The sequence below is a fragment of the Thamnophis elegans genome, chromosome 12, assembly GCF_009769535.1.
Source record: "Thamnophis elegans isolate rThaEle1 chromosome 12, rThaEle1.pri, whole genome shotgun sequence".
NCBI classification, from domain to species: Eukaryota; Metazoa; Chordata; class Lepidosauria; order Squamata; family Colubridae; genus Thamnophis; species Thamnophis elegans.
This window is the reverse complement of record NC_045552.1, coordinates 19,162,004-19,306,182: the sequence shown is the minus strand read 5'-3', so window position 1 is coordinate 19,306,182 and position 144,179 is coordinate 19,162,004. Positions and strand designations below refer to the sequence as shown.

General features: G+C 43.8%; 2 protein-coding genes across 2 annotated transcripts; one reads left to right on the top strand and one right to left on the bottom strand.

The window, feature by feature from the left end:
• Positions 1-8,531: 8,531 nt before the first annotated feature.
• On the bottom strand, positions 8,532-35,291 carry PAFAH2 (platelet activating factor acetylhydrolase 2). The gene is made up of 10 exons (XM_032228457.1): positions 35,028-35,291; positions 24,259-24,409; positions 21,877-21,973; positions 20,844-20,912; positions 19,542-19,677; positions 18,194-18,307; positions 13,040-13,131; positions 12,072-12,242; positions 10,185-10,333; positions 8,532-9,139 (listed from the first exon to the last, which is right to left on the bottom strand). The coding sequence occupies exons 1-10, from the start codon at positions 35,265-35,267 to the stop codon at positions 9,045-9,047; spliced, it is 1,314 nt and encodes a 437-aa protein (XP_032084348.1). The 5' UTR covers positions 35,268-35,291; the 3' UTR covers positions 8,532-9,044.
• Positions 35,292-78,174: 42,883 nt separating this feature from the next.
• On the top strand, positions 78,175-143,440 carry EXTL1 (exostosin like glycosyltransferase 1). The gene is made up of 11 exons (XM_032228572.1): positions 78,175-80,661; positions 110,443-110,536; positions 115,848-115,955; positions 117,234-117,353; positions 120,864-120,996; positions 124,745-124,863; positions 129,976-130,065; positions 131,252-131,338; positions 133,098-133,258; positions 140,760-140,931; positions 142,996-143,440. The coding sequence occupies exons 1-11, from the start codon at positions 79,724-79,726 to the stop codon at positions 143,182-143,184; spliced, it is 2,211 nt and encodes a 736-aa protein (XP_032084463.1). The 5' UTR covers positions 78,175-79,723; the 3' UTR covers positions 143,185-143,440.
• Positions 143,441-144,179: the final 739 nt, after the last annotated feature.

Genomic DNA, 144,179 nt, shown 5'->3' with positions numbered 1-144,179 from the left:
AATCACAGAATTGGAAGAGATCATTTTGGGTCCCTGTGGTCCATCCTTCTGTTTGATACAGGAGAAATCCTGATGCAAGAATCCCAGATCAAGAGCCATCTAGCTTTCATGTGGATCCATCCAATGAAGGGATCCTGTTCTCTGTGCAGCTAATTGGTTACACTGTTGAGCTGTTCTGCTTAGAATTGAATTTTTATTCAATTATAATACACCTTAATGGGGCTGAAATTAATTGTTATACCTAATCATTTTATCATTTGCTATGATGCGTTTAATTAGTTGCTTTATCTGCTTCCCCTGTCTCATTCCCAAAGTGATAAGTTAAATATAGATGTATTATACAATACAGTACATGCTTTAGTACTACTGCTACCTATAAAAAATAAATAACATAAGCCTGGAATGATACCCGCTTATTCAACGATCTGAAGAGCTCTCCTTCCAGAAGAATTTTATAATAGGGAGTGCCTATATAGACCTATATATTTGGATTACTATAGACTAATGCATGTGTTTAATTTCTCATGTTTTCCTATTAAGAAAACTGCATTAAATGTCAATAATTTAATTCTGTCGTTCAACATGATGTTTTGATAATAAGAGAGATTGGCCTTTGTGTGCTATTTTTGTTTTAGTTTTGTAAATAAATAATGTAAAATGCTTCATTTATGATGCATTTCCTCCAATACCCATTAAAAAAAAGAATCTGTGTATTGCATCAACTTCATAGGAAAACTGTATCTCAATCCAATATATATAGAAATTGGTTCAAATAAAGGACAGGTGACATGAGGAGAAAATATGATGTCCCCCAGGTGTTTTGGACCCAATTCTTAATAAAGTACCAGAAATGTTGGATGGGGCTGACTGAAGTTGGTTTATCTTGGCAGGTAAATAAGTAATTGGGTAGGTAGTCAGAAAGAGGTGAGCTAATTCAAGGAGAGGAACTGCGTGGTGTCGCAGTGGTTAGAATGCAGTACTGCAAGCTACTTCTGCTGACTGCCGGCTATAGTTCGGCAGTTTGAGTCCCTACGGCTCAAGGTTGACTCAGCCTTCCATCCTTCCAAAGTGAGCAAAATGAGGACCCAGATTGTTGGGGTCAATAGGCTGACTCTGTAAACCGCTTAGAGAGAACTGTAAAGCACTGTGAAGCCGTGACCCGTCAAAAGCGCGTTCCACAAAAGCGCGGTCGACGAAATCGCGTATGTGATGTCATCACGCGACGAAAAAGATCGAAAAATTGAAATAAAAATTAAATTACAGCAAGCCGATTCACATAAAGGTAAGGGTTAGGTTAAGGGTTAGGGTTAGGGTTAGAGCGTTAGTGTTACGTTTAGCGTTAGGTTAAGGGTTAGCGTTAGGTTTTTCGTTATGTTAAGGGTTAGGTTTAGGGTTAGGTTTAGGGTTAGGTTAAGGGTTAGGTTTAGGGTTAGGTTTGTGGGGGTTAGGGGAAGGTTTTAGCTTTATTTTTACATTTTTCGATCTTTTTCAATCTTTTTCGTCGCGCTGTGATGACATCACATACACGCTTTCGTCGACCGCGATTTTGTCGTCCGCGGTTTTGTGGTAGAACCCTGTGAAGCAGTATATAAATCTAAGTGCTATTGTTATAGGGGGCATGTGGCCCAAACATACTCCGAAATCTGGCAATGAAACCAGTTAGACTTCTCATGTGTCCTCATCTGATCCTCTAAGAACCCACAGAGCAGTGATTCTCAAACTTGGCAACGTCAAGACGTGTGGACTTCAACTCCCAGAATTCCCCACTCAGCAATTTGGCTAGGGATTTCTAGCAGTTGGAATCCATGTGTCTTAATCTTGCCAAGTTTGAAAAACACCGCTGTACAGTTTTGCAATTTGCCAATTTGAAGGAGTTTCAAGGTGCTTTTTAAACGCTGCTGTCCAAGTTCAATAGTGCCTTTGATGACTTTATCAGTAGTCTGCAGACAAAACAAAGAAAGCTTAATTAAATATTAGTAGATATTAGCCCAAATATCGAAAATAATCTGATCATACTCATCAAGATTGTCTATTGAGGGAGGTCAAAAACAGAAGATGGCAACCACAATGAACATTACACTGCAAATTAGAGCATACAAAACTTTTGCCAGACCAATTCTCGAATATAGCTCATCTGCTTGGAATCCACACTGTATATCGGACATTAATACAATGGAGTGAGTCCAGAGGTGTTTCACGAGAAAAGTCCTCCACTCCTCTGCTCACAATAGAATACCTTTTGCTACTAGGCTTGAAATTTTGGGCTTGGACAACCTTGAACTACGCCTCTTGCAGTCCAATCTAGGCATAGTACACAACATTGTCTGCTATGTCTTGTTCAACAACTTCTTCAGCTTCAACCACAATAATATAGGGGCAAACAATCGATACAAACTCAAGGTAAATTGCTCCAAACTCGATTGCAGAAAACACGACTTCAGCAACAGAATGGTCTACCTGACTCCATTGTTAGAGCCTCAAACCACCATAAATTTAACCTTAAACTGTCTCATGTGGATCTCACCCCATTCTTAAGAGGTCTGTAAGGGGGCGTGCATAAGGGCTCCAGTGTGCTTACCGTCCCTGTCCTATTGTCCCCATTTATTTGTACTCATTTCCTGTGTTCATGTCCATGTTTATACTTACACCTGTTATCTCATACATGTTTGACAAACTAAATAAATAATAATAAATAATGAAGTGACTGAAGCGCTGTCCCTTCTTAAAATCTGCTGCTTGCATCAATCCCATGCCCCGACCAGATGCATACATTTCCTTTCCTTTCTTTTGTGCTTGAGGCTACAGAACGAAAAGGCAGCCGGCTAAATGTTCATGAGTTTTAGTAGGTCATCTTTGTATGAGTAATCCGACACGCTCACCAGGGCCGTTTTTGTCATTCGAGACAGCAAAGAAATTGCAGAGGCAAAGAATAAAGCAGCTGGAGATGGATGGATGGGTGAATGGATGGATAGATGATAGACAGATGATAGCAAAAAATAAAATTGGGGAGCAGGAGCAGAAGGGTGGAAGACACTGGCGTCTCTGTTTGTGAAATGACAGATGGTAGCTTTAATGGAACATAAAGATTATACATGTAGCCGCAGAATGCACACTGGGCATTCCTAATTCATCTTCCAGCTTTGAAGCAGGACTACGATTCTATGGTTCCATAATTCTTCTCTACTTAGAAATTCTTATATGATTTCATATAAGCCAGTGCAATCAATGAATAGCAGTGCTCCTGCTATTTAAATCTAACCATTGCCATACCATAATAGATTAACATACAGTGGACAGCTATTTAAATTTATATCATAATTATATAAGCCATCCATCAATTATAAGCCATCATCACGCGATCAAAATTGGGGGAACATTTGGACCTTTCCAGCTGGCTTTCAACCAAGTCAATGAGGAAAGTCGGAGTTGCTTAATGACCGCGTGACTCATTTAACAACTTGCAATGGTTTGCTTAACCATTGCATCATGACAAAACAGGTCAGAAAATCAGGCCCGTAAGAACCACCTTCTTAGCAATGTAGATTCTGCTCCCAACTGTGATCATATGGAGGATTACCTATAAACAGAGGCAGTATTCAGCAGGTTCTGACCAGTTCTGGAGAACCGGTAGCGGAAATTTTGAGTAGTTCGGGGAACAGGCAAATACCACTTTCTGGTTGGCCCTGCCCTCATCTATTCTCTGCCTCCCGAGTCCCAGCTGATACCCAATAGTATCCTTCCCCTGCGATGCCCACCAAGTCATGTCCACAGAACTGGTAGTAATTTTTTTTGAATCCCACCACTGCCTGTGAAGCAATATGGACTGGGTTCACACCACATGCTGTACTACAAACCATGTTTCATCAATCATAACCTGCAAACTCAGGGAACGCAAGCTGATGCTGTCAAAAAGAGAGGCACCCATGGTTAGTACAATGCTTGCATTATTACATTTTTTTAAAAAAAGAGGTACATTCAACCTCTAAGCTCAAGGCACCTATTTTAACTTTTAAAAATTCTATCCTCCCTTTACTCCTATCCAAAATAAATAAATACCATATTTTTTGGCGTATAAGACGGACATTTTTCCCTAAAAAGAGGCTGAAAATCTGTGTGTGTCTTATACACTGAATGCAGCATTTTTTTGCCTCCAGAAACCCCGCCCCTTCACCAAAATGGCATGCAAAGCCTTTAGGAGGCTTCCAGAGTGCTCCTGGGGGCTGGGGAGAGCAGAAATGAGCAAAAATTGGGCCATTTTTTGCTCAATTTCCCCCACCCCCACCCCACAGGAGTACTCTATAACCCTTCTAAAGGCTATGCCTGCCATTTTTTTTGAAAAAAGGGCCTGTTTTTGCGAAAAATGGGCTGTTTTTTGCTCATTTGGGGGGGGCACCCCCTAAGAACACTGTGCAAGCATCCTAAAGGCTATTCATGCCTTTTTTTTTTTTTAGAAAAAAAAACGGGCCTGTTTTCACAAAAAATGGGCCGTTTTTGGGAGGTCTGCAGATTGCAAAACTTTTTTATTTTATTTTGCCTCTTCAAAATCTTGGTGGGTTTTACACTCCGGTGCTTTTTAAACTATGAAAAATATGGTAAATAAAAATGGAGAAGAGTTCCAACATTGCAGCACTAGTCAAGGAATGGAATTATGGGTACACCATCACCAGGCTTCCTCCGTTCCTTGGAGGTTGGATTTTTTTCGAAGAGGAATGTTTCCAGATGTTGAGGGCTTTTTCCTTTGGCCTCTGGATAGAGCCAAACCTCTCTCCTCCAGAGGCTGCTGCTGCCTTTAAAGACTTGTGGAGACCGGCTCTCAAAGGGAGGCAGATGTTCACGGCGCAGGACAGAGCTTTTGTTAGCAGACGTCTTTGTCTCCCTCGAGAAGGACGTTTCTCGCGAAGAAACAGTCTATTTCGGATGCTCAGGTGCTCTCCTACAGCTGCAAAGCCTTTCCCAGTAAACAGCAGAATGCTATGCGAAAAGAAAGCCTGTCTGGGAACGGTTGCACAGAACAGCAAGAGTTAAGAGCGCTAAAGGAGCTTTGCAAAGACCCCTCCAGGGGTAACCACGTCATCTGCTTTGGATGCCCCGATGCTCCTTCCGTCCTTCCTCCATCTTCCTGTTATGTAACCGTACTGAATGGCTTCCTCTGAAGCGTGTCTTTCTCCATCACGTGATTCCCCCCCCTGAGGATAGACGGGGCAAGACACAACAACAGATTCCCTGAACAATTGTGTGGCTGTCAGAACAAATCCCCAGCAATGCGAAGGCAGGTTGGAAATGGGACTTAGCAACCTCTGGTGCAGCTATAAAAAGGAAAATGACTAGACTGCCTTTTGTTGAGAAGCACGATGGCCAGACTTGTTTTCAACCAAAATATCTTTTATTTATCTTACCTTTCTACTCTTCTTTGCTGCAGCCCAGTGGTCCTTTCGCAACCATTCCCGTTCTGGAGATCTTCCATAAAGGTTCTTATACAACGTCTCCAACAGTAAACACACTTCAGTCCGAGGGAGAACCATCTAGCTTGTCAAATGTTTAGGCTGCTGCTGGTTTGTTGTGCAACACAACTGAATACATTCCTTCATACTGCACAATGTTCTTGGAAGAGATTATTAAATGCTCCACAGCCTCTTCACTGGAGGTTTTTAAGAAGAGATGGAGCTGCCATTTGTCTGAAATGGTGTAGGGCAGCGATGGCTTAACTTTTCGGCACCGAGTGCCAAGCAGGTCCCGCGGAAATGTTGGATGCGCGCACACTCATCAAGGCCACCGTCTGGAAAAGCCTAACTTCCGAGTTCCACCATGCATGCGTGCCCAACCATCTGCTGGCCAGCGCACACATACAGCCCAGTTTTCGGCACTGCGGTGCGTGCGAAGAGATGGCGTCCCGAAAAAGCTGAACTTTTAGGTTCTGGGATGCATGCGCATCTGACAATCGGCTGGCTTGCAGGCATGCGCATACCGGTTTTCAGCACTACCGCACACATGGACAGTTGATTGTTGCTCATGCATGTGTGCCAGAAACCCGGAAGACAAACAGCCATCACTAGGTGACATGGCTTTGCGTGCCATTTTGGCCACACGTACCATAGGTTTGCCATCACAGGTGTAAGTTCTCCCATGCTTGAGCAAGGGGCTAGACTAGAAGACCTCCAAAGTGCCTTCCAACTTGTTGTTATTCTCTTTCAAACAACATGCTGTGCCATAATGTCGCTTGCTCGGCTTCAGTGTAATATGATGTGCCAATCCAGCCATTCTAAGTCATGGTTTACAGTTTAGCATCTTATATTTACCTGGAAAATGATGGTATATTCTATTAACCATTGTTAAAACAAGCCAAACTTTAATCCAACCAAAGCTGGGCTTGTTGTTCAGCCAGAGGTCACAAAGCTAAATAGTTTGCATGGAAACAGAACAAGGAAGGAAGCAATATGGTCTTTGCAGATCTTTGCAAAACTGCAGCTGGCAGTTGAGTTCTATACAGTACAAGCTTAAATGTCTAAACAATGTACAAAGGGAGTCCATGCAAAATGTCTTTCAGTGGAGCTTATCAGCAAAGCTTCATTAATTTAGATTGTTTTCTTCCAGAAACTGTTCCTATGGAATCCAGAAACTTTGCCAAATTGTATATCTAACTTTTGGGGGGATGGTGGCCCCTGCAGTCAGTTTTCCAGAATAAACACCCCTCCCAGCAAACACTTGCTTATTTTATTTTATTTTTTATTTTATTTTTTATTAATTAGTCTTGCTTATTTTAATTACCTCTGCAATGGAAATTATTTTTCCAGATTCAAGCATTGTGTCAAGCCACAATGCAGTTTGGCTTCATGTGCATAAGCTCAGCGTTTGCAAACTTGTTTTATGGCTTAGCCTTGTGTGTGGACACATCTGATTATGGTTGACTCGAAATCTGTATTTAACTTAAGTCTGGGGAATGTTTGAGCCCAGAATGGATGAACTGGGGGCCTCAAAAATAACCACTTGATCCAGTTTGATTTATTCTGTCAGGACTGAATAGCCTGCACACTGTCTTGTCCCAGGCTGTGGGTGTAGAGTGTGGTTGAAACAGCTGGGAGAGTTTAGCCAAAGCCGTTGAATTAGGGAACAGTTTCATTTTTATTTATTTTAGAAATGTGCACGGCTGCTCAACTCTACGATGAGTCTGGAAGTGTACAGTACAAGCAATCATATAATACAAGCGAACCCTACCCTCGCCCCCAACGCCAGAAGGAAAATAACCATTAGAAGACCATCAAACACACAGAGGCTGCTACTGCCTTTAACTCGAGCCCCGGAGAAAGTGTCAGGTTTTCAGTGGTCTTTTGAACATGGCTAAAGTAGAGGACAGAGAGGAGGTGTTGCACAGTCGAGGGCTATGATGGAGAAGATACGTTTAAGACACTGCTTAATGGATGACCTGGAACATGCTCACTCTGTCCAATTACCCAGGCTCCATGCAAGCCCCAGAAGTCTGATGGTCCTTTAGATAACCAGGCCCAACGTCATGAAGGGTTTTAGTGACAACAACCCGCACTTTGAACTGCATGTGGAAGAATTATATGCACGCTGTAGCGTTAAGCTAGCTTGCTCGTCTGAACTACATCCGACCATGTTCTAGAGCAGTGTTTCTCAACCTTGGCGACTTTAAGTCCTGTGGACTTCAACTCCCAGAATCCCCCAGGGGAAGCAGTTTTCGCTCTCCTGGAGGGTCAAAGAAAGCTCTAGAGGCTGGGGAGGGTGAAAAATGGGTCTACCAGAAGTTCAGGAAGTCCAGAAACAGGCCTATTTCCGGCCTCCGGAGTCAGGGGCAGCTTTTGCCCGCCAAATGATTTAAGCTCTTGTTGTGGTCTGCTGGCGGCCTGCGGAGCTGGCAGCAGATTCAGACAGTGAGGAGGTTGGGGAGGAACAAGGGCCAGTCCTGGAAGCTTGGGAAGGCTCGGACGAAGGCTCTGCATTGGAGGCAGAGAGAGGACCAGGGCCATCTGGGAGTTATGTGCTGCCTCTGGAGCCTCCAGAATCGGACATCAGCAAGGCAGAGGAACAAGGGGAGCCTGTGCCCTGCTGCCAGAAGTCAAGAACAATTAAGTCAAAAGGGGCGACTCAGGAGTAAGTCTGGGAGATGATTTGCCCCTCCCATAAGACTTAAAGGAGGAGCAAAGGCATGTGAGCCTTTGCAGGAAGCAACTTTGTTCAGTCTGATTGGTTTAAAGTCTGAAGCTCTGTTTTGACTCTGTGCCCTGTGTGGCCTTGCAAAACTAATTGCCAATTAGGTCTTTGGCAGCATTTCAAGGGAGATAGAGGTGGGTGCTTATCAGCCTTATCCCGAAGGACTTTGGCAGACTTCTGTCAGACTCTTTACAAACTATTTGTGACTCATTACAGGCTGTGAATGAACATAATTCACAGCCGTTGAAATAAAAAGAGGGTTTGGGGGAATAAGCGTGTTCTTTTTACAGTCTCAGGAAGCCTTCGTGTACATTCTTTACAGATTTTCTGCCACAATATCGTTGGGTGGATATATTCCTTCTTGCCTACCTTATCAAGGTAGTTGAAAAGGAAGGATCTTTTCAATACAACATCATAGCTGTAATTAAATAGCTTTAAACCATGGCAGTTCTTCCTCTTCTGGTTCTCGGAAACCAAGTTACAATCAGGATAGCAGGGCGCGAGTTTGTGATTTTCCTGCTGTATTTTACTTTAAAGTGCAAGCAGATTATCCTGAGGATTACACCTCCACCCCCACCCCCAACTTAATTTCAATTTCTTCACTCACAATTAGAATCCATCCTTTTCTTAAGCGCTTGCTGTAGTCCTGGTAGAAGGAGAGGCACATTTAAGGTAATAGCTCAAAATGTTTCCAGGCTAAAGAAGTGATAGCAGGCGGTCTCAGAAACATGTCCATCATCATGAAGAGCAATTCTGCAGAATGTCCAACATCTGGAGAGCAATTTTATATCAAGGATGCTTTTCATCGCCTCAAAAGGAGGGGGGAAATCTAGAAGAAGATGCCCCAAAACAATTTGGGGAGAGATATTTCTTGCCTAGAGGTTAGGCTTTGCCAAGGGACTATCCGGGACCACCAACTTGCCAATGCCTTCCAGGAGATTATCCCACTGATCAAAATCTTCTTTGAGCTCTAGATGGAGAAATCAAAGCGTTATTGCATCAAGAGGCTATGGTGCTAAGTTCTAAAGTCTAACGGTTGCCACCTTCACCATTTTTGAGTCTTCGAGTACATTACATGCAGTGAAATACACTAGGAGCTAGAACACCTTTTTCATTCATTGTGACCTATTTGGTATTTTAAAGGAATCTTGTGATACTTTCTAGAAATCACATAGATGGGTTTTCTCATTCATAGAAGAGTTACTATACAACGCAGTGGTGGTAACACAGTGATAACACGGTCGCTAAGACGCTGAGCTTGTTGATCAGAAAGGTCGGCAGTTTGGCAGTTTGAATCCCTAGCACCACGTAACGGAGTGAGCTCCCCTGACTTGTCCCAGCTTCTGCCAACCTAGCAGTTCGAAAACACTAAAAAATGCAAGTAGAAAAATAGAGACCACCTTTGATGGGAAGGTAACAGAGTTCTGTGTGCCTTCGGCAGCCCTCAGCTCTGGCATGCACTGGCCAGTTGATTTCAAAGGGCTGGGGTGGCCGTTTTCGCCCTCCCCGGGCTTCAGGAAAGCTTCCGGAGTCTATAGAGGGGGAAAACAGGCCCTAATGGTCTCCACATTCCATTTTCAGTCTCCACGTGCCCCATTTTCCACCAGTTCCGGATGGTGGGGATCGGAATGGGCAAAAAATGGGGTGCGCAGAGGTGGCAATAGGCAATAGCAATTCCTGCAGCTTGAAACAGCTGATGGTCGGGAGGCCGGTCCAACCGACAATGAGCTGTTTGTGCTAATCAGGCTGTGCTGAAGCTCAAACAGGCTGTTTGCTGTTTGCTGCAAGGAGGCGAATTGCTGCAAGGCAGAGGCCAAAGGGTGGGGGCCAGTGGGTGGGTGGAGCTAAATTCAGTGTATAAGACACACCCTAATTTTCACCCTATTTTAGGGGGTGGGGAAATGCATATTATACTCTGAAAAATACTGTAGTTTGATTTTGCCTTTTATCTGGTGGGTGTCTTGTTCTTTATAGGTTGACGTCTCTTTTAGACAACTTTCACAACATTGACTTACGGAGATGCTTTTGTAAGAAAGCGAGAGCAGCCTGGTTAGTGATATTCAGGCCTTCGTAGGGATCAATGGTGCCCCTTGTCTTGAAGACCCGGTTGACAAGGTTCCCGGCAAGGAAGGTGAAATCAGTGTGACTCTGGTGGATGGTGCCCCTAGGAAGAAAAAATGTATCAACATCAAAAGCGAATCACCGAGAAGAACAGGATGGATCCAAAATGGATCCCCACCAGCTCCAAAGATGGGACATCTCCCAGGTTTAGCCATTTAAAAAGGTCATTTCAGCATCTGCTGGGAAAGTCTACACCAGTATTGGCGAACCTTTTCGGCAATACTGTATATTGGATGGTGGCTACTCTGTATGTTAGTTACCTGTCTACGTGGTGAATTGTGAGTTGAGCATCTGTAAACCAACGTGTTGTATCAAAGACTGTGTATATAATTCAAGACTACTTATTGCTTGTTTTGGAGAATGTTTATCCTACTTTAGTTTTGTTAATGCAAGTAAAGTTATCCTTGTTTTAACTTCAGCGGCTGTGATCGATAGTGTGACTATTCAGTGGCACATTCCTTGCTACCTTCTGCTACTCAACTGTAGTCTTCAAAAGGAGATATACTTAACAGACCAGACAGTCAGTGCACTGGAACCTGGAAGAGCAATGGGCAACAGCTCACATGCCTGGAGAGATGACTTTCCGTGCCACTTCCGGCAGGCGTGCCATAGGTTCGCCATCACGGGTCTACGCAATGAAAGAATGCCCAGTAGGCGATTCGGAGTTGCACAGAAGATACTGTGAAATCCAGTGGCTTGGAAGAGGATTCAACCGACTGAAATTTCCAACTTTTCTCTAATCTCAGTATGAAATCCCCAGATTTGAAGGCAGCCGAGTTTCCAAGCCTTTGCCTTGGAGAGCAATGGAGGGATTCTACCTTATTTTCATTTCTGGGGCTTTGTGAAACAAAGGAAAATATCCCAGCAGTAACAGACACCCACCCAACCCTTCGCCATGCTAGCTGTAGAGTTCTTTGGGAGAGATTAGACAAAACACTGGCTCTGATTTAACAGAGATTAAAAGAGGGGGGGTGGAGAGAGAAAGCAGTGTGTTTTTCTCATCTTCACACAACCACCCATTGTCTGCAGATAAAGCAACTCTATAGGGGATTTGGGGGCAAGGGATTCTGATTAGTTAGCAAGATGACAGAGATTTTTGTCCCCCTTCCCCCTCCTCCTCCTCCTCCTCCTCTTCCTCCTTCAAAAATCAGCCAAAAAAAGCTTTGCCATTGCTATTTTAAGAAGCAGACCTGATGCTGCCTTTGCGTTCTTGCCTGAAATGAGCGTCAAAACCATTCTACAAGAGTGTCATCCTTTAGCACCAGCACGGGGGTGGGATGGGGTGGGGGGAAATCAAACAGACACAGGCGAACAACCATCTGGTAACATCTCCCTTTCAAAGTATCTCAGTTTTAAGGGGCCGGTTTGCATACATTTCACCTCCCGAGTCAAAAGGATTCTCTGATTTTGGGCTCTGCAAAATCCCAAATTAATTTTATACGATTTGCCAAAAAAAGAGAGGCTACCTTACAAGGATGCAACCTTGTTGGCTTTGCTAATCCATGCTGTTCTTTGCTGTTTTACCATCTTTTTCTTACTGATTCCCCCCTTTTATTCTCCTAAATGGTCCCTCCCTCTTCTCATTTCAAATACCACCTTATTTTTAACCTCTCCATTTCCACCCACCCCCACTCATTCCTTGTGCCACATCTTCTTAGACTGCAAGCCTGCAGGGAGAGGCTGTGTGTGTGTCTAATCTGTGAATGACACCTCCTTTGATTGTGTATTCTCTACTACTATGGCAAAGGCGTTGATCACAGTTGGAGATGGGGCAGACTCACAGGATTGTAATGATCTTGCTTTCACTGCTGTTGGTGCTGATTTTTTTCATCTTGGCCACGCTCTCTGCAGTCTGGAATGATTCTGTGTTGATAAACAGCACCGGCTTGGTCACTTTTGTGTAAACAGAATTCTCCAAAGGGTACATCCATGCATCAAGGGCGACAGCGCATCTACAGGAGGAAAATAAGCACAGGACATCTAGTGAAGCGGGAGACCAAAACCTTGGTGTCCCACATAGCAATAGACTTATATGCCACTTCACAGTGCTTTACAGCCCTCTCTATTGCCCCCAACAATCTTGAGTCCTCATTTTACCCACCTCGGAAGGATGGAAGGCTGAGTCAACCTTGAGCCGTAGAGACTCGAACTGCCAAAGTGCAGCCAGCAGTCAGCAGAAGTAGCTTGCAGTACTGCATTCTAACCAATATGCCACCACAGTTTCTCTCACCTCTTTCTGACCTCCGACCCCATTGCTTATTTACAGAGTCAGCCTATTGCCCCCAACAATCTGGATCATCATTTTATCAACCTGGGAAGTATGGAAAGCTGAGTCAACTTTGAGCTGGTCAGGATCGAACTGTTGACAGTGAGCAGTGAATTAACCCGGAATACTGCATTCTAAGCACTGGGCCACCACAGCTCCTCTGTTTATCATTTAGCAATAGCAAAAGCACTTAGACTTATATAGCACTTTATAGTGCTTTTATAGCCCTCTCTAAGTGGTTTCAGAGTCAGCATATCACCCCCAACAATCTGGCTTCTTATTTGACCCACCTCAGAAGGGTGGAAGGCTGAGTCAACCTTGAGCCTGGTGAGATTGGAACTGCCGAACTGCAGCTAGCAGTCAGCTGAAGTTTCCTGCAGTACTGCACTCTAACCAATGCGCCACCTCGGCTCTTTTGTTATTAATAAGTTCTCTGAGGTTACAATTTTCTTTTAAAAAGAAATAGTTTTGGAAGATACTCACTTAAATTGGGCTTCTTTGACCAGAGCTAGCACAGCTGTTGCGCCACCAAAAGAATGACCCATGACAACGGCTTTGGTCAGATCCACATTGTCCTGCAAGGGATGGGATGAGACACTTAAGGAAGCAGCTCATTAACGTCACAGCCCAAGAATCTCCAAAGTGGGCAATGCTGAAAGGCTCTAGGGATGGTGATGAGACCGACCATTCTGCTACTGGGAGCTCTAGCTCCCAGGAAGCCCAGCCAGCTGTCCATTACAGGTAGTCAGAAGTGACATTCAGCAGGTTCTGACCAGTTTTGGAGAACCAATAGTGGAAATTTTGAGTAGTTCAGAGAACCAATAAATACCACCTCTGGCTGGCCGCACCCCCATCTATTCTCTGCCTCTCGAGTCCCAACTGATCGGGAGGAAATGGGGATTTTGCAGCGACCTTCCCCTGGAGTGGGGAGGGAATTGAGATTTTACAGTATCCTTACCCTGCCACGCCCACCAAGCCATGCCATGCCCAACAAGTCATGTCCACCAAGCCATGCCACTGCAGGTAGTCCTCAACTTACAACAGGTTGCTTAGCAGCTGTTTGCAGCTACCATTTGCCTGAAAAGGGGACTTAAGACCCAGATCTGATGTTCCAACAGTTGCCCACCCCAGTCGTGTGACTGTATTCAGTGCCCAGTAACAGAATTGCATTATGGTATTTGCAGTATCCCACAGTTATGTGATTCTTACTACCATTTTCTCTAAAACCCGAACTTCCTGTTTTCTGCAAACAGCAAGCCATAATGAATTATTGGTTCATTATGCTGTGTTTGCTTAATGAGTGTCACAAAAAAAGTCTTACCAAAAAATTGCATTTGAACAACATTAAAAAAAAAAAAACATTTTAGGACTGTTACAACTTAAGGCTGTAACAAGCAGACTCTATTATGATTGTAACAAGGACTACCTACAGTGAGGAATGTCAGGAATTGCAGTTTGGGGAAACCCCAGACAGGCCATCCATTTACAAAAACAAGGGGAGATCTAGGATTCTATCAATAATAGGATCTCTATTTTTTACGGAAGAGAGAGAACCATTAGCCAAGGTGGCGCAGTGGTTAAATGCAGCACTGCAGGCTACTTCAGCTGACTGCAGTTCTGCAGTTCGGCTGTTCAAATCTCACCGGCTCAGGGCTGACTCAGCCTTCCATCCTTCCGAGGTGGGTAAAATGAGGACCCGGATTGTTGTTGGGGGCAATATGCTGACTCTGTAAACCGCTTAGAGAGGGCTGAAAGCCCTATGAAGCGGTATATAAGTCTAACTGCTATTGCTATTGCTATTATATCCCCAACCCGTTTAAATTTTCCCACAGGAAAAATTCAGAGAATGATTCTACAAGAATTCTGGAAGTCATCAGATCTGTGAAGGCTGAAGCACATGTTCTAATTGTCAATATTGTACTAATAATTCCTGGTGGTTTACCCAGCGTCTTTAGGCACATTTACATGCACACAAATACAAGTATATACAGTCCAAGCCAAAGTTCAAAACGCTGTCTCTAAATTCCCTTTAAGCTTCACCCTTTCTCTTAGAAATTATAGTTGCCGAGGCATTGACAAAATCCCCATCAGTCCACTGCAAAAGGCAAGCTTGGAACAGCTTACATTCTGAGATTATACTTTTAACACCATCAAGCAACAACATTTGCCCATCCCAGGTCCTTGGGAAGGATTCAACAAGTGGATGAAGATGCCAAATCAAAACATCTGGCTTACTGTGCGACCAACAACAACAACAACAACAACGTGAAGTCCTTGGTGCTATCTGAGCTTGGTGGTTTGCTTTCAGATGTTTCATAACTAGATAACATCATCACTTACCTAGTTGGATAAGGAAACATCTGCAAGCAAACTACCAAACTCAGTTCCACCCTGAGTTATAGATAGTCTCTATCATTATCAGCATCATCTCATTTCTCTGCTGGTTCTGTTTTTATATACTTTCCAGAGGCACAGATGACTTCGCTTTCTATGAGAAGAACAGGTCTTGGCGCTCCCTGGTGGCTGCCTGATTTTTTAAAATTATTTTACTTTATTTATTTTAATTTGTCAACAAGTACAAGGAAACAAGCAGGTAAAACACATGAAAAAAATGGCACAAATAAATGGATAAAAATAAGCAAAACATAGCCATAAACACATAAAAAGAGTGCATCTAAATGGGACAGTAGGACAGGGACAATAGGCACGCTGGTGCGCTTATGCACGCCCCCTTAGGGACCTCTTAAAAAATGTGTAAGGTCCACGGTGGACAGCTTAAAATAAAAGGTATGGGGGTTAGAGGAACTAACAACAGGATCGCGTAGGGTGCTCCACACGTTTACTACTCTATTGCCGAAATCGGTTTTCCTGCAATCAAGATTAGAACAGATTGCATTTAGTTTGTATCTATAATGGCAGGGGTGGGTTTCAACTGGTTCGCGGCGGTCCCCGCGAACCAGTTGGTCGGCAAACCCGGAAGTAAGTAACTTCCGGGAACGGCGAAGGGCCCGCCCGCCCGCGCTCCTTACTGGTCTTTGAAGGCTTCTGTGCTTCATGCAGGCGCATGGCACATACAACGCCTGCGCGAGACCTCCAAGGTCCCTTCCAACTCTGCTATTGTATTGTATTGTATTGTATTGTTTTGTTTTGTTTTGTATTGTATTGATAGCCCTTATGTTATTGCAGTTGAAGTAAAAGTAGTCATTGACAGGTAGGACGTTATGGCAGATTATCTTGGGCACTAAGCTCAGGTTGGAATGTAGACGGCGTAGTTCAAGGTTATCCAGGCCTAAAATTTCAAGCCTGGTGGGAGAAGGAATTTTATTACGAGTAGAGGAGTTGAGGACTCTTCTTTTAAAATATCTCTGCGCCCTCTCTAATGTTTTAATGTCTAAAATGCAGTATGGGTTCCCAGGCAGGTGAGCAGTATTCAAGTATAGGTCAGGCAAAGGTTTTGAATGCCCTAGTTAGCAGCACAGCGTTACCAGAGAGAAAACTATGTAGAATAAGGTTGACAAGTCTGAATGCTTTTTTGTCAATATTGTTACAGTGAGCTCTGGGGCTTAGATGTTTTGAAATGAGTACTCCTAGGTCTTTGACAGAGTGTGGCTCATCTTTTAGATCGTTTCCGCCCAGCTTGTATTTGATGTTCTGATTTTTATTGCCAATGTGCAGGACTGAGCCTTTGTTAGCAGAGATTTGGAGTTGCCAATTCTTTGACCAGTCAGATACATAATCTAGGTCGTTTTGTAGAGTAGTAGAATTTTCTGTGGTGTTAAATACCGTATTTTTCAGAGTATAAGACGCACCTTTCCCCTCAAAAAAGAGAGTGAAAATCTGGGTGCATCTTATACACTGAATACAGCATTTTTGGCCTTCCGAAACCCCGCCCCCTTCACCAAAATGGCCGTGCATAGCCTTTAGGAGGCTTCCGTAGTGGTCCTGGGGGCTGGGGAGGACAAAAATGAGCGAAAAATGGGCTGTTTTTTTTCTCATTTCTGCCCCCCCCCCAGCCAGCCCCCAGGAGTATTCTACAAGCCTCCTAAAGGCTATGCATGCCCTTTTTTTGACAAAAAACAGGCCTGTTTTCATGAAAAACAGGCTGCTTTGGGGAGGTCCACAGACTGCAAAAGCTTTTTTTTACTTTGCCTGTTCAAAATCTTGGTGCGTCTTATACACCGGTGTGTCTGAAAAATACGGTAGTTTTACATCGTGGGCAAAGAGGACGCAGCTGCTAATAATATGATCACAAAGGTCATTCATGTAAAGTAGGCAGAGTGTTGGTCCTAGAACACTGCCTTGGGGAACAGAATAGAATAGAATTTTATTATTTGTATGCCGCCCTTCTCCGGGAGGACTCAGGGCGGCGAACAATTCAAAAGGGGGAAAAGGGGAACATAAAAACAAAATACAAATAATAAAAATAGGCAACAGTCGCACAACCATACATGTCGAGAGGGGAGGGAACACCACTGTTAACTAGTGCAGAGTTAGATGTAGCTTTTCCAATTTTGACTATTTGTTGCCTGTTTGAGAGGAATGCAGCTATCCACTTGTGCAAAGATCCAGAAATGCCATAAGAACTTCATTTTAACAGAAGTCACAGGGATTCCTTTGGGATTGAGAAATGGGGCAGTGGCAACCTCTGGCTTTGGCTTTATAAGCTGGGGGACTGCCAGGGAAGTGGGAGGTAAGCCCCTAAAAAAGATGCACGCTCCTTCTTTGCCAGAAAGGTAGGCAGGTCTGCTTTAAAACAAAACCAAGGCATCTCAAATATTCAGGAACACACATTTCAGGTACAAGACAGAAAAAGCATTGATACAATTGTAGGAAGTTAGCACCCAGCCCTCTCTCCTAGAAAAATGAAGTATCGTGGGAAATATAGGCAGAATATTATATTTTCCTGGATAAGAAATGGAGAAACCTGTTTTTGGGCAGGAAACAGACTCACTCTCAATAGCCCCCACCTTTGTCAATGGGCGATTAAAAAGCCTGAGCTAGTCTACTCTACATAACAAAGGTAGGATTGGCCTTCCACAGAAACTCACCACAAGGCACCTGGGAACAAGCAAGGCTCAACCAAACTTGGACTCAAAGCACAGCCTAAAGAGTGCTGCATGGCCCCATGGGAGTCTGACAACCAATCAGAATACAAGCTCAAGATCAAAGGCCAGAGAGGGCATAAAACCAAGAACTTTCAGCATCTCGCTCTTTTTTCTTCTTCACCCAACATCTGGAAGCATGTGATGACCTGTTCTGTTCAGGACCTCAAACCATGTGGTCCTGTCCACCATTAAAACCATCTTTCCAAGCAACCTGCATGTTTCCAGTGTCTTTTTCCCCACTTGGAACTGAATCCAGAAGGACATTTCTTCCAATACAATAAAAGACACAAAGACACAAAGTCCACATTTTGGACCGAGAGGTGCAGTGGTTTGAAAGAGGGATCAAAGAGGCCATCTACGTCAAAACTGAATGGTCCTCTCTCAACAGAGGGGGAAGGACACGGCATAGTCTATCTCCCGTTTACAACACAGTTCCTTTCAGCAGTTCCAAGAAGGTTCCACCCCCATTTGCACACTTGCACTCAGGTGTGTGTTCTAAAGGGGCAGAGCCCGTGGATCTCAGCATGTTTACCTTCAGTGTAGAGAGGTCAAAATCCATGCGCAGAAGGTTTGCAACGGCCTTGCCACTGTTGATGCTTTGGATCAGCCTGAATGCCCGTTTGCACTCGTTTGCTCTTTGATGGAGCTGCAATGAGAAAAGTTTTAGAATTACCCTTTGGCTCCTCAACTCTCTCTCTCTCTCTCTCTCATGCACACAGGGCTAAGCTGGACATTACAGCAGGATGCAAAGAGGGTGTCAGGGTTCCCACAGCAAGCAAAACTCCCAGGCAGGTAGATTCCTCAAAGAATAGCTTTATTGGATATATCATATTGGCACAGATCTGGTGGAAACTGACTCTGAGGTCTCCCGCAGTTTTCATCTAAATAATTTTTTTTCACTTTCTCAAAACAATCAGTCACATGGTCCAATCATGGCTCTGTCTGGTTGCCTGGTGACATCACTCCTCCTTCCTCTGACCAGGTGTGAGAATGTCCTTGGTTCCCAAGAGAACATATTTTGTTTTGGCTACAAAGTCCCAACTTTGTGATTCAGACGGTTTGGACCAGTTCGGGCGAACCGGATGCTAATTTTACATCTGGTTTGACGAACCGGTAGTTACAAGGGATAGCTGGCACCACCCATCACAAGACTCTCCACGCGGCTCGTTTTGGATGCCAGGTAAGTGCAGGGCCTGCGCAGAGGCTCTGGGAGGGTGAAAAATGGGCCTCTCAGAAGATTCAGAAACGGGCCTGTTTCCAGCCTCTGGAGGGCCCCTGGAGCCTGGGGAGGCAGTTTTCGCCCTCCTGATGGCTCGAAGAAAGCCTCTGGAACCTGGGAGGGTGAAAAACGGACCTCTTGGACGGTCCGGAAACAGGCCAGTTTCCGGCCTCCAGAGGGCCTCTGGAGCCCGGGGGCAGCTGTTCCCCCCCACCCCGGTGGCTCAAAGAAAGCCTCTGGAGACTGAGAGGGTAAAAAATGGGTCTCCCGGAAATTCCAGAAGTGCAGAAATGGGACCACCTCCGGAGCACAGGAGAGGCCATTTCCCCCCTCCCAGAGGTTAGAAGAAGGCCTCTGGAGACTGGGGAGGGTGAAAACATCCCACCCTGCTGTGGTGCAAGAGGCTGAGTAGGCCACGCCCACCATGGCCACGCCCACCCAGCAACAGGGCAGAGAACCGGTTGGTAAATATTTTGAATCCCACCCCTCGACAAGCCCCTCCTTCTCCCTCAGCTCCAATGTGGCAAAACTGAAGCTCCAAGATGCCTTTGGTCAGGTCAGCTTCAGGGTTGACAGAGAGATCAGATGAACTGAGGAAGTTTGTGATATTCAAAACTGCCTTAAGGAACTTTACGGTCCAAGATATGTCAAGATGAAATACCTGCGGGTTCCGGAATGGAAACTCTTTCTGATCCCTGGGTACCCTGCGGTAACTGAGCCATTCTTCATGTATCTGAGTCTCGTTTGGATCTTCTGTATCCAGTTTGCAAAAATAAGTAGCAGAAGCTGACCGGTCTCTGAAAAAAGCAGATATTTTGAACATCAGCGTGGGGCAAGAACAGATGGGGAAGCAGAGAACTAAAAGGAATCTCCTTCAATTCATCTACTGTTTCTATGCTCCCGTCGGAAGTTAGGTATTACATCATGTCATTACAATCTCTAATCAGTTTTCCTCGGGCTCTCTGTGACAACACTTTCCTGGAAAGCTAATCTTAGCTTCATGACACTGTGATTCTGAAATCAAAGAACAATGCGAGAAAGGCCTTCTGGAAATTGCATCCAGGCCTTGTATCCGTAGGCAGGGCAGATAATTAAATTACTGAAATTTAATGTGTTGAACTTCATAACTGATCGGTCCCAGCTCCCGTCTTCCTCAATTATTAATTAATTTGATTCTATTCTACCTTTTTTCCTGTAAAATTTGAGGCAGTGAACATACATAAAAGTTGTTGTGGCCCACCAGCAGCCAGCAGAGTGGCAGCAGATTCAGAAAGTGAGGAGGTTGGGGAGGAACATGGGCCAATCCTGGAGCCTGGGGAAGGCTCTGATGAGGGCTCTGTGTCGGAGGCAGAGAGGGGGCCAGAGCCTTCTGACAGTTATCAGCTGCTTTCAGAGTCAGACATCAGTGAGGCAGATGAACAGCTGGAGCCTGTTCTCAGTGTGCACATGCACAGAGTTGCCAGACAAAGGGAACCGCTAAAGAACAAGAGTCGACTTGGGAGTAAGGCCATAGGTGGACAATGAATGGTCCCTCCCAGAGGAAATAAAAGAGGAATGAAAGGGGAGTGGAGTTTGCAGGAGACAATTAGTTCACCTAATTGGTTCGTGACTCTCCGAGACTCCTTGCCACGTTTTGCAGATATGGCCTGCAGCTCTCCAAGCCAGATAAGGTCTGTGACTATAAATCCTCCCTTGAAAAACTTTGCTGGATGTGAATGAGTAGAATTCACAGTAAATTAATAAAAGGTTTTTTTGTCGGGGCAAGGAGTTTGCTTTCTCTTCTTGGGAAGCCTCGATCAGAACAATAGTCCTTCGAAACTGCAAGAATGATTTCTTGTAAATAATGGCCACTACTATCAAGAAATGAAATTTTAGGATATGACTAGATAAATCAAACACATTAAAAAAAACAAATACACAAATCTAATCTTAAAATGTCTTCTCTAAAGTGATTCAGTCTCACCTGTGTTCAAGAGCCATCACCAAAAAACCCCGAGAAGCCATCTCAATACAGATGGCTGAGTATACGCTTCTGAAAATGGAAGGAGAAAGCAGATAATTAAAACCGAGGAACGCTACTTCTTTCAAATTATTTGGTCCTGAAATAAACATATCAGCAAAGATGAAAAAAATAAGGGGGGAGTAGTGTCTATAGCAGTGGTTCTCAACCTTCCCAATGCCGTGACCCTTTAATACAGTTCCTCATGTTGTGGTGACCCCCAACTATAAAATTGGTGTCTTGGTTCCTAAGACCATCGAAAATATGTGTTTTCCGATGGTCTTAGGCGACCCCTGTGAAAGGGTCGTTCGACCCCCAAAGGGGTCCCGACCCACAGGTTGAGAACCACTGGTCTATAAGGACACAGTGGCTCAGTGGCTAAGATGCTGAGCTTGCCGATCAGAAAGGTTGGTGGTTCGAATCCCTAGTGCCGTGTAACAGAGTGAGCTCTTGTTACTTGTCCCAGCTTCTGCCAATCTAACAGTTCGAAAGGTTTGCATACTACGATCTCTTGACCTCAAGTAAACTGAGAGATAGCATAGCCATTATGTGGGAGTTCAGTAATTGAAACCTGAAGCAGGAGAGTTGGGGCGATAATCCAGTGTGGCCAACTTCTGCCCTCCCTCTGAGATTTAGCTTTCCTACCCCTGTTTTGGAGAGAGGGATTGACTGTATTATTAAATGAGAAGTCTGCATGCATATGGAGGAAAACTGGTCACACCCACTTTTGGTCACCTGCTGCCCAAATTTAGTGACAAAGTCAGAAAGGAGGTTAGGAAATGGCAAAAAAAGAGAGATTTGAGCCCCATTGGTTACCCTACTGAGACAGAGAGAAGGAGATAAAGGCCTCTGCTATAAAGCAGACAAGAGCCATACAGGATATACTAGATTTCCATGAATATCATTCAAAGATCTCAGACTTGTGAACCAACGCCAGCATCTTCATCCTCAACCTTCCTGAACTGGTTGGTTTTTCACTCCACCTGTTCAAACTCACCGAAAGGCTCCAAGTCCATGGGAGAATATGATCAATGGATACTTGTGCGAACAGGGTCGGAAAGGTGCATCCCAGCTTACGGGGATCTTACACGATCCTGTGAAAATGAAGAGCACATTTATTTATACATACAGGTAGTCCTCCTACTTACGACCACAACTGACCCCAAAATTTGCGCTGTTAAGTGAGAAATTTGTTAAGTGAGTTTTATCCCATTTTTAAGACTATTCTTGCCACGTTTGTTAAGCGAATCACTTAAGTTGTTAAATTAGAAACACGGTTGTTAAGTGAATCCGACTTCCCCATTGACTTTGCTCATCAGAAGGTCGCAAAAGGGAATGAAATGTAACCCCGGGGCACCTTAACCGTCATAACTATGAAGCACTTGTCAAGCATCCGAATGTAAATCACATGAGCATGGGGATGCTTGCAACAGTCATAAGTGTGAAAAATGGTCTCAAGTCACTTTCTTCAGTGCTATTGTAACTACAAACGGTCACTAAATGAACTGTTGTAAGTCCAGGACCACCTGTGTATGCTATTTCTTAACTGCTATTTCTCTCCCTGAAAAAGGTTACTAAAGATAACAACAACAACAACAACAACAGCAACAAGCCATAGCCACAAACTACGTGAAGGCAAAAATTCAACTTGTTACCAGCAACAGCAAATGTCGCCTCTGTAATGAGAAAGACGAGACAGTCGACCACTTAATCAGTGGGTGCAACAAAATTTCACAAACTGACTACCTACAATGCTAAGATTCACTGGAAATTGTGCCAAAAGTTTGGATTTGAGTACAGCCAAAACCACTGGGAACATCAGGTTCAGAAGGTTTTAGAGAATGAGAAAGTCAAGATCTTGTGGGACTTCAGAATCCAGACTGACAGGCCCACAACACACCTGACATAACTACAGTCGAAAAGAAAAAAGTATGGTTCATTGACATTGCAATACCTGGAGATGCACGAATTGAAGATAAACAACAAGAAAAAATCACAAAGTACCGGGACTTGCAAATTGAAGTTGAGCGACTGTGGAAAAAGAAATCGTTTGTTGTCCCGATTGTAATTGGAATCCTTGGAGCAATACCTAAAGGGCTACCTTGCTATTTGGAAATTTTAAATTTATCAGACTTGAACATTCTGACTCTACAAAAAACCATCCTACTTGGAACAACTTATATCCACTGACGTTACCTTAATAATTCCTAGGTCCTTGGTTAGGACTCGAGCTGTTGAGCTACCAACCAGCCCAAAAGGCTGTGAATCTCACCAAAGACTAACCACATATAACAACAACAACAACAACACTAATAACAACACTAACAACACTAACAACAACAACAACAATTTTATTTATTCATTTCTAATCCACTTCCTTAAAGGTGCTAAACATGCTTTAAGAAAACATTGCTTTTTTTCAGTTTGAACAAGGCCTGGAAAATACAATTAGAAAGGAAGATTGTAGTTCAGTATGAACAAATAGAATTGTACAGTGAAAAGAGGAAGAGTTGTAAAACTGTAAAATTGGAAACCAAAAATATTTTCCTATCAGTTAGCAAACTAGTTTGATACACGTGTCCAGAAGACAAACATTAGGTACTGTATATACATATTTAGACACTCTTTAAATTTAAAGAGTAAACATGGTGCAGAATTAAGCTAATTGGCTAACTCAATTCATTTATTTAAGGCATTTTTTTTAAAAAAAATCATCAAATATCTACTTTTGGTTGCCAGATGATTTCTAAAAACATGCTTTAAATGGGTGAATTATTATTTCAGGGAGACATCATCAAGATTATGATCCTACATTTCTGGGACAATAGATAATATTAACAATGAAAAAATATAAACATGATTTATTATGATCTGATATTTTGCAATCAGCTAGAGGTTCTACATTGCAGGAGAATGGATCATACCATGTTTTCCCGAAAATAAGACAGGGTCTTATTTTCTTTTGAACCCCTCCTCCAAAATAAGTATTTGGCCTTATTTTTGGGGAGGTCTTATTATTTTTGAGGTGCAGGAGGCAGCGAGCGTGGTCATCTCATGGCTGCTGCTGTGTTGCAATATTTTCAGGGAGGGCTTATTTTAGCACATGCACTCAAAAGTCCGATTGGGGTTATTATCTGGAGGGGTCTTATTTTCAGGGAAACAAGGTAGAACATATTTGTGTTATTTGAAGAAATGTCCCAATCTGAACCATGGTGGCTTTAAGACCTGTGGAGTTCAACATGGTAGCTGGGGAATTCTGGGAGTTGAAGTCTATAGATCTTAAAGCCACGTTGGTTGAAAAACAGTGGATTAGGCAGAAGAACAGCTGTCGAGTCTACATACGTTTCACTCAGTAATTCACAAGAAGCAGTTATCTTACCAAATGTGACACTGAAAAGTGGAGCAAACCATTTTCTATTCAAGCTCAGGTAGTCAGCCAGTCCGGAGTAATATTCATAGCGGGGAATCCAATAAGGCTGCTCGGCTTCACCCTGGGGGACACACGGGTAGAAGAGGCGGAAGAAGATGCCCTATAGAAAAGAAGGATCAAGTTAGTATAGACCCCAACGGTTGATTTCAAACTGCATAAGAGTTTATTACTGCTATCTATATGTAAGAATCTAGTCAACTAACAGTCAAAGCTAAATTGGCATTTAGTAGATAAGCAGAGGTGGTATTCAGCCAGTTCTGACCGGTTCTGGTGAACCGGTAGACAGAATTTGGAGTAGTTTGGAGAACTGACAAATATCACTGGCTCCGCCCTGGATCTATTTGCTGCTTCCCGAGTTCCAGCTGATCGGAGTCCCAGCTGATCAGCTGGGTCTTCTTTTGTTGCCCTGCACAGGAGAACGGAGCTGGAAAGCAGGTTAGCGGGGTGGGGGAGGGAATGGGGATTTTGCAATATCCTTCCCCTGGAGTGGGGTGGAAATGGAGATTTTACAGTATTCTTCCCCTGCCATGCCCACGCTGACCAAGCCACGCCATGTCCATAGAACCGGTAGTAAAAAAAAATTGAATCACGAGAAGAATCTTCCACTCCTCTACTCACAATAGAATCCCTTATGCCAACAGGCTTGAAATTCTAGGCTTGGACAATCTGGAACTGGGCCGCCTGTGGTCCAATCTAAGCATCGTACACAAAATTGTCTGCTACAACATCTTACCTGTCAACAACATCTTCAACTTCAACCTCAATAATGCACAGGCAAACAATCGATACAAACTCAAAGTAAACCACTCCAAACTCGATTGCAGAAAATACGACTTCAGCAACAGTGGTCAATGCCTGGAATGCTCTACCTGACTCCGTTGTTAAATCCTCAAACCCCCACAGCTTCAACCTTAAACTGTCTACCGTGGACCTTACCCCATTCCTAAGAGGTCCATAAAGGGGGGCTTGCGTAAGCGCACCAGCGTGCTGTCTTACTGTCCCCATTTATCTCTATTTACTTCCTTTGTTCATGTTTATGTTCATATCTATACTTGTTATCTTGTACATGCTTGACAAACAAACAAACCAATAAATAAATGTATTCAGACCCTGCTAAGTATGGGTCTAAGAAATGGAGATGAATACTGCCCCCTAGAGTCAGACACGTCTGGACAGGAGAAGCCTTTACCTTTAGAATAGGCAGATATAGGGTAGGTTAGAGACCCTTGAAATAGTAAATAAAAATCAAACATTAAAAGAGAAAAATTTGGGCCCGGGTCTAAGGTTTGGCCAGCTCAAGGCTTCTAGGATATTTCGATTTGAGGGACTTTCAATTTTCCAGCTGATAAGTGTGAGCCTCAATCATTGGATGGTTATATTTGTTTGTCATTCTTTCCATTCTGTTGGCTAAGCTTTACACAAGGAGTGGACTGGCACACCGCCCCACACCTCTTCCCCATGGCTCTTTCTGGAAAGCTATAAAGAAGCTTTTCCAGCTTCCTGCACTTCCTCATTTATATGCCAATGGGCTTCTCATCAATGGCAATGACTCAACTTCTCTCCGTGATGTCATTCATATCTGCCTTCCTCAGTATGATGTGGACTGCAATTCCTGGAATTCTTCAGCTACCAGAGAGAACAACGTAATTCAAGGGTAAAATCTTAGGTTAAGAGGAACTGGTCGAAATCCCCCCCCCCCAAGAACATCTGGGGCTGATGGGGAATTAGAACTTGGATCTTCCCACTCCTAATCCACTAGATCAGTGGTTCCCAAACTTAGCAACTTTAAGACTTGTGGACTTCAACTCCCAGAATTCTCCAGCCAGCAGAACTGTTGCCAAGTTTGGGAACCACTGCACTTGATCACCAGGTTCTTGGTACAATGTTGTTCACATCACGTAGCGTAAGACTTCTTCAAACATTGAACAGTTGTGATAGGATGTAGTAGGGAGGTGGATTCCCAGGAGGGAGGGGTACCTTTCAAAGGAACTAAGAGTCAACCTAATCCAGATATTTTGTGGGAGAGAAAGAGGGTGAGGACAGTCCCTCCCTAATAATTCCCAGATTATATGGTAAATGTAAATAGTAAAGTGCTTACTCTGGCAAGATTCTGTCTGTAGGTGTGGAAACAACAAAGAATCCAGCTTGGAAGAATCACCATGTGTTATTCCTGGTTTTGGGGCCTGACAAAAATGTGTTGTTCACACATTGTTCACTGATTTGTCTCCATTTGAGCATATACTTATATACTTATATAACTGTTGTATGGGAGACGAATAAGGGTGGCTCAGTGGCTAAAACGCTGAGCTTGTTGATCAGAAAGGTCGGCAGTTTGGCGGTTCGAATCCCTAGCACCTCGTAACAGAGTGACTTCCCGTTACTTGTCCCAGCTTCTGCCAACCTAGCAGTTCAAAAGCATGTAAAAAGCAAGTAGAAAAATAGGAACCACCTTGGGTGGGAAGGTAACAACATTCTGTGCGTCTTTGGCTTTTAGTTATGCCGGCCACATGACCACGGAGACATCTTCAGACAGCACTGGCTCTTCGGCTTTGAAACGGAGATGAGCACCGACCCCTAGAGTCGGGAACGAGTACCACATATATGCGAGAGGAACTTTTACCTTATGGGAGACTAATATATTTGTCTATACAGGTCATCCTTGTTCAGTATTCATTTGAACTTATGATAGGGCTGAATAAGTAATACTTACGACCCGCGCTTGTAGTTATGCCCATTGCAGTGTCCCCAAAATCCTGTGATCACAATCTGGATGCTCAGTGTCCCGCTCCCAATTATGACATCATAGGGTCCAAATATCATGTGAATGCCATTTGAAGCCTTCACTGCTAGCTTTCCAGAAGCAAACTCAATGGGGAAGCCGGAAAAAGATTATAAATGTTGACTGTGTGACATCGCACTTAACAATGTTGCGGGATTCATTTAACAGCAGCAACCGGAAGGGCTGGAATTGCCATCATAAAGGGCTGCAATCATGTTATATTGCACTCCACAACTGCCTTGGTCAACGACAGAAATTCCATTGCTATGGTCATTGTTAGCCAAGGAGTACCTGTTGTTTCCATAATAGGTGATGTGCCAATTTGATCCAAGATAAAATATCTCCTGTGGAATATGGAAGATATTATAGAGGAAGCTAAGAATTGCCCAAAGAGAAACTAAATTGCACTAGACTATTGTGGTGATTTTGATGTCAGGGTTCCAAGTGACACCCCCAATGAAAGAAGATCTCGAGGCCTGAGTTTCCTCAAAGTTCCATTTTATTAGAGGTGTCATATTGGAACATCTGGAAGCTTTCAGATTCGGGTTTTCCCCATCTAACTAAAAGTTCAAGTCCCTGCCCAGCACCCACATGTCCATCGCACGGTCCAATCAGGCACCGTCCCAACTGGAGATGCCTCCCAGTCACGCCACTCCAGGTGCAGGGCAAGATGACCTTGACTCTCTGAGAAGGGAATGTTATTTAGACTCCCATACTCCATATAATGCCCCCTCCCATTTTCCCACAGTAGAAAAATGTGGCAGGCCTGAAGGCCCAATGCAAAAGATGGCTCCCAGGTCTGACGTTTAGCTCTGTCGTTTTCTAGATCTAAATGCCAAATGTTTAACTTCAATTAAGGCTTTATCAAGGCTGACTTAACGATATTAAACAGGAATGAGAGGCCACGATGCGTCAGATCAGACTCAGTTTGATTCTCAGAGTCACCGTGAAGAATTCACCATGAATTTGATTTGGAAGATTACTTTTCATGGAATCCATTCTGCAGAGAAATCCACTGTTATCTCCGTGTAGAAAAGTGGCAGTAAACATGTTTCTGTATCTATTTCCATATACAGGTAGTCCTCAATTGAGTCCAACATTTCTGTGGCTGAGATATTTGTTAAGTGAGTTTTGCCCCATTTTAAGACCTTTCTTGCCACAGTTGTTAAATGAGTCACTGCCGTTGTTAAATTAGTCAACACTGTTGTTACGTGAATTTGGTTTCCCCATTGACTTTGCTTGTCAGGAGGTCGCAAAAGAAGATCACGACCCTGGGATACGGCAACCATCACAAATGTGAGTCAGTTGTCAAGCATCCAAATGTAAATCACGTGACCACGGGGAGGCTTCCACGGTCACAAGTGTGAAAAATTGTCATAAGTCATTTTTTTCAGTGCTGTTGTAACTTCAAAAAGTCACTAGCTTTGAATAGTCACTAAATGAACTGTTGTAAGTCGAGGACTACCTGTACTTCTCCATTCTCAAAAAGCACAGGGAGAACAATCATCTCCGCTGCTTCTTTAAGGTTGTTACTTTTGTTGGATGTATAGAATGAACTTTCCAACAAGTTAGTGCTGTACTTATAATTTCAATATTTATTATACAAGGGGTTCTTTTATTGTTCTTTATTCTGACAGTATCATGGATGTTTCAACTCCATTGTACTGCGCTGTGAATTCTTTGTCGATTCAGTGGTATACAAATGTAATGAATAAATAACATTAGCATTTTGAGAACATGCTGTGAGCCGTCTCACCCCCCATCCCCAAACAAAAAAGTGCCACTTCCTTATTGATCAAAGGATGAACAATAGGTCACAAAGCATTTGTTTTCCACAAAGGGAAACCACTTCTCACTCACACATATTCTTAGCTTTATTCCTGGAGGTGTCTGGTGCTTCCCTGCTATTTTTATTTTCTAGGAAAACCAATAGGCAACTGTAGGGGAGAGGGAGGGAGAGAAGAGAGAAACAGAGAAAGGAAGGAGAGAGAAAGAAAAAGAAAGGAATGAAGGAGAAGAGAGAAAGAGAAAGGAAGGAAGGAAGGAAAGAAAGAAAGAAAGAAAGAAAGAAAGAAAGAAAGAAAGAAAGAAAGAAAGAAAGAAAGAAAGAAGGAAGGATGTCTGTCAGCACAGCTTAGCTCTTTCTTTTGCAAGGCAATCTATACAGCACAACGTTAGCTACATTGCTCATCCCTAATTTCTTAAACAAAGCTAGATAAAAACCAGGACAAGCAAATGACGCACATATACAGACAAAGAATTTAAAAATCTAAAGTTACTAGTGTTAGAAATATGATTGTGGACAATTGTGCAATCACTAAAAAGCAGAAGAAATAAAAGGGAAACACTGAGTCACTTCAGAGTTAGAGTGCACCGACAAGCAAAAACTTTAATAAAAGTAGTTTAAAAAAAGACACAATTTCCAAAAAGTACAATATCATTTAAACTTTGGGATTTTCAAACTCAAATAAATCAACGCTGCTTATAAGTGCTGAATTAATGTAGAGGTTGAGGTTGGAGCTCCTGGTTTGAACTATAAGGGAAACAGTGGGATCAATATAAGCCTACATATTACAGTGTAGTCTTCAACTTACCACCATGATTGGATCATTGCTAAGGCAGTTTAAGCGAGTGGCGCTTAAAAAAAAGTTAGGACTTCTTTTGCCACAGTTGTTAAGTGAATCAACTGCAGTTGTTAAGGGAGTCCAACTTCCCGTATTGAGTTTGCTTGTTGGAAACTGGTTGGCAAGGTCGCAAACAGAGACCACACAACCCCAGGAAGCTGAAACTGTCATAAAGCCATGCCGTTGCCAACCATAAATTTTGATCATGTGGACTGTGGGGATGGTGTAATGATCATAAGTGCAAGGAACAATCCTTTTTTCAGTGCCCACATAACCTCATACGATTGCTAAACGAATGATTGTAAGTCAATCATTTCCTTTATAAAAAGAGAAAAATAAACCCAAAGCGTGCAGTTAAAGGGTTATCCTTGATTCTCTTTATTCTGTCTTGCTTTCTGGCTTGGTCGTTGGAATGTTTACAATATAAATTGTATTTGTTTCCATCCCTTTGTTTTTAATAATTGTTCACGGACAACAATCTTATTATCTCAGTCTCCAAGAGTCTATTGCTGAACTGAAATAAAAATTTCCATTCCTGGCCTTGAGGATTGCTAATTTAATTTATTATGATCATCAGCCAGCAAACAAAGGGGAAACAACCGGAGGAAAAACATGTGAGCACTTTCAGCATTTAAGACTTTAGGACAATCCATGCAGTTTTACTCTGGGAAGAGTTCGGATCCATCATAGAAAGACTCTAATCTCCTTCTCTGAATACAGAGAGTCCTCAATTTACAGTCACAACTGAGCCCAAAATTTCTGTTGCTAAGTGAGACAGTTGTTATGTGAGTTTTGCCCCATTTTATAGACTTTTTTTTGGCACAGTTGTTAAGTGAATCACTACAGTTGTTACTAACACAGTTGTTAAGTGAATCTGGCTTCCCCATTGACTTCACTTGTCAGAAGGTCGCAAAAGGGGATCACATAACCCCGGGACACTGCAACCGTCATAAATATAAGTCAGTTGTCAAGGGTCTGAATTTTGATCACGAGACCATGGGGATGCTGCAATGGCCGTAAGAGTGAAAAACAGTCATAAGTCACTTAATTCAGTGCCATTGTACTCTGGATGGTCACTAAACGAATGGTTGTAAGTCCAGGTCTTATATCCCTTTTAGGATCTTTGGCCTGCTACACTCTCTCTTATTTCATTATGCTGTTTCATTAGTGTAGTAGTTGGGGGGGGGAATAAAAAGGAGTAGAATTGTGGAATGTGTTGTTGTCATTCTTTTCTAGAAGCCCAAGGTCATCTTTTGTCTCTGCACCTCTGCACCTGACCGGAACCAGCTGGGTGGAGATGCCAGCGTGGAAGAAGAAGATTGGACCATGTGATGGATTTGTGGGTGTGGGGACAAGATCATGAACTTTCAACTGGGTGGGAATCCTAGGTAACTTCCAGAATTGGGATTCCACAGATGTGCCAAGATGTCTGACTTATTAAATTGGAACTTTAAGGATAGTTTTGCCTTGGACTCTGATTTAATTCTGCATGATACTTGGAACACTGACGCCAGGATTACGTGTATTTCTTTTCAAAGGATGGCTCATGTTACAAAAAGAGGCACAGTGACCTAGTGGTTAAGAGGTTTAGACAGTCAGCTGGAAGGTTGGCAGTTTGAGGCCCAAGTACTGTGTGACAGGATGAACTCACATTCTTGCCTCAGCTCTTTCTCCGCGCTGGCTGTTGTCGCCCTGTTGAGGACGTCAGCGACGCGGTTTAATCAGGCGCGGCTTAGTCGAGCGTGGTTTTGACGGGTCACGCAAATTCAGACCACATCCAGCAAGGCGGGAGCTCACAGCTGCTTTCAACCGCCCCATTCCTCCACAGGGGCCTAACTGCTAATCCCATTGAACCGCTTTGAGGTTAGGGCTAAACAATATCGGTTGCCTCAATGTGCAAACATTGCTAGCGACTGGCTGCACCATCTGACAACCCTAGCCCAGGACCGAAAACAGTGGCGTCAAATTTCCATGGAAGTTGCCTATACCCACGATGGGTGAAGAGGCGTCAAGTACAAGTACAAGTACATTGCTTGAAGGGATGTACTGAATTCACCAGGACAGCACAGGGTTTGCAGAAGGCTGACCCAGCATATTTTCCCTCCAGGGTTTGTTTTGCACTGGATCTTCCCTAAGAGACGAAGTCATCTGTCCTTCCTGGTAACCATGAGTCACACAAACAAAGTCAAGATATATGTACAAGTCTGCAGCCTATACAGATAACCTGAAATAATTGCAAATTCAGAATTCATGCCCAGTCTGGGACCAACCAACACTATGCAACTTTTTCTTCAACTTTAACCTAAACCTTTAACCAGAGCCATTTTGATTGTGGCAAAAGAAAGTTAAAGCTAGTACCAATAGTAATAGGTGCCTTGGGTGCTATCCCAAAACATCCGACTAACCCAGAATAAATCTACATTACTAAGCCTTCTGGGCTGTACCATGTCAGGCTTGGAAGCTATCTTTTGCCTTTTGGATTTCAGGCCTGCCCCATTTTCTATTGTGGGAGAATGGGAGGGAGGATTATAGAGAGTTGGGTGATGTGTAGCCATAATGACATCCTTTCTCAGAAAGTCAAGGTCGCATTTGTTCCTGAACGTGGCTGGATGTCGATGGGAGGAATCTGTCTTCATGGCAGTGAAAGATTGGACCGTGTCATGAACCTGTGGGTGCTGGGGCAGGATCTTGAACTTTCAACTGGGTGGGGAAAACCTGGAAGCTTTCAGATTCGGGTTTTCCCAGATGTGCCAACGTGGCTCTCTTAATACATTGGAATTTTGAGGAACCTCTTCATTCGGATTCTTATTTTATTTTGGATGCTATTTGGAATCCTGACATACAAGCTTTGTCTATGGGGAGTCTTAGTCATCCAGGTCGTGGTTGTCCCAAAGGTGCTTTTTCAAGAGGCAACTGGACTTTCTGTTTTTTCTTTGAAGACGTTTCTGAGAGCTGAATAAGCTTTTTGGATGAGAAACGAAACGCCTTCAAAGAAAAATCAGAAAGTCCTGTTGCCTCTTGAAAAAAGCATCTTTGGAGTGTACAAGTTATGGATTAATTTCTGAAGGAGCGTGATAATAAGGTTTTGCTGTCCCCTTAAGTGCATGATTCTCATCTGTAGCAGCTTTAAGATGAATGGATTTCAAGTCCCAGAATTCTGGGATTTGAAGTTTAACAGAAGAGCAGAGTTGGAAGGGAGCTTGGAGATCTTCTAGTCCAACCCCTTGCTTAGGCAGGAAACCCCTGTAGCACTTCAGACAAATGATTGTCCAATCTCTTCTTAAAAACTTCCAGTGTTGGAGCATTGACAATTTCTGGAAGCAAGTTGTTCCACCGATTAATTGTTCTGTCAAGAAATTTCTCCTTAGTTCCAGGTTGCTTCTCTCCTTGATTAGTTTCCACCCATTGCTTCTAGTCCTACTCTCAGGTGCCTTGGAGAATAGTTTCACGCCTTGTCTTTGTGGCAGCCCCCGAGATATTGGTTACTGCTATCATGTCATCCCTAGTTTTTCTTTTCATCAACTAGACATACCCAGTTCCAGCAACCGTTCTTTATATGTTTTAACCTCCAGTCCAGTGACAGGTTCCTACCGGCGTGCACAAAGTACACTATAAATTGTTGCAGCTGCTGTATTCACACAGGACACCAAGCCTAAACAATTCATCACGGAATGGTTTGAGGAGAAGAGATGGTTCAACTAATCCCCATTCATTATTTGGTTTTAAGTTTAGCTATGTGGCTGAATTAAACCACTATCTGATGGAGTGTATTTTCTCACTGCAGTAGAACTGACTGGTTTCCAACTTGCCTAATTGGAACAGGGGATCAGATAAGGTCATGGCTACTAATCGTGATGTCTGTAAATTACTTTGAGGACTGGACATTCTTCCAAATCAGAATCTGCAAAGGACAACGGCTTGAAGGATGCTTCAAAAGTTCCACAGTGCTTACCAAGAACCGAGAACACATGACAAAGAGAGGAAGCAGAGCAGTTGGGTGGGTCTAATCTTAAGTAGCAATATCTTGACCACTTAGTGTCTACATCAGTTTACAGGTTTTTTGGGGCTTAGCCATGAGTTAACAATGGCTTATGGATAAACCCACGCCATCAGCTAAGATACATACCCAGGAGTTTTGTTCACGCAGTTTTTCTAAGCCCAAACCAATACGCTCCTTATCTGGTAATACTGTACTGCAAACTAGGGCATACAAAACCTTTGCCAGACCAATTCTCGAATACAGCTTGTCTGCCTGGAATCTGCACTATATATCAGATATTAATACAATTTAGAGAGTCCAGAGGTGTTTCACGAGAAGAGTCCTCCACTCCTCTACTCACAACAAAATATCCTATGCCACCAGAAATTTTGGGCGTGGCAAACCTAGAACTACGCCGCGTATAGTCTGACCTAAAGTACACAAAATTATCCCCTAATGATTACTTGAGCCTCACCCACACGAGCAAACAATGGATGCAAACTCAAGGTAAACCGCTCCAAACTCGATTGCAGAAAGTACGACTTCAGCAACAGAGTGGTCAACGCCTGGAATGCTCTACCTGACTCCATTGTTACTTCCTCTAACCCCCATAGCTTCAACCTTAACTACCTACTGTTGACTTCACCCCATTCCTAAGAGGTCTGTAAAGGGGGTGTGCATAAGCGCACCAGCATGCTTACCGTCCCTGCTCCCGTTTATTCGTACCCATTTATTTATTTATTAGGGTTTGTATGCCGCCCACTCGAGAGAGACACAGGGCGGCATACTGTGTTCATACTTAGGTTTATACTTAGACCTGTTATCTTTCACGTTTGACAAACTAAATAAATACAATTATTAAATAAAGTAAGTAAATAAAGCAAATAAAGTAAGTAAATAAAGCAAATAAATAAATAAATAAAGCAAATAAATAAATAAAGCAAATAAATAAATAAAGCAAATAAATAAATAAAGCAAATAAATAAATAAAGCAAATAAATAAATAAAGCAAATAAATAAATAAAGCAAATAAATAAATAAAGCAAATAAATAAATAAAGCAAATAAATAAATAAAGTAAATATATAAATAAAGTAAATAAAGTAAATAAATAAATTAAGTAAATAAAGAAATAAAGTAAATAGAATAAATAAAGCCAACTTCCTGCAGGGTGCAACTCAAAGGAGCGACTTCCCAGCCCCGTGATAAGCAAGGCATTCGTCGACTTAGTCCTCTCTCCCACCTTCTTGTCGAAACGAGCGCCCGATCCCCCCAACCCTGTCGGTTTCGGCGGCGGGGCTTCCCCTTCCCGTCCCGCGGTGCCCTTGTGCACCTACCTTGGGGGTCTGGCCCACCATTACGTCGGTGCAGCCGACCGGATAGGCGCCGTTGCCGTGGGGCAAGCCGAGGGACTGGGTCACCCCCATGATCCTGGAAGCTTCGTCTGTCTCCCGCGGAGAGTCCGAGGCGGCCGGAGAGCGCAGCGTCCCCACCACCGTTCCGAGGCTGGCAGGGGAGTTTCGCTTCCTCCTCTCGGCCGCTTCCCGGCCATTGGCTGGCGGGCGGAGAGAGCCCATTTGCGGCCCCAGGGAGGGAGGGAGGAGGCAGGAGGGACCGAAAGGAGGAAGATCCGGAACCGAGAGCGCCGCGTCTGGGAGCAAAGCAGGCAGCTTGCAGCCAAAGGTTTCCGCGTCGCTCGGTTGTGTTGGGTGGGAGTTTGAATTCAGCATCTCTGCCACAAAAGCAGCTTGAGAAAAAACCAGCACTGTTGGATTAAAACTTACATTGAAGTCTGTCTGTCTTTCTTTCCTTTCTCTCTCTTTCTTTTATATCTCTCATTTTCTCTCCTTTCTTTATTTTTCTTTCATCTCTCTCACTTTCTCTTTTATTTCCTTTTTTTCTCTTTCTTTAATCTATCTCATTTTCTCTCATTCATCTCCTTTTTTTTCTTTTTCTTTCTTTCTTTAATCTCTCTCTCTCATTTTCTCTTTCTTCCTCTCATATCCTTTCTTTTTCTTTCTTTAATCTAATTATCTGTCTATATCTATCTCTCATTTTCTCTCTTTCATTTCCTTTCTTTCTCTTTCTTTCTTTAATCTATCTATCCTTTTCTCTTTCTTTCTCTTCTTTCCTTTCTTCCTTTTCTATGTTTCTTTCTCTCCTTTGTTCCTTCCTTTCCTTTCTCTGTCTTTCTGTCTTCCTTTTCCTTCTTTCTGCTTTCTTCCCTCCCCTTTCCTTTTTCCATTCCCTCTTTTCCCCTTCTTTCTAATTCAAGGCAGCAAATATTGCTATTACCCCAGTCCCCTCCCATGACATCACTCTGCTGAGAACTTAATTCTTACAGTGCTGATTAGTGTACATATGTGTGTGTGTATTATCCATATTATTAGTTATTCTTATTATCTTCTTTACTCCCCCTTTAATTGGAATTGTTTTTGTTGTTATTGTTGTTTATTTATTCTTTTGTTGTTTATTTATTCTGTTGCTTTGCATGTATGCTGAGTGCTTCTGTACTGGTGATAAAATCCTTGTAAGTTGAATCACACTTGGCTAAATAAAGTACAATTCCTTCCTTCCTTCCTTCCTTCCTTCCTTCCCTCCCTCCCTCCCTCCCTCCCTCCCTCCCTCCTCCTCTTCTCTTCCCCACAACAACCCCTTGAGAGGGGATAGGCAAGAGAGAGTGGCTCAAGACTCAACCCAGCCAGTTTTCATGACTAAGGCAGGACTAGAACTCACAGTCTCCTGGCCAGCACCTTACCCACTACACCAAACTCCAGCTTTACTCTACATGCCCCTGGCTGCATATTGTAAGTCCTCCTTTGCCATTGGGCTCCAGCTGGGTTCTCCCTTGGCTCTGCTTGCATGCATGTGTACATGAGTCTCTGTAAACACGCATGCTACTGTTATTTCCATTCCCTCCGTAAGGTAAAATGACTCGCGCCCATAAATGCAGAATCACAGATATCTCTCCTGGTTTTACTCATTTAAAAAAATATCCTTACGCAAAAAAAAACCCTGCCATATTTTGATGGCTAAGCAATGTATTTCAAAAGACTGTAAAAGGATGGACATAGATGAATTGCAAAATTCCAGATGAACAGTAGATGGCAGCAAACTCTTAGGTGGGCACTTCCCTGCTGCCATCTACTGTTCATCCACATTTTCACAGCCCAGAAGATATTGAAGCCTAATGAAGAACACACACACAGCACCAGGGGAAGGTAGAAGCATCCAGAATTCACTCCAATTTTCAGACAGATTCATATTTTTCATTCAAATCAAGAAAACAAGCAACCGGCATATAAATCTTGCATTGTCACTACTCGCCCTTGTTCTATTGGGCATTAACTTCAATGTTTAAGAAACAAAGGAGAGGGAAAAATGAAATTGATGAGAGATAAAAATTAGTGATGGTTAAGTGTATCTTTGGGAGTCTTCAAAATGCCCTGTACAGATCTAAGGCCTCAGTTCCCCAATAAAGCATTCCTGGAAGATGCTTTTTTCTGGTTTTATCTGATAAATCCCCTTTTGTTTCTTGCTGCGTTTTGTAAAGTACAATAAGTGTGTGCAAAGGTGTTTCTCTAGCCTCTTTCATTTACCATTTTTTCCTCCCTCCCTCCTTACACCTTCAGTCACTGAAGCCATTTAAAATCAGACAGGCCTAAAAGGAAGGTTTTTAAAATAAATCAAAAGACCAACATTTTTATTACTCAGTCAACATTTCAAGGCACTTTTTATTCTCCAAGGGCTTTTAATGGATGATTGATGGCTACGGCTCTTATTCCTTCCTTTTTATAGGGATTTATGGCACTTGTGCTCATAAAAAGAGCGTGCAAAAATCTTAATGTGCAATGTATTACTGGCTATAATGCTTAACTTCTGAATATGATCAGGACTGCTGTCTGATTTAATTATATCCCCCCAAAATGGCTTAAGAGAATTTTCACACTGATGCTGGTAAACTGTCTTCTTAAAATAAATGGTATGAAAATGCTATAAATACATACAGTCATGATTACAACGTCCCTATTAAAAGGGTGGGTGGGAGCAGGGGTGAAATTCAGCAGGTTCTGGAGAACTGGTAGTGGAAATTTTGAGTAGTTCAGAGAACCGGCAAATACCACCTCTGTCTGGCCCCAGAGTGGGGTGGGAATGGAGATTTTGCAATATCCTTTCCCCAGGAGTGGGGAGGGAATGGAGATTTTGCAGTATCCTTCCCCCAGGAGTGGGGAGGGAATGGAGATTTTGCAGTATCCTTCCCCCAGGAGTGGGGTGGGAATGGAGATTTTGCAATATTCTTTCCCCAGGAGTGGGGAGGGAATGGAAATTTTGCAGTATCCTTCTCCCATGAGTGTGGTGGGAATGGAGATTTTGCAGTATCCTTCCCCCAGGAGTGGGGAGGGAATGGAGATTTTGCAGTATCCTTCCCCCAGGAGTGGGGAGGGAATGGGAATTTTGCAGTATCCTTCTCCCATGAGTGTGGTGGGAATGGAGATTTTGCAATATCCTTTCCCCAGGAGTGGGGAGGGAATGGAGATTTTGCAGTATCCTTCCCCCAGGAGTGTGGTGGGAATGGAGATTTTGCAATATCCTTCCCCCAGGAGTGGGGAGGGAATGGAGATTTTGCAGTATCCTTCCCCCAGGAGTGGGGAGGGAATGGGAATTTTGCAGTATCCTTCTCCCATGAGTGTGGTGGGAATGGAGATTTTGCAATATCCTTTCCCCAGGAGTGGGGAGGGAATGGAGATTTTGCAGTATCCTTCTCCCATGAGTGTGGTGGGAATGGAGATTTTGCAATATTCTTTCCCCAGGAGTGGGGAGGGAATGGAAATTTTGCAGTATCCTTCTCCCATGAGTGTGGTGGGAATGGAGATTTTGCAATATCCTTTCCCCAGGAGTGGGGAGGGAATGGAGATTTTGCAGTATCCTTCCCCCAGGAGTGGGGAGGGAATGGAGATTTTGCAGTATCCTTCCCCCAGGAGTGGGGTGGGAATGGAGATTTTGCAATATTCTTTCCCCAGGAGTGGGGAGGGAATGGAAATTTTGCAGTATCCTTCTCCCATGAGTGTGGTGGGAATGGAGATTTTGCAGTATCCTTCCCCCAGGAGTGGGGAGGGAATGGAGATTTTGCAGTATCCTTCTCCTGGAGTGGGGTGGGAATGGAGATTTTTGGGGGAAGGAGGGAGAGAGGAAGGAAAAAAGAAAGAGGAAGAAAGAAAGAAAAAGAAAGAAAGAGGGAGAAAGGAAGGAAAAAATAAAGAGAAAGAAAGAAAGAAAAAGAAAGAAAATACAAGGTAGACTAAAGTAAGAGACTGATGCCCTATAGATCAGGACTACTTTTGTTGTACAGTAGTCATATGACATATGACCTTAATGGAGCTGTCCATTACAGCTGTACATTGAAACCTTGGTACTCAGTTGCTTTGAAACTCATCGAATTTGGTACTCAATGCATTTGATGCGAACATTTTGTCCCAGTACTCATCATTTGTTTAGTACTCAATGCACAAGCTAGAACCTGTCAGTGTCAGCTGCCTTCTGACTCACTACAGATGGTCCTCAACTTACAACAGTTCACTTAGTGACTTTTCAAAGTTACAATGGCACTGGAAAAAGTGACTTGTGACCATTTTCGACCCTTATGATCCTTGCAGTATCCCCATGCTGACATGATTTACATTCAGATGCTCAACAACGGACTAACTTTTATGACAATTGCAGTGTCCTTGGATTACCCGAATCCCTTTTGCAACCTTCTGACAAACAGAGTCAACGGGGAAGCCAGATTCACTTAACAATGGTGTGACTCATTTAACAACTGCAGCGATTCACTTAACAAATGTGGCAAGAAAGGTTCCTAAAATGGGACAAGACTCACTTAACAAATTTCTCACTTAGCAATTGTGGTTGTAAGTCAGTTACAACTGCAGTGTTTTCTGTGGGAACCGGGTCCAAATGGCTCTTTGAGTTTAGGTTTGCCGACCCCTGGGCTAGTCGGTTAGAGGGTTGGAGAAGGACCGGATACAAATCAAAGGAATTAGGCCAGCCCACATTCTTACACGGAAGTAACTTCATTTCATTCCAATGTCTCAAAATGCAGATTTAATTAAATTTGCTGCATTTAAGGCAGTAAACATAATGATTCCACTGTATTAGCTTTTCCTTCTAACCTTTTACAAATTACAGTTCGGTCGTAGCTTTTGGAGAGTTAGGGATTTGTACGCCATCCTGGAAATGTTAATTGCCTATCTCTATTTTATAGATTGAACAATTTAAAAAAAGAATAACAACAGAGAGATGTGGGAAAACTCTAGCTCTCTGCTGCCCTCTGTTGGTCACCTATAATTTTTTCCCCTGCCCAATTGTGGTAGCCAACTTACAATTTTCAACAGAAAAGATTCTCAGGCAAGTTGAGAACTTCACTAAATGAAGCATTCCTGAAGGGTCAGACCTAGTTAATACAAGGATGGAATATGAACCAGGAAATCCTCAGGCTGGCTATACTAAGAAGTTGAAAAAATGTGAACGACGGCCACGGAAAACTGCTCTACTACCCTAGAAGCCATGTGAATTTTGTCTTGGGAGTTACTAGAAGTCAAAGAAGAGTTCATTTAGTGACCATTCAAAGCTACACCAGCACTAAAAAAGTGACTTATGACCGTTTTCAAACTTATGACCAGTGGTGGATTCCTAACCAGTTTACTACCAGTTCGCTGAGAGGGCATTTTCGTGCACGCTGCTCAATTTGCTCATGCAAGCACTCACCACACATTGCTGCGTATGCGCAGTTAACTGAAAACTGTTTTGTGCATGCGCAGAAACATGCCAGCAACAGGAGAAGAGACCGGGGAACCGGTTCAGGGGCATGGTAGGCCTGGATCACTGTCAGTTCCAGCAACCCAGGCTGCCAAACCACTATTGGTTCGGCCGAACCGGTCCGAACCCATCATTGCTTACGATCTTTGCAGCCTCCCCATGATCATGTGATCAGAATTCAGATGCTTGGCAGCTGGTTCGTGTTGATGACCATTGCTGTGTCAATCACCTTTTGCAAATTTTTGACAATGGGGAAGCCAGATTTACTTAAATCACCGGGTTCTTAAAACTTATCAATTGCAGTGATTTGCTTAATAACTGTGGTAAGATGGGGCAAAACTCATTTAACACATGTTTCACTCAACAACAGACATTTAAAGATCACTCAAATGAGAGATATAAATGAGACTGGAAAAAAATGGATTGACTATATACAAAATAAATACGGGACCAAGAAATTCCAGATAGCCTATGCTTAAGATCAGGAATGATTTAAATTGTTTAAAGTTAGCTTAGCAAGAAGAAGCTAAGATCAATGTAGAGATGTTATTAATTTCTTTATTTCTTTTTTCTCATTAGATTTTAGACTGTGTTTGTTAAAAACCTATACCGTGTACAGGTTCTGGGAAGTCGGGGGGGGGAAGGAGGTGGGGGGTTGGGGGGAGGGGGGAGGGAGGGATATATCTTAGGCTAGACACAATGTGTTAGATCTCAATGCAATGTGACTTCACATGTATACTGTTTTTCTTTTAAAAAAATTTTTAAAATAGGATAAGCCAAGTACATCAACATATAGTGGAAATACACCAAGGGGAGGAGGAGTAGGGAAGAAGAAAGATGGGTAGAGAGGGATGGGAGAGAGGGTGGGGGGGAAGGCGAAAAGGAAGGGGGGGAGCGGATCTGGAGAGAGGAGTGGTAGAGAGCGAGGGGAAGTAGGGTAGAGGGGGATGATGGAGGGGAGATAGAAAGTTGGAGGGTGGGGGAAGAAAGAGGTGTATGAAGAATGGAAGAGGTATATTGGGCTTTTATTTTCTGGGGCATTGTTGACAAGAGGAATTGATGCAATTATTGTTTAATACTGTATGGTGTATACATGTGAGTGTATGAAAATGAAAATAAAATATACTAACAACAGACATTTTGGGCTCAACTGCGGTCGTTAAGTCGAGGACTACTATACAGTCTGGGTGTTTCTTAATCTTCGCAACTTTTAAGTTGGGTGGATTTGAACTCCCAGAATTCCCCAGCCATCATTCTAAGTGTTGAAGTCCGCCCATCTTAAAAAGTATTGGAAAATGAGAAACGGTGCAATCTGTTAAAGTTTGGTTCTGATGGTTAAGACCAATGAGTTAAAATTTGCACAGAACATTGGAAAAATGTACATCACTGTGGTTTATTAGTGTAAAAAAATGAGAGGTTTTTCTAGTTGGCAGCAGAATGTGTTTGTTGAATTTCATGAAACTGACAAAACTTTCACAAAACTATATATTATAATAATTATTATATAAGTTTACCCCCATCTTGGTGGTATGTTTTCCAGCTGTTGCCTCTTTAGCAGGCTGCCTTTTGCTGTCGCCATGATGACTTCAGCATTCCTTTTAATAACCGGTTAGGCTGTTGAATGCTTAGCGGATCCCATTGTGGTTTGAAAACTACAGTGCAGGAAACCAATGACTGTGGCTTAGTTTGCAAATAATAGTTCAAGCTACAATGTTAGTATTGGTATGTATTGACTTTCCCTGCTTGGAACTGTCCCGAATTGCCTTCATCTGAACTCTAAAAATTCTTATCTGCACTAAATTAATGTAGTGAATTGAAGGCCAAATTGTCCTACTGATGTGCAATCTACAAAGATTGTTTTGTTCTCAATCTACAAAGAACAAAACTATTTAATTTTGTTCTTCCAGCTACTGAGGAAGAGTATCAGGTTTTTTGTGAGATGTTCTGGAGGAGATGATGGGTCCAGATCCAAGCTGTGTAGGTCAACAACAGAATCACAGAATCATAGGGCTAAAGGGAACCTTGGAGGTCTTCTAGTCCAACCCCTTATCCTAAGCAGAAGTCTTCATATTGTGTCAGACATTATCCAATCTTTTCTTGAAAGCCTCCAGTGATGGAGCACCCACACCTCTGGGAGGTGAGTTGTTCCATTGATTAATTCTTCTCACTATCAGGAAATTTCTCTTTATTTCAGGTTGGATCTGATGAACTTCCATTCAGTGCTTTTTGTCCTGCCCTCAGGTGCTATGGAGAACAAATTGACCCCCTCTTCTCTTTGAGAGCATTCAAGTATTGGAATATGGCTATCATGTCTCCCATCAAGCCTTCTCTTCATTAGGCTAGACCAGTGTGTCAAAATGATTTCATTGAGGGCCGCGTCAGAGTTGTGTTTGACCTTGGGGGGGCAGGCTGGGTGCGGCCAGAGTGAGAGTGGCCAGCTCGGTGTCACTCGAGGCTCCGTTTTCAGCCGTGACGACCTCCCCGTTTTTGCTAGCAGAGATCTGCAGGAGGCTGTTGCAGCTGAAAACGGAGCCTGAAAATGAACTCCGTTTTTGCTGTCAGAGGCACTGCAGACTGTTCCTTCATTGTTTCCAGGGTGATGCTACGGGCCGGATATGGCCTTGATGCCACTGGGCTAGATATATCTAGTTCCCTTAGCCTCCAGGCCCCTTATTCTCTTTGTTGCTCTTCTCTGTACTCTTTCTAGGGCAGAGGTCGGCAACCTTAAACACTCAAAGAGCCACAAAGGTCCTAACCAGGAGCTCACCATTCAATTCTGGAGCCAACCAGAAGTCCGATTATCCCACCATAGAGTTTCCTCCTAGCGTGGTGTCCTCCTTCCTCTGCCAATTGGAAGTCTGGTTCCCCCCACCATAGAGTCTCCTCCTAGTGCAGCATCCTTTTTCCTCCGCTGACTGGAAGTCCAGTTCTCCCATCATAGAGTCTCCTCATAGCATGGTGTCTTTTTTCCTCTACCTGTCCTAACTGAAAGCCCTATCTATTGTGGAGCCGACCAGCAACAGGGACCCACAGCAGAGGGATGCAAGAGCCACATGTGGCTCCAGAGCCGCCGGTTGGCAACCCCTGTTCTAGAGCTTCAGCAATTTAACAACAGCTTTTTGCTAGTGCTCCCAAAAGAAGATCCTCATTTTACGAGGAGACATGTATTTGGAGCACAGAATGCGAGAGGCATGAATGAAGAAAAACACGGAATTGTTAACGAGGACATAAAATATATTAGATTGAATGGAACAAGTCAACTTAGGGACACCTATAATGTTGACTAGAGTGTAAAAGCTGGAGGGGGCGGGGAAGAAGGAATTTCAAACTGGAAAGGGAGTCAGACTGGATTAACAGGAGATAACAGATAAGGTTTGGCAAAGAGAATTCCTGAAGTATTGCCGACATCCAATTCAAGCAAAAAGAAACACATTCAACGTGCACAACAGAGTCAAATCTATTATATAATAGGAAACAGGTACAATCTAGTGAGCCAGAGGACTTCCAAGTGCCGATTGTGGAAGGGATCATGAATTATCAGTGCCAAATATGCAAGACGTGGCAGCAAGATTTGATCTGAAGGAGATCAAGTAGGTATATATAAATAATGTAAGCAATAGATTCCAGTGTGTGTATGCAAAAGAGACTTTGATGTGTTGGGTGTGCAAGGGGTGTGGGTGGAGAGGAGGCGTTTTAATAGAAATCAAAGCAGGGAAAAAAATATTTTCCCAACATTTCAAAGAAAAGAAGATCTAAGTGGCTTTGAGAATAGCTGTCAAGATATATGAAGGGAGACAAAGCTTTGGATAACAAAAAAGGACGAAGAATAACTGGATGCAGATTTACAACATCAAACGAGGAAGAACAAGGAGACATAGCACAAGAATGTCAACAAACAGAGGGAGAAGAAATGGAAAAATGAGCTGGGAGAAACCACAGGAAAATGTATCACTCAGGAATACACAAACATGATTATCTGATAAGAGATAATTGGGGTTAAAAGAAGATGGGAGGGCTATAATCAATCCTTTTGCAACTATTATGCAGCAATAAACACACACACACACACACACACACACACACACACACGGAACCGATCCATAACTGACCCTCACTCTGTCAAGGACCTAGGAGAACACATCTCAAACGATCTAAGCCCCAAAGCTCACTGGAACAGCATTGCCAAAAAGGCATTAAGAGTTGTTAACCTAATTTAGCGAAGCTTCTTCTCCGGTAACATTTAACACTGTATTGCTAACTAGGACATACAAAACCTTCGCCAGGCCGATTCTTGAATACAGCTCGTCCCACACTGTATATCGGACATTAACACGATGGAGCAGCTTCAGAGGTATTTCACGAGAAGAATACGCCACTCCTCTACTCACAATAGAATTCCCTATGCCACAAGGCTTGAATTTTTGGGCTTGGACAACCTACAACTACATTGACTAAGGTCTGACCTAAGCGTAGTACACAAAATTGTCTGCTATAACGCCTTGCCTATCAACAACTTCTTCAGCTTCAACCACAATAATACACGGGCAAACAGTCGATACAAACTCAAGGTAAACCGCTCCAAACTCAATTGCAGAAAATACGACTTCCTGTACCAGGGGTGGTATTCAGCAGGTTCTGACCAGTTCTGGAGAACCAGTAGCGGAAATTTTGAGTAGTTCGGAGAACCAGCAAATAGGCTGGCCCCGCCCCTGCTGCCTCCCAGCTGATCTTCTTCTGTTGCGCTGAACAGAACGGAGCTGGAAAGCAGGTTAGTGGGATGGGTTGGGAAGGGAGATTTTGCAGTGTGCTTCCCCTGCCACGCCCACAAAGCCATGTCCTCAAAGCCATGCCACGCCCACAAAGCCACGCCCACAGACCCAGTAGTAAAAAAAAAAAATGGAATCCCACCACAGCCTGTATAGGCTGTCTCTGAGAATCAGACGTGATTAAAAGGGGGGGGGGAATAGGTGCAGCAGGAAACTTTACAAGAAAACACCAAGGAAGGAAAAGATGTAAAGGTTATAGGAAGTGTTTCTACCTTCAGTGTAATGAAGTAATGGAGTTGTATGAGCTTCTGCTTCCCCCTGTGTTACATTGTGTGTATGTGTACAGTGTGAAATACAAGATAGGAAACATACATTCCACTCCTGTAACTCAAGAGGCTCAAAATGGAGCTATTAACCGCATTGGGAGAGAGTGACTGGCCTAAAGCCTAAGGTAGGACTAGAACTGACCGTCTCCTGGTCATTGGCCCAAAGTTACTCAGCTGGCCTTCATGCCTAACACAGGACTATAACTCACAGTCTCCTGGTTGCTAGCCTGGTGCCTTAACCAGTAAAGTAACATAATCAGCGCATAGAAAGACTACCTATATCTTAGGCATGAATTGAGCAGATGGCGGATTGCATAATGTCGATCCATGTTGTTAAAGCTTGGCAACTTTTCGATATGTGGATTTCAACTCCCAGAATTCCCTAGCCTGCATTCTGGCTGGGGGATTCTGGGAGTTGAAGTCTGCCCATCTATAGTCTCCAATTTAAACGAAAAAGACTGATGTAGATCAGTGGTAGTCAACCTGGTCCCTATCGCCCACTAGTGGGTGTTCCAGTTTTCATAGTGGGCTGTAGGGGTTTGCTGTAACTCTGCTTTATAAATTTTATAAAGTAAAGTTACTTTCCTACTTTATAAACCACCATTACTGTGGAACCGGTGAGCGGTTAGAAAATTTTACTACTAACAGAGATACAAAAGTGGGTGGTAGGTATAAAAAGGTTGACTACCCCTGATGTAAATGGACGGAATGCACTTAGCTCATTACTAGAGAGAGGTTGAAATGGCAGGATTTGAACATGTACTCACTCAGGGCTGCATCCAACTCAGTGGTGACTCACTGAATTAAACCATTCCTATCTGCCAGCCCTAGTTCTATTTTTGTCTTCTCCTCAACAGAACATTTCCTACCCATTAAAATCCAGCAGGGGGAGCCCTATAACCATTCGGCTGCCAAAGGCTTCCATCCTTGCAATCTGATATTGGGCATCAGCTACACCCAACCACTCTGTCCATCTGCTTCTGACATCTGTCAGCAAACCATCCTTGAAAAGAGATCAGAAATGAGCCCACTTTAGTGGGAGGGGAGCTACTGTCCACAGTACCAATAAAGGAGAACATTTGTAGCTCAGGGTCAAAATGTTGTGTTTCAATAGTGCCTATAGACATTAGCAACATCTATATAGAACCTGTGATGGTGAACTTTTTCGGCACCCAGTGCCAAAAAGGAAGCACTGCTTGCACACATGTGCACTCTCGACTGGGCTGCGACAAGAAAGAAGGGCGGCCCATGGGGCATGCGCATGTCAGAAAATGAATCTCACCAGGCTCAAGGTTAATTCAGCCTTCCATCCTTCCAAGGTGGGTAAAATGAGGACTCAGATTGTTGGGGGCAAGAGGCTGACTCTGTAAATCGCTTAGAGTGGGCTGTAAAGCCCTGTAAAGCGGTATATAAGTCTAAGTGCTATTGCTATGATGGTTGCAGTGTTCCGGGGTCATGTGATCCTTTTGCAAACTCCTGACAAGCAAAGTCAATGGGGAAGCCAGGTTCACTTAACAATCGTGTTACTAACTTTACAACTCAGTGATTTACTTAACAACTATGGCTAGAAAGGCTAGAAACGGGGCAAAATTCACTTAATTGCCTTGCTTAGCAATGGACATTTGGGGCTCAAGTGCAGAGGTGGTATTCAGCAGGTTCTGACCAGTTCTGGAGAACCGGTAGCAGAAATTTTGAGTAGTTCGGAGAACCAGCAAATACCACCTCTGGCTGGCCCCGCCCCCATCTATTCACTGCCTCCTGAGTCCCAGCTGATCAGGAGGGAATGGGGATTTTGCAATATCCTTCCCCTGGAGTGGGGAGGGAATGGAGATTTTACAGTATCCTTCCCCTGCCACATCCACCAAGCCATGCCCACCAAGCTATGTTACACCCACCAAGCCACAGAACCGGTAGTAAAATTTTTTGAATCCCATCAATGCTCAAGTGGTTGTTAAGTCAAGGAGTAGCTGGACCTCAATCCATTCATTGAGGAGAAAACAAATGGTTATCGGAGCTATTTAATATTATCTACAGCTGAAGGGCAGCACAGCCTCACTTTTCAACTCTCACCTGTTTTGTTCTTAATGCATTGAGCTCATCTCAAAGCCGCACAATTAAATCTATTAATTAGCAAGAAAAACCGGCTTTCCTTTTCATTTGAAGCTGTAGCACCAGAGGCTTCTGATTTTCATTAAATACACAATGGAATGATGTTGAAAGAGGCACTTTTTAAAAACAGAACCTTTTCCTCCCTTTATTTATTTATTAAGCGGGGCTTCTGTTTCGAACATTGTTGGGGAAAGAAGAGCTCACGTGTTTTCTTCAAACAGGCAGAAATCGCTCAAAATGAGCTGAAGAAGAAAATTGTTCCCAGATGGCCAAATTCACATTTTTGGGAAAAGTGGTTTATGCCCGATGCCACTGACATCTGCAAGCTGCAACTGTTTGGATAGAATTTTTTTGCTTGGGGTCCTTTCTTGATGGGCTTGGCTCCGTCTAGCTATATATTCTGACTTCCTTCACTTTATGACTCATCGGATAAATAGACAGGAGCATTTCCAGGGCAGAGGTGGTATTCAGCCAGTTCTGACCAGTTCTGGTGAATCGGTAGCAGAAATTTTGAATAGTTCGGAGAACTGGCAAATACCATCTCTGGCTGGCCCCGCCCCCATCTATTCGCTGCCTCCTGAGTCCCAGCTGATTGGCTGGGTCTTCTCCTGTTGCCCTGCACAGGAGAACAGAATTGGAAAGCAGATTAGTGTGGTGGGGAGGGAATGGGGATTTTGCAGTATCCTTCCCCTGCCACACCCACCAAGCCACGCCCACCAAGCCAAGCCACGCCCACAGAAACAGTAGTAAAAAAAAAAATTAAATCCCACCCCTGGTCCAGGGTGAAATAAGAAGATTCTGCTTGGTGGCTTTGCATTCCCTTTCTGTGGACTGGTTTCTGTAAGAGAAACGATGGCAACTTACTTTACCACCTGTGGATTTCAACCCTCAGAATTCCTGAGCTGTCCACAGGGTGTAAAATTGCCATAGCTGCCCACCCCTGCTCTAGGAGATAGTTTGGAAGATGAAAAACACTAAAGAAATGTGTACCAAATTCTGAAGACTGACCAATTTTGCTGTTTTGAGCTTTGAATAAGATGCCACTGCCGCCATTCCATATAGAAAAGCCAGTTTGGGCTGATCATTGAAACCTTTCTTGGGGTAATGGGGTAGCAAATTTGACCATTTCTGAAGGCAGGAGGACCATGAGCAGAATGGTTCCCTCCGCCAAGAATGTGCTATCACCCATGAACATCTGAACAGGAAGCCATGACCACAATCGGTTTTAATGATAGGAGCAGCACTGAGAATTCTCTTCCCTAACACGTCCTAGGAATTGCCAAGATGCTGGAGTTATTTTAACCCATCTTTCCCCATCTGGATCCTAATCTTAGGCTACAATTCTTATGAACACCAGTCATCTTGATTACAGGCTGAAGTGGGTTGTAGTCTAAGATATATATTTTACCTATTATAAATATGAAGAGAATGTCCAAATAATCTTAGAAGCACTCTTGATACAAATCTAGCCCTGCCTGCCTGCCTTCTTTCTATCTATCTATCTATCTATCTATCTATCTATCTATCTATCTATCTATCTATCTATCTATCTATCTATCTATCTATCATCTATCTATCTATCTATCTATCTATCATCTATCTATCTAGTATCTATCTAGTATCTATCTCTCGGATGGGATAAGAAGCAACCTTGTAGGATGTTTATATATTACATATACATAGTTCTTTTCCAAAAGACAAGAGAGAGAGAGAGAGAGAGAACAGAAAGGGCAGTCATTCTGCTTTCCATAACATTCCCTCAAAATCTAACAAATTCAAATGTAGCTGCAACACTTAGACTGGATTGGTGGAGGAACCAGTTGGAAAAAATGGACTAAATATATCTTCAGGGGGATCTTACTAGTAGGAGGGATTCATTGGACAATCTAGGGTCAGTCACAGTTTATTCATTTATGCTAAGCCAAGAGGTGGATGGTCTCTCATGCTGTACAAAACCATTTTGAATGGTAAAACACAGTTCATGGCTTAGTAGCATTCATCCATTTCGGCTTTGTCAACTCTAAGACAAGAGATAGTGAAACCTCTGACACTGTCTCTCAGCCCAACCAATCTCGGTGGGTGGATGGGAGGATAAGGCAGAGGAGAGAAGCACGTACTTCTTCCCCCAATACCTGGAGGACATAAATGGAACATGAAAATACATGCAGACATAAAAGCGCACATTTCTATAACTGAGATAGGTGCAGCCTAGTTGGCTTGAGGGCTGCCTGGGACTTTGTGTGACTTATCAAGGACTGAAGTCTAAAAGAGAACCAGAGCACAACCTAACATAGCAATAATTTCTTCTTTGATTTATACCGTGTTTTTTTAAATGGGGTGAAGGTACTGTATGAGACAGTTATTTTGCTCCTTGAAAACTTTCTGTTGCTTCGTCAATTTTTTCCTCCTGGGCTCTCAGAACCAGAAAAGGAAATCTGATACCTTTTGCACTGTAAAGGTAAACGTTCACCTCGCTCGCACATATGTGCTAGTCGTTCCCGACTCTAGAGGGTGATGCTCATCTCTGTTTCAAAGCCCAAGAGCCAGCGCTGTTCAAAGATGTCTCCATGGTCATGTAGCTGGCATGACTAAATGCCGAACACTGTTACCTTCCCACCAAAGTGGTTCCTATTTTTTTGCTTGCATTTTTACACGCTTTTGAACTGCTAGGTTGGCAGAAGCTGGGACAAGTAATGGGAGCTCACTCTGTTACGCGGCGCTGGGGATTCGAACCGCTGAACTGCCGACCTTTCTGATTGACAAGCTCAGCGTCTTAGCCACTGAGCCACGGCCTCCCTTGCGCCGTGCCTTAATCTAAATTTCCTTCTCCCTCAAAAGGAAACCTACAAGGGCTTTAACAACAGAAATGCATAGGAACCTTTAATGATGGGTCCCAGTCCAGTCCTTGGGTTTTTCATTTCTTGATGTAATCAGTGGACTCTTTCCCATGAAGTCCCTGCAGGCTGTGATCCAAAAAGTCAAGAGGGAACCACCATGGTGCCATCAAAACTCCATCTGTTTTCTAGGAGATGGACATAAAAAACAGGTAGAGCTGAAATCTTTTTATTGGGAATTATACTAGAAACATACAATAGAGAATTGAAATCTTTGATTGTAAATGTGTTAACGGCAGCTAGAATTGTATTTGCTAAAAATTGGAAAAATGAGAAAATACCAACGCAGGAGGAAGTTATTCACAAAATAATGGAATGTGCAGAAATCAGTAAATTGACATTTGAAATTAGAGAACAAGAAGATAAACAATTTTATAAGACATGGGATCTTTTTTTTATCAATGGTTAGATAAAAAAAACATGGAAATGAAAGATCCTAGAGAATGATATCAATACAAGAATAATAGAATGACACTGAATATAACATACAAATATATTATTATTGGGTAGATTGAAGATGATGTAATGAATCGTTATAATATAAATGATCCCAATATTTAGTATAGTTCGTTGAAAGTGAAGGAATAAATAGTGATAGTCAAACAAATACGGTACAATGATAATAATAATAATGTATATAAATATATTGGATTTGATAATATGTGATTTCATATAAATTGCAAGTGATGACTACGGAAAGGTTGCACAAAAACCTTGTAACCAATCGACACACTGTATATGATAAAATATGGTTTTATGTTTTATGTCTTATTCAGTGGTGGGATTCAAATAATTTAACAACCGGTTCTCTGCCCTAATTTGATTCTTCCAAAAACCAGTTCACCTAACTGCTCAGAAAGTTAACAACCGGTTCTCCCGAAGTGGTGCGAACTGGCTGAATCCCACTACTGGTCTTGTTGGTTTATGTCTGTCTAAAAATAAAAATTTTCTACAAAAAAAACCAAACCAGGTAGAGCTTTGATGGCTCCATCATGGCTGCCCCTTGATGTTTTGGATCACATTTTACGGACTACCCTGGTTACCTGGAGACTCTTTTTGGGAGAAGCTGTACTTGTTGTTCCCTCCCAACTAGTCTGATCCTTGCCTGGAACAGACACAGCGTGAGGATACAAACGCTGTAACAGAGCAGAAGGATAAACCGAAATTAATGTTTACTAATGAGAGCTGCCAGGTTCTCTGGGGACCAGTTTATGAAAAATAAATCACACTGCCCTTGCTTTGGAGAACAGGCTGTTAATTACAACTCCCTTCCTTTTGGCACATTTACGGGTGGTGGGGAGAATAACGGCCCCCTCAGTGGGAGCATTTATGGGACTTTTCTGGAGCTTTCAGCTGCCCGGTCTCTGTTTTGTTGAATGTCAAAGCAAGGTTTGACGCTGGGCCCTCATGCAACATTTGGGAGATGCCATGAATCAGCCGAGTGAATGTTGAGATCAGATAATGTTTCTCTGATCTTGTCTTTTTAGTTCCTCCACCTTCAACAGGATTCATCTTAATGCCTTTTTGGCCTGTCGGGGTTCCCTTGGAGAACATCAAAGCAACTTAGAACTAAGGAGAAATTTCCTGATTAGGGGACTGGAGGCTAAAACATACGAACGGTTGCAGGAACCGGATATGTTTAGTTTAATGAAAAGAAGGACTAGGGGAGACATGATGGCGGTCTTCTAATATCTCAGGGGTTGCCCCAAAGAAGAGGGAGTCAAGCTATTCTCCAAAGCACCTGAGGGCAGAACAAGAAGCAATGGGTGGAAACTAATCAAGGAGAGAAGCAACTTAGAACTTAGGAGAAATTTCCTGACAGTTAGAACAATTAATCAGTGGAATAACTTCCTTCCAGAAGTTGTGAATGCTCCAACACTGGAAGTTTTCAAAAAGAGATTGGCTAACAATTTGTCTGAAGTGGTGTAGGGTTTCCTGCCTGAGCAGGGGGTTGGACTAGAAGACCTCTAAGGTCCCTTCCAATTGTTATTCTATCTCTGGATCTTCATTAGCCACCCTTAGCATTTTTTTCACAGGTGAGCTGCCCATTTCTTCTTACTGCGTTCATTCTTAATGCGTTCTCCCTTCTTTATCTCCTTCTCATCCACTGAAGTCGATGGAAAAAAACCCCAAATACCTCACTCTCGGTTTTCCATTTGAGTCGGTGAGTTTTTATTTCCTAATGAAACCAAAACGATCCGTGTGATCGTTTGAAAGATATACAATGCCAGGCAATTAATGTGATTACTCATCGCGCATGAAGTAATGTTAAAAAATTACAACCCAAGAGTAACTTTGAGAAAGACAATGGAAACGGTATCCAAGGCCGATATGGGTAAGAACTTGCAGGGAGGGGTAACTGTCGGGGAGTGAAGACATTCCAGGAAATTAAAAAGATAAAAGAGAGTTGATCTCCAGGTTGTGAACTCGCATGCAAATGCAACTGAAAAACATTACATGCCCTTATAAGGTTAGGATCTCTCTCTCTCTCTCTCTCTCTCTCTGTGTGTGTGTGTGTGTGTGTGTGTGTAGGGAATAAATTGTGAGATGTGCACATCTTGTGCTACACTTTGAGGTCTTAAGAGGTAACCACAACTGAAAAATATTATACAGGAACATAAAGCTAAGTCAAAAGCAAACCCAACTTTAGCAGTCTTGGAAAAATAAGGGATCAGTCAACGGAATCTTATTCTTTTATAGGTAGTCCTCAACTTATAACAATTTGTTTTAACGACCATTCAAAGTTATGACGGTGCAGAAAGAAGTTAACTTAGGACTGGCCCTTGTGCTTACGACAGTTGCGTGTCTCCACAATCACATGATCATGATTCCACTCATTTACAATGGTTGCAGCATCCTGGAGTCGCAAGTGTGACATTTGTGAATTTCCCAACCCACTTCCAACGAAGTCAATGGGAAAAGCTAGATTTGCTTAATGACTGTGTGTGATTCACCTAACAATCAATGCAAAAAAAAAAAGGTCATAAAATTGAGTGTGGCTCACTTTTAATGACCAACCCACTTAACAATAAAAAGTTTTGGTCCCAATTGTGGCCTTAATTTGAAGACGAGCTGTATTTACAGGGTGGGGGAGGGGCACTATTAAAAATGTCCATTCAAAGTCGGGATCAGGTTTTTGAAAGTCTTGTCCCTATTTTGCATGTGAGACTTGTAAAAAAATGGTTTTGTGTGGTCTTGGCCACTCTCTTGAATTTTTTATATACCCTTTGCCCCCCCCCCAACCCAGTTGTGTTTGTTCTTAAATTGAAAATTCTGGATGAGATAGTAGCATGAAAGGAGGTGTTTCTCTTTCCCTCTCTCTCTCTGTGTGTGTCTCTGTCTCTCTCTGTGTGTGTCTCTGTGTCTGTCTTTCTGTCTGTCTGTCTCTGTGTCGCTGTGTCTGTCTGTCTGTCTGTCTGTCTCTCTCTCCATGACATGTTCACATTTACATGTTATTTATACCTCTATAACAGGGGTGAAATTCAGCAAGTTCTGGAGAACCGGTAGCAGAATTTTTTAGTAGTTCAGACAACCAGCAAATACCACCTCTGGCTGGCCCCTGGTGTGGGAAGAAAATGGGGATTTTGCAATATCCTTCCCCTGCCGCACCCACCAAGCCACACCCACAGAACTGGTAGTAAAAAAATTTGAATTTCACCACTGCTCTATAACTGTCTAAAAGGGATGCGGTGGCTCAGTGGCTAAGATGCTGAGCTTGTCGATCAGAAAGTCGGCAGTTCGAATCACTAGTGCTGTGTTATGGAGTGAGCTCCCGTTACTTCTCCCAGCTTCTGCCAACCTAGCAGTTTGAAAGCATGTAAAAATGCAAGTAGAAAATTAGGGACCAATTTGGTGGGAAGGGAACAGTGTTCCGTGCGCTTTTGGCATTTAGTCATGCTGGCCACATGACCACAGAGACATATTCAGACAATGCTTTCCCCTTTGGCTTTGAAACAGTGATGAGCACCGCCCCCTAGCGTCAGGAACAACTAGCACAATGTGCAAGGGGAACCTTTATCTTTTATAACTGTTTGGTTTGGCGCAGCAGCCAAACAGGGCAGGCACAGACTTCAAAGAAATAGTTAGGACTACAGAAAGAACAAATGCAACCAGCCTGCCTTCCACTGAGGACTGGTATACTGCACAAGCCAGAAAGAGGGCTGAGAAAATATCTACAGACCCCTCACACCATGGACATAAACTGTTTCAACTTCTGCCCTCAGGATGCCACTACAGGGCATTGCATGCCAAAACAACTAGACACGGAGACAGTACTCCCCCCCCACATGCCGTCACTCTGTAAAACACTTAATTCCCACAGCACCATCTTATGCATATTTACCATGCAGTAGGACTATATTGCTATTATCCTTCTCATCTTCCTCATCCTCTCATCTTTCCTACTACCTTCCCCCATTAGTATCTCATGGCTTTCGCTTGTTGTATCTTATGATTTATGATCTGTGACTTATCACTTTGCTGTTTGTATCTACACTGAGTGCTTATGCACCGGAGACAAAATCCTTGTGTGTCCCATCACGCTTGGCCAATAACTAATATTCTGTTCTATTTTAACTCTCCCCTTTGGCATTCTTCTTGCTAAAAATCTGACCTCTTGAAACCACCATTTGTCAAAAAGCAACTTTTGACAATTAATAGCGGAACCGACAGCAACAGATGCTGTCCTTGCACGACACACTAAACCGACTACAGCAAGGTTAGCATGTTGTACAAATCTAATCCTGTATCTGAATTACAAGGACACCTAAATATTCGGTAAACAGTTCAATTAATGATGCACACACACACACACTCTAAATATAATATTCCAGGTGTACTTTTCACATGTTCGAAGGGCAGCTCACCTTATCCAAGTCCAAGTTTCATCTTTATGCTTTCTTTTATTTTTTAATTGCATTAATTTTAGAGCGGCATAATAATTAATAGAGTGGGAGCAAGCATGGAACGCACATTTAAACTTTTTCTTCCCTCTGGCACTTCCGAAGGAAATCTCTCTTCCGAAGCTGGTGTTGACTTCAGAGGAAAATCTAGTACCGATGCCAATGACAGATTCTTCCTTGGCATAAATGGCAAGGGGGGGAAATGTCCCGATTGTGCCCTTGTAGGGGGAAAAGTGCAACCAGGCTCCTACTTAATGAGAGACCTCGGCGCCTATTTGTTCTCATAAATCATGAGTATGTTTCTTACACTTTACTGTACCTGCACTGGGCCAAAGATCATCTAGAGATGGAGATTACCTTACCAGGCTGAACTGTGGTTTGTTCAGCCCTAATCTTGTTCTATAAATCATAATGGGCTGGGTCTGCACGAGATGCTAAACCATGACCCATCATGTATAAACCACAGCGACTGGGTTAATATCGCATTAGATAAGCCTAAATCAGTCTCATTGTGGCTTAGCTTAGTGCATGACTGATGTTCATCCATTGTGTTCAAAGAGGACCTTGATATCCAACAGGTTGTGGGCTGTCCATGATGTGTCCACAGGTGGCTAGTAAGGCCTATACGGGCACGAAAGGTTCTGCCACAGTTTGGGCAGAAATGTGTGGGCACCATTGTTGCAGCATTTGCAGCTCTGCCTTTGCGGAGTGCCTCGCTTCTCTTATGCTAGGGTTGTCCTTCTGTCCTCAGATGCCTGGCAGCCTTGGTGGATCAGCGTGTGCCATGTGGATTGATCTTGTGCCAGGGTTTCCCAGGAGGTGGTGTCAATTTCCAGGGACTTGAAGGAAGCTTCCAACGTGTCTTTGCATCGCTTCCTTTGTCCTCCGTGCGATCGCTTTCCTTGAGACAGCTGACCATAGAGGGACTGTTTAGGGATGCGATGGTCTGGCATCCTTGCAACATGGTCTGCCCAGCATCTCTGGGTTTTCATCAGCAGGGTGTGACCGGATAGCAGGCCTGCTCTGGAGTGGACTTCTGTGTCTGGTGCCTTGTCCTGCCACCGGATCCTCAGTATTCTATGGAAGCAAGTAGTGCATGAACTCAGCCAGTGAATACACAGGGGTCCTTGGTGTTCTCTGAGCTTGGCTGTTTTCTTGCAGACATTACATTACTCAAACTAGGGGTATGATGATGCCAGACAAGATTGTATCCAGGTGAATAGGTGGTGTGTTGGGCCTAAAATGTATCTTAAGGCTCTTTCCATAAAAAATGTTCCAAGCGTTATTCAGACTTCTTTTTTTTTTGGAAGAGTTTTGGGAATTATCTCTTTGAAGAATCTCTTCTCGCATGAGCTGTGCCTCGCTTTGCTTTAGCTGGATGAACATGGAGAACAAGAAACAATCTAGCGCTTTGATACACAAGAAATTGCCTTCTGGAGGACAGAAATGAAGCCAAGACTAGAGAAATTTGAGAGTTGGGGCACAAAACCTCATCCAATAAGAGGGCCACTCTTTACGAAGGAAGGAACCCTTGGAGATACCTAGATTGTTGAAGAACCCTGCAAATCCATATCAGAGGTGGTATTCAGCCAGTTTGCTGAAACTGATAGTGGAAATCATGGGTGGGTCTGCCCTCACCCACTGCTCGGGCTCGATGCTGTCCTATTTAGACATGTTTTTGATGCTAGGCGAACAAAACTCATGCGCAGAAGGCCAGGTGCATGCGCAAAGCAAAGTATGCGGGGAGCAAACCGGTGGTAACAAAATGTGAAATCCACCACTGATCCACATCTTGGCTCCAAGCACTACAGTCAAGTGACTAAAGCATCCCCCTGCCACAGATGCCCTCCAGCTATGCTAGGTCTGGGATTCCCAGAATTCCCCACCAGCTGGTGGACCACCCAAAGCAATCGGGAATGGCAGCTCGGAGCCATAGACCGGAGTTTGCAAGGCGGCTGGCTTCGTCTCGCCTCTTGTTTCTGTTGGCGAGAGAGTCTGCGGCCCCTTGGGGCCCTCCTCCGCCTCTGATCCCCCTGAAGCGGCCTGAGGCTGCCAGATCACAAATGATAGCCTTCGCAAGCGATGAAATGCAAAAGGGTGGAAACTCAGATGCGGTTGAAAGGGAGGGCGAACCATAAATGTGGGGTTGAGGGAAAGGGACGTGGGCAGGGAAACAGATGCTGAGCTGGGATACACAAACCCTGGAAAAAGGATTTTTGGGGAAGGATAATCTGGCAAGGCAATCTTGCGAGAACTACAGACCCCATTCTAAAATAATAATTTTTTAAAACCCTATTTACTCCATGGGTTTAAAACCAGTCTCTCTTCCACGTTTTGCTCTGGGGAGCCCTTTTAAAAATTATGGAGGATTCCCCAAAGAGTTTTTGTTTGCATGGGATTAATTTTTTCAATATTTGCCTTATGAAAAATTACAAGCGATACCCTCGTAGAATGTTGATCGAATTGTGTAAAAAGAACAGTACGAAACCCTTTATTAATATCAATAGTTTTTTTTCCTGAAAACATTTCCATATATTTTTTTGATAAGCAGAAAGCAACGATGAGAAGAGTGACCTTGTTCCAGGGGTTTGGAAATATATTCAATATTGAGCAAACAACCGTTTGTCTAAAATGATAAAGAGCAGGGGTCCCCAAACTTGGCAACTTTAAGACTTGTGGACTTCAATTCCCAGGATTCTCCAGCCAGGATAGCAAACAAAAACTCTTTGGGGAATCCTCTGTAATTTTTAAAAGGGCTCCCCAGAGCAAAACGTGGAAGAGAGACTGGTTTTAAACCCGTGGAGTAAATAGGATTTTTAAAAATTATTATTTTAGAATGGGGTCTGTAGCTCTGGCGGGATTGCCTTGCCAGATTATCCTTCCCCAAAAATCCTTTTTCCAGGGTTTGTGTATCCCAGCTCAGCATCTATTTCCCTGCCCACTCCATATTTTTTTTGATAAGCAGAAAGCAACAATGTGACCTCGTTCCAGGGGTTTGGAAATATATTCAATATTGAGCAAACAACCGTTTGTCTAAAATGATATAGAGCAGGGGTCCCCAAACTCGGCAACTTTAAGTTGCATAGCTGGCTGGAGAATTCTGGGAGTTGAAGTCCACAAGTCTTAAAGTTGCCAAGTTTGGGGACCTCTGGTATAGAGAAGTGATGGCCCAACATTTTTGTCGCTGTGTGCTGAAAGTGTGTGTGTGCACACCCATAGTGCAACATATGCACCCCCACTTGTGCCCCGGCCCCACGCATGCACGTGCAATCCCCCTTTACTCCCCTGATCTGTACATGCATGTGCAACCCCATGCATGCAACCTCCCGTGCTCCCTCTGCCCCCCTGCGCATACGCACACGACCCCCTTGCGTGTTCCCTGTCCCCCATGCATGCATGGCACACACCTGAAAACCAGATGGCTGGCGGGAGGCATGCACAGATACGTGGGGAAGCTGAGCTGGGGCAACGGCTTGTATGTCCGCATCGGCACTTGTGCCATAGGTTTGCCATCACGGGTATAGAGTCTCCTGCTTGAGCAGGGGGTTGGACTAAAAGACCTCCAAGGTCCCTTCCAACTCTGTTATTCTGTTAACTGTAACACAGCTTGATTTCCAGACCCCTCACCGTTGTGTACTGGTATGTAATCAATACAATACAATACAATAGCAGAGTTGGAAGGGACCATGGAGGTCTTCTAGTCCAACCTCCTGCCTAGGCAGGAAACCTTATACCGTTTCAGACAAATGGCTGTCCAACATCTTCTTAAAGACTTCCAGTGTTGGGGCATTCACAACTTCTGGAGGCAAGTTGTGCCACTGATTAATTGTTCTAACTGTCAGTGAATTTCTCCTCAGTTCTAAGTTGCTTCTCTCCTTGATTAGTTTCCACACATTGCTTCTTGATCTACCCTCAGGTGCTTTAAAGAATAGCTTCACTCCCTCTTCTTTGTGGCAATTCCTAAGATCTTGGAACACTGCTATCATGTCTCCCCTAGTCCTTCTTTTCATTAAACTAGACATACCCAGTTCCTGCAACTGTTCCTCATATGTTTTAGCCTCCAGTCCCCTAATCCTCTTTGTTGCTCTTCTCTGCACTCTTTCTAGAGTCTCCACATCTTTTTTACATTGTGGCAACCAAAACTGGATGCAGGATTCCATATATGGCCTTACAGATGCATTATATAATCAAATTGGTAATTGAACATTTTGAATTGCAGTACACAGAAATAAAAAAGTATTCCAAGTGGAATACTAATCTGATTATGGCAGATTGGAGAGGGAGAATTACTTCCTACGATCTGTCTGAACCAGTGGTGAAATTCAATTTATTTTACTATCGGTTCTGTGGGCGTGGCTTGGTGGGCGTCGTGCGGCTTGGTGGGCGTGGCTTGGTGGGCATAGCAGGGGAAGGATGCTGCAAAATCTCCATTCCCGCCCCACTCTGGGGCCAGTCAGAGGTGGTATTTGCCCGTTCTCTGAACTACTCAAAATTTCCACTACCGTTTCTCCAGAACCCATCAGAACCTGCTGGATTTCACCCCTGGTCTGAACCCTCCTCTTAATGTACTTCAAGAAGGGATTTGCCTTTTTAGCAGCTGCGTCACATGGGGGAGCTCAAGTTTACGGCAACTTATTTTCAAAAGAAAATCAAGATCCTTTCCTTAGGAGGAACAGTACAGGTAGTCCTTGACTTACGACCACAATTGATCCCAACATTCCTGTGGTTAAGTGAGACATTTGTTAAGTGTGTTTCTCCCCGTTTTATGACCATTCTTGCCACAGTTGTTAAGTGAATCACTGCAGTGGATAAGTTAGTAACCCAGTTGTTAAGTGAATCTGGCTTCCCCATTGATTTTGGCTTGTCAGAAGGTCGCAAAAGGGGATCCCATGATCTTGGCGCACAGCAACTGTCATAAATATGAACCAGTTGCCAAGCATCTGAATTTTGATCCCATGATCATGGGGATGCTGGAAAACTATGAAAACCCGTCGTAAGTCACATTTTTCAGTGCTTTTGTAAGTTTGAACAGTCACTAAATGAACTGTTGTTAAGTCGAGGACTACCTCTACTTGCCAATCAGGTCTCCACTTTCCATACCTGTGGGTTATTTTTCACATCCATGTTGTGAGAATGTATAAAACTTACAATACTCTGTGGGTTTCCGTTCCGACTTATTTTAACTGGTGGTAGTCATTGGCTGTTGGAAAATAAACTTTGGTAAGAGTTGCCAAAAGTCTTGTGGTTAAACCAAGGTTTGCTTGGGGGCTGTGTCAAGCAAATGTGGCTGAGTTTTTCCTTCTGCCGCACATTCCCCAGAGTATGATTTTTGTGTGGGCGTACACAAAAACAAGATCATTAAATAAATGAGCCAAATGAAAGACTTTAACTAACCCTCATGCAAGAATGTGCCTGCAGTTGAAGAGAAGCTTGAATCAAACATGCAACACTGTGGAACGCAGAGAGACTTCACACATAGACACATTCCCTGGACTCTTGACAAGCTACCTTGCGTAGTTTGGTTTGCAAGAATAAAAGCGGTATAATTACCATATTTTCAGCAAGTTTCTCTACCAGCGTTTTCCACGGTGGCCAGGTAAGCATGTACAGGTAATCCTCTATTTATGACCACCAATTGAGCCCCAAATTTCTGTTGGCAAGCGAGACATTTGTTAAGTGAGTTTTGCCCCATTTTACGCCCTTTCTTGCCACAGCTGTTAAGTGAATCACTGCAGTTGATAAATTAGTAACCCTGTTGGAAAGTGAATCTGGCTTCGCCCTTGAATTGGCTTGTCAGGTGACCACAACAGGGGATCCCATGACCTTGGGACACAGCAACGGTTCTAAGCAGGCAAAAATTGGCAAGTATCTGAATTTTGATCACATGGTCATGGGGCTGCTATAAAGGTCGTAAGTGTGAAAAATGGTCATAAGACACTTTTTGTAGTGACGTAACTTTGAGCGGTCACTAAGTGAACTCCTGTAAATCAAGGACTACTTATATGCAGCACCGAATTGGATCAAAATGTAGTTCTAAGAAGACTAAATCCATAGAAATAGAAGAGAGTTCTTTATTGGCCAAGTGTGATTGGAACACAAGGAATTTGTCTTTGGTGCAAATGCTCTCTGTGTACATAAAGAAGAATAGAATAGAATAGAATAGAATAGAATAGAATAGAATAGAATAGAATTCTTTATTGGCCAAGTGTGATTGGAACACAAGGAATTTGTCTTTAGTGCAGATGCTCTCAGTGTACATAAAGAAGAATAGAATAGAATAGAATAGAATAGAATAGAATAGAATTCTTTATTGGCCAAGTGTGATTGGACACACAAGGAATTTGTCTTTGGTGCAGATGCTCTCAGTGTACATAAAGACAAAAGATACATTTGTCAAGAATTATAAGGTACAACACTTAATGATAGTCAAGGTTACTAAGAAGCTATCAAATCATACTAGTAAACAAATAAAACAATATAATTTGAAAGATACAAGCAACATAGTTATAGTCATAAGTGGGAAGAGATAGATACTAGCAAGGAAGAGAAGAATAATAGTAATGAGCCACAGTGGCGCAGTGGTTAGAGTGCAGCACTGCAGGCTCCTTCTGCTGATCACTGGCTACCAGCAGTTTGGCAGTTGGAATCCCACCAGGCTCAAGGTTGGCTCAGCCTTCCATCCTTTCGAGGTGGGTAAAATGAGGACCCAGAGTGTTGGGGGCAATAGGCTGACTCTGCAAACCACTTAGAGAGGGCTGTAAAAGCACTATGAAACAGTATATAAGTCTAAGTGCTATTCTCAATCCGAACCAGAGGCAGAGAAGACCTCCCCCACGCCAGGCTTCCACAGAAGAAACATCAAGTCATTATTCCAAACTTACGAACTAGCAATATATTCATTGGGGTAGAAAACTGGCTCTCCAAGGCCATTTTGCCCCAGCTGCTTTCCATCTGAAGTTGATTTTCTTTCAGTTGTCCTAAAGAACCATTTTGGGGTAACCTTTTGGGGTTAGGGGGCCTAGGAGCAACAGGAGGCAAATAAATGGAGCCTTTGGTTTCATTGCCCACCACTTCCATCTCTGCCTCTTTTCTTGTTATTGTTTCTTTCCCAAAGTAGAGCTTTCCCTCCTTTTTAATGCCTTGGTTGGGAGTATTTATGTGGCTGGCGCACACCGAAGGGATGCCTGTCCCTCCATAGATCATCCCCACAGCCATAAATGCTGGCAGAATGAAATGAGCTTAGTGCCCAGGGAAGGGGAATTTGGGGGGGGGGGAGTGGCAGGGAAGAGAGATGATTGAAAAGGTTGCAGATTTGAGTCCAAGGCCGCATCTTCTTTCTCTCCTGCGCGGGAAAAAATGACTTCTCTTTCTCAACAGCCGATCCCAGGGCAGCCCTGTCTCCATTTTGCTCCTGATTAAATCAGCCTCGGTAGCTTTTCACGTATTTATTAGGCTCTCCCAGTTGAGCTGGGGGGGTGGGGGTGGGGTGGGGGAAGGAGTCTCTGATATGTTCCCATGACAGCTTCTATATATCATCAGGATAATTTGTCCTGCAGAAGGAAAGACGTGTGAAGGTCTTTCTTACAAGGACCTGGCACAAGCAAGCAAGCAAAAATTGTTACAGTTGTAGGAAGTTAAAAACCACCCCTCTGCTAGAAAACTGAAATGTCCTTGAAAATATTAAGAAGGCAGAATATGATATTTCCCTGGAAGTGAAAAGGGAGAAACATGTTTTTAAAGACAGACTGCCTGCAGCTTCCTGCCCCTACCCCTTTTGTCAATGAGCCATTAAAGCCCGAGCTAGTCTACTTTACATAATAAAGGTAAGATTAGCCTTCTACAGAAACTCACCACATGGCATCTGGAAACTCAATCAAACTTTGACTCAAAACACAGCCTAGAGAGTTGCCCCTGCATGGCCCCATGGGAGTCTGACAACCAATCAGAATACATTTCTTACACAGGAGCAGGAAACAGAGAGGTGGGACCAAACAAGAGTATAAAAAACCCAGCCAGCCCCTTCTTCTCTCTCTCTCTTTCTTCACCAAACACCTGGAAGCATGTGAACCCCCTCCCTTTTCTGTTCAGGAGCTCAAGCCATGTGATCCTGTCCACCATTAAACCATCTTTCCAAGCAGCGTCTATGTTTCCAGTATCTTTTCCCCCACTTGGAGCTGAACCCAGATGGACATTTCTTCTAACATAGTATAATCATCATCTTCCTTTAACGACTCCATAATCCCTTGCCGGATGGACTCTGGGGAAACTGAATGGAGCTAGCAGTGTGTTTTTAATGGCCAGGTGCCAGTGATGGGATTCAAATAATTTTAACAACCGGTTCTCTGCCCTAATGATTTCTTCCAACAACCAGTTCACCAAACTTCTCAGAAAGTTAAACAACTGGTTCTCCTGAAGTGGCTGAATCGCACCACTGCCGGATGCCCTTCCTGTTGCCAATGCAGAGTTTTGTTCAGGAGATCGATTCACAAAGTTCCCAGAGAAAGAGGGATCTAGGATCAAAGTCAGAGCCTACTGATTGTGAGGCAAGAGTTCCACCTCTGGGCCACCGCACCACTCCGTTGTTACCAGTATAATAGTAACGTTAATATGATGCAGTGGTTAGAATGCAGTACTACAAGTTACTTCTGCTGACTGCCAGTTTTGCAGTTCGATTCTCACTGGCTCAAGGTTAACTCGGCCTTCCATTCTTCCAAGGTGGGTAAAATGAGGCCCCGGATTGTTGGGGGCAAAAATGCTGACTTTGTAAATTGCTTAGAGAGGGCTGTAAAGCAATGTGAAGCGGTATATAAGTTTAAGTGCTAGTGCTATTAGAACTAGCCTAATTACTAGTACATCATCTGAAGCACCAGCAGCTTCTGAAAGCAGCTTCTATAGACCATCATTATGATCACTTCGTCCTCCTTCAATTCAAAATCAACCCCATGTGACTTCTGAGATAATTCCCACAGCACTGTCTTCTGCCTAAGGATATTTACCCATGTAGTAGAGCTGTATTACTATTATGCTTCTCATCCTTCCTACCACCTTCTCCTATTGGCATCTTATGATTTTATTACTTTGTTGTTTGTATGTATACTGAGAGCTTCTACACCAGAGACAAATCCCTTGGGTCCAAGGAACCAATAAAGAACATCCCGATAACTGTTTGTTCTATTAAGTTTTCACATACGTTCCCACATGGCTGTGGGAATTCTAGGAATTGAAGTTCACACATCTTAAAACTGCTAAAGGTGAGAAACGCTGCTGCCATCAAATTCAATGGTGGGATAAAAAATGGTTTACTACTGGTTCTGTGGGTGTGGCATGGCTCGTGGGCATGGCAGGGGAAGGATACTGCAAAACCTCCATTCCCTCCACACTCCAGGGGAAGGATACTGTAAAATCCCCATTCCCTCCCCACTCCAGGGGAAGGATACTGTAAAATCTCCATTCCCTCCCCACTCCAGGGGAAGGATACTGTAAAATCCCCATTCCCTCCCCACTCCAGGAGAAGGATACTGCAAAATCCCCATTCCCTCCCCACCCCATTAACCTGCTTTCCAGCTCCGTTCTCCTGTGCAGGGCAACAGAAGGCTCAGTCGATCAGCTGGGACGCCGATCAGCTGGGATTCAGGAGGCAGAGAATAGATGGGGCTGAGCCAGCCAGAAGTGGTATTTGTCAGTTCTCTGAACTACTCAAAATTTTCAGTACTGGTTCGCCAGAACCGGTCAGAACTGGCTGAATGCCACCTTTGATCAAATGTCACATTAATACAGTAGCTTGCAAAGTAGTGAGGGATGAGCCAGAGACTGGGTCAGGAACACGCTGAAGTTGAAACGAAGCAGGATTTCATGAAGACAGATGCCGAGCAATGGGAGGCAGTCTCTGAGCAGTGTGAATCCTGCCCCCGCTGAGATTGCACAGTTGAGGCTTTCCCTGCTCAGCAGTTGCCAGCAAGGAGGCACTGGTTTGCATTCAGAATCAGCATCTTACTACTTGTTCACAACACTTTTACTTTGATGGGGTGCAAGGTGTACAGGCCGGGAGAGGGTCGCTCTGCTTCTAGGCACCCGCGTTGGCTAAAGAATCAGTGCTGGCTGAGGAAGGACCCAAGTGGTATCAGTGTTGGACCCAGTGGGTGTTGAATCAGTAGGCACAGTGGGATCTGATCTGCCTGAATTTTGCAGTCATGATACTAGCCAACATGTTGGCTGAGGAATTCTTGACGTCCACACATCTTAAAGTTGGCAACGTTGGTAAGCATTCTTCCCCTGCCAGATCATGGCCCTTCATTTATGACCATAATAGCAATAGCACTTAGACTTATATACCGCTTTACATTGCTTACAACCCTCTCTAAGCTGTTTACAGAGTCAGCATTTTTGCCCCCAAACAATCTGGGTCCTCATTTTATCCACCTCGGAAGGATGGAAGGCTGAGTCAACCTGGAGCCAGTGAGAATCGAACTGCTGAACGGGCAGTCAGCAGAAGTAGCCTGTAGTACTGCACTCTAACCAATGCACCACCATGGAGTTTACCCCATTACAGTTATAAGTCATGATGGTCGTAAATCAGGTCACCCATGTGGCCAATCCGATCTTACAACCCTTTTTTGCTGGCTGGGGAATTCTGGGAGTTGAATCCACAGGTTTTAAAGTTGCCGAGTTTGGACAACCCTGGAGCAGGAGATGGCTTGATTCAAGAGTCATCTTTAAGTCTCCTCCTCCATATAGGTAGTCCTCAACGTATGACCACAATTGAGCCCAAAATTTCTGTTGCTGAGTGAAACATTTGCTAAGTGAGTTTTGCTCCATTTGACGACTTTTCTTGCCAAAGTTGTTAAGCGAATCCCGACAGCTGTTAAATTAATAGCCCGCTTGTGAAGCGTGCTACTGGTTTCGCCCATGACTTTGCTTGTCAGAAGGTCACAAAAGGAGATCGGCATGACCCTGGGGCACTGAGACTGTCGTAAATATGAATCAGTTGTGCCAGAAATCTGAATTTTGATCATTTGACTATGGGAATGCTACAACGGTCGTAACAGTGGTGGGATTCAATTTTTTTTTTTACTGCCAGTTCTGTGGACGTGGCTTGGTGAGCATGGTGTGGCTTGGTGGGCGTGGCACGGGAAGGATAGTGTAAAATCCCCATTTCCTCCCAAACTGCTGGGACTCGGGAGGCAGAGAATAGATGGGGGCGGTATTTACCGGTTGTCCAAACAGCTCAAACTTTCCGCTACTGGTTCTCCAGAACTGGTCAGAACCTGCTGAATATCACCTCTGGGTCATAAGTGTGAAAAACGCCCATAAGTCACTTTATTCAGTGCTGCTGTGACTTTGAACGGTCACTCAATGAACTGTTGTAAGTCAAAAGTCCACTACCTGTATTCCTTCTTTCACCAGCGACTGGCACCAGAACTGACTTTTTAAAAAGCAGCTTAGAAAAAGAGCTGATTGTTCTGGGCAGCACCTCCAGAAGGGCTGCACTCGGGGCGGTGGGGACAGGGAGTGAGGGTGTGTGTCTGTCCGTCTGTCGTCCCGTCCTTAAAAAGAGGATCAAACTGCTGTAGTACAGTCGGTTTCTGTGGGCTTGACCAGAGTTTTAAATTACAGTAGCCGCACTCCAAACCTGAGCCTCACCTTTAAACAAAGAAAAGCTTTATTGACGCCCTACTAGAAAAGAGCTACAAATCCATCATGCACAAAAATAAACACTGCAATGGCGGGCTGACTCACACAAGGAGTCCTTGACTCGGAGCATTTCAGGCTGCTCCTTGTTTGCTCCTAGCCAGGGCACAAGCAGCAAATTCCACACCCAACCAGGTCATGTTGGCAGCTTACGATTTCTGCCAACGGAAGAGAGAAGGTAAGCAGACACGCCTCGTCTTCCAAGCACTGCTCTTGGGAGTACAGGAAGTCCTCGACTTACCACCTCTGTTTGGGGTAGTCAAAAACCCAGGAGAATCGTGCGTAGCCTCTTTTTCTGACTCATGCATTCTACCGAAAAGGCTAAAGCTCGTCTGAGCTGCAGCTGCCTTTTAATAAAATCTCTTAGTTGGAAAAAGGGGGCTGCCAAAATTCCTTCCGATTTCTTGGCTCCCGTTTCTACACACCCACCCTTTAATGGGTGTGCAGTTGTGCCAGCTGAACTGGCCTTTAAGCAATGGCACGTGCCTCGTTTTCTGAAAAATGATCAAAAGGTTTGTGGTGCACTACTCAGATGAAATGAAGCTTTCCTTTGAGATTCCAAGGTCCTCCTAAGAGAGAGCTGGGAACCTCCTAGGACAGCCCCAGAGTTCAGCCACCATTGTGGAAAAGATATGGAGCATGAGTAGAATTTTAATAATGGATGCGTATTGAATGAGCTAAATGAAAAAGTGAAGGATTTCGTATCAAAGACGCGCTAAGCAGCTGAACTGCAGAGAGACGAGGGAATGGCCTTGAACGATAAGAACAGCCACTAAAAAGACAATGGTCAATAAGAGAGGACTGGGGCAGGAATACAGTAGTCCTTGACTTATTACTAGATGTTAGTGACTGTTCTGCGTTATAATGGACTGCCCAAAAGCTACTTAAGACCCAGTTTCAAAGTGCCGATGTCCATTCGCTCCAGTCATATGACCGCATTTTAGGTGGTCAGCAACCAGCCTGTATTTACAGTCATTTGCAGCGCCCATGGTCACATGACTGTGATGGTCACATGACTGTGATGGTCACATGACTGTGATTTACAATATTTTTTTTACTGGAAACAGAAGTTTCCACAGCCAACAATGGGTTTGCTTAATGATCATGGCAGTTGACCCCAAATTTTATTGATTCTTTATTAATTAAATTTCTTAGTGCTTAATAAATATTGTGTTGTCTGGATATTTAATTTGCTTAACAATTCTGATTATATTCTCAATCTCCATCCCTTTTTTCCGACCACTGGTAAAATAGATTCTATATTTGATGGTATGCAGTGTATTTTTCTGCTTAATTTTCAATTTCAATCTATCCATATCTGAACAGTCTAGTACTGGGATGGCAAACCTATGGCACTGTTTAATTGTTCTAACTGCCAGGAAATTTCTCCTCAGTTCCAGGTTGCTTTTCTCCTTGATTAATTTCCATCCATTGCTTCTTGTCCTGCCCTCAGGTGCTTTGGAGAATAGCTTGACTCCCTCTTCTTTGTGGCAATCCCTGAGATATTGGAACACTGCTATCATGTCCCCCAATTCTTCTTTTCATTAAACTAGACATACCCAGTTCCTGCAACCATTCTTCATGTTTTAGTCTCCAGTCTCCCTAATCATCTTTGTTGCTCTTCTCTGCACTGTTTCTAGAGTCTCTTTTTACATGGTAGCAAACGAAACTGGATGCATTATTCCAAGTGTAGCCTTACCAAGGCATTATAAAGTGGTATTAACACTTCACATGATCTCGATTCTCTCCTTGTTTATGCAGCCTAGAACTGTGTTGGTATTTTTGGCAGCTGCTGCACACTGCTGGCTCATATTTAAATGGTTGTCCACTAGGACTCCAAGATCCCTCTCACAGTTGCTACTATTGAGCAAGGTATCACCTATACTGTACGTGTGCATTTTGTTTTTCTTGCCTAAATGTAGAACCTTATTTTTTTCACACTTGAATTTCATTTTGTTAAATAGCGCCCAATGTTCAAGTCTGCCAAGATCCTTCTGTATTTTAAACTGTTGGCTAATCCTGCCAGCTTGGTGTCATCTGCAAATTTGATGGGTTTCCCCATCTATCCCCTTGTCCAATTTTATATCATGATTCTACATTATTAGCCAACTAGTAGCTATGTGGACACATGGCCCCATTACCACTTTTCATCCCCTCCTCAAAGTCCTGTTAGGGTCTTCCTCTGACAGCGCTGCCTAATGACAGGTGAAGGCAGCTGTGTGTTTGGTGACACCAACTCAGATGTTTTAAAAGGGGATTAAAAAGCTACGATCCCTAGTAGTTGGGGTGGATTACAGGAGGAACCTTCTCTCTACTGCTTGTTGGGGAATGAAATCTTTCTACATTGCTTCCCCCATCAATGACAGTCTCACACTAGAAGACTGGAGCCATTGATTTCCAGTGTTTCTTCTTCCAATCTAGTGATCTATCAATCACTCCAGAGCAAATAAAACCTCCAATGCTAGATGGAAAAGCTCAGTGGAACAAATCCAGGTAAAAACCCAATAGCCTTAGCATCAATTCTTGGTGATTAAAATGTCATTTTGAGCCCGAGGCTCAAGATATGCATTTGAGAAGGCTGGGGGAATGTGATACAACACCATTTTTTAATACTAAACATATTGCCAAGGACAGAAGGTGGGGAATGAAAAAGCTGTTTGAATGCCAAGAGCCTGGTGGTCTGAAGTGGTAGAAAAAATCTCTTCTTCATAAAAATCAGTGGTAACTTTTGAGCATCTTTGCTGACAAGGCCTCAAAGCACGGTGGAGGGCTAGAATTGGTTTTTGAAGCATGAAGAAGCTTGAAAATTGTTACCAACTTTACTCTCAGTAACAGGTGAAAAGCAAAGCATTCCAACCCCAGAATGGAGGGGGAAAGGAAGATTCTCATTAGGTGGCCAAAGTATTTGAGTTTCCTCTTCAGGATCTGGCCTTCTAAAGAGCAGTCAGGGTTGATCTGCTCTAGGACTGACCGGTTGAATCGCCTTGCAGTCTTTTCCAGCACTATAGTTCAAGGACTTCAATTCTTTGGTGCTCAGCCTTCTTTATGGTCCAACTTTCACAGCCATCCATTGCAACTGGGGAAACCAGAGCCTTGACTATACGACCTTTTGTTGGCAGGGTGATGTCTCTGCTTTTTAGTCTGCTGTTTAGATTTGCCACAGCTTTCCTCCCCAGGCACAAGGATCTTTTAATTTCTTGGCTGCAGTCCCCATCTGCGGTGATCTTGGAGCCCAGGAAAATAAAATCTGTCACTACCTCCATTTCCTCCCCATCTATTTGCCAAGAATTGAGAGGGCCGGATGCCATGATATTAATTTTCCTAATTTTGAGTTTCAAGCCAACTTTTGCACTCTCCTTCACCCGCATAAGAGGCTCTTTAGTTCTTCTTCACTTTCTGCCATTAGAGTGGTATTATCTGCACATCTGAGGTTGTTGATATTTCTCCCAGCAATCTTAATTCCAATTTGTGATTAATCTAGTCCCAACTTTCTCATGATGTGCTCTGCATATAACTTAAATGGGCAGGGTGACAATATACAGTTTATTTGCACCAATTAATGGCACAGGGGTCTTTTTATTTTAACTAACAATCTCAAACCTGTTCATTAATTATCTCCGTTGGGAGGACACTCACTCAAATCCTTTTCCCTCCCATCCTTCCTTCCTTGTCAATAATTATAGCTTTATTTTAATGTCAGTTTTAAAGCCGCAGAGTGTTGGTTTTGATAACAGCAGGCTGCCAATTGGCAGGGATGTGCCATGCAACTTTCCTACAAATCAGGTCAATTGTGTTGCCATGGTGAAAGGCTGTGATCTCATAAAGAATGGAATTATCAGATTATGAGCAGAACCGAGAGATTCCAATGAACAAAAGTGGAAATGGGAGGTGGCTGTGGGATCAGTCGGGGATCCCATTATGAAGATCTGCAGGGAGAGAAAATTATTCCTCTGGCCTAATTCAGTATGGTCTAGCAGTGAAGGCTCCGGGCTAGAAACTGGGAGGCTGTGAGTTGTAGTTCTGCCTTAGTATGTTTTAGTACAACTGGGTGTCTTTGGGCCAGTCATTCTCTCTTAGCCAAACCCACCTAAGAAGGTTGTTGTGAGACTCTAGAAAGAGTGCAGAGAAGAGCAATCAAGATGATTAGCGGACTGGAGGCTAAAACATACAATGAACGGTTGCAAGAATTGGGCATGGCTAGTCTACTGAAGAGGCCCGCCAGGAGAGAGATGATAGCAATCTTCCAATATTTGAGGGGCTGCCACAGAGGGGAGGGGATCAACCTATTTTCCAAAGCACCTGAAGGCCAGACAAGGAATCATGGATGGAAACTGAACAAGGAGAGATTCAACCTGGAAATAAGAAGAAATTTTCTGACAATGAGAGCAATCAACCAATGGAACAGAAGTTGTCTTCAGAAGTTGTGGGAGCTTTGTCCTATTTGTCAGAAATGGCATAGGTAGGGTCTCCTGCTTGGATGAGGATTTGGACTAGATGACCTACAAGGTCCCCTCCAACTCTGATCATCTGTATCTATATTAAGTATGTTTGCCTCCTTGAGTTATTTATACATAAACATATAAAAGTGGAATACAAATAAAACACTCAGCCATCCTGTAGTTTACTTACTGCTGTTTGAGCATGCTGTGCACATTCAGTCATCACAGTTTGCCAACCAGGGTTTACAGCTAAATGGGTTCTATGAATCCAGCCAGTTGGGGTTTATTCAATAAACCAAAGTTAAGCAAACAATGGTTTAATACAAATGGTGAGCCAATTCTATATTGCTTTCTTTCTGCCCAACCCACCTGTGTCGTTGAATAGATGCTAGATAAGAACAATGCAAGAGCCCCACAAATGAAGCGCCCCTCCCCCCTGATCATGGGGTCACATTTGGAGCCCTTGGCTACTAGCCTATATTTCAGGGGTGAAATCTTCGCTATCGGTTTGCAAATATGAGCGTGCTCGTGCGTGCCACCTCCACATATGTGCAGGAGCTTCGGCGCATGCAGAGCATCAAAAATGGATGTGATGACATCCAGGTGGGTGGGCGGAGCCTGCTACCGAGCGCACCTGCAATGGTAACTCAGTGGGGGGGGAACTCCGCTGTGCCACACAATTTAGATTAGCTGGAAAGCAGGAAATCCTGCTTTCTAGCTAATATAAATCACGCATCACAGCTGATCATTGCAAATACCGGTTTGTTTTACTACCAGTTTGGGCGAACCGGTCTGAACGGGTAGCATTTCACCCCTGCTACATTTAGAGTTATTTACCGTGTCCCATGTCACATGATCACAATTTATGTTTTCTTCCAGAAACCAAAGTTTATGTTGTAAGATGGGACATGTAGCAACATGTTTAATCACCATTACAACTTACGACTGTAATGTTGGGCTCAATTACAGTCATAAGTCAAATGTAGCTGTAACACCAGCACGGTCAAATGCACAGGCAAAGAATTCCTGAGACCATGTGGGATTTTTATGCTTTAAATTTAAAATTTCCTGCTCATATTTCTGACCACATCAAGGACTGGATGCTTATTTTAAATCGAGGTTTTGCATCCTGATTTTCTAGAAAATGTGAATAGTTAAAAATACACCAAAGCTTACTGTTAGCTTGTAGTTTCCCCCAAAGCACTGAGTTGGCATATAAGGTAAAAGTAAAGGCTCCCCTCACACATATGTGCTAGTTGTTCCTGACTCAAGGGGGCAGTGCTCATCTCCATTTCAAAAGTGAAGAGCCAGCGTTGTCAGAAGAAGTCTCCATAGTCATGTGGTTGGCATGACTCAGAGGTGGGTTCCTACCAGTTCGCACCTATTCAGTAGAACTGGTTCGTCAAATCTACTAAACCGGTTAGAAGAAGTTCCACCAGTGGACCCGGAAAGCAGGCCACACCTACAGAAGAGGTTCCAAAAACTTTTGAAACCCACCACTGGCAAGGATCTTGTAACTTGACAGCTTTAAGACTTGCATGCTTCAATGCCAGAGTTTCTGAATAGCTACTTGGACCGACCTAAGTACTAATCCATAATTTCATATCCGGTCACATGGGCAGCAAGCCACTCCCCTCTGGTCACATGGGTGGCAAGCCACTCCCACAAAGGAGGCCACACCCACAGAGTAGGTTCCAACAATTTTTGAAACCCACCACTAGCATGACTAAACGCTGAAGGCGCACGGAATGCTGTTACCTTCCCATCAAAGGTGGTTCCTATTTTTTCTACTTGCATTTTTTTATGTGCTTTCAAACTGCTAAGTTGGCAGAAGCTGGGACAAGTAAAGGGAGCTCACTCCATTATGTGGTGCTAGGGATTTGAATCGCCAAACTGCTGACCTTTCTGATCGACAAGCTTAGTGTCTTAATCACTGAGCCACCTTACAGTTGTGTTGGTATATAACAAAGCTATCTAAACAGGAATCTTACACATCAAGTAGTGGGGTCAGGGGTGGTATTCTTCTGGTTCGGACCGGTTCGCCCGAACTGGTAGCAGAAATCACGGGTGGCCCCACCCACCCACCCCGGCTGTACGGCGTCCCATTTAGGCCCTTTTTTGCCAAAAGTGCATGCACAGACAGTTGTATGCATGCACAGAGGTGGTGTGTGCGCATGCAGCATGCACATGCATGCTCACATTTGCAAAGGTTTACCACCCGAGTGGGGTCCCTTCATTATTCCACAATGCTAACTTTATTGGAGAATTAATTCACTGTCTTAACAATTCAGTTTTGGGTTTCTTCTAATATTTTACAGACATTAAATATGTTAAGCCATTGACAGGATGACATGCATTTCACCTGTACTGCATTTTTGAAGGAAGCTGACCTGAAGCAAACAGGATGGTTGAAGGGCACATGGGGCTATGCACTATGGAAATAAGGCCTCAGAGGTGCAAGATGCATAGGAGGAGGAAGAGGATTGGTGTGTTAAGTCTGCCTTTCCCAACCTGGACATTTGGCACCTACCAAATGTCTCCCATAAGAGCTGTGGAATGCAGTATTGCAGGCTAATTCTCTCGAATGTCAGCAGTTCGATCCTGTCGGGCTCAAAGTTGACTCAGCCATCCATCCTTCCAAGGTGGGTAAAATGAGGACCCAGATTGTTGGGGGCAATATGCTGAGCCTGTAAACTGCTTAGAGAGGGCTGTAAAGCACTGTGAAGCGGTATATGTCTATGTGCTATTACTATATAAGTCTAAGTACTATTCCTATTGCTATTGGAAGTCCTGTATCTCCTTCAAAATGCAGACCAGGAAGAGCATTGTTAGTCTTACCTATTCTGGAAAGATGCAGTTTAGATTTGGTTTATCACTGTTGATTTTAACTCAGCAGGAGCTCTCGTTAGAGGATGTGTTCCTGAGCATAAGCAGGATGCTGAAAGAATAGAAAGTATGGAAACGGAAAACATCCCATCAACAAAGTAAAATATGCTCATGAAATAGTTTTCTGGGATACAGGCAGACAATTAATATATTTGAAGCAAAAGCTAGACTTATTGAGAAATACATGATGCTAGAAAAAAATCACTTTTAATCAAACTAGATTTTGAAGAGAAGGTGGGAAGAAGAGAAACTTAAATAATATTCAAGCTAAACCTTTAATATTAAGTATAGCATATCTAGCTAGCAATAAGCAGATGAGAAAGGCCAAGAGAAACAGGGACAGGTGGAGATTCTTCTCCTTATCAATCTCCAGCCATTTTCCCTAATGGTTAAAACAGCTTAGAAACCGCCTCTCAGGAGCCCATTATGGGAAGCAAACCAGGGTTGGGCTGCTGGGGGCTCACAGGGGTTCGGGAGAACCTCTAGCTAAGATTCTGTGCAGTTTGGAGAACCCCCAAATCCCACTCCTGGCTGGCCCCGTCCACCCCGTTCCTCCTAGAAGTCCCCACATGGCCTGTTTTGGATGCAGATAAGTGCAGGATGGGCATGGAGGCTCGGGGAAGGTGAAAAACGGGCCTACTGGAGGTTCAGGAAGTTCCAGAGGGCCTTCGGAGCCTGGGGAGGCTGTTTTCGCCCTCCGGGAGGCTCGAAAAAGCCTCTGGAGGCCGAGAAGGGCAAAAAGCCTCCCCTCCCCTGCCGTGGTGGAGGAGGCTGACTAGACCACGCCCACCATGGCCACGCCCACCCAGCAACCAGGCAGAGAACCCCTTGCTAAAATTTTTGAAGCCCACCCCGAACCAAACATGCCACATGGCTTAGCTTTGGTCAATCAAACCATGTGTAATTGCTCAACAAACCTCCCATAAACCATAGCTTTTAATGCAACACCAGGATTTTAAAAGCATCCTATGCAATGCTGAGCCAGAAGCAAAGTTTACTAGGATAGGTAATTCCAATGAAGTCTTGACCCATTCTTTTCCAAAAAGCAGTGTTTGTAAAAGTAGTGGCCCTACTCCATGTAGGAATGATGAAGTACAGATGTAGGTAGAGAACTGCACAATTACCAAGATAGGCTTGGAATTATCTACACACCATCGGTTCCCGATGTGGGACCTTTTTTGTTTTTATGTGTGTATGGGTAGGGGGGGAGGGTACTCCAACATGGAGTAGGGCCACACACATAGACATGCATATGTCATAAAGTTTTAGGAAAGTAAAAAATAAACAAATAGCTAATAGTCAAGAAAGGATATATAAAAAGAAAGCAGATAGAAATATAAAGAATAAAAAATAGAGAAATATATTAAAAAGAGTAACTTCTGACTTTTTTTACAATACATATAAATAAAACTTGAGTTCAACTCTTGCTCTACAATTACAATGTACTCTTCATTTTTTTTCCTAATCCATAAATGTTACTGAAACTCAAATCCATATGCCAATCTGTGACCTTCCTAATGGAGAACTGAATGATTATGTGCCATGGAGTCATTTTGACTCCTGGTGACCACAGAGATATATTTTCTCCATGACAATTAGTCCCCAACCTGATCTTTCAGGTCTTCCAACATTGGACTTCTTAACACTGTGATGGAGTCCTTCCATGTCATAGCTGGCCATCCTTTTCTCTTTCCTTTCTCCTTTCCCAGTATCATAGACTTCTCTGAAGAATTATGTCTTTCCATGATGTGTCCGAGATAGATGCATCATCAACTGGAGACTCCATGGATAGACCCTTTTCATGACTAGTCCTTAATCTGGTCCTTCATGGCCACCATGGGCACTATAACCTTCTATCTTGCTGCCGGTCATCTCTTTACCTTCATCTTTCCCAGCACTAGAGCCTGCTGAGAGGTGGGCTTAGGACATATCATGTGTCCTAAATAATATAATTTGAACTTGGAGTGAGCCCTTTGGGTGGTGAATCAAGATCTCATGAAGTATTAATACCGCTTTATAAAACCCTAGCAAGACCACATCTGGAATATTGCAACCACTATAAAAAAAGATGTTGAAACTTTGAAAAAAGTTCAGAGAAGAGCAACTAAGATGATCAAAAGCCTGGAGACTAAAACGTATGAAAAATCGCTGCAGGATTTGAGTTTGGCTAGTATTCTAAAGAAAAGAAGAATCAGGGGTTACATGGTAGCAGTATTCCAGAATTTGAGGGGCTGCCACAAACAAGAGGAGGTCAAATTATTCTCCAAAGCACCAGACGGCAGGACAATAAAAAATGATTGAAAACTAATCAAAGAGAGAAGCAACCTGGAATTAAGGAGAAACTTTCACTAATCAAAGACACCAACCTTTCGGACCTCAGGGACCACTAAATTCATAATTTTAAATTCCGCGGATCACTAATATGATCTGCCCAATGACCAGCTGTGTGGGCATTGCTAGGTGGTCATGTGACTGGGTGGGTGTGGCCAACTTGATGGTACTCACATCAAGGGGCATCTTGATTGCCTCTACTTGCCCCTTCACTCCCAGCCACTCCCCGCCTGCCCACCCAGGCTCCTTAGGGCCCTAACAGGAAGCAGTTGTTGGAGCTAAGCAGCCCCCACAAGAAAGAGTTGGCAAAACAGCTCAGTTGAAATTGGATCTGGCTGAGAAGGAGGCTCAGCAGAAGCACCTCACTGTGGACCATGAGCATAGGCTTTCCAAGCAGAGGGAAGACCTGTGGGAGTGCAAGGCCAGGTACCGACACCTGGAGGCTCAGCAGGCTGAGATGGTCAGCCAGCTCCAGGCCATGATGCAGTCCCACTGGAATAAGGCCCTCCGGCTCTTTGCCACCAGCGGTGCTTCCCTCCAGCCTTCGCCCAAAGCCTCACACCAGAACGCTGAAGCAGACCCCAAGTTGGAATCTCTGCCCCCCTTCGACCCTCATAAAAAGACCCCAGAGGGGGAGATTCTGCAGCAATACAAACGTTCATTGCACGTATCCATCCCAGGGGTCGTAGTTTGAGGACCCCTGATTTAGTGCAATATAAAAAATGCAAATAATTTTTCTGCAGACCACCAACATTTTCTCGAGGACCACCAGTTGGTGACTGCTGGACTAGAAGACCTCTGAGGTCCCTCCCAGCTCTATTCTATTCTATTTGCCTGAGGGACAACTGTTACTCCCCAATAACCCCCAACTAGGTTAGTAACTCATTCCATCTGGGAGGCTCCCACCCACTTGATCCAAAGTAATCCACCCTGCCTCTCAACGGCCCATCCAAGTTTGAGACCAGGAGGGAGGGAGGGGGGAAAGGAAGAGGGAGAAGGAGAGGGGGAGGGAGGGAGGGAGGGAGAGAGAGAGAGAGAGAGAGAGAGAGGGAGGAAGGGAGGGAGGGAGGGGGGGAGAGAGGAGCCTTCAACGCACCGAACGCGGCCCTCCACTTTTCCCACGTGGAGCATCCAGCATCCCACACGGGCGCGGCAGGAACAGCCAATGAGCAACCTTCCCTCTCCCTCTTCGGAGCCCTCGGCGAGGAAAGAGTTAGACAGCGGTCACGCCCTTTGAGGGGGCCGGGGACCAATCAGAAGAGAGGGGGGCGTGGCGGGGTGGAATGTTGTGAAGGTGGAAGCGGAACGCTGCGCGTTGAGTTGCGAAGGCGGGCAAGGAGGGAGAGCAGCGGCGATGGGGAGCGGGCGCTGGACCGGCGACGCGCAATGCCGTGATTGACGGGACACACGGAGAAGGTGGATGGTTGCGGCTTGCCAGGTTATTTGATGGTTGCAAGGAAGCCGGCCGGGGAGTGCGGCTAATGCGGAATGCAATGGACTGAGCAGGAAGGGCGAACGGAAAGCTTTAAGGTGCGCTAAGGTTACTGCGGGTGCGTTGCCCTGGGATTCCCGCCGCATTTGTTGCCTCTCTCGGGGTAAACGGGGTCTCGGAGCCTCGGAAGAATCGCATGAGTCAAGGACAAGCGTCAAAGCGCAGAAAGCACCAGTTTTCCGGGCAAAGAGAGAAAAGTGATAGGCGGGTTGGGGTGAAAAATAATAATAATAATAAAAGAGGATAATTAAAAACCTTACCCTCCCAGACAGAAAGAACTTCGGTTGAAGAAAAAGGTTGGGGACTTCCAGGAAGCGTTGATCGAATTAATTGGGTCCCCAAAAAGGTGATGGGGGGAAAAAATTAACCGGGAAGGTTTGGAAGGCTTCTGGGAAGGTTGAGAGTTAAACTTGTTGAAAGTCCTATCTTCAAAGAATAGTTATATTAATAAAACAAAAGAAAACCGCAGGAAAAACAAAACCTGGCTTGAAGATTATTGGTGGATGAAGATTTGAGTTTACTTCTTCGGGAGCAGAGAAATGTTTCATTGGAAAGCCGGCAGTGCCAAGAATCTAAGAAATTTGGGGCTGCAAGTGTTTCTTTGCCTTTTTTCAAGAGCAGAAGACAGTCCCTGGGTTCATCTGTTTTTTTAACAGCAAAAAAAAAAAAGGATTCAAACCAATTTTCTGAGTGGAAGAAAGGCAGATTCTCCATGAAGGATCTTTTAAGGATCTAGTATCCCGTGAGACTTTTATCTGTTACTTGTTGGATTGTCTGCTGGTCCCCTAGAGGTGTGTGATAAGGGAATAGGGCTGTGCCCGGTCAAATCAGATAGCAGAACAAAAGAAGAACCCAATTCAGTCACAAACTGGAAGGGCAAGTTGATAAAATGACACAGTTTTTTTTTTTTTAATCCTCGGGGAAAGATAGGGCAGCCATTGAAGATTGAAAAAGAAAAACACCAGGAAGTTGGTAAAGGGGGAGGGGGGGGGGAACCAATAAGCAAACTCAGGCTGTTTACCCAGCCTGAAATAAATATGGACTGAAGATTATAAGATAATAAAAGGCTGGAGTGGCTCAGATTCAGAACCACACCAAATTGCTGGAACTGAAGAAGCCGCCAAACCAACTCTAACAAGAAAAAAACGGTGGCATGGTGAATTTCAAAGCTAGGGTATATCCAAAAATGGGGAGAGAAATTGGACCCTTAGAAATTGCCGCCTGCAGCATTCTAGGCTCTCTTTCTGAGGCCTGAACTCTCCAATTGTTTCTCTCCAATAAATTTTAATTCCCCCTTGTGTCTGAATAATTCACTTTCTGGATTGCCGTATTGATCCAATTTATTTCCTTTCTAAATAAGGATTTGGTGGGTTCTGCATGAACCCATGCAGGCCAAGAAAAAATACCTGTTCGTGACTCTCTTGGCCACCTGGCTTCTGCTTGTTTTGTTTGGAGGAGACCAAATAAGACGCTTCCCCTTTTTCTCCAACAAAAAAGCGGAAGTCTTAAAAACCTGGCCTCGGTGGGCTGACGAGGTTCTTCTCAAGAACTTTGCAGGTTCTGAGGAGCTCCAGAGCACTGAAAGGGGCCACAGCGATGAATCTCCCCAAAGCCGGCAGCAGTTGAAGCTGAGTCTTTACAAGAACAGCAGGTGCCGTATGGAGACTTGCTTTGATTTTTCTAAATGTAGGCAACACGGGTTCAAAGTCTTTGTTTACCCCCTGGAAGGAGGGGATCATGTATCCAAAAGTTACCTCAAAATCATCAGCTCCATTGAAGAGTCACGTTATTACACCTCCAATCCTGAGGAGGCCTGCCTGTTTGTTCTAAACATTGACACGTTGGATAGAGACCATCTCTCCATACAATATGTCCATAACATCAACGAGAAAATCCAAGGTTTCCAGCTTTGGAACAATGGACAAAACCATCTCATATTTAACCTGTATTCTGGCACGTGGCCTAATTATACCGAAGACTTGGGCTTTGACATTGGACAGGCTATCCTGGCCAAAGCCAGTTTTTATGTCGAGAACTTTCGGCCTGGTTTTGATATCTCCATCCCTTTGTTTTCGAAGGAGCATCCTCAGAAAGGTGGGGAAAGAGGCTGGTTATACAAGACTTCTCTCCCACCCAAGAAAAAGTATCTCTTGGTTTTTAAAGGGAAGAGATACCTGACCGGCATTGGTTCTGACACCAGGAATGCTCTCCGCCACATCCATAATGGTAAAGATATTATTTCTCTGGCCACATGTAAACACGGGAAAGACTGGGAGAAGCACAAGGACAAACGTTGTGACAAAGATAATATCGAGTATGAAAAGTAAGTCAACATTTTTTCCTCTCCAAAAATGCCTCATGAAAGTGAGGCATTTTGTGAAGCACTAAATTTTGAATACCGTTAAATCATTGTTTAATTGACTCTGCCCCAAGTTATAACGGCATAGGGTGCAATGTTTTCAGCCTCAGGTATTGAAATGTTTGGTGCAAGCTCAGATGGGTTCCTAATCACTTTTAAGTTGTTGGGTTATAGAAATTAGAGGAATCAGTACCTTTTAAAAAATGCAAACACTATAGAGATTCTACAGTTAAATACTGGGATATATGTAGAAAACCTTGCTTGTTTTGTGCCCTTTGTATGTTGGATTTGAGTGTCATTAGGATGTTTGCACAAACTAGTAGGGCTAAATTGTCCTAGTCTTTTTCACTTTCAGAACAGACCTAGAAAATGAAAAGTGGCTTTGAGTGTATGTAGAATATTTCTCTCCCAATAGTGAATTATAGAATCACAGGGCTAGAAGGGATCCTGGAGGTCTTCTAATGACCCAATGTTTCTCAACCATGGCAACTTTAAGATGTGTGGATCTCAACTCCCAGAATTCCCCAGCCAGCCAAGGTGAGGAATTTTGGGAGTTGAAGTCCACACATCTTAAAGTTGCCAAGGCTGAGAAACACTGTTCTAGTCTGATCCCTTTTGCACGTCAAGAGTCTATATGGAACAAACCTTTGTCCAATCTTTTCTTGTCCAGGATGGTATAAGGACTCCTGTCTTTAAAGTTGAAGTCCATTTTTGTAGGATAAAAGACAAAAACACAAGAAATTAATTTCTTCTCCCCTCTTATTTTTGAGATTTGATGCCTCCATATTTCAGCATGCAAATGTTGTTTTTTCTCAGTATTTCACATGATTTGTAGGGCTGAAGCAATATGCATTGTCTTCTGCAGTATCTAGACTAAACTAAAGGTCATTAGGGCTAGTTAAGCAATCATTGCTTTTGTTTTATCTCTTGGGCTTCCTAACAAACTAAGTTTGAAGACTTCTGTGTGACTTTTAAGCTTGCATGGGACATTTACAGCACTGTAATAAAAAAGTTGTGTTAGAGGCATACATTAGACTTTCCTGCTTAGTTCTGCAGGCAACAGCTGGTTTATAATCTTCCACTAATCTGCATATTTGATTTATTGAAATTGACGTACCTTGCAAATTATTTTCAGAAGGGAGGAGAATGTTGCTCACAGTTCATTGGGTTCTTTTATATGGTCATGTTTATCCTTCTTATTTTCCTTGAAGAGTCTTCCTTTCAGTTTTTAAAGAAATATTTATCCAGTTTTCAAAGGTACAGTGGTACATTGGGCATTGGACTTTTATTTATCATTACGTGTTTTCACAAATTCATTTTTTTCAGTAAGCGTATTTTTAAATGTTATTTGATTTTTATCCTGCCTTTATTTATTGTGTATAAATAACTCAAGGCTGCAAACATACCTTTCCCCCTTTTTCCCCCCACAACAACCCTGTGAGGTAGATTGTGACTGGCCCAAAGTCACCCAGCCAGTTTTTCATGCCTAAGGTGAGGGAATTTGTTGATTAAGTTAGGGCACAAACCTGTTGATAATGTTATAAGTAAATCCACCCTGTCTTAATTAACCCTTGGGTATAGGCTGAACCTGAGTACATAAATACGTGCAAGATATTTGTGTGAAAGGTTAGTCAACATGTCGTTAGGATAGTGAGGAAACCATATATCTCATATTTTTAAAGAATGTCTATATAGAGCAGTGTTTCTCAACCTTGGCAGTTTGAAGATGTGTGGACTTGAAGTTGAAGTCCACACATCTTCAAACTGCCAAGGTTGAGAAACACTGAATAGAGCAAATAGATTACTTTTGAATGATAAGCAAAATCTGCAAGGGTCCATCCATGACACCTTTTCTATTTTTTCTAATGAAATATATGACAATAATTTGCATATAATAACACTCCAAAATTCTGCTTTAGAAATATTTCTTACACTTTTCTTTTGCTGCTTAATCCCATAAAATAAAGGGGTGTTATATCGGCATGGCTTTAAATTCTTGGTATTCTGAGCATTTGATTGTTATTGTTTCCTCATTTGTCAGTCGGTCCTATAAAAACACCATCTTTTGGCAAACAGAGACGGATTTCAAGTGCCAGAAAAGCAAATTGTGATACAAAGACAATTGTTCCCTGGCTTTATTATACTGTAGATATATTTTCCCCACATGCTTCCTCCACATCCTTCAACATTTCATTATTTGTTTACTCCACCTTCATAATTTGTATAAATAGCTCCAAGGTGACTAATACTCTTTCTTCCTCCTGTTTTTCCCACTACAACAACCCTGTGAGGTGATTAGGTTAAGAGCCAGTGATTGGCCCAAAGTCCCCCAGCTGGTTTTCATGCCTAAGGCGGGACTAGAACCTACAGTCTTCTGGTGATTGGCCCAAAGTCACACTGCAGGCTTTCCTGCCTAAGGTAGGACTAGAACTCACTGTCTCCTGGTTTCTAGCCTGGTGACTTTCTGGCCACCAGTTCACCATAGACATTAGTATGTGTGTCTGTATATCTGTGCACCATTTTTATGAAGTTCTCAAATAAAATTCCTGTACTTCAAGGAACAGGTATCTGATTTTCCCCCCTGAGTGATATTTATAAGGAACTTCTGGATGTAACAGATTGTGAAAACAAATTCTTGAACATACAGGTCTCTTTCCAGACTCAGGGCAATGTGGTATTCTCCCAAACTTATTAAAACTCTGCTTTTTAAACCTCTGTACGGAAAGAATGTGGGGTGAATGCAGAAATAAAGGGCCAATAGATAAAAACCCAACATCTCAAAGAATATCTGCGCCCTCCCCCCCCCCAAAGGATCTTCAGTCCAGAAAATGAGACAAAGGGATGTGAAAAGATGGGAGAGGGGAGGGAGATGGATTGGACATGTATATATTTATATGCATAGCAATACATCTCCGTGCTACTCTTCCGCTTAGATAGTACATAAAAACGCTGTGGAAGAGCAGATGTGAGCACCGGATATTGGATGAATCAGGGAAGGAAGTTGCTTTATATCTTTTCTTCTCACCTTGAGAAATCTTGAGCTCTGCAGGCTTGTGCTGATATAAAATGTGATTTTCGATTTCGGGCAGAGTAACAGATGGTGAGTCATTTCTCTGATCTTCCTTTTCTTTGACACTATCCCCTTAGATGTCACTGCTCAATTTTCTGGATGGGAAAGACACAGAGGGATTTTTTTTCAGGCATCACCTCATTAAAAGTCAGATAATCTAAGCAGATCAGGTTCCATTTTCTTGTGTTGTGTGCGTGTGTGTGTGACTCATCCCTTACCAGAATTCAAAGAAAATGCAATGAGCATTGTAGTGGTTTCACCAATACACCTTTGATAAGACTGAGGGGCCAGTTTGCACATGCACAAACATTGCTTGTGACTCTGAGCCAGGTAGGTTTAACTATCTTATCTCCATAAACGTGCTGGAAAAGGTGAGAGATGTGGAGATTCATTTTGCTGGATCTTTGCTGGTTTTGACATTCTGGACACAAGGGGTTTAGCCATTTTGTTAACCCACAGTTTATTTATTGGTAACAAACCCTTTGGATACCAGATTTATGTTTATGTGTCTATAGAATCTATAGAATAAATCACTTTTGGCTTGATTCAGACAATGTATTAAACCGGGAGTGTCAAACTCAAGACCTGGGGGCCGGATCCAGCCGGTGGGGTACTTAGATCTGGCCTGTGGTCTATCCTGGAAACAGAGAAGGACCAACCCATGGTGGTGTTGCCAGCGAAAACGCCCCACCCAAGTTTCGTTTTCACTGGCAGAGGGTTGCAGGAGGCCATGGCAGCCGAAAACAGAGCTTGGCAGAGCGCTCAGGTCACCACAGGTGCCCCCAACACAAATGACGTCGAGCTGACCATTCCCACGCTGCTTATGCCCACCCCGGCCCCCAGAGATCAAACACAAACCTGATGTGGCCCTCAATGAAATCGAGTTTTACACCCCTGTATTAAGCCATAACCTGTGGTATAGAAACCCCTGTGGTTGAGTTTGTGCAACATGCAGAGATAAAGTCAAATAAACCACTATCTGGCTCACCATAATGGGCGAATGCAGTCATTCATGTCACATTGGAGCGCATGTTCCAACCAGCCCTTTCAGTTTCAGCCTCATCGCGGATTTAGATATTGTTTAAAATTTTGAAATAATAGAAATATCGAGGGCATGATTCTTCTATGTTATTCCTATTTATCAATACAGCAGAAGTGTGGTTTTGTGAGTGTTTAAATCAGTGTTTCTCAACCTGTGGGTCGGGACTCCTTTGGGGGTCGAATGACCCTTTCACAGGGCTCGCCTAAGACCATCAGAAAACACATATTTTCGATGGTCTTAGGAACCGAGGCACCAATTTTATGGTTGGGGGTCACCACAACATGAGAAACTGTATTAAAGGGTCGCGACATTGGAAAGGTTGAGAACCACTGGTTTAAATGGTTGTCTTGTATGATTCGGATAACAGTCCAGAATTGAACATTGTTGATGTGGTAAGTAAGGAAAAGCAGCTGAGAAGAAATGGTTTGTGGGTTTGAAATATTGTTTGGGACTTATTCTGCTTTCTAGATATCTTAGTGCTGGTGTGTCATTTTAATATATATGTAGGCAAGGGAGAATGGGTCTGCTGTGGCAGGTTCCGTCACATAAACCTGGATTTATTAGAACAAGGGTTACTTTTGTATTATATCTCCTTCACTGAGCTGCTCTGTACTACTTTGTTTTTTATTGGAAACTAGCTGATAACCCTGCTTTGCCCGGGTATTTATTTATAGTGGGGAAATGTCTGGACCAAACGTAATTTCTAATATTGGATTTTTCCCCTTACCAGAGGGAGCCCCCTTGTGGAGTACTGTGAAGCCGTTACCATGGCAACTCCACAGCGCTGTACAGTAGAAGCTATTTTACAGCAGTATAGAAGAAAACATTTTAAGGCACAACAGGCTGTATCTTAACAGAACACTCCCCCGAGAGGTGTTGGGGGTGTCTTATCCCCACAGTATTTGTTTCCAGAGAGTAAGTCATCTGTATACTAAGTTTGGTTGAAATTGCTCGAGGAGTTCCAGAGTTAACCTGGAACATTCACAGACACACATACACACACAACCATTTATATATATTTATGTATGTATGTTCTGGCACTATCCAACTGCCCTTTCTTCCTTCAGAGCAATGAAATTGGATTTGAAAGTCTGATTAGAAACCCAAGACTGGAAAAAGAATCAGAGTGCAGGTAATCCTTGATTTATGACCATAATGGAGTCAAGAATTATGGTTGCAAGTTGTGCCACTTGTTAAACAGTGGTGGCCATAAGCAAATGGCATAGTCCATATGTGACCCTTGAAGCTGTTAAGTTAATCCATTGTCCAAATCCATTGTGGGTTGTTTTTTTTTGCTGGAAACCAGAAGTAAAAAGCCATTTCTGGCAAAAAGAAGTTGCAGATTGGAGACATGTAACCACAGGATGACGCAAATGGTCTAATGAAGAGCCAATTTGGCCTAGTGATTAAGGTACTAGGCTAGAAAGCAGGAGACCGTGAGTTCAAGTCCCGCTTTAGCCATGAAAGCCAGTTGGGTGACTTTGGGCCAGTCACTATCTCTCAGTCCTATTGACCTCACAGGATGGTTGTTGTGGGGCAAATAGGAGGAAGGTGTGTTGCATATATTGGCTGTCTATTTGTAAAAATAATAAAGGTGGGATACAAATAAATAAATAAAAAGGCCCAAAATGCAGCCTGGTTTCAGTGTTGTGATTGGGGGAGGAGCAGCAGCTGTGTTAATTTTGAATCTGTGTCATAAGTAGGTCCATTGTAATTTTGAACCATCATTTAGCAACTGGTTGTAAGTCAAAGATTATTTTATGGTCTGCAATCCAGGGCTGGAGTTGGAATTCAAACTATAATTTCTTCCTTTGCATTTTATAGTTTCTCATTTTGCATTTTGTAGTTTCTCATTATGTCTTTTTTTTTCTTAAAGTTTGCAAGAAAACCAGGAGCAGAGTTGAGCAATATGGTCTTAACTTAAAAGACAAGGAACTTTATATTATACTGAATTTCACAACAGTCGTAAATGTTGGTATGCATGACCAAGTTCTCTTGGGTGAAACTAACCTGCATATATCTTTCACCTTTTATTTGAACAATTAGGGCTAGCCTAACTCTGCCTGAAAACTCTTGTTTTTATCTCACTTTCGCAAATACTTCAATGGTTTCTACAAGTCCCTGGAAGATATGCAGTAATTTGTTTTATAGACATTGTTTTATAGACATGAGATTTTTAATCCATTTTCTACACGATGGACCAATGATTGTGAAAATGTTTCCTAGTTAATGTTTATTTGGTTTTTTTATTTCTGATATCTAAGACCTTAAATCTGGTTCTTTTTTTTTTGCTGTTGAATTTCTGTAGTGCATATAAATGTAAACATTTTCCCCATCCATCTATTTAAAGTAAAGGTTCCCCTCAGACATATGTGGTAGTCGTTCCCGACTCTAGGGGGCGGTGCTCATCTTGGTTTCAAAGCCAAAGAGCCAGCGCTGTCCGAAGACGTCTCCGTGGTCATGTGACTGGCATGAATGAACGCCAAAGGCGCATGAAGCGCTGTTACCTTCCCACCAAACGTGGTTCCTATTTTTTTACTTGCATTTTTGCATGCTTTCAAACTGCTAGGTTGGCAGAAACTAGGACAAATAACAGGAGCTCACTCCATTACACGGCACTAGGGATTCGAACTGCCGAACTGCCAACCTTCTGATCGACAAGCTCAGCGTCTTAGCCACTAAGCCACCGTGTTCCTATCCATCTATTTCATTGTGTCCAATTTGTGGGTATAGATTTTGCTTAATTTGGGTTTCTTCTGTTTTGCTTTGGAAAGGGGACAGTTATTCCAAGAACAACTAATAAATAAGTGGAATAAAGCTTTTACTATTTTCCTTCTGACCATAAACTCTGCAAGGCAACTTTATAGGAGGGCATTTAACAGTTGCATAAAAATGGGAGTTGTAGCCATAATGGTGAAAAACAATACGTTTGCAAAATAATAATTTAAAAAACTTGTATCGATATAAATTGTCACTCTTGAATCAAATTCTTAAATCCATAATCAACTTGTTTTCCATAAAGTGACAATGTAAAATGAATAAAAACAAGTTCCTAGTTCTCATTATGGTGCAAATCGGTTTTGCCAAATCAAAACCCATCTATACAGATACTGATTATTGATAATTTGAATCTGCATTCAAGTGAATTAGTTTTTCCCAGATTTCCTCTACAAAACCTGTTGAAGGAAAATGTAGCTCTTGCTCCATGAAATTCTAGCTACTCTTTGTGAAAATAGAGCAGGCGAAAATAAAAATAGAGACCTAGGAAATATATCTGGACTCCGTGGCTGCAGCCCTCCCAGTCCCATCCTTTGGCACAACTCCTCATTGTTTATTTTGGGTAAAGCTGCCCCATTGTAATTTATTTGATAAGACACGGTTGAGCAAATCATGGCTCACCCCAGTGTGTGAACCCATAGATTACACTGAAGCCTGAGTACATAGATTTGCACTATTAATCATCTGTGGGGGGAAACCCCTTCTCTGATTCCTTTGCCTTCTTTTTCCTTGAGTTTGCCTGCCCAAAGAGGCTGCAGTCGGTTAATTTGCAAGCTAAGCTTTATTTTTTGGGGGATCTCCTGTGGAGTGTGAAACCAGTGAGATGAGAGCATGCCTCACTTAGAACAGCAGAGAAAAACCTGCCAAATTCGACTTTTGCTACATGTGTACAATATGTCGGAGAGATCCCTTCCCTTGCTGGGTCTGGAGCTGCAGTGCAATGTCACAGCCCAGGACCTGCTCCCAGCGAGGTTCCCAATTGTGTGGCTTCAACAACAAGGGCTTTTGGGCAGCACTGTTCAGCTGGCAGGAATCTGCTAGTTTAGGAGGAATGGCCTTGGGTGCATTTAGCTTCCTCCCATGTTATGTAGCATATCAGACAGGAAGGGATCTCCTATATTTTCAGTTTGGGGTAAATACGGGTCAGTGGTGGGATTCCATATTTGTTACTACTGGTTCTGTGGGCGTGGCTTGCTGGGCGTGGCATGGCATAGCTTGGTGAGGGTGGCAGGGGAAGGATTCTGCAAAATCTCCATTCCCTCCCCACTCCAGGGGAAGGTTACAGCAAAATCCCCATTTCCTCCTGATCAGCTGGGACTTGGGAGGCAGAGAATAGATTGGGGGGGGGGGCAGCCAGAGGTGGTATTTATCTGTTCTCCGAATTACTCAAAATTTCTGCTACTGATTCTCCAGAACTGGTCAGAACCTGCTGAATACCACCTCTGGTACAGGTAGTCCTTGTGTTACGACCATCATTTATGTTGCTAAGTGAAACATTCGTTAAGTGAGTTTACGCCCCATTGTACAACCTTTCTTGCCATAGTTTTTAAGTGAATCACTGCAGCTGTTAAGTTAGTAACACGGTTGTTAGGTGAATCTGGCTTCCCCAGATTCTAGGGGACTGGAGGCTAAAACATATAAAGAATGGTTGCAGGAACTGGGTATGTCTAGTTTAATGAAAAGAAGGACTAAGGGAGACATGATAGCAGTGTTCCAGTATCTCAGGGGTTGCCACAAAGAAAAGGATGTCAAGCTATTCTCCAAAGCACCTGAGGGCAGGACAAGAAGCAATGGGTGGAAACTAGTCAAGGAGAGAAGCAACTTAGAACTAAGGAGAAATTTCCTGACAGTTAGAACAATTAATCAGTGGAATAACTTGCCTCCAGAAGTTGTGAATGCTCCAACACTGGAAGTTTTTAAGATGTTGGATAACCATTTGTCTGAAGTTGTGTAGGGTTTCCTGCCTAAGCAGGGGGTTGGACTAGAAGACCTCTAAGGTCCCTTCCAACTCTGTTATTCTACCTACCTGCCTTCCTGCCTGCCTACCTACCTATCCATCTATCCCTCCCTCCCTCCCTCCACCCACCCACCCACCTATCTACCTACCAACCTATCTCTGTCATCTGTCTTATCTATCTTGTGGCTGTATGAGCTTTAGGTTGATACTGGTGTGATGGATATAGTACCATGTTGACTTTCAAAATCGAATCTGAAATACACAGCTTAGGCAAGATGCAGATGTTAAACTAATGCTTGTTGGATGGGGAATTCTGAGTGTTGAAGTCCAGATATCTTAAAATTTGCCAGGTTTGAGAAGCACTGTGTTAAACAGACCACCCCGATTTAGCCTACTGTGTGAAGCCAGTCAATATTTTAATGAAGATAAATGTGGACTGCAGTGGAGACACATCAGCAGGTGCAAGCTGAATTCCATGGAGAAAAAGCAAGACACAAATTAAAAAATAAATAAATCAAGACTCCACTTTAGTCCTGGAACGATCCAGTTGTTTCCTCATATGGGGGCGTTTCCCCCTCCCCCTCTTCCTCTGGATCTTGTCTGCGCCTGGAAATGCTGATAGCGGTGTAAAAAAATGTTTTGCTGGGGTCCTGGAAGGATGTTGAGAAAGTGGATGAATTCATTAATTTAAAATTAAAATAAAATCTGTATCTTGATTTAGATCAAAGGACATTTAAGCTCAAGCATTTCTGGCAGTGCATTTTTCATATCGGTGTATCTTTGCACGAAAGGCCCAAGGGAAAGCGAGGATGCATCCTTGCATAGAAGGCACGGACTCATCTTCTTGCCAAGAGCTGAGATGCTCACTGAGGCTGCAATAGGAACGGAGATGCTGCTTTTGAATGCATCACACATGTCATCAAAGAACTGCCAGATCCGCAGCAGAGTCTATTTGGTTGCGTGAAAGGATTTTAAAAATACCCTGCCTGGCTGCTGAGTGGCACTTCAGCACTTCTCCCCACCTTGCCTGGGCCTTCATTTTAAACTGATGCCCAAATGTTCACTTGTAAATCACCATATTCAAAGTGATCCTCTCCTAAATATTTACCATGTCAGGGGAGGGCTACACGGGCTCGCAGGGATTCGGGAGAACCGCTAGCTAGGTTTCTGTACAGTTTGGAGAACCTCCAAATCCCACTCCTGGCTGGCCCCGCCCTCCCCTCCCCGGAGTTCTGGCAATCCCAAATGGGCCGCATAGGGCCTCCTGGGAGGGGGGGCAAGGTGGGATGAGCGGGGCTCAGGGGTGAAATGCTAGCAGTTCGGGCTGGTTCACATGAACCTGTAGTAAAAAATGCTAGTAAAAAAATACTTTAAAAAGTTTTTTTTTAAGTTCCAACGATTACACATTGCACAGCCAAAATCAGAGGGTGCAGGGGCTGTTTTTCCTCCCAGCCAAAAATGAGAGGTGGGTGGTGGGTCAAAAACGGGATGGGGGGGGGTCCATTTTTGCTCCCAGCAGGCTTCCTTGAAGCCTGCTAGGCCCAAAATGGGGGAGGGGGAGTCGGGACACTGAGAAAGAAAGAAGAAACGAAAGAAAGAGACAGACAGACAAAAACAGAGACAGAGAGAGAAAGAAAGAAGGGAGAAAGAAAGAAAAAGAAAGAAAGATGGAAGGAAGGAAGAAAGAAAGAAAGAAAGAAAGAAAGAAAGAGGGAGGGAGGGAAAAGGGAGAGGAAGGAAGGACCACAAACCTGGCACTAGACCCACTTTCAGAGAATAATCAAGGGCTGGAAGGTCATCTAGTCCAACCCTGCTCCAGCAGTTCATTGTTAAAATGAGTTTCTGTCTTTTGATCCCCCAGTTACATGACTACATAGTCACATGACCCCACCAAGCCATGCCCACCAGGCCACGCCCACAGAACCGGTAGTAAAAAAAATAGATTTCCCCACTGGTGGGGCCAGCAAGGGGTGGGATTTGCAGGTTCTCCAAGCTGGGCAGATTCTTAGCTAGCGTTTCTCCCGAACCCGTGCGAGTCCACAGCAACCTACCCCTAGATCCATCCCGCTGCTTTGTAACCTGATTGCTGTCGTAGCATTTCCTCAATTTCTGTTGAGCTCTCTAGGTCAGAAGTAGAAGTTTCCTCTCCCTGGTTTACTATTAAGTAGCTTTGCTCTAAAGAGAGTTATGATGGTATATAGCCAGAGTAAATGACCGGGAGAGAGTAATCGTTACTCAGTAATCGGAGAGGTCTTCTGGAATTACCAGGCAGGGAAAGGGAGAGTGATTTCTGAAGAGTCCCTTGTGAGTCTTCTTCCTACTAATTGTGTTTCTCGCGCAGATGCAGCCAAGGGTATTTTATTTTTTTGCACCAGCTGGTTCCTCCAAAAGGGGGGGGGGAACCTCACCAGATATGCTTACCTTCTGCCAAACCACCTGCAGAAAAAGGCGGAATAACGCTTAAAAGCAGCCATATGGGCTCTTTAATGAAACCATCACTTCCAATAGATTTGCTTTGGGATGCGTGTAGGACATCCAGTAGTGAGGCAGATGGAATCCGATCAGGAGCCACAGATTGAATCGTCGGCTGTCGAGAGGAGCTGGGGGGGGGGGGGAGAAAGAGAGGAAGTTTCTGATTGAATAGGGGTGGCTAAGCGCTGGCCTCACGCTAGGTATTTCTGAGACGAGAAATTCTTGATGTCTCGTTTGCATCTTAATATAGTTGAGCCTCCTGTTGGGGGGGGTGTGTGTGTGAGAGAGAGAGATGAATTTCCCTGTCCTCTCTAAAAATCTCTCTTTGTTCTGGGGGATGAAAGAAAGCCTTGGAGACTTTGATGATTTCTGCATCAAATATTATTGTTCAATATTTATAGTTACGGTATTTATTATATTTGTACCATAAATGCCAGACCATCGCATCCTCAAACAGCTCCTCTACGGTGAGCTGTCTCAAGGAAAGCGATTGCAAGGGGGACAAAGGAAGCGATGCAAAGACACATTGAAAGCCTCCTTCAAGTCCCTGGATATCGACATCCTGGGAAACCCTGGCACAAGATCCACCAAGGCTGCCAGGCATCTGAGGACAGAAGGACCACCCTAGCACAAGAGAAGCGAGGCATTCTGCAAAGACAGAGCTGCAAATACTGCAACAGTGGTGCCCACACATTTCTGCCCAACCTGTGGCAGAACCTTTCGTGCCCGTATAGGCCCTACCAGCCACTTGCGGACACATTGTGGACACCCACAACCTGTTAGACATCAAGGTCCTCTTCAAACATGATGGAGGAACATCATCACCATAAGTGTACATTTATATACTGTAGTAGACAGATTTCAAGTAGTAAATGTCTTCATCGGTTTAAAAACTGCCTCTTGTACAGATGATCTTCAACTTGCAACAGTTTATTTAGTGACCATTCAAAGTTGCAACTTATGCGACTTGTGACCGTTTTTCACACTTATGACTGTTGCAGCATCCCCATGGTCAGATGATCAAAATTCAGATGCTTGGCAACTGACTCATACTGGTGACCATTGCAGTGTCTCTGGATCATGTGATCCCCTTTTGCGAGCTTCTGATACGCAAAGTCAATGGGGAAGCCAGGTTCACTTAACAACTGTGTTACTCACTTAACAACTGAGGGCAGGACAAGAAACAACGGGTGGAAATTAATCAAGGAGAACTAAGGAGAAATTTCCTGACAGTTAGAATAATTAATCAGTGGAACAACTTGCCTCCAGAGGTTGTGAATGCCCCAACGCTGGAAGTCTTTAAGAAGATGTTGGGTATCCATTTGTCTGAAGGGGTGTAGGGTTTCCTGCCTGAGCAGAGGGTTGGAGGTCACTTCCAATTCTCTGTTCTGTTCTGTTCTATTCCACTGCACCACACCACACCACACCCCAGGCAAAATATACATAGCTGTGTAAATTTTGTGTCCCATGAAATAAATAGACCAAATGAGATTTCCTGAGAATTTTGAAGTTACGGAAAATTAAGTGAGTATTAACTGGCTCTGCAACTTAAAGGCTTTTGCCAACAATGGCCTGATAGTGATTTGTTGGTATGTATGTATGTATGTATGTATGTATGTATGTATGTATGTATGTATGTAGCATTAAAATCAGAGGTAGTATTCAGCAGGTTCTGACCAGTTCTGGAGAACCAGTAGTGGAAATTTTGAGTATTTCGGAGAACCGGTAAATACCATTGCTGACTGGCCCCACCCTCATCTTTTCTCTGCCTCCCGAGTCCCAGCTGATCGGGGCAGAATGGGGATTTTACCGTAACTGTCCCCTGGAGTGGGAAGGGAATGGAGATTTTACAGTATCCTTCTCCTGCCACACCCACCAAGCCACACCAACAGAACCGGTAGCTGTCTCAAGGAAAGCGATTGCAAGGGGGACAAAGGAAGCGCTGAGGTGGCGCAATGGTTAGGGTGCAGTACTGCAGGCCACTTCAGCTGACTGTTATCTGCAGTTCAGCGGTTCAAATCTCCCCGGCTCAAGGTTGACTCAGCCTTCCATCCTTCCGAGGTGGGTGAAATGAGGACTCAGACTGTGGGGGCAATATGCTGACTCTGTAAACCGCTTAGAGAGGGCTGAAAGCCCTATGAAGCGGTATATAAGTCTAACTGCTATTGCTATTGCTAGTAAAAAAATTTGAATCCCACCACTGATTAAAATGCATGCACTTCTGTGATAAGCACACAGATAAATAATTATTTCTTAACTTTACAAATAGGTGCCAAAGACATAATCTTTGATGTGCAATTGCAGCACATGACCACAAGCAGAAAGAGCAAGTTTCTACTGCTCCATCTCTCCCATGACTATGGTTTTCATCCTTGATTACGCATTACTGAACATTGGAGTTGTGCATTTGGAAGACGTGCTTCAGAATCCATGGGACTGTGCAAGCCACATCACTTAAAAAGAGCAGTGTCTTTTTTTCCAAGGTCCTCCTTCTTTGAGGAAAGAAAAAGAGCTAGCTACTTTAATGAGTCACCTCAAATGCAGCTCAAGAAAACCACAGCTTTTCTCATGTTTTCTCAAGTTCAGCCCCTAGTGAACATCCCCCCCCCCCTTCTGTATAATTGAAGAGTATGGTTAAATTTTTTTCTGGAAAGATAAAAAAGGAAAAAAGTTGAAGAAAAGTAGAAAAGAAAGAAAAAAAGAAGAGGGAAAATAGGGGGGGGGGTTTAATTTCTTGATTTGAAATAGTTCAGTGTTGGACAGAGATGATGTTAAGAGTGTGAATTATTGTAAGATTATTGATCAGTGAAAGAATGGATTCCTACATATTCCTCAACTATTGTTCTGACCGAGACTTCCCAAGAGCATGAAGCAAACTTGCCCTGACAAAAACACCTTTTAGTAATTTACTGTGAATTCGGCTCATTCACATCCAGCAAAGTCTTTCAAGGGAGGATTTACAGTCACAGCCCTTATCTGGCTTGGAGAGCTGACAGGCCGATATCTGTAAAACTTGGCAAGAAGTCTCGGAGAGTCACAAACCAATTAAGTAAATTAATTGTCTCCTGCAAACTCCACTTCCCTATAGCTCCCCTTTAGTTCCTCTAGGAGGGGCCATTCATTATCCCCTTGTGGTCTTACTCCCAAGTTGACCCCTGTTCTTTAGCTGTTCCCTTCATCTGGCAACTCTGCGCATACGCACACTGGGAACAGGCTCCAGCTGTTTGTCTGCCTCACTGATGTCTGACTCTGAAGGCAGCTGATAACTGGCATATGGCTCTGGCCCCCTCTCTGCCTCTGACACAGAGCCCTTGTCAGAGCCTTCCCCAGACTCCAGGACTGGCCCATGTTTCTCCCCAACCTCCCCACTGTCTGAATCTGCTGCCAATTCTGCTGGCCGCTGGTGGGTCACAACATCAATTGCTCCTTCTTCCTAATTTCTTCTGCTCTCCTTCATTTTCCCCTCTTATCTGATAGCCGGGCTATTTCTGAAAACAGGTCTGGCACCCTTTGGAAAGTGTTGGGGGGGAGTGAATGAGAGTTTTGCTCAGTGCAACTGCTCCTTTGGGTCTGTGACCTATCAGTTAGGCTATTTCTGAAGATCAGTCTAGCACTCTTAAAATGCTAGGAAGCTCACCTAAAACAATTATTTCACCTGATTGTTTTATCTAGTAGAAAAACGGGAGGGAACCTCTGGAAATCTAGGACAAGGCAGCTGATAACTGGCATACGGCTCTGGGCCCCTCTCTGCCTCCGACACAGAGCCCTCATCAGAGCCTTCCCCAGACTCCAGGACTGGCCCATGTTCCTCCCCAACCTCCTCACTGTCCGAATCCGCTGCCAGCTCTGCTGGCAGGCCACAACAACCATCTTGGAACTAAAGAACATGTAAGAATCCCAATCCCAATACAGTAATGACAGTTACTAAAATATTATTCCCCCCTTTGAAATGGAATTGGTTCCTACCGTATATCATACCTAATGAACCAGTAAAAAGAAAAAAACTGCAGAAAAGTTATTCATCTGATAACTGGGTGTATGAATGCACAAATAACTCTTTCTACTGGTTCTTTTTCCTGACATAACTAGGTTGCTATATTGATGTGGATTCATCCATCACACGCAATGAAAGAATTTGCCAGGCAGGAGAATCCTACCTCAGTGGGCAAAGTCCGAGTTTCTTCTTACTTTGCTTCTCTGACAAAATAATAAATAGTGCGATAGTTATTCCCTTAGGATTACATTTCTGCCCCTTCAGCAATCTGCAAGTTATTTACTTACTTTGGCTGTATGGAATCATTTGCATGGCCATTAGCATTTAATTTAGGAGAGGCTGTCAGTTATGGCCCCAGGGAACAAGAACCTGAGAAGGGTGTAAAAACTGCACTCAGAGCAGCCTTTATAAGCCGGGAAAAGTTTTGGATTGGATGTTGAAATGCTTCCCTGAGGTGAACACTTACATTTGGGCTGCTAGCACACATCAAAGAAAAAACGTTTTAGCCTGTTTTGGTCCATGTCATGCTCTGTTTGATTGCTTCTTCCTCTTAACCTAGGAAGTAGCACTAGCAATGGCACTTAGACTTATCTACCACTTCATTCTGCTTTTATAGCCCTTTCTAAGCGGTTTACAGAGTCAGCCTATTGCCCCCAACAAATGTGGGTCCTCATTTTACCCACCTCATAAGGATGGAAGGCTGAGTCGATCTTGACCCAGTCAGGATCGAGCTCCTGGCAGTGAGCAGAGTTAGTCTGAAATATTGCATTCTAACCGCAGGAAGGGAGGGAGGGAGGGAAGGAAGGAAGGAAGGAAAAAAGGAAGGAAGGAAAAAAGGAAGGAAGGAAAATAGAAATAGCACTTAGACTTATATACTGCTTCACAGTGCTTACTAGCCCTCTCTAAGCAGTTTACAGAGTCAGCATATTGCCCCCAACAATCTGGGTCCTCATTTTACCCACCTCATAAGGATGGAGGGCTGAGTCAACCTTGAGCCAGTCAGAATCGAACTCCTAGCAGTGAGCAGCCTGAAATACTGCATTCTAAGCACTGGGAGGTAAGGGAAGAGAAGGAAAGGAAGGAAGGAAGGAACAGCACTTAGACATATACCACTTCAGAGTGCCGCAGGGAGGGAGGGAGGAAAGGAAGGAAGGAAGGAAAAAAGGAAGGAAAATAGAAATAGCACTTAGACTTATATACTGCTTCACAGTGCTTTTATAGACCTCTCTAAGAGTCAGCATATTGCCCCCCAGCAATCTGGGCCCTCATTTTACCCACCTTGGAAGGATGGAAGACTGAGTCAACCTTGAGCCTGGTGAAATTTGAACTGCGAAACTGCAGCTAGAAGTCAGCTGAAGTAGCCTGCAATACTGTACTCTAACCACTGTGCCACCTTGGCTCAAATCATTGTGAATTTTTCTTTAAAATTCTGAAATAAGACAGCTCTGTGCTATATCATTGCCTCAGCCTTGCAAAAGATGTAGTTTTATTGTACAGGTATTCCTTTCCTTTTTGGACTTGGCTTGTAGCACACCTGGCCAGCGCATCACAAGGATTTTTAATTGAATGGAGTATTAGACAGGTAGTCCTCGATGTATGACCACTATTGAGCCCAAAAATTTTGTTGATAAACGAGGCCATTATTAAGTGAGCCCCATTTTATCCCCTTTCATGCCATGGTTGTTAAATGAATCCCTGCATGTGTTAAGTTAGTAAAACCGTTGATATGTGGATCTGTTTTCCCCATTGACTTTGCTTGTCAGAAGGTCGCAAAATAATATTTGTTTATAAATTTTAATAAACCTTCCTTATGTAATTAATCCTTCTCTTATGTTACCATATTTCTAACTTCTGTTTCTACTACTTAGCCAATGATAAAATGATTCCCATGTTAAAAAGTATTCAGTTTCTTCCTTTTCCTTAATTTTAAGGAAGCACATTCTAATATTTTCTTTTATTACATTTTCCTCTATAGGAATCTCTTCACTTGTCTATTGTTGTGCAAACAAAATTCTAGCTTCTGTTAACACATGTAAAATTAAGTATGTATTCCCTTTATTGTATTTTTCCAACAAAATGCCCAACAAAAATGTTTCTGGTTTTAGATCTAAATGCTGCTTTACCATTTTTTTCAACCATGTATGTATTTTTGTCCAATTTTTTTTGCGCTGTAATTTTAGAACCCCGTCTATATGTACATGGCTAGAACTTCCTCTCTCTTAAAGCTGTTTTTTAGGTCACTTCATAAACACATCAGGAGAGGAGAAGAAGGAATGTTTCTTTCAGAACTAATAAGATTTTTAGGAAATCATTTGCAGTGATAACACTGGAATGATGACAAGTAATTTCGCTTTCAAATGTGGAAATTAGTTATAGGCAGTTCACAGCACTTAATTCTGGCTTTCTGCCTCCTGTGCTTTTGGTTTAATGGGGAGACTGTTGGTCACTTCTGGGAAGCTGTCCTTGGGCTCTGTTAGCATAATGGCTCCTAGCCATGTCCTCAAAGGGAGCATCCTTCGATAATAATTGTTCAAGCTAATAGCATCATCAGACCTCCTGGCAGAACCAACCCATTGTGTGTGGGGGAAAATACTAGTGATTTTCTGGTAAAAGGCATAAAGGTAAAGTTGTGTGAAGGAAAATAGATGGCATTGAATTAGGTTTAGCTGGAAAAATAAAGCTCCCCACATAACATAGAAGAAGTTGGACACACAGACGATGGGCCTGGGGCACACACAGTATGTAGTATAGCTTTTATTGTCATTGCACATCATGTATACAACGAAATTGGTTTTAGCCTCACTGGTGCAATCCATGACAAAAAATACAAACAACATAAATAGTATAAAGAATAATCCATATGCAAGTAATTAGAGAAAAAGAAAGAAAAACTAGTCATATGTTTCCGCCTGTTCGTGGAGTGATTGTGGTTGTGTTTAAGAGTCTGACAACCCAAGGATAGAAACTATTTTTAAACCGATTTGTTTGGCTGGCTATGCTTCGATGTCTTCTGCCCGATGGTGGAAGTGCGAAGAGACACTGATCAGGGTGTTCTCTGCTGCTCTAAAGTAATAGGGACTAAACTAGCTAGAGTAGATTGTAAGAGTAAGGATTTGGAATAAACATTAAGATGAACTTATTGATATAAAGCAAGCTATTTAATAGCGGAACAAACAATTGAGGAAGATAAAAAAAATTCTTGGAGATTTCTAAGTTGGCTCCCCACCAGTGGTGGGATTCAAATTTTTTTACTACCGGTTCTGTGGGCGTGGCATGGCTTGATGGGCATGGCAGGGAAGGATACTGTAAAATCTCCATTCCCTCCCCATTCCAGGGGAAGGTTACTGCAAAATCCCTATTCCCTCCTGATCAGCTGAGACTCAGAAGTCAGAGAATAGATGGGGCGCGGCCAGTCAGAGGTGGTATTTACCAGTTTCTCCGAACTACTCAAAATTTCCACTACCGGTTCTCCAGAACTGGTCAGAACCTGCTGAATACCACCTCTGCTATCCACCTATCAGAGGTGCTAGATTAGAGCCATGGATTTCTTATGCTGTGTTATCAGGAGATGGAATAAGAAGATCTTTGAGACATTTCTAACGATTCGATAATAATACTGCCAAAAAGTTGCTGACTCCATATCAAATCTTTATCATGATCATAGACCAGCAGAGATGGCTCCAAGTTATAATTTGACGAGAGCAAATCTGACAAAACTCTACAAGTAGACTTAGGAATTGGGAATTGGTTCTTTGAATTTGGTTTCTTGGAAAAAAACCGGTGTGGGCATCTGGTATGTTCCTTGTATGTTGAGAATTCAACTCCCTGAGTTCTCAACCATCATAAGTGTCATGGCTGGGAATGTTGGGATTGGTGGTCCTCACACTTTTACAGGATTAAGAAAAGAAAACCCTTAATACATCTATTCTTAGCTGGAGGACAGAAGTATTTGCTTTGCTCCTTGTCTCTCCTAAAAGGCAGCCTAGTTCCCTTTTAGTCTCCTTGGGGCTTGTTGGAGTGCCAAAAGAATTTGAGGCACTCCTTCTTCCTTTTAGTTAAAAATGCACAAAAAGTCAACACTGGTTTAGCAACCATTGCTGCTGCTACCACCGTTCTTATTTGAAGTTGGTGAAGTTTCAATTGAGCCACAAATCAAAAGAACACATTGAGGGCACAGAATATTTCCCCCCTAGAAAAATTAGGTCTTGCAGAAATGGTGCCCTTGTGCTTTGATACCAAATGCATTCAAACCAGTGGTGGGATTCAAATAATTTAACAACGGGTTCTCTACTCTAATGATTTCTTCCAACAACCAGTTCACCAAACTGCTCAGAAAGTTAACAAGCGGTTCTCCCAAAGTGGTGCGAACTGGCTGAATCCCACCACTGCCTCAAACTGTATGGAGAGAAAAACATTATTTCATTATGTAAATTTCCTCTTGGAATCAGGGTTAGTTACACTTGGACTCAAGGATCCATATTGTAAACCAGGATCATTATTATGGTTCATCACACAATCAGCCAGATGTTTAGAATGGATTTGGCATTTTTATTCACCTATTGAGATCTTCCCAAGGATCTGGGATAGGCAGATGATGTTATTATAATCACTAGAAAATATTATAGTCCATCAGCTATTTGTTTGGCACCAAGTGCCAAAAGACTAAAGTTTCGGAAGTCATGAGAGTGTTGGAAGTTCAGCCTGTGAAACATCCAACTTTTATCTTTAAGAAAAAATTTCCCCAACTGATTTTATGCTTGTCAAACATCTGTTAAAAGCAACAGAGTTTGCAAAGGACAGGAGGAAGAGGGCAGGAGTGATGAAGAAGAAACAGTCATGCTAGCTTAGAAGATGCATTCATTTGTAACAGGAAAATGCATTCATTTGTAACAGGAAGAGTCCTGGTTTTATAGTTATTTTTATCTGGACTATTATGGTTTATCATTGTACTGTTTAAGAATGAGTATCCTGACAGAAGAGAATATTTGTAGCTCAGTGTTGAACTGTGGTGTCCTTGGTACTGTCTCACCTTGCTTGTTTTCTTGCAGATATTTCATTTACCCAGCTAGGTGGCATCATCAGTAATGAAAGCCATGTTGAAATGGGGCTAGGTGAGCTTGTTCAGTGTATTATGAGTATCCAGATTGTTGGGGGGCAATATTCTGACTCTGTAGCCCCTCAAGGCTGTGTGTTCTCTCCACTTCTCTCTATACATCAATGACTGCATTTCAAAAAATCCCTCTGTTAAAATACTGAAGTTTGCAGATGATACAACAGCGATTGGTCTCATTTGAGACAACGATGAATCTGCATACAGACTGGAGGTTGAACAACTAGCCTTATGGTGCAACCAGAACAATTTTGAACTAAATATACTTAAAATGGTAGAAATGATGGTAGATTTTAGGAGGAACCCACCTATACTACCATTTTTTACAATACCGGACAACACAGTATCAACAGTAGAGACTTCCAAGTTTCTAGGTTCTATCATATCTCAAGACTTAAAATGGACACCTAACATCAAAAAATGTCAGCAAAAAAGCACAACAAAGAAATGTTCTTTCAGCGCCAATTCAGAAAGTTAAAACTGCTGAAAGAGCTGCTGATTCAGTTCTACAGAGGAATTATTGAGTCTGTCATCTGCACCTCTATAACTGTCTGGTTTGGCTCTGCAACCCAACAAGACAGCCACAGACTTCAATTATACAAATTCCTTGTGTGTCCAATCACACTTGGCCAATAAAGAATTCTACTCTGTAAACCGTTTAGATAGGGCTGTAAAGCACCATGAAGCGGTATATAAATCTAAGTGCTATTGCTATTATAGGAAACCAAACTAATGCGTTGGAACATTAGCTAAACCAGGCCATTATGTTAAAAATAATAACATTTCTTTTGTTTGGTGCAGCAAGTTGGGTGAATTATGTTTATTATGTTTATTAATTATATTTATCATCCTGGGTTTAGCCCATTGTACATATTCACATGCTGAAGCTTTACAATCCTCCCTCTTTGAAGAAAAACATTAAAATTCAAACCAGCCTTCCTGATGAGGTTTCACTTTTAGAAAGCCATCCTGAAGGAACAGAATGACCCGATGTCAGAATTTCTGTGGTTTATTTATTATTTTATCCTCTCTGTATCCACCTAGCTCCCAATGACTCTTGTTGCTAAATTATCCATGGCTCGTGGCCTCTTGGCTGAAGTCAGCATCCTTTTAAAATGGGTCTTCTATTTTTTTTTTTGCGCGCATGGTGTCCCATAGATCAGGCTTGGACAGGCTATCAGTGGCTCTTGCCAAACTCCTTAGAAAGATGTCGAAAGAAATCCGGGATGGTCCTGCCAACCCTGTAGCCAGTTCACTGCAAGCATGTGGTCCTGTATCTAGGACAAAGAATTGGCAGTTTCAGGGATTGCTGGATGCTCTCCAGCCCCATGGCACTTGTTCTCCATCCAGCCACAGGCTGTTTGCCGCTTCTGACTGGAGCTACATTGATTTCACGCAAGCTTTGCCTGCTGAACTTCCCTGCTCAGATTCTCCCAGTCCTGTGGCCATGTTTACAAATGCCTCACTTTCGGAATTACCTAAAACGCCCCAATTCTCCTCAACTTACCCTCCTTTTAAAATTATGTCCATCTCTGTGCATTTTTTGTCTTGTGGCAGGGTTTCATTGAGGGCTGCATCAATAGCAATAGCAGTTAGACTTATATACTGCTTGATAGGGCTTTCAGCCCTCTCTAAGCAGTTTACAGAGTCAGCATATTGCCCCCAACAATCAGGGTCCTCATTTTACCCACCTCGGAAGGATGGAAGGCTGAGTCAACCCTGAGCTGGTGACATTTGAACAGCCGAACTGCAGATTTGCAGTCAGTTGAAGTAGCTTGCAGTGCTGCATTTAACCACTGCGCCACCTTGGCTCTATCAGGGTTGTGTTTGACTTGGGGGAGGCAGGGGGCATGACCAGTTTGAATCATTCATGTCGGGGGCACCTGTAGTGGCCCGAGTGCTCTGCCAGCGAAAACGGAGTTCCGTTTTTGCTGGCAGAGGCACCGCAGGCCGATCCTTCACTGTTTTTAGGGCAGCCCCGCAGGCCAGATCTAAGCTTCCTGAGGGCCGAATGCAGGCTGCGGGCCTTGAGTTTGATACCCCAGGTCTATGGAGATAATTTTTTTTGTTACATAGGCTTTGTAGTGTATTTCATACATTCTAATCATGTCCACCCAGTTAACATATTAAATCAACACAGAAATCTGGATTAGTTTATGTTCATGGTAGGGATCATCATCTCGTTCAGGAAATTTGAGATTGTTTATCAACCCACAATATTTATTACACAAAAATAATTTAATAAAGACTACTTTAACTCATAAGAGGGACACGGTGGCTCAGTGGCTAAGATGCTGAGCTTGTCAGTCAGAAGGTTGGCAGTTCAGTGGTTCGAATCCCTAGCGCTGCATAACAGAGTGAGCTCCCGTTACTTGTCCCAGCTTCTGCCAACCTAGCAGTTCGAAAGCATGTAAAAATGCAAGTAGAAAAATAGGAACCACCTTTGATGGGAAGGTAACAGCGTTCCGTGCACCTTTGGCTTTGAAACGGAGATTAGCACCACCCCCTAGAATCGGGAACAACTAGCACATACGTGCAACAAGAACCTTTACCTCTACCTTTACTTTAACTCATAGTACTAAGAATAACAATAACAGCAGCAGCATCAACATTGATCCCTTGAATAGTCTCATTGCCCGCTTTGTTGGGTTGATATTGACCACTTTGGGGGATCCTGGTTTATGTCTTGAGGTTTGAAGTGATCCCGTGTTGTTTGATTAGTGTAGTATGGTGCACTGTACAGGTCCATTCATACAGGGTAAGTTTCCTAACACAGGGGGAAAAAATTGATTCCCTATGAGACCTATATTGTTTCAGAGCAGAGATCTCTGCTTTGGATTTAGGGATTTAGAAAGCGTAAGAAAAAGGAAATAGTGACAAGGTTGCCTCTGGCTAAGATTAACCAGTATGAAGAAAAATATAGAAGCTGGAGCTTCTGTCCATGCAGAGATTCTAAATCCGTGTTTCTCAACTTCAACAAATTTAAGAGGGCGGACATCACCTCTCATGGTACGTATGGCAAAATTTATATAGGCCATTTAAACAGTGTTTTCTCAACCTTGGCAATTTTAAGCTGCATGGATTTTAACTCCCAGAATTCCCCAGCCAGAAATGCTGGCTGGAGAATTCTGGGAGTTGAAATCCACATATTCTAAAAGCTGCTAAGTTTGAAAAAAATACTGTTTAAATGACCTACATAAATTTTGCCATCTACTGTACCCTGATACCCAGAGAGGTGTTGGGAAACCTATCCATGCCCTAATAATCATTTGGCAGATTTGTATCCTGTGCCATTACCAAACAAAAATCATCTTATTTTAATGAAAAAGGAAGGAAAGAAGACAAAGGCACAGGACTTAAAGACCCAAAAGTTTTTTCTTTAAGTAAGAGTATTCAGAAATCAAAATGAGATTGCCCTACATTTAATTTTATTTTTTGCTTAGTTCCGTTTTTTTCGCTTTGCCTTTTCTCTTCCCACCTTTGTGTCACTTTGCTAAGTCGTTAGCAGCATGCCTCTTCTCCTATCCTGTGTCATTAATCCTGTACAAGAACGCCATAACTTTTCATAACTTATTGATTTCCAGGGCCTGCACATAACTTGTAACCACATTTGAATTGACCCAGCAAAGAGGCTGCTGCCTTCATTTGGATTTTTGTGGCATAAGAAATTGCCTCAGATTCACAGCTCAGCAAAACAAGCTTCTCAACTGATTGGAAAACCTGAGGTGTGAAGCCGCTGTTCAAACCCTACATTCCTAACATGGTTTGAACAAGCCGGTGGTCCACTCAGCAAATGTTGGCAACTTGGCAACTTTAGAGAACTGGTGTGAGATTACATAGAAGGGTGGAGGGTTTAGTTCAACAATTTGTTCATCCTTAACCTTCTCTTGAAGTTTTGGGCTAGAAGGTGGCCCTCCTCCTGGTTAAAGTGGAGGGAACGCTTCCATGCTGGATCACACTAATTTCTTTGTTCTCTCTGACCCACTGAGTTGCTGATTGGCACAAGATGATGTGTCTAAGCCGAACGCAAATATTGGATTTTTCCACTGTGGTTTATAGGCTCCCTACAGTGCCTTTACCTCTCCTTTTACAGCTTCCAGAAAGTCCTCTTTCATCCCGTTGAACTTCAAGAAGGCTGTGGGGAGATGCTAGGTAGCAGGCCACCAAGATGTGGGGAAGCCAGAAACTTTCTTTCAGGGCCCCCATGACTGAGTTGGGGAGCATATTTGAGGACAAGCAGAAGCGGAAAAATCCATTTGATCCGTACTTTTTAAGTCAATTCACCCAATTATCCTTCGGCTTCCAGCCGTTTCAGACAGCCGAGACCAAATGTGAGGAATGACGGGAGCCCTGCTCCAGTAACATCTGGAGGGCAACATATTTTTCATCTTTATCTCACAATACGAAGTAATTACTTTGCGTGAAAAAATATATTCCCCAAGCAATTGAGAACATGGTGTCTTTTTTAGTGAAGGGGATATTTCTTAAAGCCTGCAAACACATTGTAGGATATCTATTAGGTGCCACAGGTGAATTTATTTAACACAGCACGATCACAGTCTCCTTGGATATCTCATAGGAGGCATACTAGCCATCAGGTGCAAGTTTTGTGCAAAACAAAATATATTGTCTATGCTTGAACATCTCACAAAATCTGGGCCTAATAGGAAAAAGATTGCGGGGAGGAAGAAGTGGAGGGCAGGGGAGCTCAAATGGCATTTCAAAACCCTTCCCTTAATTTATGATTGGATAAATGGATGTAAATTCTCCAGAGGCAGCAGAAATTCTCCAGTAATTCTTCATGGCTTAAAGTCGCCAAGGCTGAAAACCAATGTTCTAATATCTTTCCTTTGCATTAGAGACTGTATTATATAGTGATGACATTGTTGGATAAGGAACCTGAAGACCCATTTCAAGAGCTTTGATCATCTTTCTGTCTCAGTGCCATTTATCTCACAGGGTTGATGTTTGTGGGGAAAAATAGGAAGAGGAACGCAATGGATGGGCCCCCTGAACTCCTGAATCAGCAAGCCAACCAGTCAAAGTAAATAACTAAATGCTAGTGTAGAAAGCCAGGAAAGTTGCGGATTGCCAGAGAAATGCTTATACAGTACAATGAAAGGCAGGACATTCACATCATACACATCCGTTGGCCTCTTCACGGAACCAGGCAAGTCTTATTACATCCCTGCAAGAAAATAAGCAGAATATCTCTTCCTCCACCACCACAATACAAAAAAATATTACTATTGTTTCTTCTTCTTCTTCTTCTTCTTCTTCTTCTTCTTCTTCTTCTTCTTCTTCTTCTTCTTCCCCTCCTCCTCCTCCTCCTCCTCTTCCTCTTCCTCCTCCTCTTCTTCCTCCTCCTCCTCCTCCTCCTCCTTTCTCTTCTCCTTCTCCTCCTCTTCCTCCTTTCTCCTCCTCTTCTCCTCCTTTCTCTTTTTCTCCTTCTCTTCCTCCTTTCTCCTCCTTCTCATCTTCTCCTTTCTTTTCTTCTCCTTCTTCTTCTTCCTCCTCCTCCTCCTCCTCCTCCTCCTCCTCCTCCTCCTCCTCCCCCTCCTCCTCATCTCTAAGAAAATATGCAGGAGAATGACTTTGAATGAGCATTTGAATTCCTACATATTTAGAAAGACTCAGCTTTTTTTTTTAAAGCATAGATTGGGACCGCAGCTTCCCACATCAGCAGAGGCCTTCCTCTGCATTGAGACATAGTGGATGCCTATTTGAGAATAGTCCTTTTCAGTCATAACCTCAAAGGTGCAGAATATCCTCCCCTGAGGGGCCTGCCTGGCGCCTCCCTTGTTATTTTTTTCTGCATTTAGTGAGGATCTTTCCACTTTCTCAGTCCTTTCATTCCTCGTATTTTTTTCAGTCCCTTCCTCATGTTTTGGGAGCATGTATCTCCAAATAGTTTTAGCTGTTAAGACGCCATTTTAAGCATCTGCTGCTTATCCAACAATTACTGTCCCCATCTCATCTCCTCCCCTGCCCCCCCCCCCCCACCACCATTCATTTTATGGTGTTCTTCCTTTGATTTGACATGGATTTTTATCTTCTTGCTTTATGGCTGGGTTCCAGGGTGACTAATAAATCTCTGGAAGTAAGAAATAATTTATGGGCATATCCCAAAGCTGCCTGAAGCGGGAGCTACTGTTGGCTATGTACATAAACACCTTTGCTTCTGTTTGCAAGCCAGAAAGCGGGAGGGGTTGATTGAAAAACCCTCTTGTCTACATCCTGGGGGAAATCATACCCCATTCAAAGGTGTTTTGTGGATTTACCTCCTCATTACTAAGGATGTTTGTACATTGGTAGTGAGAGTGAGGTCAGCTTTAACAGAACACAGTGGAAATTTCTGTCCTCTCCCTCTGATCTTGGTTTTGGCACACAGGGGTTTCTGTGTCAAGTCCCGAATCCATTCCTTGCTCTGTGTTGTGCTTAGAGCAGTGATGGCGAACTTTTTTCTTACGGCATGCCAAAATTGTACTGCGCACGCGTGTCCACTCAATCCTCCCCACCCACCCGTGCATGCGCGCATGACCCCTCCCCAGGCTCTGGAGGCTTTCTTGAAGCCCAGGGAGGACAAAAACGGCCTTCCCCCGGCCCTCCGGAAGCCCTCCGGAAGCCGGAAATGGATTGTTTCCAAACTTCCAGTTGACCCGTTGGGGCGGTTTTTCGCCCTCTCCAGCCTATGGACGCTTTCCTAAAGGCTGGGGAGGCTCCGGAAGGGCAAAAAAATCATCTGGCCAGCGTTCCGGAGCTGACAGCTGGCATGCCACCAAATATGGCTCCACGTGCCACCTGTGCAGTGGTGGGTTTCAAAAATTTTTAGAACCTCTTCTGTAGGTGTGGCCTGCTTTGTGGGAGTGGCTTACCAACCATGTAACTGTGTGGGAGTGGCTTGCTGGCCATGTGACTGGGTGGGAGTGGCCAACTTGTAAAATGTAGTGAAACTCACTTAACAACGCTCTTGCTTAGCAACCATCATGGTTTGCCATCATGGGCTTAGAGGCTTATTAAAAGGACATTTGAAATGAACCCGCTTCAAACCAAGGAATTTCTCAATGGAAATTTTCAGAAGAACTTCCATGAAGTTCTTCATGGCTCCTGAACGTAGTTTGGTGTAAACCAGGAATGTCCAACTTGAAGACTTATGGATTTACGGACTTCTAAATCTGGCTAGAGAATTCTGGGAGTTGAAGTCGGCAAGTCTTGAGACGGTTAAAAATTACTTACAGCCTGGGCTTTGCTGAAAATAGATAAGATTACTTTACTTTATTGCCATTGCACCTTGTACAACGAAATTAAATGTGATCTTCAGTGTACAGTGACAGCTCAGGTTGTGGTTGTTAAGGAATCATGTGCAGTCATTAAGCACAACATCAGGTGGTGCCTGGTTTCCACATTGACTTGACTTATTGGAAGCTGGCAGTGAAGACCAGAAGGGGTGATGATGTGACTGTGGGAAGCTGTGACCATTGTAACAGTGTGCCAGTTGCCAAGTGCCTGAATCATAATCCTGTGACTGTGAGGACACCGCGAAAGCCACAACTTCAAGGACCGGCCATAAGTCTTCTTGTTGAGCACTGTTGTAACTTCAAATGGTTGCTGAACAATAAATTAACTTTAAACAATGCTATATGATATGTGGAAGAATAAGAAGGAGGTTTTAGGAATTGAAGGGTAGGATGCACCTCGTTTCACCCACATAACACCTATCCTCCGCGAGCTGCACTGGCTACCTGTTGATCTCCGGGTACGCTTCAAGGTGCTAGTTGTCACCTACAAAGCCCTTCATGGTATTGGATCTGGGTACTTGTGAGACCACCTACTGCCAATCACCTCCACTCGACCAATTAGATCCCACAGATTAGGCCTCCTCCGAATTCCATCAGCCAGTCAATGTCGACTGGCAACCACGCGGAGGAGAGCCTTCTCTGTGGCAGCTCTGACCCTATGGAACGAACTCCCCGTGGAGATTCGTACCCTCACCACCCTCCAGACCTTCCGCATAGCCCTTAAAATCTGGCTGTCCCGACAGGCCTGGGGCTAAAGACCTTAACCCTGCCTGAATAGTATGAATGTTGTGCTTTTAATGATGTATTGTCTTATATGTAACTTGGTTTGTCCTCCCCTCCCCCTGAACTGTGAGCCGCCCTGAGTCCCCCCAGTTAAAAGGGCGGCATACAAATAAAGTATCTTATCTTATCTTATCTTATCTTATCTTATATGTGTAAACAATATGAAATAATGAGAATGAAATGTAATAATTATGAGTAACAACATTATGCTTATTTGTATTGAAATGTAGGATACCCAGATATCACACCATTCGTATATTGATATGCATAAGTAATATAAAATAAAAAACGTGTTTGAAAAAAAAACTTTAAACAATGCTGCTGGATTTGCAAATGCAGTAATAGTTGAGAAATATATTTACTTCACTCTTTCTGTCATAGTGTTAGCTTAAATTTAAGTTCTTATCCATTTTGATAGCCTGTATTTGATTGCACTCATCTTTAGCTTTTGCCAAACCAAAAATGTAGTGGATTGGTGACCAGGAAGAGGCAATTGCCAATATCAACCCCTTATTTCATAGGCAGGCCAAGTATTCTACAGCAGTGTTTCTCAACCTTGGCAACTTGAAGATGTCCGGACTTCAACTCCCAGAATTCCCCAGCCAGCATTTCAAGTTGCCAAGGTTGAGAAACACTGTTCTACAGAATGCACCTCGGGGCTTTGGGGAAATCTTCAAGAAGTGCCCTATGAAATTAGTTGTTTAGGATAGTGATTATAATAGTCCCATCTTCACATTATCTGTGGAAGACTATTTCTGATCATATGTATTCTTCAATAACCCAGACAATAACTCCTCATCCTCTTCCTCCCTACTATGGGTTACGTCTAATGTCTGAAATGGTACAGGATTTCCTGCTTGAGCAGGGGGCTGGACTAGAAGACCTCCAAGGTCCTTCCAGCTCTATTCGGATTCTTCAAGTTGCCAAGGTTGGACACCCCTGATGTAAACCTATTGCAGTTACAAAGCTCTCGGCAGGAGAGGATGCGATTGATTGGCATTGGCAATTGATTGACGTTGATTGATGTGATTGATTGGCATTGCGATTGATTGGCATGGATGGTAATCCCAAAGAGCTGGAGGGCAAATTTGTTTGGGTATTGCTCAGATAATATTAGGATGGGACACCACTGGGAAATCCAAATCCTATCCAAAATGAGAAAGGACTCATTTCGTTCCCCAAAAAGCACCGAGCGACTGATTGCCTCTACTTTGCAACATTTTTGTGTTGTCTTTTCCCAGGTTTGATTATCAGGAGCTTTTGCACAACTCTACCTTTTGTATCATCCCCCGAGGGAGACGTTTAGGATCCTTCCGGTTCCTAGAAGCTTTGCAGGTACATGATTATTATTACTGTATTGTTCTTAGATTTTTATCCCATCTTTTTATATATAAGTCAAGGTGGTGAACTTACCTAATCTTCCCACCTCCTGTTTTCCCCACAACAACAACAACAACAACAGCTCTGCGAGGTAGGATAGTCTGATGGGGAGGGACTGGTCCAAAGTCACCCAGTCGCCTTTCATGCTTAAAGAAGGCTTTGGGTTTCTAGGCCCCGCCTCTTCAGCACTCTATCACACCACACTAGCTCTATGTCACGGATTTGAATTATTTTAAAAGTTGTTTCTTGTAAATACACGCACACGCACACACACTCCTTTGTACAAACACCAAGGAACAATATAAGGAAATTTTAATATTAAGTACAGTATTCTGTTTAAGATCAAAAGCTCTATTACAGCTATAGCATTTAGACTTATATGCGCTTCACAGTGCTTTTACAGCCCCCTCTAAGAATTTTACAGCTTATGGCCCCCCCAAACAATCTGGGTCCTCATTTTATCCAACTCAGAAGGATGGAAGGCTGAGTCAATCTTGAGCCCATCAGGATCGAGCTCCTGGCAGTGAGCAAGTCTGAAATACTGCATTCTAACCACAGGGAGGGAGGGAGGGAGGGAGGGAGGGAGGGAAGGAAGGAAGGAAGGAAGGAAGGAAGGAAGGAAAAAAGGAAGGAAGGAAAATAGAAATAGCACTTAGACTTATATACTGCTTCACAGTACTTACTAGCTCTCTCTAAGCAGTTTACAGTGTCAGCATATTGCTCCCAAAACAATCTGGGTCCTCATTTTACCCACCTCATAAGGATGGAGGGCTGAGTCAACCTTGAGCCAGCCAGAATCGAACTCCTGGCAGTGAGCAGCCTGAAATGCTGCATTCTAACTCCGGGAGGGAGATACGGAAAGGAAAGGAAGGAAAGGAAAGGAAAGGAAAGGAAAGAAGCAATAGCATTTAGACATACACCACTTCATAGTGCTTTACAGCCCTCTCTAAGCAGTTTACAGAGTCAGCCTATTTCCCCCAAGAATCTGGGTCCCCTCGGAAGGATGGAAGGCTGAGCCAACCTTGAGTCCGGTGAGATTCGAACAGCCAAATTGCAGGCAACCGGCAGTCAGTAAAAGTAGCCTGCAGTACTGCACTCCAACCACTGCACCACCCCAGCTCTTTATACAGATAGTCCTTGACTTACAACCATTTGTTTAGTGACCAGTTGAAATTACAACTGAAAAAAGTGACTTATGACCATTTCTCATACTTACAACCGTTGGACCAACCCTATGGTCATGTGATCAAAATTCGGATTCTTGACATGTATTTATGATAGTTGATGTGTCCCAGGCCACCCTCTGACAAGCAGAATGAATGGAGAAGCTTGATTCACTTACTAACTTAAAAAGTATAGTGATTCACTTAACAACTGTCAAAAAAGGTTGTAAAATGGGTCAGAACTCACTTAACAACCATCTTGCTTAGCAACAGAAATGTTGGGCTCAATTGTGCTTGTAAGTCGAGGATTATCTATACAACCAGTGCTTTGATATAAGTTGCAATGATTCTTTTTTCAATGTTATCCTCAACTTTGGAATAAAAAAAAGCCAAGTCATTTTATGCTTGTAATGTTGACATCCTAAATTGTAATTAACATGAATAGAATATTTTTCTTTCCCTTCTCTCTTCCCAATACTCTAAGTTATCTAAACAATGGTATGCTAATTGTCTCTAATCATATTATAGAAACATTCCTGTGTTTCAACAATGCAGTCTTATTAAGATGTATAACAGCATAATAAAAAGGTTAATAGCAATCTTGCAATAATATCTTTAACATCATCAAACAATATCTACCTATCTCAGGTTGTTGAAAAGGACTCAATGGGTGGCTAAAAATACCACATCCAGTCTAAACCTCTGGCTGAGTGTGCAACAAACTCAGAGGTGGTATTCAGCCAGTTCTGACCAGTTCTGGCGAACCAGTAGTGGAAATTTTGAGTAGTTTGGAGAACTGGCAAATACCACCTCTGGCTGGCCCCGCCCCATCTATTCGCTGCCTCTTGAGTCCCAGTTGATCGGTTCGGTCTTCTTCTGTTGCCCTGCACAGGAGAACGGAGCTGGAAAGCAGGTTAGTGGGTTGGGGAGGGAATGGGGATTTTACAGTATCCTTCCCCTGGAGGGGGGGGGGGGAATGGAGATTTTGCAGTATCCTTCCCCTGCCATGCCCACCAAGCCACACCCTCCAAGCCACACGACACCCACAGATCCGGTAGTAAAAAAATTGAATCCCACCACTGGACCAACTCTAATAAAGTTATTTCTACTTCTTGAGAAATGTTTTTCCAAACTTGGCCCAGTTTTCCAGAAGTTCCCTCCCATTTCTCTACTAGAGGAAACAAATCAGAGGAAATAATTGTTTTAGGTGAGCTTCCTAGCATTGTAAGAGTGCTAGACTGATCTTCAGAAATAGCCTAACTGACAGGACACGGGCCCAAAGGAACAGTTGCACTGGGCAAAAGCTCTCGTTCACTTCCCCCCAACACTTTCCAAAGGGTGCCAGACCTGTTTTCAGAAATAGCCCAGCTATCAGATAAGAGGGGAAAATGAAGGAGAGCAGAAGAAATTAGGAAGAAGGGAGCAATTGATAACAAGTGAACTGGCACTGCTGCAGCTGGATTACATCTGCAAAAGCCTCTGGAGTGGGCAAGAAATAGAAATAGAGAGAAGAGTGCCTGGTGCCAATTATTATTATGTGTGAGTGTGTGTGTGTAAGTCAGTGTTGACTCCTGCCAACTGCTTGGTCAATTCCCTGCAGCTTTCTTGGCAAGATCTTCAGAAGTGGATTGCCATTGCCTCCTCCTTAGGCTGAGAAAAAGAGCCTGGCCTAAGATCACCCAGTTGGCTTGATGCCTAAGAGGGAACTAGAAGTCACATTCTCTTGCTTCCTAGCCTGATGCCTTAACTCAGAGGTGTCTAACTCAAGACCCGCGGGCTGGATCCATGCTTAGATCTAGCCCGCAGGGCCAACCTGGAAACAGCAAAGGGTTGGCCTGTGGTGCCTGCCAGTGGAAATGGAGCTCGGCAGCGCTGCATGCAGCCCTTGCGAGCTCCGTTTTCACTAGTAGAGGGTTGCAGGAGATGTCGCAGATGGAAACGGAGCTCAGGAGCTCGCTGGCAAAGCACTTGTGCCACTACAGGTGTCCCCAACACAAGTAATGTCGAGCTGGCCGCGCTCACCCCGCCCCCCTGAGGTCAAAGACAACCCTGACACGGCCCTCAATGAAATTGAGTTTGACACCCCTGCCTTAACTACTACATCACACTGGTTCTCCACTGCCAATAATAAAAATATCAGGGGCGTTTTTGATGGCAAAAGCAGCAAAAAAAGAAGAAAAAATACCTTGTGTGTCCATTTGTGACAGAACCAACAACCCACAAGTGGCAGAACCAGCTTCCTTTCCTGCTTTAGATTAACTAGAGTTGTCTGAAATCAACATCCAGCAGTTTTTCCAAAGAGCAGTAAACTGTATATATAAAAGTAGCCCGTATAAGAGCTGACAAGGCCAGACCCTATATGGTCAGCTACTTTTGCAGAAGTCCAGTCTCTCCTGCCATCCACCTGAGATGGCTACAAAAGGCAACTAAAACAAAAAAAAAATGGGCAAAGATACACAGGTGGCTAGAAAAGATGATAGGGAAATATATAGATTTTAAACCATTTTTATTAGGTAAAATATCAGAAAAATTAGATTATTTAAATATTACATGTTGTAACAGCAGCAAGGATTATATTCACACAATATTCGAAAAAATAAAGAAACACCGTGAGATGAAGAGATAATTAAGAAGATACTAGAAATGGCTAGATTGACATTGAAAATTAAACAGAAAGAAGACACAGAATACCATCAAATATGGAATCTATTTTGCCAGTGGTTAGAAAAAAAGGGTGGGGATTAAGAATATAATCAGAATTGTTAAGCAAATTAAATACCCAGACAACACGATGTTTATTAAGCACTAAGAAAGGTAATTAATAAAACATCAGTACAATTTGAAGAAAAAAGGCAACTAATCAAAGTTGGGTAGATCCCAATCCAGGAGTGAGATTCAGCCGGTAGCTCCAGCGATCAGGTTGGTCCACTCGCTCACCCTTGCGCTTTGCTTACCTATATCCTCTCAGCTGATTAGCGCGGCAGAGTTGATTGGCACATCTCAGCTGTGTTACTCCCCAAGAAGTAACGTGGAAGGTAAGCTTTGGTAAAACGGCACACACGTGTGCAGTGAAACATGCAATCACTGAACCAGTTGTTAAATCGGCAGGATCCCACCACTGTCCCAACCCCTAACCATATCCTTCTGGATGGAGCTTAATGGATCATTCTCATAGCTACAATGATATTGGGAGAAGAGGGAAAACACCACTTTAAAAGGAGAATGTCTTCATTACTGCTTCAGTTGGATATGGGCTGGATCAGTGGTGAAATTCAAGTTTTTTTACTACCGGTTCTGTGGGCGTGGCTTGGTGGGCATGGTGTGGTTTGGTGGGTGTGGCTTGGTGGGTGTGGCTTGGTGGGCATGGCAGGGGAAGGATACTGCAAATTCTCCCTTCCCACCCAACTCTAGGGCAAGCCAGAGGTGGCGTTTGCCGGTTCTACTCAAACTGCTCAAATTTTCCCCTACCAGTTCTCTGAACCACTCAAAATTTCTGCTACCAGATTCTCCAGAACCTGCTGGATTTCACCCCTGGGTTGGATATGAGATAAAAGCAGCCTCATTAGGACATGGCTTTAAAAAATGACATTGGTATCTTGGTGCCACGGTTAGGAAAGTGAGAATGAGGTCCTTGCGCTCTGAGTGAGGTGATTTGCTTGCAAATGTTTTTTTTTTTCAACCAAATTTTAAAATTTATTGCATGTATTCAGTTGTAGCCCATCTTTATTATTTTACAAATAACTCAAGGTGACAAACAATAGCGTTTCCCCCTCTTATTTTCCTCATAGCAACAACTCTATATTTACTTCCCATTTTTGGCAAAACCATGCCTGCAGCGAACCACTGTTTTGCTAAATGACCACAGTGCTCGCTTAATGACCAGCATAAAAAATGTCATAAACTCCGCTTGGGCACATAACTGACCCTCTTTATCACTACCGCAACTTAACAACTGTGATGGCATGTTTCATTACAGTTGTAAGTTGAGGACTACCTGTAAGCAGCACTGAAGGTCCTTTGAACCTCAGGATCCCAAGGTCATTTTCTCTCTCTCCCCTCTCCTGCAACCTGGTGATCCTTGCTCTGTTCTCTCGTTGGTCCAGGCTGCCTGCATCCCGGTCCTGCTCAGCAATGGGTGGGAGCTGCCTTTTTCAGAGGTGATTGATTGGAGTAAATCATCCATCGTCGGAGACGAGCGGCTTCTTCTGCAGGTAACATGCTGGCTGGGGAATTCTGGGAGTTGAACTCCCTAAGCCTTAAAGTCATCAAAGTTGGGAAACGCTGCACTAATTGGTGAGCTTTGGAGCCCTTGTTCATTGCTATTATTATTATTTTTTAAACCATCCAAAAAGAACATTTGTCCTTTGTATAAGATGCTTTCGTTTTTCTCTATAAAGTACAGCAATTATTTGGAATACGGGGGTATTAATTTATTTACCTCTTTGCAGTATTTTTATATGGCCTTTCATCGATCATGTCTCACTTATTTGCTGTTCTTGCTATGGGTAACTTAGGAATTGATTTAAATAGAGAAACTGATCTAGTAATGTGTTGAATTCCGGTAGCCGAATTACTGTAACCTTTGTTATGACATTGCCAGGAGCATCGTGCATAGATTCTTGCTGGTCAGAGGAAGATCGATTCTGCGGATAAATAGCTATAATATGCATACACAGCTTAGTCAACACCCATTCTGAAGTTTATTTATTTATTTTCATCCCCACTTTTTATTATTTTTTAAATAACCGAAAGCAGTGTACATTCTTAAGACTCCCTCCTCCTGTTTCCCCACATTAACAACCCTGGTGAGATGGGTTGGCCTAAGAGAGAATGACTGGCCCAGTGATCAATCATTGGGTGATTGACTCAATGTCACCAAGCCAGCTTTCTTGCCTAAGGTGGGACTAGAACTCACAATCTCCTGGTGATTGACCCAATGTCACCCAGCCAGCTTTCATGCCTAAAGTGGGACTAGAACTCACAGTCTCCTGGTGATTGACCCAATGTCACCCAGCCAGCTTTCATGCCTAAAGTGGGACTAGAACTCACAGTCTCCTGGTAATTGACCCAAAGTCACCCAATTGGTTTCATGCCTAAGCGGGGCGTAGAACTCATAGTCTCCTAGTGTGATGCTTTAGCCACTGGACCAAACTGCTCAGTTTGGTTGGTTGTCTCCACACCATGCTTGGTGCTTTTTTGTTGTTGAAGGAAGAACTCTTGATGCTTTCCTCCATCAAAACAACAAGACTGTATTTCAGTTGTACAGTATAGTAGCATAAAATACAGGCAAGGAAAATTACATCCATTTTAATAATTTCACTGAAATGTATAAGCAGTATAAGATCCTTAGAAGCTTGGAAAACTAACACAACACTGTAAAATTAAAAGACTGAAACATCTCTATAAAAATGATTGCGGTTGTTCCCTCGATCATAATCTTCTCTGCATTCCCCCCGTCATGTCTTCTGATCATGCTGCTTCCTCAACAGATTCCATCTACGGTCCGATGTCTGAACAGTGACAAAATCCTGACCTTCCAGCAGCAAACCCAGTTTTTATGGGAAACGTATTTTTCTTCTGTGGAGAAGATCGTTCAAACCACTCTTGAGGTAAGCTGCAGAAACGTGCCCGCCATTTGCCCAAATATTTCATCTGTAATTACTCCTGTTTCTATGATTGGGGTCACATGTCACGGTGAACCGTGGTTGGCTAAATAAATTAGAATTGGCTGGATTCATAGAACACAAGCCATAAAACGTGCCTTGTAGAGCGCAGTGAATAGGGTCACACAACGCCAGTGATGAGTTGCAGGCGGTATGCCCTAGTACAGGCATTCAGGAGCTGCCTGGTACTGTTTGGATACGGTGCTCCAGAGGGCCCACCCGCCCGCCCGAGCTCTTTACCTGTTCCTTTAAGCCTTTGGCATATATGGCACCAGTGCGATGCTCCGCCGAGCAGTTGGAACATCATGGAGGCTTGCGGAAGCATCACAGGCAAGTACGCCGCATGCGCGCACCGTGCTTGTGTGTGCGTGCACCGCGCGTGTCCATGTTGGTGATGCCGGGTCCGTTCCAACCATTCCGCTTGGAACGGGATTTGGAACCCACCACTGCCCAACACAGTCAACACTGAAACAAATTGGCTTGCTTCCTGCAACAAGTTCAGCACATAATGGATTGGCATGTTGACCAGAGGAAGCCACAGAGAGGTGGGAACCTTTAGCTTTCAAGTTAGTCTAGGTATGTCAAGGTGTGTCAATCCTCAGGGTGTGTTCCCATGGCCCTTTAACCTCCTTCCAGTAGTTCTCTCTTTGCTTCTAGGTCAGGGCTGAGTTGGAGGAGAGATAAGGGAGGATGTGTGGTTAATGTCATGCGATTCCCCCCATGGCTTCACTGATCCTTGGGTCAAGCTCCACACAGCTGGTCTAAACCACATGGGGATGGCTATTATTGGACCATCTTCCCACCTGCTGTCCACCAACCTTTCTGCTTGTTGCTTGATACACCAGTTAGTGTTCTGACCTAGGATTCCCCAGCAGCACGAAGCCGAGTCCTCTTCCCGATAAACCCCTTTTATTTAATTTACAGTGAATTCATCTCCAGCACAGTCTTTCAAGATAGTTCACAAATACCGACCTTTATCAGGTGTGGAGAGTGGCCAGGCCGATATCTTTCAGAACCCGCAATACTTGGCAAGAAGGCAGGAATGAACTAATTGTCTCCTGCAAACACCCCTCCCCTTTTGCTCCTCTTTTATTCCCTAGGGGAGGGGCCATTCTCCATCCACCTGTGGCCTTACTCCCAAGTCGACCCTTGTTCCATAGCTGTTCCCTTCATCTGGCAACTCTGCACATGCGCACATTGGGAACAGGCTGCAGCTGTTCGTCTGCCTCACTGATGTCTGATTCCGAAGGCAGCTGATAACTGGCATACGGCTCTGGCCCCCTCTCTGCCTCCGACTCAGAGCCCTCATCAGAGCCTTCCCCAGACTCCAGGACTGGCCCAGGTTCCTCCCCAACCTCCTCACTGTCCGAATCTGCTGCCAGCTCCACTGGCCGCTGGTGGGCCACAACAGTTAGGTTGGCTGTGAGGTTCTCCAGATCTATGAGTACAAGGGGACTTCAGGCTGCCTTTCTTGGACCCAGAACTGCCAGAAATTCATAGGTGCCAATAAAAGGCGAAGTCTCTTTGAATAGTTTGAAATGTTTGCTCCCGGCTTTCTCACCACCTGGGCTGGGTTGCCGTTTATGAGATAAGCTGCCAAACAATTTATGTTTTTAATTTTGTTTCCTTCCTTCTTCAATCTCCCCACCCCACAATCTCTCTCACCTTGGGAAACATCATTGTCTCTTTTTTTTCCTTCTGCTCCAAAGTTTTGAAAAATGGGGAAGGGAAATCAAAGAGTTTAAGTTTTAACTTCCTCTTGAAGGGTTCTAACTATATCATTTAATGCTTAAAAATATTTTAGGTATATAGATGTAAATATACCGTATTTTTCAGAGTATAGGATGCATCTCCCCCCCCCCCCACTAAAAGAGCATGGTAATGTTGGTGTGTCTTATACACCAAATACAGCCATTTTTGGCCTCACAAAGCCCCATCCCAGCATCCTATTTAAGTGAAAAACGGGCATATTTCGCAAAAACTGAGGCATTTTTGCCTTTCCTGAGCCCTCAGAAGCACTCTGCAAGCTTCAGCAGAGCTGGGGGAAGGGAAAAATGCCCCCATTTTTGCAAAAAAACAAAAAACCCGGGCCATTTTCCACCTGTTTTTGCAAAAAAGGGCACATTTTTGCCTTTCCCCAGCCCTGCTGAAGCCTGCAGAGTGCTTCTGGAGGCCAGGGAGGACAAAAACTTTTTTTTCTTACTTACCTCTTCAAAATCTTGGTGTGTCTTATACACCGTTGCGTCTTATAGTCTGAAAAATACGGTAAGTGAAAGAGACGTCTCCTTTTTCCTCTGACCTGTTCAAGATGTTTTTAGCCAATAAAATTCCTGTCTAGAGGTGAATGCCTATAACAGATCTGGGCATTTTATGGCCTCTTTGCCTGTCCCTATCCGGCCCACGTGAAGTCATTCAGAAATTAGAAATCAAATATAAATAATTGTACTCCCTGCATGCAATATGCCGTATAAGACACACCTTTTTTCCTCAAAAAAGAGGCTGAAAACAGAGTGCAAAAACTTTTTTTTTTCCTTTTGGAAAGCTCTTTGGTTAGAGTGATTGATGAGAATTAGATTGATCAAGTGCTGTGCCAGCAGAAACAAGTCTTAGGTGCTGCAGATTGTCAGTGATTTCCTTCTCCAGCACCTGGAAGCATCTACCTCCCTACATACTCTCTCTACCTACCTACCTACTCTCTCTCCCCCTACCTACCTATTGTATTTCTCTCTCTCTACCTACCTACCTACTCTCTCTCCCCCTACCGATCTACTGTATTTCTCTCTCTCCCTCTATCTACCTATCTACCTACCTACTCTCTCTCTCTCCCTGCCTATCTACTGTATTTCTCCCTCTCTCTCTCTTTCTATTTCTCTCTCTCTATCCCTCTACCTACCTACCTACACCCCCCCTCTCTCCCTACCTACCTACTGTATTTCTCTCTCTCTCCCTCCCTCCCTTCCTCCCTCCCTCCCTTTATCTACCTAACTACTCTATCTCAATACCTACCTACTGTATTTCTCTCTCTTTCTCTCCCTCTCTATCCCTCTATCTACCTACCTACTTTTTAAAACAATTGCCTCTTCAAAACCTTGGTGCGTCTTATACTCCAATTGTCTTATACTCCGAAAAATACAGTAACTGCTTTGCTTTTATTTTTGAAGACAACTATTTTTATTGAATCCAGCTCTTAACTCTTGTATAGTTTGCACCAGAAGTATTTCAGCCTAGCATGCTTTGCTTAATGTTATAGTAATAGTTAACATTTATGTAACAATTTCAGAGCTTTATCAGACTGTCTCACCTGCAGTTTCTTACTTAAGGCACAAAATATGCCTGCTGGTAGCCAACCAGTATGACCAGTATCCTCACACAATTACAGAAGAGGTATCAAAAAGACAATAATGGCATGACACATTTGGATCTGGGTGTAATGACAACTATCTTTCTCTTTGCTAGATAATAAAAGATCGGATATTTCATCAGGAATCACGCCCAAAGTTCTTCTGGAACACACTTCCTGGAGGGTTGGTGGCCTTACCAGAATACTCTACTCATTTGAACGACTTCCCTTTCTATTATCCTCAGCAAGGTAGGGGAAATATCTCTGCGCTGTTTCTAATTTGTGTTGTGGCCCGCCAGCTGAGCTGGCAGCAGATTCAGACAGTGGGGAGGTTGGGGAGAAACATGGGGCAGTCCTGGACTCTGGGGAAGGGTCTGATGAGGGCTCTGTGTTGGAGGCAGAGAGGGGGCCAGAGCCGTATGCAAGTTATCAGCTGCCTTCAGAGTCAGACATCAGTGAGGCAGAAGAACAGCTGAAGCCTGTTCCCAGTGTGTACATGTGCAGAGTTGCCAGATGAAGGGAACAGCTAAAGGACAGGGGTGAGGTCACAGGTGGACGATGAATGGCCCCTCCTAGAGGAAACAAAAGAGAAGCAAAGGGGGAATGGAGTTTGCAGGAGACAATTAGTTCACTTAATTGGTTCGTGGCTCTCCAAGACTCCTTGACAGGTTTTGCAGATATTGGCCTGGCAGCTCTCCAAGCCAGAAAAGGTCTGTGACTATAAATCCTCCCTTGAAAGTCTTTGCTGGATGTGAACGAGCAGAATTCACAGTAAATTAATAAAAGGGGTTTTTGTCGGGACAAGGAGTTTGCTTCATCTTCTTGGGAACCTCGGTCAGAACAATAGTCCTTCCTCTTACAAAACTGCAAGAGAGATTTCTGGAAAATAATGGCCACTACTCTCAAGACTACTATCTGCCTGTCAGCTCTCCAAGCCAGATAAGGTCTGTGGCTGTAAATCCTCCCTTGAAAGACTCTTTGCTGTGAAAGAGCAGAATTCACAGTAAATTAACAAAAGGGGTTTTTGTCAGGACGAGGAGTTTTCTTCATGCTCTTGGGAAGCCTTGGTCAGAACAACTTGATTCTTTTTATTCCCACTTCTTCTTTCCTAAAAAGTTGAAGTTGCTGGAGTGGTGGACCTACCACAAAATGTTGCAGCAATGAATGTTCCTTTTCAAGTAGATAGTCCTTGTGTTACGATCACAACCGGGAGTAGAATTTTTGTTGCCCATCAAGGCAGTGGTTTTAGTGAGCCGCGCCTGATTTTATGAGCTTTTTTTTTTTGCCCTGATTGTTAAGCGAATCAGTGCAGTTGTTACATGAGGTGGTCATTAAGTGAATCCAACTTCTCCCATTGACTTTGCTCATTGGAAACCGATTAGGAAGGTCGCAAAGGATGATTATAGCAATAGCAATAGCAGTTAGACTTATATACTGCTTCATAGGGCTTTCAGCCCTCTCTAAGCGGTTTACAGAGTCAGCATATCGCCCCCAACAACAATCCGGGTCCTCATTTCACCCACCTCGGAAGGATGGAAGGCTGAGTCAACCTTGAGCCGGTGAGATTTGAACCGCTGAACTGCAGATAACAGTCAGCTGAAGTGGCCTGCAGTACTGCACCCTAACCACTGCGCCACCTCGGCTCTTACAGGATTACAGGACCACAGGATGCTGCAAAAATCCTAAATGCATGCCGGTTGCCAAAGCATCTGAATTTTGATCCCGTAACTGTGGGGATGCTGTCATAAGTGCAAGGACCGGTCATAAGTCACATTTTTCAGTGCTGTTGTAACGGTCACTAAACAAATGGTTTTAAGCCGAGGAGTACCTGTGGTCTCTCTTCCAGGATACCCCATCAGGCACTGTGACTTCCACCACCTGTTTTCCAGTTTCATCTTTCACAGATACTCAGAAATATCATTATCTCAAATGTTTATTTGCTTGCGTGGTGATCTATTTTAGCAGGTGTTGTGCCTCAGACATTTTCCCACTGAAGTATTTTTGTACTTCCGCAAATTTTAAAGTTTCCCGAGGAAGCTGATGCCTATCTTCTGATTTTTTTAAAATCTTTTTTTTTTAAATTAGCATTTACCCACTGCATCTATCATCAGGGAGAGGGTCTAACCTTACAGCATGCAAAGAATCGTAGAGATGACTTTGAGGAAGGTCTGAGAAAGCCAAAGAAACAAGCCGTTGAAGAGGGACGTAGAGATTACACAGTCTAGGGATTGCAGGAAGCATGAGAAAGAAACAAGACCACTGTGGTTTTGTTTACTTTTAAGATGGGACAAAGAGAAACTTGGACAGGCTTTCAAAAATTAAAATAAACAACATTCCTGGAGTCCCTGCTCTGCCTGTTTCTTGACCTGATCTACTTTGAAGGGCTGACAAAGAATTGCATAAGTACGGCAGAGAAACAGCCGCTGCTCCCAAGAAGCTTACAATCAGGCCTCTGGGAGAGAAATCAAAAGGGAGAAACCCACACAGTAAAGAGAATAGAATGAAATAGCAATAGTACTGAGACTTATATGCCGCTTTACAGTGCTCTGCAGCCCTCTCTAAGTGGTTTACAGAGTCAGCCTCTTGCCCCCAACAATCTGGGTCCTTGTTTCACCCACCTCGGAAGGATAGAAGGCTGAGCCAACCTTGAGCCTGGTGAGATTTGAACTGCCGAACTGCTGGCAGCTGGCAATCAGCAGAAGAACCTGCAGTACTGCACTCTAACCACTGCACCACCACGGCTATAATGGATGTAAAATTGGGCGGATCTCACTTAACAATTGCCTTAGAGAAGATCCAGGCCCCCTGCTTAGGCAGGAAACCCTACACCACTTCAGACAAATGGTTATCCAATATCTTCTTAAAAACTTCCAGTGTTGGAGCATTCACAACTTCTGGAGGCAAGTTGTTCCACTGATTAATTGTTCTCACTGTCAGGAAATTTCTCCTTAGTTCTAGGTTGCTTCTCTCCTTGATTAGTTTCCACCCATTGCTTCTTGTTTTACACTCAGTGCTTTGGAGAATAGTTTGACTCCCTCTTCTTTGTGGAAGCCCCTGTGATATTGGAACATTGCTATCATGTCTCCCCTAGTTCTTCTTTTCATTAAACTAGACATACCCAGTTCCTGCAGCCATACTTCATATGTTTTAGTCTCCAGCACCCTAATCATCTTTGTTGCTCTTCTCTGTAATCTTTCTAGAGTCTCCACAAATTTTTTACATCGTGGCAACCAAAACAGGATGCAGTATTCCAAGTGTGGCCTTACCAAGGCATTATAAAGTGGTGTTAACACTTCACGTGATCGTGATTCTATTCCTCTGTTTATGCAGCCTAGAACTGTGTTGGCTTTTAGAACTGGGTGTGTTGGGTTAGAACTGGAGTTCAGCTCCCATCTCCTTGGGAGATCTTGGGCCTATCACTTTTTGTCACTCAATCTATCTTCGACAATAATTTAGTGGTTAAAGTGAAGGGAGATCCTTGCGTAGGATCTAGCAGAGGTCCCTAAAGTTAGCAACTTTTAGGACTTGTGGACTTCAACTCCCAGAATTCTGGGAGCCGAGGTCTACAAGTTTTAAGGTTGCCAAGTTTGTAGCTCCTCTGGTAGAGCAACCATGAAATATAAATTGATAAAGTAATAAAGACTGATGGGGCAGGGTACCTGACAGTTGGCGTCCATTAGAGCAACATTGTGGATTCCTCCTGTAAATGAGCACAGCTGAAATTGTCACTAATGTTGTTATCTCTGTTTCATCTGCCTTAATTCCTCCTGTTTTTTTTTCCTCCTACTGTTTTCATTGGCAATGAAATCTGAATTGCAAGTTTCCTGTGGGTGGAGACCACTCTTCTTTTATCTTCTGAAAATGTCATGTAAGCTGGTAGCACTAAATAAACTACTGATAATTGGTTAGATGAGGATTAAACTTCGGCAGGTGAGCCAAAAACCCAAGACAGGTTTGGAGGAGGGTTTCAAGACTCAACAGTTCTCTCCCCTAACAGGATCCAGCCCCTCCAAGAAGTTTACAGCGTTAATCTGGGCCGTCTCACCAATTGTCTCCCTTTCTCAGCCCATCCTCAAACTCACCCAAGCTGTCTCCAGATCCCAATACTGCGCCAAGGTAAAGGAATTTCTATAGTTATTGCGGTGATGATAGTTGCGGTGTCCTCCAAACCACACAAACAAAATGTGAGCGGGCATGTGTTTACGATGATTGCATTGTCCTGTGGTCATATAATTGCATTTGCAACTTTTCTGTCTGGTTTCTGACAAGCAAAGTCAACGGGAGAAGCCGAATTTGCTTAAGGACTGCATGATTCCCTTTGCAAGTGCTATGGCTTGCTTAACAACCATTCCAGACAAGCAATAACACTTAGACTTATATATCGCTTCACAGTGCTTTACAGCCCTCTAAGCAGTTTACAGAGTCAGCCTACGGCCCCCAACAATCTGAGTTCCCAATTTTACTGACCTCGGAAGGCTGGAAGGCTGAGTCAACCTTGAGCCAGCCAGGATCAAACTCTTGGCAGTGAGCAGAGTTAGCCTGAAATACTGCATTCTAACCGCAGGGAGGGAGGGAAGGAAGGAAGGAAAATAGCAATAGCGCTTAGACTTCTATACCTCTTTACAGTGCTTCACAGCCCTCTCTAAGCGGTTTACAGAGTCAGCCTCTTGCCCCCCAACAGTCTGGGTCCTCATTTTACCCACCTGGGAAGGATGGAAGGTTGGGTCAACCTTGAGCCTGGTGAGAATTGAACTGAGTTTGAGTTTGAGTTTCATTTTATTCATATGCCGCCCTATTCTCTGCGGGACTCAGGGCGGCGCACAAACCCAAGGAGGGGAAGGGAAAAAAACACAAAAACTACAAAAATACAGGGCATTTAAAAACAACCAACAGCCACACGATTCGAGAGGGGAAGGGAACTCATCGACCCCAGGCCTGCTGACACAGCCAGGTTGCTGAACTGCTGGCAGTTGGGCAGTCAGCAGAAGAGCCTGCAGTTCTGCATTCTAACCACTGCACCACCACAGCTCTAATGGATGTAAAATTGGGCAGATCTTACCTAACAACTGCCTTGCATAATGATGGACGTTCCAGTCCCAATTCTGGGCGTAAGTCAAGGACTATCTATATACGAACATGCTGGTTTTATGTTGAAGAACGTGAAAAATGATCTATCTCCACCTAAAATAGGTAGCAGGACAATCCAGTCCAGTCCAATATAGGTAGTCCTCGATTTACAACCACAATCAAGCCCAAAATTTGTGTTGTTAAGTAAGTCATTTTTAAATGGGTTTTGCCCCATTTTACGACCTATCTTGCCACGGTTGTTAAGAGGATCACTGCAGTTGGTAAGTTAGTAACAGGGTTGTTAAGTGAATCAAGCTTCCCCATTGACTTTGCTTGTCAGCAGTTCGCAAACGGGGATAATGGCATGACCTTGATCATGGGGATGATGAAGCAAAGGTTGTAAGTATGAAAAACGGTCATAAGTCACATTTTTCAGGGCCGTTTTAACTTTGAATGGTCACTAAATGAACTGTTGTAAGTCGAGGACTGCCCGAATCTCGAATGTCTATCGCCTCTTTCCCATCATCCTCATGTTTAATAGCAGCTCTCCTCTCCTTGTTACCCTCTTAATCCAGACCTCTGATGCTTTGGTCTACAACCTTTACATTGTGGTTCACACCTCTTGTTGTGAAGATTGCTAGAAGGTGTCATCTTCCAGAGTTGTGCTGTACAAAACCCACCAAGCTCTGGTGCCTTTTCCATTCCCTTGCATGTCAGAGGGGTGTGGCAGCCTTAGGATACACCTGGGTGGGCTAGTAACCTTTATTGCTGTCAACAGGTCTCACCTTCCCCTTTAACTACAGGGCAAGTCCTGTCAACAGCCATGTCTCTACTGCAGATGAGCTCAGCTAACCAGGCCGCGCCCATCCTGAGCGTTTCAAAATGTGTGGCAGTAAATAGAGTCTTCTAAGTATGTGAGCTCGGGAGTCTAAGCACATTGTCCTCATAGCTTGTCTGCTTTAGAAGGAAAGTGTCAGGGTTTCAAATAGCATCCAAAAGTAAATCAGAGTCTGAGGCAAAGGATTCCTCAGAGTTCCCATTTATTAAGAGAGCCATGTTGACACATCTGGGAAAACCCGAATCTGAAAGCTTCCCGGTTTTCCCCACCCAGTTGAAAGTTCAAGATCTTTCCCCCACACCCACAAGTCCATCACACGGTACAATCTTCTATTGCCATGCTGGCAGTTCCACCCATCCGGTTCCAGTCAGGTGCAGAGACAAAGGATGACCTTGGCTTTCTAGAAAGAATTTTGTTATGGCTACATAGCATCTGACTCCGTACAATTCCCCACATTTCCCACAATAGAAAATGCATAGTAGAATAATAGAATAATGGAAAGTGTGGCAGGCCAATGATCCAAAAGAAAAGATGGCTGCAGGCCTGACAGGAAGATTCAGTCTACTTCAGCAAAAGTATCAACGAAACATGCATTGGTGTGTAATCTAATGCATTATACAGGAGCCTGTTTGGGGTTCTTCTTAAAGATGCTACGTGGATGCTGGGAGACCATGAGTTCTAGTGTTGAGGCCAATTATTACATCTCAGCTCCTGGAAGAAAGAAATGGCAATCTGCTTCTAAAAATGTTGCCCAGAAAACTGCAGAGACCTGTCCACCTATCATACTTGCCAAGAGTCAAAAGTAATTCAGAGACAGAAGAAAGAAAGGAACAACAATGAAGGCTTGGGTTTCCTTTTGGAGAGGTTGAGTGACAATTGTTTGGTCCTGCCCCACAATATGAATTACTGCCAAATCCTGCGTTAAAAAAAAAAAAAATCTCATTCAATTGGAGGAAATCCGAAATATGTCTACAAAATTATCTTGGGTAGAGTGTGATGGTCCTGCGTTTTGTTTAGATCTGAGGCACTCAATGGGAATGTGCAAGTGTCCCACCTTTCCTAGTAGAATCATGTCTCCAAAGGTTGTCTGCTTCCCAGCTTCCCATGATTACACTGAATCCCAGAGGGACTATTTTTCTAAGGCATTGTGAGGTTGGGAATTGCAAATGGGCAGATGAGGCCATGGAATGTTGTGGGAAAAAACGCTTAATAGAAAAGCTTACAGCAAGAAAAGTACAGATAAGTTACGAGCATTAGCTCAGTGGCTAAGATGGGAGCTTGTCGATCAGAAAAATCAGCAGTTTGGTGGTTTGAATCCCTAGCACCGCGCAACGGAGTGAGCTCCCGTTACTTGTCCCAGCTTCTGCCACCCTAGCAGTTTAAAAGCATGTAAAAATGCAAGTAGAAAAATAGGAACCACTTTTGGTGGGAAGGTAACAACAGCGTTCCATGCGCCGAGTACTCCTAGGTCCTTGACTGAGTGAGGGTCATCTACGAGGTTGTATCCGCCCAGCTTGTATTTGGTGTTCTGATTTTTGTTGCCAATGTGTAAGACAGAGCATTTGTTAGATGAGATTGACATGACTGCTGCTAAAAGAAGTCTCCTTTCACCACATCCCTAGAAAACAATTTACGAGAAAGATCTCAAATATATCAAGTGGGAAAATTTCATTAAGAACGACCAACGTCTCTGCAGCTTTCCTTATGACAAGCCAAACTGAAATGCATTTATTAGAGCAACTTTTTAGCTGGTCCTTGGTCGTACAGTTTAGATTTGTTGCAGGAAACCATTAACATTTTTTGGGGGGTGGGGGGTTGTCAACTGTTCCTATGAACCTAAAATGCTGGCTCAAGAACAACCTTCTGGAAGCCAAAACGTGGCAGCATTTTGCATGGTGGAATACTTGCTTCCAAACCTACAGTTGCCGTTTGAAAGCAGGGCCTCGGGCAGCTTGCCAAGCAGGGTAAGGAAAATTGTACAAGCTGAAATTCCCGAGGCAGTCTGGTGATGAGACAAAACCAGGGGACCACCCCAAATAGAGGGCGGCTTTGAGGATCAGTGCAGGAGGTACTGTTTGTACTGCAACGGAGTTCAAACAAGGCGCCTTTAGCACAACAAGAGTCGTCTCTGCATGCTTCCTTATATAAGACCCATAGAAAAAAGCAGAGCTCTTGGGCTTTGGCACGGCTCCTGCCCATTTCAATGAGGTTCTGTGCCAACGGGCTTTGTTCCTTCCCACTGATGGGAGGAGATGTGCCATGGGAGGTGTTTGCAGCAGAAACCAAAAACGTGCTTTTAAGACCGCCTTCATGAAATGCTGTCTTCTGCCTAACTCTTTACCCAGTCCCTCTCCAGCCCGATGAATCCCCAGAGATGGATTTCAGCTTCCATAATCCCCAAGCAGGCTGCCAACAGGCCAGATTGGCTAAGAAGACTGGGCCTTGCTGTCCAGATGAGAGAGAGTGCTTATAAACAGTGGTGGGATTCAGCCAGTTCGCACCTATTCGGGAGAACCAGTTGTTAACTTTCTAAGCAGTTCGGAGAACCAGTTGTTGGAAGAAATCTCCTTTTGTTTTTTCCCCCCACTTTCCAGGGCTAATCTTGTAAGGAAGGCAGGAAGGAAACAATCTGGTGTTGTTTCTAGCCTAATCTTTATTGCCTTGCTTACAGAAACTGCCTCTCCAGTTAACCCTTATTCCATTGTAACAGCTAAGGCAAAGCGCCCATCGATGTGAGTGACGTTGAGTTGGCCACGCCCAGCCAATCACATGACCATCGAGCCCTGCCAACCCAGCTGGTCATTAGGGCAGAAAACCAGTTGTTAAATTGTTTGAATCCCACCGCTGCTTTTAAATCCTTAGCTGACTCGCTTCACTCTTAAAGCCTCCCCCGCACCCCATAGAAAAATCTAGTCTGATTTTTAGGGGAATCTGGGGCTTTGGGATGATATCATTTCTGGAGAAAAATGAAATATCTGTCCACCTAAACCCACTTCAGGCCTTTAGAAAAGCCTTAAAAACTTGGCTTTCCCTTCTCAATTTAGAGGCAGGATTCTAGCAAGGCTTGATTTTTTGTACATGCTGTGCTCTGCAATGAATTGAGCAATTGGTTATTTTTATCTGGCATCTTTTAATCTTTTAATTCTTTTAAAGATGTATGTTTTTGTTTTTAAGCCTTGTTGGCTGCCCAGAGTTAATTGGTGAAGATGGGTGGCCAGATAAAGCTGCAGAAGGAACAAACAAACAAATAAATACAGCACAAAATGCAGACTCTCGTCCTGCTGAACATTTGTTTCAGATGGCGTTTCTTGTTTCCTGTACAGATTTTAGTTTTGTGGAGCTGTGAGAAGCCACCTCCACAGAAGTGGCCACCGACCACAGTTCCCTTGACTGTCATTTTAAGCAGCAACAAGGTAAGAGGCCATCCAGGTTGCGGTTGGGGTTGTCATGGAGCACTTTTTAGGAAGGGGAGACCTTGGCAAAAATTAGCAGAGATCCTGCACTCCAGCAGGAATCCTGCTTTTTAAACACCCCAGTTCACCTATCATTCAGAGCCAGATCTCCTCCTTATCCTTCAATGGGCAAACATTCAACCAAAGACCAATCTAAGGGCAAGAGTAAATCTTCCACTTGGTTTTTCTTGGTCTCTTAATTTTCAAAAGAAGTGTTCCTGTGGGCAAGGATTCAAGAGGAAATAATTACCTACAGCAGAAAAGTAATCTATGGAAACATCTCAGACAAGTCCACCCCTAGTTTTCATGAAGAGAAGATGGAGAGAGGGAGAAAGAGAAGGAGACTTGTAAGATTATCCCTCCTTTTCTCTATCATCTCTATCTACCTATCTCCCATTTTTAATAACTAGCTGATAACCTGGCATTGCCTGGATATTTATTTATGACCATCCTGTATTAGACAAGAAAGGGAATGAATTATATCTATAGTGTCAAGTCAAAGTAATGCTGGAACACACAGACACAGACGAACAGGAACGTGGATCCAAAATGCACACTATCACTGTCAAAAATACTGTGATTTGATACTTTAGATATAATTCATTCCTTTTCATTTCAGGGGCCCAGGCGTTCCAGAGTTATGCTGGAACACAAACAGATACACACACACACACTGAGAGGGTTAGGGGTGTCTTACTCGCACAGTATTTGTTTCCAGAGAGTAAGTCATCTGTGTACCAAGTTTGGTTGAAATTACGCCAAGCATTCCAGAGTTATGCTGGAACCCACACACATACACACACATACAGCCATTTATATAAATAGATTTTACAAATAAATTCAAGGCGGCGAACATATCAAGCACATCTTCCTCCTCCTAGTTTCCCCAAAACAACTACCCTGTGAGATGGGTTGGGCTGAGAACCACTGGCTCAAGTTCAACTAATCAGCTTTCATAGCTAAGGTGGGATTAGAATTTATAGCCTCTTGGTTTCTAACCTGGTGCCTTAACCACTAAACCAACCTGGCTCTCCTATATCTTTACAACAAAAGTAGCATTGTTCTACACGACTTTGATTTCCTATCTGGTTCTACCTTGAAGGGATGACCGAAGGTGCTTTTCTGTTTCTTGCCTCTTCTCCTGCAGGTCAGCGAACGGTTTTTGCCTTATTCTGCTCTTGGGACGGATGCCGTGTTGAGCCTTGATGAATATACCAGCCTTTCAACCAGCGAGGTAAGAAAGTTCTCCAGAATCTTTCTACTTGTGTTGTAGCCATGGACCTTGGAATCAGGAAGGGACATGTGACTACTTAAACACAGGGCAAGGCCTCCAACCTGGACAGTTGAGAAACAGTCTGTCCATTAGGGATCCTTAAGAAATACTATTTTCCTTCTCTCCAAATATATGTACATATATATCTTACCTATTTGACAAAACCTATGTTGTAAGCCTATATATGTCAGGCATGCAGCCGTCTTTTCTTTTGGATCTTTGGCCTGCCACACTTTCTATTGTGGGAAAATGGGAGGGGGGATTATACAGAGTTGTGTGATATGTAGCCATAACAAAATTCTTTCTAGAAGGCCAAGGTCATCCTTTGACTTTACACTTCTGTACCTGACCGGAACTGGATGGGTTGGACTGCCAGCATGGCAATGGAAGATTGGACCATGTGATGAACTTGTGGGTGTGGGGGCAAGATCTTGAACTTTCAACTGGGTGGGGAAAACCGGGAAGCTTTCAGATTCGGATTTTCCCAGATGCGCCAACATGGCTCTCTTAATAAATTGGAACTTTGCCTTGGACTCTGGTTTAATTTTGGATGCTGTTTGGAACCCTGACAATATATTTATGTATATGTATTGTAAATTAAATGATTGAAATTTAAATTGGTTGACTTAGAAAAATGGGGGGAAAGAAATTACCTATATAAACTAAAATATGGAATTCTATTGTCTATTAGTTATCCAATTCTGATTCCCCATTGTAAAATGCTTGTTTAGATATGGAAAGGGAACTTGAGCAATCTTTGCGTGGTCTGCTTGCAAAAGGTTCTAGCTTTAATTTGTGACATCTCCAGAACTGGTTAGCAGAGACTGTGGCTGATAATTGGAGAATTGCTGCTGATGAGAATAGTTCAACCTTTCCAACCTGATAACTTTCATTACTACTTTTGGAATGCCCCGTCAGCATGGCTAGCAGTAGGAACTCTAGAAATTTCTGGATCATAGAGGATATCTAAGGGGATACACATTACGAATATCATGAATGTCATGAGATAATCTGTAGACTTCAACTCCCAGAATTCCCCAGCAAGCTATTCTGGTTGAGGAACTCTGGGAGTTCAACTCCACAGGTCTTTGAAAGGTTCCACCACAAAACCGCGTTCGACTAAAGCACGCTCGACGAAACCGCGTAGCTGACGTCATCACAGCGCGACGAAAAAAGCACGCTGTGAACGCTAAAGCTAAAATTAACCCCTAAACTTAAACCTAACCCCCCTAAACCTAATCCTAAACCTAACCCTAAACCTAACCCTAAACCTAACCCTAAACCTAACCCTTAACCTAACGCTAACCCTAACCCTAAACCTAACCCTAAACCTAACCCTTAACCTAAACCTAACCCTAAACCTAATCCTTAACCTAACGCTAAACCTAACCCTTACCTTAACTTGAATCGGCTTGCTTTCAAAGCGCTATTTAAAGCGCCCTTTTTTCTCTGCGGTCGCTGTTGTCGCCCTGCTGATGACGTCAGCGACGCGGTTTAATCGGGCGCGCTTTAGTGGAGCGCGGTTTTGTCGTGCCACGCTTTAAATTGCCACGGTTGGCCATCCCTGTTCTAGAGATGATGCTTCTTTGGAGGGGGGGGGAGAGAGAAGGAATATCAATCTAAAGTAGAAGGCATGACTTTCATGGAGACAACCTGAAGCCTTCAAATGAAAGATTCTCTTTCCTCAAACTGTTTTCCTGTTCTCCTCCTTACCTTTTAGGTTGACTTTGCCTTTGTGGTATGGAGAAAGTTCCCCGACCGGATTGTAGGCTTCCCAATGCGCAGCCATTTTTGGGATACGGGCAAGAACCAGTGGATCTACACTTCAAAATGGACCAATGAGTTCTCTATGGTTCTCACGGCAGCGGCATTCTATCACAGGTACCCTTCCTGGCTGAAGAACATCCTTGAGTTGGAAAGAGCCTATTGAGGCAATCAAACCCAGTTCCTGTTCAGTGATGGAATCCCGATGGAGGTCTCTCTGGGATACAGCAGCTTCTGCTTGAACTCTTCTTAGGAGAGGAAAGCTCAGCACCCCCTTTGGTCCCCACTGCTGTTGCTTGCAAGAGGTTCTCCCTAACCTTCCACTGGAATTTGCTTTCATACTTTTCAGATACGTTCTTCCCTCAGTCCCATTCTAAAACAAATGTGGGTGAACCTCAAGCATCTTTCGGATACGTTTGAAGAATAAACGGGAAGCTTGATGTCTTTACAATTAATCCGGTAGCAACTACAATATCTTGCCTTTTTCAAGAGGCAACTGGACTTTCTGGAGGTTTTTTTTTTGAAGACGTTTTGCTTCTCATCCAAGAAGCTTCTTCAGAAGAGAAACATCTTCAAAGAAAAACCAGAAAGTCCAGTTGCCTCTTGAAAAAGCACCTTTGGGACGTGTTAGAACAGTGATGGGCAACCTTTTTGGCGTGGTGTGTCAAAAATCGGCAAAAAATCGAGCATAACTCGCGTTGTGTGTCACTTCGACAAAAACATAATTTTGCGCAAGTTATAGTTTAAACTACAAAAATATATAATTGCAATATAATTGTATTTAATAAACCAAAAACAAATTATTTAATATACCTGCTTAGTAACTTCTTTGTTCATCAGTCGATTTCGTATGTTGCCCTTGATATTATTGAACTTGTTTGGGGTGCCGTGAACCAGGGCTGTAGAGTTGGCTGCCGTGAACTGAGATAAGTGAGGGGGAGGGCGAATTCTTTAACTAACCTGCCTATTAGTGACTTTTTTGTTGCTGAATTTCATTGGCTAAATCTTCAATTGAAGGTTGGTATTTTGTACACTTCAGGCCCAAGAAAGCGCTACTAACCTCATCTGTCAATCTGTTTCTTTTGTTGGTTTTGATATTATTTAATGCTGAGAATAAGGTCTCACAAAAGTACGTAGAAGGAAAAATTGTGAGTAAAGCTGTTGCTATATTTGTCAGGGTGCTAAAAGTATTTGGTAGTCTGTTCCAGGCACTCCAAATTTCCTGTTCGTAGTGGCATTTATCTTTATTCTCCAAGCGGCCCCTTTCCAGATTCTCAAGCTTTGACCTCAAGTCGACAAACACCTGAGCCCAGATGCTGTCTTGAAATTCTGCAAGCTGCATCTCCAAATCATCTATTTGCATCCATTGGAAACCATTTAATTCCAAACTATTGTAGACTACTACATCAGGATACTTAATTATTTTCATGGTCTGTTCTAGGCTTCTAAATTGACTAAATCTATCAGTAAACTGGTCAAGTAACGAGTCTAAAACATGCTGGTACTTCATATGCAAGAGTTCCACTTCATTTTGTACAGCTGCACTGACCTTCTCAAAATGCTTTTGTACTCGAGGAAAATACTTATACGTTTTAGTTTCTACATCTCGCTTGAAAATTTTTAGTTTACTTTCAAAAGCTTTTATGTATCCAAACATAACATCAATACTTTTGCCAAAACCTTGTAAGTTTAAGTTCAGTTCATTAACATGAACAGAGAGATCTGTAAAAAACATCAGGGTGTTGACCCACTTATCATCATTGAGCTGAGGAAAGTTTCCCAGATTCTTCTCTTCAAGAAATACCTTAATTTCTTCAAAGCACTCCACAAAGCGCTCAAGAACCTTGCCTCGGCTCAGCCATCTTACATTATTGTACATCAGCAGTCCACTGTAGGTGGAATCAACCTCCTGTAAAAGTGCTGAAAATTCTCGCTTGTGAAGGGGGCGAGCAGCTATTAAATTAACTATTTTTGTTAGAACTGACATTAAGTCATTTAAGTCAGTGAATCCTGCCTTGGCACATAAAGCCTCCTGATGGATAATACAATGAAAAGGCACAATCGCATGTCCAATAGCTTCTGTAAACAATTTCACAAATCCAACATTTTTCCCCACCATGTTTGGGGCACCATCTGTCGTCACTGACACAACTTTAGATATATCAATGCTTAGGTCGCAGAATGTTTGCATAACAACCTTACATATTTCGCTTCCTGATGTACTTGTTGGCACTGATACTAACTTTATCAACTCTTCTCTCATTGTGTGACCATCAGAATATCGACCAATAATGGCCAACTGAGCATGCGATGTGACATCAGTAGTTTCATCAAGAGAGATGGAAAAATATTTACAATTCCTTATGTCTCTCTTTAATTGCTGTTGTACGTTTGTGTTCAGTCTCATTATTCGGTCTTTTATGATATTTCTACTGAGTGGTAACTCAGATATTCTCTTAATAATTGCATCTTTATTCTGCATATCGTGAAATAGAACTGGCGCACATCTTAGGAGAGTTTCTTTAATAAATTCTCCCTCATTAAGCGCTTTTGCATGCTGAGCTATGGAGTGAGCAATGCTCAAACTTGCAGAGTTTAAATTTGTAGAGCCTTTCATAAATTTAAGGATGGAGTTAGATTGGCTCTTATAAAGGTGTAGCTTCCTGGAAATGTATTCCCTCCTTTCATCCTCACTTTTTTCCAAGAGCTGGGAATGATTAGTTTCAAAATGTCTATTTATATTCCATGTTCTGCTTACTACCGTTTCAGAACATAGAACGCAAAATGATCTGCCATTTTTTTCTATAATGCCATACATCTCGCTCCATGTCTCTTGAAAGGGTCGGCCACTGCCACTACCACTCCCTTTACTTAACCTTTGTTTTTTATTTTTTGGGTGCTCCATCAGTGGGCCAGTGAGAGCAGATAGAATTCTAGATAGCCAATTAGGGGTTAACTAGCCTAACAAGCTAACTGGCACAACCTCCCCCTCACTTATCTCAGTTATTGTGGGCAATTACAAGTCCATGGCACCCCAATAGTTGCTGCTAATGGCGCTCACAGTTCCTGTTGGCACTCCGCTGTTCCCTGCTGTGGTGCGGTCGTAACCGACAGTCCCAGGAGTAGACTCTCTGTGCACGCCTTACCTGTTAAATATCAAGAATATCTATCATAAAGGCCAAAAACAGTCTATGCTGCGCCCTGATTGCAACGGTCGCTAAGTGTGAAAAATGGTCATCAGTCACTTTTTTTCAATGCCATTGTAACTCTGGTCACTAAATGTTTTCCCCCTCCTCAAGACTCCTCACTTCTTCCTTCATTCCTCTTGCTTATCTATCTTCACCTTATCTGTCTTCTGCTCTTTCCCTCTCTTCCTTCCTTTCTCCTTCCATCCTCTCTTCTTTCCTCACTCACTTAGAGGTTTAGAGGTTTAGAGGTTTTATTTGCATTTGTAGGCCGCCCTTTTCCCTGAGGGGACTCAGGGCGGCTCACAGAAAACCAGGGAAAGGGGAAATACAACATTGAGACAACAACACATAATAAAATAATGAGCAACATGCATACAACATTCGGGCGGGGTAGAAATCCTTATCCCCAGGCCTGACGGGCGAGCCAGTTCTTCAAGGCAGTGCGGAAGGCCTGGACGGTGGAGAGGGTACGAATCTCCACGGGGAGCTCGTTCCAAAGGGTCGGGGCTACTGCTGAGAAGGCCCTCCTCCTTGTGGTTGCCAGCCGACACTGGCTGGCCGATGGAATGCGGAGGAGGCCTAATCTATGGGATCTTATAGGTCGTAGGGAGGTAATTGGCAGAAGGCGGTCTCTCAAGTATCCAGATCCACTGCCATGTAGGGCTTTATGGGTGATCAATAGCACCTTGAAGCGCATCCGGAGATCGACAGGTAGCCAGCGCAACTCGCGGAGGATAGGTGTAATGCGGGTGAATCGGGGTGCACCCGCAATCACTCGCGCGGCTGCGTTCTGTACTAGCTGAAGTCGCCGGATGCTCCTCAAGGGCAGCCCCATGTAGAGCACGTTGCAGTATTCCAGCCTAGAGGTCACAAGGGCCCGAGTGACTGTTGTGAGGGCCTCCCGGTTCAGGTAGGGTCGCAACTGGCGCACCAGGCGTACCTGGGCGAATGCCCCCCTGGTCACAGCCGCTATATGATGGTCGAATGACAGCTGTGGATCCAGGAGGACTCCCAAGTTGCGGACCCTCTCTGAGGGGTGTAAAATTTGACCCCCCAGCCTGAGTGTTGGATTATTGGCCAAATCTTTGGGAGGAAAACACAACAGCCACTCGGTCTTTTCCGGGTTGAGCACAAGCTTGTTAATCCTCATCCAGTCCATGACGGCTTCAAGCCCCCGGTCCATCACGTCAACCGCTTCATTGATTTGGCACGGGGCGGACAGATACAATTGAGTATCGTCCGCATATTGATGGTATCTGATCCCGTGCCTACGGATGATCTCTCCCAGCGGTTTCATGTAGATGTTAAATAGTAGGGGGGATAAGACCGAACCCTGCGGCACCCCATATTTTAGGGGCCTTGGGGACGATCTCTGCCCTCCCACTAACACCGACTGCGACCTGTCCGAGAGGTAGGAGGAGAACCACCGTAACACGGTGCCCCCCACTCCCACCTCCCGCAGTCGTCGCAGAAGGATACCATGGTCGATGGTATCGAAAGCCGCTGAGAGGTCAAGGAGGACCAGGATGGAGGGATGTCCTTCATCTCTGGCTCTCCAAAGATCATCCATCAATGCGACCAAAGCGGTTTCCGTGCTGTAACCGGGTCTGAAGCCTGACTGGAAGGGGTCTAGATAGTCTGCTTCCTCCAAGGACCGTTGGAGCTGGAAGGCCACCACCTTCTCAACAACCTTCCCCAGAAAGGGGAGGTTGGAGACCGGGCGATAGTTGTTAAGGACAGCTGGATCCAAGGATAGTTTCTTCAGGAGGGGTCTCACCACCGCCGCTTTCAGTGCGGCGGGGAAGTTCCCCTCCCGAAGGGAGGCGGTTACAACCGCCTGGATCCAGCCTCGTGTCACCTCACTGCAGTTAGAAACCAGCCATGAGGGACACGGATCCAGGACACAGGTGGAGGAACTCACAGCTCTCATGGCCTTGTCCACATCCCCGGGGGTAACCTCCTGAAACTCAACCCAGAGCTGTTCTACTTGGTCCCCCTGTGCCTCGGCTGGAACTGCAGGTGTGGAGTCCAAGTCCGTCCGAAACCGAGCAATTTTGTCCGCTAAGAATTGGGCATATTCTTCAGCTCTGCCCTGCAAGGGTTCCCCCGTCTCCCTTTTGTTCACTCCCTTCCTCCTTTTCTCTTCCTTCCTCCTTCCATTCTTTCAGCTTCATTTCTTTTGCCTATCTACCTTCTCTGTCTTTCTGCTCTTTCCCTGTCTTCCCCTTACCTCCCTCCCTCCCTTCTTTCCTTTCTAGTTCCATCTTTTCTTCTTTCCTCTCTCCCTCCCTTTTTCTTTTTTCCTTCCTTCCTCTTTCCTCTTGCCTATCAACTTCATCCTCTTTGTCTTTCTGCTCTTTCCCTCTCTTCCCCTTTTCTTCCTACCTCCTTCCCTCTTTTCTCCCTCCCTTCTTCTTTTTCTTCTTTTTTTCTTCCATCTTCCTCCTTCTCCTCCCATTCTTTCTCCTTCCATCCATCTTTTCTCCTTCCATCTTCTCCCCCCTCCCTTCTTCTTTTCCTTCCCCCCTCCCTCCTTCCTTCCTCTCCTTCCCTTTCTCGCACACAGGAAGGGGAGGGGAGGCTTTCTAGTCACTTTCACAGCATAATTTCTTTATCTAACTTTTAAAAAACAGCAAATCAAACTTGAGATTTTCGTAATCTGCGAAGCACCAAGTTATTATCTTCTGTTGTTACAAATTCGCAGCTACTCCATTCTTTCCGATAGGGAACTGCATTTCCCAAGATGCCTCAGGTCCTCAAAGCGCTGAACGCGGTTTTGCAATTGACTCCAGCGAGGCCCGGTAGCCTCGCTGGGGTGGCTGTCAAGGCGTTGACAGCGGAGCAGACGCGCCGTTTGTTACTGCTTCCAGCAATCGAGACGGACGAGGGAAGCGGCGGTGGCAGACGTCAGCAGCGACTGTAACGACCGCGCGGGCGAGGTGCGGAGGAAGAACGGAAGGTCGCTCCCGCCCGCGACGACGGCTCCAGCCATGGACGAGCAGGCTGGCCCCGGCGTCTTCTTCTTCAACAACAACAACGCGCTGCTCTTGCCGCCACCTCTGGGTGGGAAGCAACCAAGCCTTGCAGACTCGCTTCCCACCGCAGCACAGGGGCCGCACAGGCGTGGTTGCTTCCCATCCGGAGGTGGCGGCAAGAGCAGTGCGTTGTTGTTGTTGGGGCCAGCCTGCTCGTCCATGGCTGGAGCCGGGCAGCGACTGTAACGACCGCGCGGGTGAGGAGCGGAGGAAGAACGGAAGGTCGCTCCCGCCCGCGACGACGGCTCCAGCCATGGACGAGCAGGCTGGCCCCGGCGTCTTCTTCTTCAACAACAACAACGCGCTGCTCTTGCCGCCACCTCCGGGTGGGAAGCAACCAAGCCTTGCAGACTCGCTTCCCACCGCAGCAGGCTTCTGGCGGCTCCCGGGCAGCGATCCCACTGCCATCCGCCCGCCCCAGACTCCCTCCCTCCCTCTTGCAGCCCGCCCCATGCGAATCCCCCCCCCCGCATCCCAGGTTTCTCTCTCAGGGTAGGGAGGCTGCAGGCTGGCAGTAGCCGCCGCGGGCTGGCTTCCCCCCCCGCCCCGCCTCACCTCGCCTCCTCCACTAGCCTTTGTCCCTCCACAGTAGGGTGGCTGGGGGGAGGAGACGGCCCGCCCGCCCAACTCCGCAAAGGGGGAGAAGGAGAGGAGGGCCGTCTCCTCCCCCCAGCTGCCCTGTGGAGGGACAAAGGCTAGTGGAGGAGGCGGGGGGGGGGGAAATCCAGACTCCCGAGGGAAGGCCTTCCCTTGCTAAAGGCTGCCGCCGCCCACTCTAAGCGGCAAAGCCTCCCGATTCCCACCGGTTACTCACCAGTGAAGCAGCAAAAGCAAACAGCGAAGGCGAAATGAAATGGAGACTCGTGCGGCGTGCTTAAGCTGACTCCAGCCAATCAGTGAGCTGGCTAGGATGCCGCGTGCTTAGTTTTCCATCCCAGCCAGCTCACTGATTGGCTGGAGTCCAGGCCAATCAGTGAGCGGCAGACTGGGCTGGCTTAGATGGGGGAAAGGAATGAGCGAGCTAGCGGCAGCTAATGATGGGCGGGAGAGCCAGCAAGCGCCGAAATAAAGCGGGGGTTTTTGAGAAGCGGGCGGGACACGGCAAAAATGATGAAAGATCGTTCCTGTCCCACCAAAAGTGGGACGTCTGGTCACCTAGGGATGAATCCTGTGCGTGTCACCCCAAATGGCTACGCGTGTCAGCACTGACACGCGTGTCATAGGTTCGCCATCACTGTGTTAGAAATATCCTAATATTCAACCATAACATTCTAAATGATGCACTCGGGGATGATTTAAAAAACAAATTGGGGTCCAGGAGACAGACCTGGAGGGAGCAGGTTGAGGATGGGGATCCCTATACATTTCTTCAATCCCTGTGTTTTCCTTCCACAGGTATTATCACAGTCTCTTCAGCAACTATTTGCCTGCCAAGCTAAGGAACTTTGTCGACCAGATTGCCAACTGTGAGGACATATTGATGAACTTTCTGGTTTCTGCTATAACCAAATTGCCCCCCATCAAAGTGACCCAGAAGAAACATCTCAGGGAGAGCCCACCTCAGCAGGTAGGCAGGCACAGGTGGAAACCAAGTGGCCAGCGGTGGTGGTGGTGGTGGAAGAGGAGACAAGGGAAGGCATTATTCCTGTCTTGAGATTTTTCTTCCAATACTTTTGATGCCCTTTAAATATGACTTAGACAGGTGACATGCAGCGCCCTCTCTGTGGGTATGCGAGCCATTGCCCCAACTAAGCTCTGCCACACATGCATGCACTCCTCCCACCAGCCAGCTGGTCTTTGGGTCTCTGCCGGGCATGCATGGGGGGTGGCCAGCATCTGCGAGGCCTCATGCGTGGGACTGGGGGGGGGCACGTGGGGAGACATGTGCGCATGCACGGGGAGTGGGGTGTGCAGTGGGGGCATGTGTGGGGGTCACATGCACATGCACAAGGGGGCCGGGGTGCATGCAGGGGGTCACACACATGTACAGGGGGCCAGGCGCATTTTGGGGGTTCGGGTGTGCATGCGCATTCATGCATGCACACACTTTGGGCACTCAGTCCAGAAATGGTTAGCCATCACTGACTTAGGCCAGCCTTCTCCCATGTGGTATCCTTTGGAGATGTGAGGATTTCACTCCCCTAAGGGCAGTATTGACGGTTCCACCACAAAATCGCGGTCGACTAAAGCACACTCGACGAAACCGCGTACCTGACGTCATCACAGCGCGACGAAAAAAGCACGCTGTGAGCGGTAAAGCTAAAATTAACGCGTAAACCTAAACCTAACCTCCAAAACCTAACCCTAAACCTAACCCTAACCCTAACCCTTAACCTAACCCTAAACCTAACCCTAAACCTAACCCTTAACCTAACCCTAAACCTAACGCTAACCCTTAACCTAACGCTAACCCTTAACCTAACCCTAACCCTAACCCTAACGCTTAACCTAACCCTAACCCTAACCCTTAACCTAACCCTAACCCTAAACCTAAACCTAACCTTTACCTTAACGTGAATCGGCTTGCTTTAAAAGCGCTTTTTAAAGCGCCCTTTTTTCTCCGCGGTCATATTTATCACGCTGCTGATGACGTCAAGTACGCGCTTTAATCGGGCGCGCTTTAGTGGACCGCGGTTTTGTCATGCCACGGTATTGACTACTGACAGTGGGAATTGACACACCGGTTTAAAGGATAGCAGAGTGCCCAGCCTTACTTGTGCTACTCTTTGGAATCCATACGTTGCAAAGAGGTCAATGTGGCTCTTTGGAACCTGAGCTAATTGTTCAGTGTGGAGAACAGTGTGAGCCAAGAGCACTTTTTTTTGATAAGGGTAATATACATGAAGCTTTTATGGCAGCTGGATGATACACAGAAAGGTGAAAAGCGCCATATTTAGAGGGAGTCCGCCTCTCAATGCCAGTTGTTGAGAAGCAACGGCAGCAGGTAGCTATTGTTTTTATCATCCTTATCCAGAATTTGAATTAAAAAATTAAACCAACTCTGGCCCAAGGAAGCACTCACCATGGAAAGCAGAAGAGGGCAATTGCACTTATTGTCAATTCAGAATTTCACTCTTTAACAATGTGCCTGGAATTGAAATGAAAGTCCTTTTGTGTAATGGTAAAAATGCTGGCTAAAAAAACAGGAGACCATGAGTTCTAGTTCTGCCTTAGGCATGAAAGCTGAGTAACTGGTCCAATCACCAGGAGAGTTTGAGTTCTAGTCCCGCCTTAGGCACGAAAGATGATTGGGTAACTTTGGGCCAATCACCAGGAGGCTGTCAATTCTAGTCCCATTTTAAGCATGAAAACTGAGTAACTGGTCCAATCATCAGGAGAGTTTGAGTTCTAGTCCCACCTTAGGCGCAAAAGACGATTGGGTAAGTTTTGGCAAATCACCAGGAGACTGTCAGTTCTAGTCCCGTTTTAGGCATGAAAGCTGGCTGACTTTGGGCCAGTCCCCCACTCTCAACTCAACCCACCTCACAGGATTCTCGTTATGTGGAAAATGGGAAGAAACGGGGTTATAATGTCTATTGAATTATTTGTAAAGTAATAAAGATGGGATAAAAAAAATCTACTACAATAACGATGCTGGGTCTGTTTCCTTTTCTCCTCTCTGTTTCTGAAGCTCCTGAAGAGTGTGCCCCCATCCAACAGCAGCCTCCATTTCGCTCAACGCCAGGAGTGCGTCAACCGCTTTGCTGCCTGGTTTGGCTACATGCCTCTGGTGCATTCGCAGTTCCGCTTGGACCCAGTGCTTTTCAAGGATCAGGTATCTGTGCTACGGAAAAAGTACCGGCAACTGGAGAGGGACTAGCTCTGGGGGAGAAAGCCCACCGCTGCTCTCTGGGAAGGAAGACGCTTGGAGAAGAAGACATCAACCACGCTGGACTCACTGCTTGCTGTAGGCCATTGGCGCTATGGCCGGATTTGGGGTTGGGTTCACTGCATCAATGCCCTTTGAACTTTGGATACTAAAAAAAAAAAAAGGAAACACTCACTGGTAGCCAGGGGTGGTGCCAGAGAAATGTTCAGTCTTTATTGGGTTTTACCAGTATCAATAAAGTTTTGCAGAAAACAATTCTTTCTCGAATGCCTTCAGGTAGCCGTCTCTTTTCAGACCAGAGACAAAAATGCTGGCTTTGGTGTTTTGACACGGATGGTGAACATGGGTTCAAAATCTGTGGGGCCTAATCTACATTGGCTTCTACTGACCCATTAGCTAGAATTGCAGGTGCCAAAATCAGCCAAAGGGTGTATTTTCGAGTTGCTTGTTATTTCCCTGCTTTTTAACAGTGGCAGGTGTTTTTTTTTTATAGAACTAGCTGATAACCTGGTGTTGTTTGGGTATTTATTTATCCTAATCTATACATTTGTCCTCAAAAATAATTCCGGACCAAACATAATTTCTAATGTTGGATTTTCCCCCTTACCAGAGGGAGCCCCCTTGTGGAGTATTGTGAAGCCATTACCATGGCAATTCCACTGCGCTGCACAATAGAAGCCATTTTATAGCAGAACGGTAGAAGCCATTTAAAGGCACAACAGGCTGCATCTTAACAGAACACACACCCCGAGGGTGTTAGGAGTATCTTACCCCCACAGTATTTGTTTCCAGAGTGTAAGTCATCTGTGTACCAAGTTTGCCTGGAATTGCTCAAGGCGTTATGCTGAAACATACTCTCACAGAGCCATTTTTATATAGAGAGATAAAACATGATGTCTTTTGGGAAGATGAAACAATCTGAACATGCTGAAATTATGGTGTCCTCAGGCTAATTTTTTTTCCAGTGGTTGACTAAGCAAGAAAAG

What these genes read in the sequence shown, in the direction of transcription:
- PAFAH2 (XM_032228457.1), bottom strand. Translation starts at nt 35,267, where the DNA reads ATGGGCTCTCTCCGCCCGCCAGCCAATGGCCGGGAAGCGGCCGAGAGG. An exon ending in TGGTGGGCCAGACCCCCAAG is followed by an intron (nt 24,410 to 35,027) that starts GTAGGTGCACAA and finishes TCTTTTCTATAG; the next exon opens with GGCATCTTCTTCCGCCTCTT. An exon ending in CATGGACTTGGAGCCTTTCG is followed by an intron (nt 20,913 to 21,876) that starts GTGAGTTTGAAC and finishes TTCCATTTTCAG; the next exon opens with AAGCGTATACTCAGCCATCT.
- EXTL1 (XM_032228572.1), top strand. Translation starts at nt 79,724, where the DNA reads ATGCAGGCCAAGAAAAAATACCTGTTCGTGACTCTCTTGGCCACCTGG. An exon ending in TTTCTATTATCCTCAGCAAG is followed by an intron (nt 120,997 to 124,744) that starts GTAGGGGAAATA and finishes CTCCCCTAACAG; the next exon opens with GATCCAGCCCCTCCAAGAAG. An exon ending in GGGAGAGCCCACCTCAGCAG is followed by an intron (nt 140,932 to 142,995) that starts GTAGGCAGGCAC and finishes CTGTTTCTGAAG; the next exon opens with CTCCTGAAGAGTGTGCCCCC.